This window comes from Thunnus maccoyii, chromosome 16, assembly GCF_910596095.1.
Source record: "Thunnus maccoyii chromosome 16, fThuMac1.1, whole genome shotgun sequence".
NCBI lineage: Eukaryota > Metazoa > Chordata > Actinopteri > Scombriformes > Scombridae > Thunnus > Thunnus maccoyii.
In genome coordinates this window covers 14,454,194-14,577,541 of record NC_056548.1, presented here as the reverse complement: position 1 = coordinate 14,577,541, position 123,348 = coordinate 14,454,194, and the positions used below count along the sequence as shown (strand labels likewise).

At 38.9% G+C, this 123,348-nt stretch overlaps 8 protein-coding genes, 2 long non-coding RNA genes, 7 other non-coding genes and 1 pseudogene across 21 annotated transcripts; 14 read left to right on the top strand and 4 right to left on the bottom strand.

Moving 5' to 3' along the window:
- Window positions 1-13,183: 13,183 nt before the first annotated feature.
- Window positions 13,184-20,803, bottom strand: mtfr1l (mitochondrial fission regulator 1-like). Of its 2 annotated transcripts, none has more exons than XM_042387862.1 (8): window positions 20,465-20,803; window positions 18,813-18,972; window positions 18,586-18,693; window positions 18,379-18,488; window positions 17,645-17,856; window positions 16,695-17,076; window positions 15,592-15,753; window positions 13,184-15,352 (listed from the first exon to the last, which is right to left on the bottom strand). In XM_042387862.1, the coding sequence occupies exons 2-7, from the start codon at window positions 18,825-18,827 to the stop codon at window positions 15,636-15,638; spliced, it is 945 nt and encodes a 314-aa protein (XP_042243796.1). In that variant the 5' UTR covers window positions 18,828-18,972; window positions 20,465-20,803; the 3' UTR covers window positions 13,184-15,352; window positions 15,592-15,635. The 2 variants fall into 2 exon arrangements, with proteins under 2 accessions (XP_042243796.1, XP_042243795.1); XM_042387861.1 differs by having other exon boundaries at window positions 20,499-20,803.
- Window positions 20,804-22,497: 1,694 nt separating this feature from the next.
- si:ch211-15d5.11 (nuclear receptor coactivator 7) lies at window positions 22,498-35,320 on the top strand. Of its 3 annotated transcripts, none has more exons than XM_042387856.1 (16): window positions 22,498-22,652; window positions 23,344-23,564; window positions 26,152-26,348; window positions 26,607-26,686; window positions 27,952-28,098; window positions 28,585-28,752; window positions 30,311-30,442; window positions 30,540-30,724; window positions 30,820-31,178; window positions 31,280-31,436; window positions 32,069-32,261; window positions 32,442-32,558; window positions 34,231-34,383; window positions 34,478-34,573; window positions 34,873-34,946; window positions 35,069-35,320. In XM_042387856.1, exons 2-16 carry the CDS (start codon window positions 23,464-23,466, stop codon window positions 35,202-35,204), a joined length of 2,295 nt encoding a protein of 764 aa, XP_042243790.1. In that variant the 5' UTR covers window positions 22,498-22,652; window positions 23,344-23,463; the 3' UTR covers window positions 35,205-35,320. The 3 variants fall into 3 exon arrangements, with proteins under 3 accessions (XP_042243790.1, XP_042243792.1, XP_042243791.1); XM_042387858.1 differs by having other exon boundaries at window positions 22,499-22,652; window positions 28,588-28,752; XM_042387857.1 differs by lacking the exon at window positions 22,498-22,652 and adding an exon at window positions 22,709-22,795.
- LOC121880574 lies at window positions 30,654-32,161 on the bottom strand. The gene is made up of 3 exons (XR_006091603.1): window positions 31,997-32,161; window positions 31,283-31,348; window positions 30,654-30,739 (listed from the first exon to the last, which is right to left on the bottom strand). It is a non-coding gene; the product is annotated as an uncharacterized LOC121880574 (long non-coding RNA).
- Window positions 35,321-36,387: 1,067 nt separating the features above from the next.
- Window positions 36,388-43,476, bottom strand: selenon (selenoprotein N). The gene is made up of 12 exons (XM_042387860.1): window positions 42,290-43,476; window positions 41,309-41,426; window positions 41,066-41,196; window positions 40,670-40,882; window positions 40,467-40,591; window positions 39,643-39,780; window positions 39,472-39,553; window positions 38,664-38,852; window positions 38,470-38,575; window positions 38,192-38,304; window positions 38,000-38,101; window positions 36,388-37,838 (listed from the first exon to the last, which is right to left on the bottom strand). The coding sequence occupies exons 1-12, from the start codon at window positions 42,452-42,454 to the stop codon at window positions 37,671-37,673; spliced, it is 1,650 nt and encodes a 549-aa protein (XP_042243794.1). The 5' UTR covers window positions 42,455-43,476; the 3' UTR covers window positions 36,388-37,670.
- Window positions 43,477-44,818: 1,342 nt separating this feature from the next.
- Window positions 44,819-46,688, bottom strand: znf593 (zinc finger protein 593). Of its 2 annotated transcripts, XM_042388494.1 has the most exons (4): window positions 46,581-46,688; window positions 46,054-46,269; window positions 45,366-45,428; window positions 44,819-45,221 (listed from the first exon to the last, which is right to left on the bottom strand). In XM_042388494.1, the coding sequence occupies exons 2-4, from the start codon at window positions 46,251-46,253 to the stop codon at window positions 45,095-45,097; spliced, it is 390 nt and encodes a 129-aa protein (XP_042244428.1). In that variant the 5' UTR covers window positions 46,254-46,269; window positions 46,581-46,688; the 3' UTR covers window positions 44,819-45,094. The 2 variants fall into 2 exon arrangements, with proteins under 2 accessions (XP_042244428.1, XP_042244427.1); XM_042388493.1 differs by lacking the exon at window positions 46,581-46,688 and having other exon boundaries at window positions 46,054-46,571.
- A 4,250-nt stretch (window positions 46,689-50,938) lies between these two features.
- rlf (RLF zinc finger) lies at window positions 50,939-67,642 on the top strand. Its single transcript, XM_042387842.1, has 8 exons — window positions 50,939-51,369; window positions 53,786-53,940; window positions 56,254-56,335; window positions 57,353-57,488; window positions 57,602-57,804; window positions 61,257-61,393; window positions 61,600-61,741; window positions 62,355-67,642. The coding sequence occupies exons 1-8, from the start codon at window positions 51,190-51,192 to the stop codon at window positions 67,128-67,130; spliced, it is 5,811 nt and encodes a 1,936-aa protein (XP_042243776.1). The 5' UTR covers window positions 50,939-51,189; the 3' UTR covers window positions 67,131-67,642.
- Window positions 67,643-69,385: 1,743 nt separating this feature from the next.
- zmpste24 (zinc metallopeptidase, STE24 homolog) lies at window positions 69,386-75,055 on the top strand. Its single transcript, XM_042387843.1, has 9 exons — window positions 69,386-69,827; window positions 71,012-71,158; window positions 71,440-71,643; window positions 71,730-71,882; window positions 71,998-72,139; window positions 72,270-72,445; window positions 73,089-73,193; window positions 73,355-73,498; window positions 73,621-75,055. Exons 1-9 carry the CDS (start codon window positions 69,720-69,722, stop codon window positions 73,843-73,845), a joined length of 1,404 nt encoding a protein of 467 aa, XP_042243777.1. The 5' UTR covers window positions 69,386-69,719; the 3' UTR covers window positions 73,846-75,055.
- Window positions 75,056-76,045: 990 nt separating this feature from the next.
- atp5if1b (ATP synthase inhibitory factor subunit 1b) lies at window positions 76,046-77,379 on the top strand. Its single transcript, XM_042388604.1, has 3 exons — window positions 76,046-76,173; window positions 76,835-76,947; window positions 77,060-77,379. The coding sequence occupies exons 1-3, from the start codon at window positions 76,105-76,107 to the stop codon at window positions 77,199-77,201; spliced, it is 324 nt and encodes a 107-aa protein (XP_042244538.1). The 5' UTR covers window positions 76,046-76,104; the 3' UTR covers window positions 77,202-77,379.
- A 1,592-nt stretch (window positions 77,380-78,971) lies between these two features.
- Window positions 78,972-83,016, top strand: rpl13a (ribosomal protein L13a). Its single transcript, XM_042388890.1, has 7 exons — window positions 78,972-79,076; window positions 80,341-80,413; window positions 80,680-80,745; window positions 81,186-81,287; window positions 81,953-82,038; window positions 82,256-82,315; window positions 82,759-83,016. Exons 1-7 carry the CDS (start codon window positions 78,987-78,989, stop codon window positions 82,966-82,968), a joined length of 687 nt encoding a protein of 228 aa, XP_042244824.1. The 5' UTR covers window positions 78,972-78,986; the 3' UTR covers window positions 82,969-83,016.
- LOC121881622 lies at window positions 79,695-79,770 on the top strand. The gene has a single exon (XR_006091847.1). It is a non-coding gene; the product is annotated as a small nucleolar RNA SNORD50 (small nucleolar RNA).
- On the top strand, window positions 80,531-80,612 carry LOC121881619. Its single transcript, XR_006091844.1, has one exon. It is a non-coding gene; the product is annotated as a small nucleolar RNA Z195/SNORD33/SNORD32 family (small nucleolar RNA).
- LOC121881620 lies at window positions 81,009-81,089 on the top strand. The gene has a single exon (XR_006091845.1). It is a non-coding gene; the product is annotated as a small nucleolar RNA Z195/SNORD33/SNORD32 family (small nucleolar RNA).
- Window positions 81,773-81,849, top strand: LOC121881625. Its single transcript, XR_006091850.1, has one exon. It is a non-coding gene; the product is annotated as a small nucleolar RNA SNORD50 (small nucleolar RNA).
- On the top strand, window positions 82,453-82,529 carry LOC121881623. Its single transcript, XR_006091848.1, has one exon. It is a non-coding gene; the product is annotated as a small nucleolar RNA SNORD50 (small nucleolar RNA).
- A 4,259-nt stretch (window positions 83,017-87,275) lies between the features above and the next one.
- On the top strand, window positions 87,276-88,705 carry LOC121880990 (annotated as a pseudogene).
- On the top strand, window positions 87,522-87,598 carry LOC121881626. The gene has a single exon (XR_006091851.1). It is a non-coding gene; the product is annotated as a small nucleolar RNA SNORD50 (small nucleolar RNA).
- Window positions 88,116-88,193, top strand: LOC121881627. Its single transcript, XR_006091852.1, has one exon. It is a non-coding gene; the product is annotated as a small nucleolar RNA SNORD50 (small nucleolar RNA).
- An 18,310-nt stretch (window positions 88,706-107,015) lies between the features above and the next one.
- LOC121881405 lies at window positions 107,016-114,072 on the top strand. Its single transcript, XR_006091779.1, has 3 exons — window positions 107,016-107,207; window positions 111,462-111,511; window positions 113,743-114,072. It is a non-coding gene; the product is annotated as an uncharacterized LOC121881405 (long non-coding RNA).
- Window positions 114,073-123,348: the final 9,276 nt, after the last annotated feature.

Genomic DNA, 123,348 nt, shown 5'->3' with positions numbered 1-123,348 from the left:
GCTCTACATACATGAATATCTTTGCATGATTTACTGTTCAAAAAGTCCTTATTTATTTTATACTGGCCCTTTATGTAGCCCCTCAGTTCAGCCTCTGTCTGAAACAGGCTGTTTTAGCTTCTGTCTCTTTAAGGCCCCCCTCGGGAGGAGCCCATTCTGTTCTGATTGGTATCATAAACAAACAATAGTAGGATTTCACTTCTTTTTCTTGTTCTTTACTTAAAATGGAAACTCCCCAAATACATCCTCACATGTTCAAGCCCGAATGCAATCCAAAATATGCAAGTGGACAACATGAACAACCCATGGAACAGCTTTAGCAACAAAGGCTACCAACAGACAGCTGTTTGTGGGCATGTCCGAACAATCTGATGTCATCACGAAGAGGAAGTAGAGGTGACATTGCAAACAAAGCATTCAGCGTAGGCTCAAGCCCTGGTTGAGTTTGACTTTCAGGGAGCATGTTTACATATGTTCACCTCATGTTTTGTAACTTTGACCATGTTTAACACAGACATCCGACATCATAACAATATAAAATAACAGAAAATCACAAAAAGCATGATATGTCCCCTTTAAAGTCATCATAAAGAATCATGTCAACACATCAACCTCCTTGACAACTGCGCAAACTCCATCCACTGATGAAGACTTTGTGATAAGGTTGAAAGCTCCTATCTGGTGAAATGTTATTCCAACAAGTTTTATAGATTCTGTCCTCTATAGTAATTTAACTAATTTATCACAGCCTACTTTTTGCATTTTCACAGCACAGTCACAGTGTTGGTGAGATGAAACTTCAACTCATTTGAGAACAAAGATGAGTCGAGGTTGTACACTTTTACACAACAAACCACCACCTCCGGAGCGCACACGACCATCCCCCAAATTAGTCAGCAAGCAAGACAACCAGACCATGAGTCAGTGTTGCATTGGTGCATGTACTGTCCATGTGGCATGCGTGTGTGTGTGTGTGTGTGATTACTGTGAATCATGTGAGCTCAAAAAGCCGAACGCATGACCAGTTGTGCCAGGAAGCAAGAGGAGAGAGCCAAGTGTGAAAGAGGGAAAGGAGAGACAGAGAAAGAACATTATAATTTCCTTTCTCAGCTGCTGGACCTTTGCAGTGGAAGGAGGGCGTGAAAAGATGAGAGAGGAAGACAGAGCGATGGAGGAGGATAGAACAGAGGACTGGAGCGATAGGGGTTAATTATTCCAAATGAAAGGTTTCATCAAGGCAACATCAGGAGCCAAGTTGGGTAATTTCATGGCTCATAGTCACTGATTCTTTTTTTAGGGATTTCTCTCCTTCTTTCTTACATTATCATTCCTGTTTTTAAACAAAAAACAAAGGCTTCTTGTCTTTAAAAAATGTGTTACATGACTATTAAAGCAACCCGCGTGACTCTTTCTGTTTACCTGCCACCAGATGAGACAGCCAGTAAAAAAGACATTAAATTGTTTAGCAGATTCTATCAGAAAGCACATTCCACCCATGCAGATATTTCCGTCTGGTGGCTTGTGGTCAGACTTTCCCGAAACAGTTATCTGTTTTGTTTTTACAACCTGCTTTAGTCATTTTTTACTCATTCCTTTAAAAACCTGTTCACCACCTCAGAGAACATGATGATTCAACACAAAAAAACCTGCAGATCAGGTTAAAAGTCACATGATACTTCGAATCTTCAGGTTGATTTCTACAGCAGAGATGTCACACCAATTGGACTTTAATATGACTGGATTTCTTCAGATTCTTCATCTGAAGCTTATATTTGTTTTCATACTTACGCAGAAGCTGAAGCTGATGATCAGCAATGTCAAAATGTACATAATAGAGGGAGTACGAAGCCTGTTTCCTACAGTAAACCATTACTTTATCAGGATCATACAGTACTTGAATTTACATGTGTGTGGCAGACTTGTTGATGGAGGTGTGTATTTTGGGACGTGTGTGTGTGTGTGTGCGTGTATGTGTGAATAATGCTCTGTTGTAACTGTGTTTCACTAACTGTCTGCAGGTTGCTACTACAGAGGTTGTTGCACTGTTTGAGTACCTCACTGCATATTTAATGATTTCACACATAAATGTGTTGTACTGGTTTAAAAAAAAAATACACGCCATTGTAACTAATTTCTGCCTTTGGAAGATTAAAAAGATCTCCAGATGTCTAAACTGTTAATTGCTGATTAAACTTAATGAGCCTGTGGAGATTCAGCATACTCCATCTAACATCTAAACAAGACTAACTAAGTGAAATCTAACTCTTTATTCCAAAGTTAAGCTAATATTATTCGTACACAGTATGGAGAGAGCTAAAACAAGGATTTTAGAAATACATGAGTAAGTCGTGTGTTTAAGTAATGTGTTTAATTAAATATATGGTATCTGTGACCATTTTCTTTCAACCACACCAGAAAATTAGTGTTAATATTGTTATATAATATCAAATTCATATCATTCAATATCAATATGACATACTGGAACCAATTACAGAAATACAGAAATTTCAGAAGAGAAATTGATAAAAGTCACTAATTATTATTCTGGTAAATATTTCAACACCAAACCAAACACAATTGAAAGTTACACTACTGACAGGTTGCAAAAGGCTCTACATCTCCAAAAACATTGAGAACATAACATTACTGTCCTAAATGGTAAATACAGCCCTGACAGTGAAGCTCTTATATTCCTGCAATTACACAAGAATTTAGAAAAAAAACATTGTAATTGGTGATAGTGAGTGATCTTTTGTGAATTTTGTGATCGGTATTTTCAAAATTCAAGCCAAATTCTATATAATTTTATGAGGCTGAATTCAGATTATTGTTAATTTCTGCATGCTGAACTGCCTGTAAGCAGATCACATGGCTTAAAAAAGGTTACTTTTGCTTGTTATCACTACACATTTTGATGGACACATCAATAACATTTCTGCTCATCTTGAACACCAGGGGGTTATGAAATCCCCCCTAAAACTTTGTCACACTTGCATGTGCAAAACTCTACATTTTGCCTCTCTGGTGGGTTCTCAGCTCCTCTGGGAGACTCAACATATCAGCTATTCTAGGAGTGTAGTTTCCTGCTCACGCACATAGTGCGTGCATCACTTTCTGGTGCCAAGAGAAGACGATCGGCGTTGAATTCTGTCATCACTCTTATCACATTTGGGGCAGAAAAGGGCTGACAGAGCTAACGTATGGTTGTAGTTATCGTAAATAATTATCCATCTATTTTTTATCATTACTACTCTCCTCTAGATTTATTACAACTGTGACATTTTAAAAACACTGGAAAATTGATGGGAAGGTGACTTTGTTCTGGATAAAATTATTATTATCATTGTTTCACCAGTCTCCACCATGAGTGCTTTCTAATTTAACACTGCAGCGGTTCTATAATTTATACGGATCATAAGGCTTTGCAAAGCTTTTCTGTCGAGAACTGTAGATGGAACAATTTCAGTGCAAACTGCAAATATGGGAAGCATAATGATCAGTAAATAAAAATTTGACAGGCATTCACTGCAAATGAATGGAGGCATATAGAGTATCAGATGATATTAAATGGTTCAAAAGGCCCTTAAACGCCTGTCATCTAAAAGTGTACACCATCAATTTATTCTGTGGTCAGAGCTCAAAGCAAAACTGAGAATGTTAGCAATTATCAGTGACCCAGCCTGACATTATACAACACGCACACACATACACACGTATGTCCCAGCATGTGTTACAGTAATGCGCAAATGGATTCCCTAAGAACCCAGGCTAATTAGGCTATCTTATTATGAGCCATCCTAGGAGTAATCTCTGCAGGGCACATGAGAAAGTAATGAGAGATAGAGGTATATTTATGAGTGTGTGTCTGTGTGTGTGAGAAAGAGATTTCACTTTGGAGAAATGTAACTTTCTAATTAATAAATGTATAATGATGTTTATATAACTGACAATGACAAATGATGGTTTTTGAGTATTTAACAACAACACATGGTTGAATTCCAGCTAGGGACCTTTGTTGCATGTATTCTCTTTCTCTCTCCTCATATTTCCTGTCCTCATCTAAACTATCAGCTCTCAAATAAAGTCTAGCTGTTTTTGAAACCTGCATTAATTGATTTTTTGCAGCAGGAACAACACAACACTGACATGTCACCTTTTAAGATGATATGTTGAACTTGCTAGCGAACAGTTCCTTCTTTGCACATCCAGCAGTTACGGAGCAACATTATCATATATTTGGAGTCATGTGTCGTTCCACCTTATGAATGTAAGCCTAATATTCCCTCTGCATTAGCTCTGGTTTTGGTCTATCAACTCCTGAGGGAAATATCTGACTCTTTAGCTGCTAAATTCTCTGCTGTGTTCATCAGCTAGTTGCTAACTGTGTTTGTTTGGTGCTGAGCAGGTAGTGTACAGTGGGTTTTTAGAGCTGTTTCTCTGAAAACAGCTGCCTGCTGTGTCCGAAAATGATGCTATGAAGGTGCTCAAAACAGTAAAGTTAAACAGCTAAACAAGGGGCTGAAACTCACTGTAAAGCTCACTAAAGCCAAGAGGAGCTGCAGCTGGGTGATAATTCTTTGGAGGTTCATCACATGCAACACTTCTCACAGTACAAATTGTCATTTGATACATTTTTATTACAGAAAAATATCAATTATAGCTGCTTTAAAGTCAATTTACTCTTTTTCCAATCAAAATGACAGCACATTCTTTATAGTGGATCAACAACGGCACTTTTAAAGGAAAGGTTTGAAATTTTGGGAAACATGCTTATTCACTTTCTTGACAATAATTAGATGAGAAGACTGAAACAACTTTCATGTTTGTATGATAACTATGAAGCTACAGCCAGCTAGCAATTAGCTTAGCTTAGCAAAAAGACTGGAAGTAGGGGGAAACAGCTAGCCTGGCTCAGTCCAAAGTTTAAAAATCTGCCTACAAACACCTCTTAAACTCACAAATTAACACATTTGTTTATTCCAAAAAACATACATTTCTGAAAATATTCCTGCACACATATATGTTTTTGTGAACATGGCCGTTTAATATTAACTGAAAGTTTCTGAAACACCAACTTTGCATCAGTCTCTCATTCCTGATTCATCAGTCTTCAGCAATTTCAGAATTTCATACTTTAAAGGTGTAAAACTCAGCTTTTTTATATACGTTGAACACTGTCAGTTTCCTTCTCTGGGCACTGTACTGGTGAGTATGCTGCTATTCAGACTGAAGCATCATTCTCTCATCACTGTATTTGATACAGTGACGTACTGCTGATCCCCTGTGACCATGTAACTGGTCTCCAGCTGGTCATTTCTGAATCTCGATGTGTGCCAGTTGGGCCTAATGAGACAGCGGAGGCTAAAAACAGCACAGAACAGCAGCTGATCCTCTGCCACACTGAGAGCATCGCATCTCAACATCATGATCAGTTTATTGTTGGTTTTGGTCTTTTCATGGGATTTAAAAGATATAATAGTGAGTCTCAGAGATAATGTCTGTCCAGAATTTACCTACTGTTGATGAACAAATAAAGTGTGAATATTACAGTACAGGAGTCAAATGTTATTGATACCCTCAAAGACATCTTCTGGCTTCATGGCAGTTGCAGAGAAGAACATTTCAATCACTATACATGAAGAATAATGGACCAGTAGTCATCCTCTGACTAAAATGTGATAACTGGCTGAACACACTTCATCAAACATGCACTTCATGTGGAATCACCAGCCTTTTATTCACACAGTTGGCCCGAAGTGAGATGTTTTATTTATACCATGGGTCAGTTCAGCCAAGTAATCTGATTTATTAAAGACGGTTTCCAACCGTGCTGCTAATCCTCAGAAAACATGGCTAGCTGGGCTTCATTGGTTGCCATGCCAATTTTTGTGGTAACAAGGGAGCTAGTTCTCTTTAAAATGAAATGTGCAAATAACGACAGCATACACCATATTATTTCACTGCATTCTGGTAGTCTGCCTTTAATTACATGTTTGTTTTAATTTTGCACCAATTGATTCATCTCTGGTTGTAGCCATGCAAGCATCACATTTAGATTTACTCATGAAGTTAGAGATGCTGAGGATTGATGTACATGATGGGAAACTACAAATATGAATTATGCCAAATTTTAACATGGTTTATTTGAGTTTAGACATTGAAGATGAGATTACCAATTGTGGTAATTTGATTAACTACAAATTTGTTATATTCACTTATAAGCACACTAAAAACTGAATAATGAAGTCCTTAAGGTGGCCTCTGAATTGTTTATATCATCTTGAGTTTTGTAGAGTGGCCTTATGTCAAACAATGGTTTTAATACCCTTAAATTTTGGTTGATATTTGGATTATATGATGCATAAATTTTCAATTTTAAACAAATTTTGTGTCATTTTTTCCCTGGCGCCCCTTAGTAGGCCCCCTAAACCGGTTGAATTGGAATATATGGATGTTTGACTAAACTGTAGGTAGAGAGCTTATCAGCTTAAAAATCATCAGCCATGTTGTTGTACAACAGAAATAAAAACAATTTTAGACACAGGCTCCTGTAAACTTATTCACTTTCAAACTATCCCTGAAAAGAAAATAGCTCAAATGTAATCAGATATTTCTGTTTTGACCAAAATCTGTCCCCTTTTATGCATTGTGTCTTATCATGTAATTCAACCATTATGGACTCACATGTAGTATACTCATTCATGTACAGTACTTTGAAAGCATGTTGGCTTGTGTGATTATATTTTTTCTACAGAAACTGAATCATTTATGAATGGCTGCCACATAGGCCATGATACTCGGAGACCATCTGGGACTTACAAACTGACTCTTATTAATGTATTATCAAAAATGTGACTCTGAGCTGAGGGAAACAGAAAATGAGAGAGAAAGAGAAGAGAAATTACAATCTTTTCTTTCTATCTATCTTCTTGATTGAATTTCTTAAAACACTCCTAACCTGGAATTGTTTTTGTTTTTCTTGGAACCTTAAAGACCTCATTTTGAGCTGACCATCAGGAAAAAAGTTGACCCTTTCCCTAATAAGCTTTCGAGACATTTTGCTACATAGCTGATGAATACCAGTTGTCAGACATGCAGAGCTAGCAGGCTAAAACAAGGCCATGATGATGACTTGCTCCAATTAACGGTGCAAAATGATGGATATGAACCAACCACAGATATCTGGGTGCTGTGCTGTCCTATTACAGATCCCATCAGCCTCATCTGTGATCCGTCCTCATCACACCACTTCTTTTTCTGTCTGTCCTTTTTTCCAAACCACTTATTCTATCCTACTTGCACATTTTGGAGGCCACAGATGTGTTTTAATGTTTTAAATTTTGGGAAATATGCTCATTTGCTTTCTTGTCAGGAGTTAGGTGAGAAGATGAATACCACGCCCACATTTTTCGGTAAATATATGGTTACAGACAACAGCCAGTTAGTTTAGCATAGCATAAAGACTGGAAACAGGGGGAAACAAGTCACTGTACCCGGCCAAGAAATAGTCACACACACAACAACTCCTAAAATCCAAACTTGTCTTTTTTTCACTTTTTTGAACATGTTTTTACACATTTTTGTACAGATTAAACAAATGAGATGAAACCTGTGAACTCTAGAGGTGCTGCTAAGTGGATTTTTTTATTTTGGACAGACCTAGGTTAGCTGTTTCCAGTCTTTGTGCTAAGCTAACTGGTTGCTGGCTGTAGTTTCATATACTTACACGAGAGTAATATCTTCTCACCTCAGCAAGAAAGCGATAAGCGTATTTACCAAAATGTCAAACTACTTTTAGGCACAACTTTAGCAAAGAGGAATTAAGGAAAATAAGGAGTGCGGGGTGTTGCCTTTCATGCTCTGGAAACACGCCCCGCCACCTTGGACCAAGGAGAACACTAGCTTACTGGGAACACCAAGCGGTGCACACTTGGGTTACTTTAACTAAATTGTGCTAACATGGCAGGTATCGTAATCAAGTAACATTAACCTGCCACAATTGCCACAATAGTCCGACTCAATGCGAGTCCAGGAGCCGGGGAGAGCAGCAGGTGAGCCAACTGTCAATCACAGCTGTCAATCAACGCCCACACAGCAGACACCAAAGCTACTATACATCATAAATATTTCTAGAGAGAAGTTGACATATCTATCGGTCGTCACTGGCATTGCACTTTACTTCCGCGTTGGCTTCAGCCTGAAGTCATGGTAGTTGCCACTTGGAATTTAGCACGAAATCAATGGGATAATAAGCAAGATTCAGTTATTAATTTAATGTCTGATAGATTTTTGGTAGATTTACATTTTAATCCTCTTAACAGGGAGAATGTTGAGCTTAAACATATTTTCAAAAAAGCAGCAACAGGTTCACCTTAGTGTTACAGTGAGAGACACAGAGCATCACTGCACTTGAGTGCTATCAACAGTTCCACTTACGGACGCAATTTACTTTGCATCACAAAGCAATCATTTTTAGAGGGCAAACCCACTAATAAGGCAAAAACACTAGAAGGGTCCAAAAATAGAAACAACTGTGTGAATTCAATGGAGCCGCAGCCGCTCTCATGGAGCTGTTCCTGTTGTGAATCATAAGTGTTAGTTTTGTGTCTTGATGACGTGTGTGGATGTGTGGGTGACATAGGGGACGGTGGGCGGGTGGGCGCAGTAGATGCAACGCTTGTGTTCCCCCAGACCTTTGTCATCCACTCAGTGTCGGCTTCATTCAGCTGGTTGTTGCTACGATACAACAAGGGAGATGACACTTGCACTAAACATGGAGACAAACACACAAAAGCTGTTATGTTTTTTTTTACACATTCTGGGAAATCGTTTCTATTTCAGGCACAATTTAAAGATCTTACCCACATCCAGTTGGTGTAGAGTCAAACCAGGATCGGTTCACTCTGCACATGCAAAGTGCCATGGTTAACATATGTTATCACATATTTCTTACCTGTGCTGTGTTTCTCATAATGGCTTTGTCTGTCAAATAAAAATGTAACAATGAGACAGTAGGTGATTATGTTCCCACTGTGCTCTCGGGTTGTCTCTTCTCATCTCATCTGTGGATAATGAGGAGGACAGAGTTTGGGAGCTGTTTTGATCATCATGACACTCAGTGCACTCTGCTCTGGTATTTCCTCTGGTATTTCCAAACTGGAAGGCCAGTTGGTCTAAAAAACTGCGTGACTAGGTACAGCTTCACTTTTGTTAAACAGTGTCAGCACTTACCTCTTTTGAATGCAAATGCAGCATTTTGAGATGTGAACCATGAACAACATTTTTGTCACACGCAGAAAGGTGCAAATGTACCAATAAATAATATCAACTGTGAGATATTTTTTTGTAACACCTGCTCTATGAGAGTGATAGCTGCTGGAGTGATCTATCTTTCCTTGGTTTTGCCTCAGCTCAGCTGTAGCTCAGAATTACCCTCCCTGCTGTGGCAGTGCTTGACACATTTGTCAGAGAGATTAATCAAAACCAAAAGCCCTAACAAAGTTTCTATCCAAAAGTGAAACTTCATCCACTTTTACAGCATAAGACAATCTGCACTCTGTGAAGGGAAACCAAAAGCAATTCCTTTGATCATATTGTTCATGTGGGAAAAGTCAAAAGTAACAAATGAGCTTGAAAGTTGACAGCTTCTGGGCAGCATGAGAAAACATCTAGGACGTTGGAGAGGTGTTTCTGTTTCCAATGAAGAGCTTCCAGCAACATAACCAGACAGTGATAAAAAGCTTTGAGGCTCAGGGAGATGCCAATGCTGACCAGACAGTATGACAGATGCTCTACCTGTTAGCATGTTTGCTGCTCCACTGCCACTTATCACAGAGGGGGAACCTGGCTGGAGTTACTGCCCTGTGTAGAGGGGTTGGATATGGGCAAACTACAGAGGCACTGCGGAAGAGACACATCACCAGGAAGGAAAAAGTTGTTGTTTTGCAAGTCACAAGGAATTCTCAAATACTGGTGAGTCAAGTCTCAAGTCAACACCAACATGACCAAAATATTGTCCAAATCCTAAACTTTGTGTTTCAACACAATCACTATATGCCTTTCATCAAATTTAATGCCATTTAAATCTTTTAAAGATAGTGACAATTTGTATAGTAACTCTTTCTAGCTCTATGAGCTGCATAGCTCTGTGGATGGCTATGTATCAACTAAGCTGAACAGATTGCCATGAAATATTGGTACCACTTTCTGATAAGGCACCCTTCATAGAGGGTTTATAAGCTGTAATTATTGGCTTCATTAATGGTTAATAAATCTAATAATAAATTAGCTGTATATAAATGGATTTTGGTCCAGATCACCCTGCAGTCCTCTGCAGCCTGTTTCTAGGAGGCAGGTGGTCAAGCAGTCCAATGAAGGGGTCTCCTTAATGAATTAAATAGCTAACTGAAAAGACGAACAAGTTTCGTGCTGAGGAAGGATTTCCCACAGCCTGGAAACCCAAAAGTTGTTCTTATTAATGGTTCATAAGTGATCTACAAAGCATAAATAAATGATTATTAACCATTAATAAAGTCATGATTGCAGTTTGTAAACCCTTTACAAAAGGTGCCTTATCGGAAGGTGGTACAGATATTCATGGTCCCCAGAGGACGAATCCTACTGACTTTGGTGACTGTGAGGTTGCCACTTTGTGAAATATTTCGATAACTATTGTGTCAGATTTCCATTCAATTTTGTTCATAAGCTCATGTCCCCCTCAGGATAAATTGTAATAACTTTGGCGAGCCCCGAACATCATTAAGGTTTAATTTGTCCAATATTTTGGTTTATGACCGAATGCGAAACTAATGAAATTCTTAGCTTCAAACTGTACTCTGTGTTTAGTGCTAATTATCATAACCAGAGCTGTTTTAAGTATTTTTTTCCATTGTTACTCTTAACAACTAAGATGGCTAACATGGTGGTAACATTACACTTCCTAACATCAGTAATTTTTGCATTGTCATTGTGAGCATGTTAGCATGCTAACGTTAGCATTATGCCTAAATGCAGCCTAACAGAGCTGCTAACATGTAGACAGTTAAACATAGAAACAGACAGAAATTAGAATTTCTCATTTCTAATACAATTTACAGACATTATTTTTTAAAATCTGCTTTCAACTAAGCTTTGTGACATTTAAGCACAATGATCTTCCGGTGAACATGCCAAGTATTATTCCTTCATTTGGAATTTCTAAGCCAAATTTTTTGCATGTTTTTGTCAGTTTTTTGTAGATTGCAGCAGACTTTTTACATCTGAGTGTGATCATTTGAGGCATTTGTTATGTCTTCTCCTCTGCCCTGCCTTGGCTGCTGTCAGATTGATATCAGATTGTCAGGAAAATGAAGAGGAGATTTTGCAGCACACTTTTAAAAACATTATTTTTTAATGTTTGGTCTTAGAGAGGATATCAATCATTCCAAGTGAAGACCCAAGTCATGGAAGTCAAAATCAGGCTGATCTGTCAAGTCATGACTTTAGTTGAGTCCAAGTCCAGTGACTAAAGCCCACACCTCACATCACACAGCTGAATCATTTTATTTCATTTTACTCTACTTTCACAGAACAAAAATACAGCAGTGAGGCCTCCCAGCAGCTCCAGGGAACCTTAAGAAACTGTTCATTCAAACATCTATTTGAAAATCTTTTACACAAGTCTCGTAATGACGAAAATGTGTCAATGTCACTTTGAACTAAAGGTCTATATTTATAGGTTTAAAAGAGCCTAATTTTGACACTGAGTCCTATTAATTGAGCTCTCCACAGACATCTCCCTGTATCTAAAATAGGTAGGATGTCCATCGTGGAGGTGAATCTGGGACAAAGTAGGCCAAGGACTCTCACAGAAAATAGACTGTGACTCACTGAGGGGCCGAATCGTCCTGGGAAAGAACAGGAAATGGGAAAGAATGTGGGTTAACAATAATCCTTGAAATTACAGGCAGAGGAGTGCAGCCCGCCCCCCTGTGTGATCAAGCGAAGAGGTATCACATATTATGTCTGTCTGTTGATATTCCAGATGCATAAACTAGCAACATCTGGCCTATATGAGGGCCAGACTTAAAAAGTTAAATACTGAATGTCTGTTTTAAATCTAACACAAAAGTAAGCCTTTAACACCCCATCCCACATTCTTCATAACTCCTAAAAATGCAAACACCTCACTTACTTTAATTTCAGAGAGTTTTGGAGGGGAAATAACAGTCACCAAACTAAAACTAACGCAGTCTAATACAGCAGCCCTGCAGTAAATCTCACCTTCTTGGGTGTGATAATGTTTAGTTTTAACAGGTTTGGATTCAACTTTATGGTCATTCTGGAGGCTGTAATTTGTGGTGCAGCTGGATTTCATTGGTATACTCAGAGATGTTTCTAATATTTAGTCTATTCTCATTAACATAAATGGGATAGACCAACTTTCAGAAACACTGTGTTAAAGCCCTGTAATGGTGAAATATTTGTGAATAATAGGTATTCTGTATTATTCATCTCAAGGATAATGAGTCCTGTAGTTTAATTGTAGAATGCTTCATAATGGCCAATAAAGACCACAGTCAGCTCCTGTTTCTGATTGGTTGAAATGTAGAGCAAGTTGTCTGTGCTTGTTTGTGTAATTTAGATGAAGATGGAGCCTGGAGAGCACACTACTGCTTGTTGTGTCTCGCATGTTTAATGCGTTTTGTTGCCATGTTTCATATTTTCCTTTTTTTCAAAGATGAAGATTTTTAGTAAATGGTTCAAACAAAGAGCATATTACAGAGTTTTATTGAAGCACGTGTCAACTGATGCTTATACTTTATGGCTTAAATGTATGTTTTCAAGAATTAGACAGAGCCACACTAACACGCTGCTCAGTGTATCTCAATCACAACTCATTAACACCACAAAACCTATAAAGTGACCATAAATACCAAAGTGAATGAACTCTAAAATAGTTTCAAGGAAAACTGATTATTATAGCCATCATAAAAGGTAGGATTCATTGCAGGGCTGTTTTATTACACAGCATTGGTTTTAGTTAGGTGTAACTAATAAAAGTGCAAGGTGCATGCTACTTCATAACGCAGAAATAAACAGATAAAACAACTCATTAGTTTTGTTTGCCTGCACTGCCCCCTTGTGGTGATATTTGGCACTGCATGCTGTTTTCAATGCAAATTGTATGACACCAAAGACAAGGTTTCAAAACACCAGCCCATCTTTATTTACAAGTCCTTACATGACACAAACTAAACATACAGGCAAGTAGGTCCATCTGCAGATGCACAGTACTACACGACAGCCTACTACATGACACACCCACTTCACAGAGCAGCCGTCCTGTGTTGGTGAGGTTTAGGCATGAGGATTGAGGGGGTTAGGGTAAGAATATCAGGGGGGAGTTGTGTAGTGAAGTGTCTCATGTAGTCTGCAAGACTGCAGATAGACCCCTCTCCACACAGATGGTGTGCATGGTGGTGGGCTCAACCCCACATGGAGATTTAAGGGTGAGAAACGTTCAAACTAGACAAGAGTAAAAAAAATCAAAACAAAGATAAGAAATTCTCTGTGGAAAATCCTCATCAGCTAAATTTTACACTATTATCAGGACTAGTGATGTAGTTGGTATTGTATGCTGTGTAAGGTTTGATATCTTTAGTACAGACATACAATGAATATATTTAACCGTGCGTATAGTATTTTTCTCAGCTGCTTATACTTGAGAGTTCTGTTTACATGAGGAAATTAATTATTGAGAAAATGACCAAAGACTTGTTGAGGGCAAATCCTAGCACGACAAAACATCAACTCCACCGCATACAGGGACACATAGATGGGCACATTCTTGTTCAATCCAAACACAACTTAATAGTAACTTTTCACACCGTAAAACTACACTAAAGGATTCCCTGTCGACATTACAGATGAAAAACAGAGTGGGAGTGACATGAGTGGACGTGAAAGACCTTTTTTTTTGTGAGGGGTTGTTTGAACAAACATTCAGCAATACCACACATAACTGGTTCTTAACATAGTCATCAATTGTATGTTCGTGCTAAAAAAATGTTAAATTGAGAATAGAGGGCACATTCAGGAAAAAAAAAACAAGAGGGCAGGCAACGAGGGGTGGGTCAATTAAAACAAACCCGTGGCACTTGGAACTAATAAGGGAATAAAATCAGCCATTTGAGCAGGCAATAGATCTGTGGTAAGGCGTCAACAAGAATATTCATCATCATGACTCACACAAGCATTTTACCCAGAAAACTCTGCATACAGCATCACGTAAAAGCACTCTTACACATAGCTCAGTCGTCTTTGCCTTAACTAAAAATCAGCAATCTATCAGTCTTCAAAAGCTGCTCATGCTACTTGACCTCCACAAGCTTGTATCTGTTGTTGCCTTAACTAGAAAAACAAAAAAATTTGGGTGCAGATTTCACTCACACACTTCAGAAAGTATTCTCACTTTGTCAAAAAAGTATTTCCAGAGATTTATACACCACACACTTCAGTCTTTAAACTATATCATCATCATGTCCATGCTCCTTTTAGACATCTTTTACACTTTGTTTCAAAAATCTGCATCCTGTAATTCAGTGACTGTCAATCTGTATGTTAATAACAAACAAGAGGACAGCTATAACATCAGCTTTGACAGGTAAGGTGGAGCAAGCAACATACATGATGCTTTGCATGTTTGCAAACTCAGTACTGTAATGCAAATCTTAATAGTTATTTTTCCCCATACACACACTGTGATAAGTTACAGTACTCTCTCTGCATGTACACTAGATCATTTTTCAGTTGTACATAATATATTTTCAAGTATGTTAGAGAACTTTATCCAACTGAAAAAACCAACAAAAAATGTTTACTTGCATCTCTTCTGGAAAATTTAAAAAAAAAAAGACTCAGGTGGGATTATTTTCATAGCAGGATGAATAAAATGCTCCTTAATTTAAGTCCAAAACTTTGTTATGATGGTTTAGATGTCAGCCCCTCCGGCGCCGTGCTATAACACAATGAATAATGTATCTTTAATCATAGCACCCCAGGCACAGATCAAACTCCTGGACAGCAGTGGGACCAGTCTCTTGAGTCATTAATCAAAATAAATTTAAACACAAATGCCTTTTTCAAAGAGAAACAGACTGAATGCAATATGCGATGCAGTGCTGAAACTGATTATTGTTATAAAGAGCTGGCTGTCCCCCCCCCTCATGCTGCACCAGCACTGTGAAGTTCGCTTTTAGTTTTGGATGTCTGGGACAAAGTGTTTTTTTATTCTAACTCTGGCAGACAGCTATTGCCTTGGGTCTGAGGAGCAAGGTTGTGGTCCATGGGTACATATTCCACAGGCAAAGGCCTAAAAATAATGAGGGAGAGAAAAAAAAATAAACAACTAAGAACTCACAAGTAAGCTGAAACATTTTATCACAGAATACATTACCAATGAAAACATGCTTACATTTTTTTAACTCCCCTACTTTAGAGACATTCTCGTTATACAAAAAAAAACTTAAAGCGTTAAAAAATGTAAACGCATGAACTGGCTGAATAAAGGTTACACTACTTAAAATAATTCTACCAGCCATCCTGACTTACATGGAGCAGCAGGATCGGGTATTGATGATAAACACATGATCGGGCTACTTCCGTTTCACAGCAGCAGTATCTTCTTCCTTCAAGACAAACTTTTTCCTCAGAGCTTCTGAAATTAGAGTGGCGGAGTCTTCCTCTCTCAAGGACATACAGCCTCTGTTGTACCTGCAATAACAAATACATAAATACAACCTTTCTCTACATGGCGTAGGGATTATTCAATGTGGTCCTAACACTATTTTAAATACATATAAGAATCCAATCATATAACAGAGGGACTGAAATGCCATGTTGATTTCTTACACAAATGTCCCTGCAGAAGCACATAATGAGAAAGACTTTTAAAGTGATCCTAATGTAACTTTTTCTAAACAGCAGCAACTTTGGTCACAAGTAGCAATTACAAAATAATGGAAAATACTCAAATATAGTGTAACAATAGCACAAGTAGAGAAGAGTCATAAAGACAGCGAATTAACACAATGTTGATACATAGTGTGTGTGTGTTTTTTGTTTTTTTTGCTTTGTACTGTTTACTGTTGTATGTTTTGATTGTGGGGGACTACGGATGCAAATTAGCTTCGAGCTAACTCCGGTGCGATGCATCTTTAATGTTTAAAACTGCACACTGTCCCAACCAATAAATCAAATCAAATCAATAGCAATATCTATCTAAATTTGTGAACATTAGCCACCATAAGCTATTGGTCATACCAGATCAAATAAGGCTGTAGCAGCAAAATCTCTCAGTGTATTTAATTAATTAAGGAGGAGAAATATTGATTGTGGTTTCAACTTTTCCTTTGTAAAAGAATGAATGTGCTACTTGTGTGCCAGATGGTTTGTTACACAGAACCATCTGAAAGGTCGTCCTTGGAAACTGTTTGGAAAAGAGCAGGCACTTTCAAAAAAATACCTGGCAGGTTATTGGATGAACCATCTGTCTATTACTGTCTATCACCGTCTTAACTTGTGAGGCAGCTGGATTGGTGGTTCTGACAAAAGTGCATAACTTCAAGCCTGACAAGATGGATTCTCGCGTGATCGTGTTATGTCATGATCTCACAAATCCAGCTGCCTTGCAAGGTAAGCTTTTTTGTATGTACCTGTCTTTGCTCATCTTCATGCGGTTCATGTCCTTCAGGATGTCCATAACGTCAGCAAAGCTGGTGGACTTTGATAGCGACACCGTATCCTCCTCTGCCTCCCGGAAGTCCATGCTGGGCCTGTCCAGGTCAAAGGTCGCCGACGCCGTCATCGACACAGGCGGAAGAGGGTCGGGGACCAGCTCTGACACCACAGAGACTACGTCCTTCTCATCTTCCTCTTCCTCCTCCTCCTCCTCTTCCTCCTCTGTGACATCACTGATGACAAAGGAGGCAGCAGCCGAGGCGGCTGGCTGGTAAGGCGCCGCCTCGAAAGGCGCCATGGAAAAGCTCATGCTCGTGTCATCGGGGGAGAGCAGATCAGGAGTCAGGGGGTTGGAGCCTGAAATGAAACGAGCAGAGAAGTGAGTGAGTCTCTAATTATTATTTAGTAAAGTTTGAGTGGGACAGTGAGACAAACCGGGCAGCTTAACATATCAAAAGAGAACAGAGTGCAAATGCCATTTCTATTTTTATCTTATTGTGAATTCAAAGCATGACTGTGGGCAGGCTACTGCCATGCTTCCTTAAAATGAATGGGAATAAAGTACATGTGAATATGTGGCACTTTCTCACGACATCCTGGTTGAAATGTTTAACAACTGAGGCCAACTCACCACTGCACAGCACAGATTATCTTAAGTCACTGACCTACAAACTGACGCCACGACATTTTAGTACCAAAGAGCTTTAGGAGAATCAGGGCATCTGACTTGGCAACAAAAGAATCAGTCACACGAAGAAAGTCACTTTGTGGTGAAACACACTCAATGCTTGGAGCAATCCTACATTTGAGCTGCTCAAAGCAGCTGAGTTAATCAGTATAAATAAGAACAGTGCAGCACTATCCTCCCCATTTCAAAAGATCTCCAGATGACGCATGTACATTGATTCTTGCTTGGGTTACCTACCAGAATCATTTGCCACGATCTTTGCAATCTGTGCGCGGAGTCTGCTCAGCTCATCCTGCAGGGCAGTGGTGCGGTTCAGCGCCGTCACCCCAGGCTTCCTTAGCCCCTCCACCCTTTTACCCTCACGGCGGAAGTTGGGCACAGACGAGTTCCTGTGGAGCACCAAGAGAGGCGTAGGCCGCCACTCGTGTTTCAGAGGCCGAGTGTCACTCCTGCAAATAGAAGAGGTGATGATCAGTGTCATCAAACAGCAGCTTTTATCTTTTAAATCTTGATGGGGTGGAGTCCAGCTTTTGGCCTATGCTGCATGCCATTATATGGCTCTTTTTCCTTCTACCCAACGCCAAGAAAAAGTCCAAGTACTATTATCTATATTTAGTAGAAAAATATTTTAGGAACAGTTCAGTATAATGCAATCCAGTACAGTAGCACTACAATAAATCCTATCTTTGTGAAGTTTATAGTGTCTAACTTTCACTGCAAACTAAAGCTACAAAAATCCCTATAGCCTCTCTGAGCCAGTATCAACAAAAGCAGAACTTAACAAAACCAGGATTTATTGCAGGACTGTTGCTGTTGGATTCTTTTAAGTATGCAAATGTTTACCTAATGGGTTGGAAACTGAGTCTGGTATAATGCACTTAGAGAGTAGTGACTTGGCACTATTCCATAACTTAAGTGTCTGTCTCTTTAGTGTCTGGCTCCATTACTCCACTAAATGACTGAATACTTACCGCACTCTCGCATATGTCTCTTCTTCATCTGCAACAATCCAGGCTATGTCTGCCAAGGTAGGAACCATTGGGCCATCCGTACGACGAAGAGAGGACAAGCCTGGCAGTTCCTAATGCATAAGGACACAAGTTAATGTTGTAAACGCAAATATTAAGGAAATGTAGATAAAAAGGTAACATGCAGGACCTATGGGATATGATATGTACCTGGAAACATGCCCTTTGTGGAGCTTTGAGTGGAAGAGTAGAACCTATTCTTCTCACAACGCTACGGGTGGATCCATGAGGCTTGTTCTGCCAGATAGGAATAACATCCTGCAAAACATATTTTAAAAATACACCGATAGTCTCTGCACAAAATATAATACATCCATCCCAGTGCTTGGTGCACACTTTCTACACAATGTGGGAGAATGGATAGACGGCAAACTTACTGTTTCTGTTTCCATTGTGATGGGTCAGTCTCATCCGCTGGAAAGTCGCACACCAATGCCTGGTGCTAGCAGTGGCTGAAGACAGAGCAGTTCAGTGAACAGATGCCACGTTAGTCTGACTGCAAACTCTTGGATATAAATTAGTGATTAATTAGAGCATCTGTTGAGAGAAACAAACAGAGGGAGAACTTACACACATCATCATTTCATCCATTAACTTAAAACAAAGCTGTTAAGAAATGATTAGTTGGGTAACACGCGAGTGACTACAAACCTAATTTTGATATCTGGTCAACAAGTTAAGTTAGTTGTTGTTAAAGGATAGGTTCACAGTGTTTCAAGTCCATCTTAAAACAAGAGTCAAGTGCCCATATGAACCCTGAAAGGGGTCTTCCTTGCTGTAATTATTCCTCTTGTTCATACTGGCTATTAAAAGATCCCCTTCAAAGGGTCGAAATCCACAGTGTGTCCACACAGTTATTTTGTGCAAAAATGCATTTAAACGTTTATCTGAAGCTTATGAGGCTTCAGCAGTCTGAGTTAGTCATATAAAGAGGATATCTGCCACATTTACAGTCTTTTTAGCATCAAAGTCCCTCTTTGTGTTTCCTCAGACAGTGTTTCCCTGTTGAGCTGCAGTGAAAGTATATTAACAAAAAGAGGGTCTTTGGCCCTAAAAAGACTAACAAAAAGACTAAAGATATCTACCTGATTTGATTCATTTGCACAACTGAAGAATCAAATTAGCTTCAGATAAACTCTAAAAGACATTTTAGCACAGAAGGAGGCTTGTGGATTTTGTCCCCCATCACTTACATTCTAAGTGCATTATGAAGGGATCTTCTGATAGTCAGTATGAATAGGAGGAATGATTAAGGCAAGAAAAACCTCTTTCAGTATTCATCTAGGAACCTGACTGTTGTTTTAAGGCAGACTTGAAAAAGTATCACTTGGGATACTGCTTCTAAAGATTTTAATATTATCTGTTTTTTCGATATTTTGTGGAATTAAAAATATGACGTTACTGATCTGAGTAACATTAGAGCTCTGGGAACTGCTAGCAGCTTGCAGTAGCCTATAATATTATCTATATTTAATTAGGTAACTGTGCAATCAAGATCTTCTTTCCAAGAGAGACTTGAGAACGGCAGAAAAAAAATACACAACAAAACATAGCTAGTTACACACTCCAACACATAGAAAAGCATCAGAAACAAACACAGAGATGCCTATAAAAAATAAAGGTCTAGACTTAACGAGCTAAAAGATCGAACGTAACATTAATTAATACATTGATCGAGTTAATTAGATCATGTTCATGTTGATAAACTGTGACATGATCAACATATCAAAGAGCACCGATAGGTTTAAAAACGCTCAATGCGAGCTACGTCTCAAATTTTAACATGCTAGCTGGGTTAATTACGTTACCGATAAGCTTTTTAAAAGAACCGTCACCGTCGTTGAAACAAAATGATGACCGTTAGAAAGATAGTTTTAGTACACCGATCACGGCTATTTAATTAGCCGGTAGCTAAAGGTATTACAACACAAACAGACAGTTAGCTTTAGCAGCACAAGCAACGGCCCCCTGGTTGACCCCCAACTGTACACTAGACCACCATTTCTAAATGTGTCTCGCTTATACTCACAAAGTGCATTGAACGCTTCATTAGTGCAACTTACGGCAGACTGAGGCTGTATCTTGGAAACATAAATCATTAAAATCGTTAGGGGAAGCTTCTTCTCCTCTTCGTCTTTCAGACTTGAGTTGTTGTCGTTCATGAGGCTAGGAAACCTGTGTTTCCTTTCCTGTGATCTGATTGGCTGGTTGTGACTAGCCTGTAACCCTAGATTTTCGAAAACTCTCGCGAGATTTGTAATGAAGTAGTAGTTTTAACCTACATCACGTTTCAAGTGGTCATTTTAACCCAAACCATGATATTTCCCTAACCCTAACCAAGTGGTTTTTGTGCCTAAAACCTGACACAGCTAGACAAGAATATTTGGAAGCGGCTCGCGAGAATTTTGTAAATCTCGGGTTACTATCTAGACACGATCTGATTGGCTGGAGTCTTTTTTTTTTTTTTTTTACATCTTTATTTATAAGTCAGACAGGACAGGAAATTGACAAACACACTTCACATAGTCAAATTATAATTATAAGGGACAATATAACAAGATAGATCACATAACTAATGATAGAAATAAATAAATACATAGATAAATCAAATGTGCTTGTTTATATGTGTGTTTGTTTAGGTGTTGAGCCAGTTTTTTGTGCATTTCTATTATGGAGATTGTTATGAGATGCATAAAATTTATTCATATCAACTGAAAAAATAAATTAAGCACATCGTTTTGGTTGGATTCGCATGCCTTTATCAGAACCTGTATAAGAGCGCCCCCAAGAGGTGGAGATTATCATTGCTGAATACAAGATGATCAGTGACACACAGCTTCTGAGAGGTGAGCTGTCACGATTTACTGCGGATAATATCTACCCTAAATTTACAATATTTTTGGAAAAGTTCCTGAATTTCACAGGAATTCTCGCTTACAGCTTGTATTATTTGTTATTGTGGCCATATTTTATAATCAAAAATGAAAATTTACATGCAAGAAGCCAAACTCTTCTGACTTGACAAATAAAATAATACATTTCTACCTATAGTTTAATGTATCAACAAACAAAAGCTGTTTAAACTTATAAAACCTGTAGGCTTTACAAGGTTTTCTTCTATTGTATTCCCCCTGGCATGTTTATGTCCAGCTCTGTTAAATTGCTGGCTTTTTGCTGTGTAATTGTTACATCTGCATCTACAAAGATTCTTGAAAAATGAATTCAAAAGGTAAAGACATGATAAAGAAACTAATAAATATTAATTACAGCTTGTTTAGAAATACAGGAGAAGCTACACTACATTTAAAAAAATCTGTTTTTGATGTATCTGATTTTTTTTTTGTTTCTCATTATGACCTTTAAATTAAAAAATATAATTCTTTGATCCCTCAGCACCAAATATAAGATTCTGAACATAACTCTGTTTGTATTGGCAAGGCCTAAATTCCTCATCTTCTTTGGAGTTTTAACCATGAAGGACTTTTTTTCTTTTTTAAATTGCCAAAAGATTCATTAACAAACATTAGAGAAAAGAAAAAACTGTAAACATCTGACAGAAATAACATTAGGGCCACAATTAATGATTAATTTCATTATTGATTCATCTGCCAATTATTTCCTTGATTAATCGGTTGGTCTATAGAATGTCAGAAAATAGTGAAGATGGCCACTAAAATTATCCAGAGTCAAAGGTGATGTCTTCACGTCCAGTATTGTATGATAAACAGTCCAAAAAACAAATATATTTAGTTTACTGATGTTTGACTAAGAAAAGCATTAAATCATCACATTTGAGAAGCTGAACACAGCAATGGGGCATTTTTGCTTAAAAAACGACTAAGGCGATTAATCGATTATTAAAATAGTTGCCGATTATATTTTTCTCTCGACTGACCAAAGGATAATACATCATTAATAGTAAAAATAAATAAATACCTTATCTTAAAATACAAGGGAAAATGAGTCCAGAGGATGAGAAAATACTTTGAAAACACAAGATGAATCACTCCCTTCTACTTCCGCCTTCGCTTCGTGTCGGCCGGCCGGGGAGGAACTATCTTGACGGATACCTCTGATTTAGCGCGGTTGCTCTCTAAGCAGTGGGCGGCGCTTGACTATTGAACTTGTTTCTGTTGTCTGCAGTGATATCATAACACTGCAATATGAAGACGTGCTCATATGACCGCCACCCATCTCCATCCCTGGGCAAGTGACAGGTCAGTAAAGATACTGCTCAGTCTACCTGTCGCTCACATCAATTCGTCATCTCTAGTTGATCTGCTGATGTAATAGTTTTCCGGCCATTGCAGCTATCTCGATCATCCTGTAATGTCGTCAAAAATGCTTTACTTCCTCCATGGTGATGACTGCACGCACAGCACTTAGAGGAAGCAAATTGTTATAATTTTTTTTTTAAAAAACCATATAACTTGAGTAATTTCGGAGCTCTAGAATGATGCAGCACATAGCTGGGCTAAACCTGCTGTCCATGTTATTGAAGAGATGACACACATATCTCCACCCAAAGGGATGCGAGCCGGATGAGTTGCAGAAATTAGGCTTTTACAGGAAGCCAGATGCATTCCTATGCTATGATATGAGAATAAGTTATGTCTGTATACAGTTGTGCACTGCTAAGAGCCAGGAAATGAGGAGTCTGATCTAGTTTAGAGGTTCAGCAAGACACGGACACGTTGATTGCAAGCACACTCATTATATGGATTGATTGACAGCTTAATTGAATTGGAAACCTGGCTCCATTACTCTACTAAATGTCTAGCTCACTTCCTTATGGAGTCATTTGTCTGCATGTGTCTTTTACACTACCATTTGTTTTTTCCACCCTATGCTTGGATGTATGTAAATTCAGCCAACATTTTATGACTTAGTTACTGTGTTGTGGTGCAGGTGCTGTAACTGTTGCAAAAGGTAGGCATGGGGACTAAAAGGAAGAGGAAGGATGTCAGCTGAGCTTCATCATCCCTCTCTGACTTCCATCGCTGCCAGTGTCAGACTAAGAAAGACAGAATGGCTCAGTCTGTGAGGAGGACGGAGACTCTAGGAGCCATGGACCACAAGCCCCAGAGGGACAAGACCAGGACCAGCTACTTTGGCAATGTTAAGACCAGGTCAGGCTCATGAATATGTGGATTACTCGAAAAAAAACAAAGGAGAAAAAACTCCACTCAGGCATGTGACAAATTTGGCTGGCATTTTCATCTCAGGTTTAAGTTTGCCACAATTCAAGTCTTTCATTATTCTCGTTTAAAGTCACGAGAAAGCGACGTGGTTTCAGATTGGCACAAAGAATGCCAGACTACAATACAAATACGAATGTTTTTTAGCACAGAAATCCACCTTTTTTTCACCCGCTGTCATTGAAGGACTTCACGCTCTGTCACAGAGCATCATGTGGGTGAGAGCTGCAACGTCTTGCCAGGAACTCACTTCCCTAGCCATCGCTCAGACAGATCCCACTCCCCTATAAATAACTCCACTCTGACTCTGAACACTGCTCAATACTGTTATTCACACCTCTAATACTCTAAACAATGAATCCCTGTTTTTAAAGGGAAAATCCAACCCAGAATTTGTGTTATTAATTTGTATATTTAAACCTGTTTTTCCTCAAACTGAGCAGCAGAAATTCTGGAGATCATGTCATCGAGAGAAAAATCTAATAGCTGCTTTATAGATGGTGAATAAAGCAATACATCCTATGATACTATCACCATGTGATTCCAGTAAAACACATTTTATTGAAATAAGAGGACATTTCATGATTCACAATGGTCAATAAAACTTATTTGCAGGGAATATCTCTAAGAAAATTCTTCGATTCACTGAATATGGCTACAAAATGTTAATTAACTTGTAATGAAGTTCATTTATTTAGCACCTTTCTAGATCAAACTGCCTCATAATAACAAGGACGTGCATATATACAGAATGTAAAAGTGATAAATAAAATAGAGAGCAATAAATAAAACTAAGCAAAGGCAATTTTAAACAGGCAGTACGCCCTGATCAGAGGACCTTATGGACTTACTGAGGATATAAGGCTGCAGGAGATCTGTAATATGAGCTCTAAAAGTAATCATATGGATCATGAATTGGATTTTGAATCAATAGTGTAAAAAGATCAAGATCAGAGTTACATGAGACCTTTCTGATGATCCGTCAAAGAGCTTCTGGATTACTTATAAACAGTCCGAGGATGTTTTGGTGAGAAAAAAAAAAAAAAAAAAAGCTGAAGAGGGAAATACAAAAGAGTAGAGGGGATGAAATAAAAGCATGAATCATCATTTCCATCTCAGCTTGACATGCAGCGGGTCTAAGTTTAGCAGTGTTCCTCAGATGGAACAACAAGAACGAATCAAATGCCTCACATGCTCGTCATGAGATAATGCCTGGTCTAAAGTGACACCCAACTTTCTGAGTGTGGATTTAACAGATGAGGAGAAGGGAACAAGGCTTTCCCCCACACCTCTGTTTTAATCAGCTTTAAGCTGCAAAAAATTATCAGACATTCATTCATGTCATTTAGGCAGTCATGTAAAATAAATATGTCATTATGAAGGTAAAAAGAGATGTATAATTGAATATCTTTAATAAATATCAAAGTATATCAGAGCAGTAGGTCTTGATTTGGTGATTTCCTGCTTAGAGAGGCATTTGTTTGTGTTTGTAGACAGTTTGATTTTACTACCCAAAATTATTATAATAACACAATGTGAATTAATGCTCAAATGATTAGTCCATTGGCAGAAAATGTATCAGCAATTATTCCTCCTTCCCTCCACTTCCAGTTTCTCAGGTGTGCAGATGTGTTGCTTTTCTGATTTACGGCACCGTAAATCTATTATCTTTGTGTATTGAACATTTGGTCGGACAAAACAAACAATCTGAATATATCACTTTTATAGACTATTTGATCAATCAATGAAAAAATAGACTAGACTAAAACAGACTTATTGATGATGTAAATAAATGTTAGTTACAGCCTTAATGTAAATAATGTTTTAAAGTGATTTTTTTTACCTTTCCGCACTGTTGGGACCGTGCATGTTAGCTTTCAGTGTGTCGTTTAGAGCAAAGTCAGACTGTGAGTGTGTGTTAACACTCAAAAAACATATTTACCATTGTTTTATTACCTTGATACTTAATAACATCTCCTAATTTTATGAGAATTGCTGATAAACATGAACATGTTTTAGAAGTCCGCTACAGAAAATGTCATGTTAGTTGTAATCTGAGGTCCAGCTGTAAAATGAGGTTAAATACACTGAATTTTCATTAGCTTTAGTATATCTGTGATTGGTTTAAGTCTATTTCTTTTTCTCTTATTGGAGTTTTATAACAATTTGTTACTAAGAGAGGTTTGACCTCTCCAGGGTCTGACTGACCTTAAACATAAGTGAATTAATTTTTGGCAAATAGAATGAATATATTGTTCATCCATATCCCTTAGAACGTATGAAACATGAAAAACATAAAATATGTCCGTATTTGGTGTAGTGATGGGTCTTTATGCTCATTTCTGTATTTTCTCACCTTCATTAAATGTGCAAATCCAGTTTGTGCCAAAGGAAAGGGGTTCCCACATCAATTATTAATTAATGTTAGTATTTTACATATACAGTAGTGGGGTCTACGGGAAATAAAGTCAGCTAAACACACAGGTTAATGAAGTTCTTTTCCTGCTTCTTCTTTCAGGTTGGGCTCCAAACTGCCTGCTGGTGTCTCTCAGCCCTCTCAGTTCACCAAGCGGTCGTGGGAAACTGAGCCTCAGGCCCGAGTGATGCAGGAGCCTACGCCCAGCAACCAGCGTCAGCACCAACCCACTGCGGGCCGTCCCCTCAACCACATCCCCCACATCAGAAACCCCAAACTGCGGCAGTACTACCTGCACGGTACGCTGGCTTTATTTGATATCAGCAGGCAGAGCGCCAACTGTTTGCACCAAGCAGAGAGAGCGGCAGCTGGAATTTACATTTTACAATATGTGTTTGCAATTTCAGGTCTTTGCATGAAGTCATTTTCATACCTGGCAGTCATATAATAGTAGCTTTTACTTTTTCATTTCATAGGAGCTGCACTGCTTCCTCATACTTCTGCTGTGCTCAGGATGTTTTGTCATGACCGAAATTGATTTTTTTTCCTCCTCACAGGAACTTCATGGGATTTAAACAACACCGCAGTGAAACAAGAGCAACTGAGTGGACCGTCAGATGACAACACACGCAGCAGGGTCAGTCACATGTTTTTTGTCTTTCTTTGACTTTATAGTATACTTCAGATATGGGAACAGGTGAGGGCAAAAAAAAAAGTTGGGAAGTGACAGATTTATTCCTGTTATGTAATCTCTTTAATAATGTGAGCGTTGTGCAATTGGTAATTGGTTTCACAATTTATGGTCTTGAAAGAGTTTGATAAGGAGTGTTCAAGGTTCAGAGATGAGTTGTATCTGAGTGTCGGAGCTCTCGCAGCCGTTTTTCCGACACAATGGGAAGACTGAGTGTGTTTCAGAGCCTCTACAACAAATACAGCCGGAGGAATGTATATTCAGACTTTTATTCTAAGGTATTTATCAGTTGTGTTTTTAATTTTGCTGTAGAGTTGTTAAATAGGAGTTAGAAAATTGTCTCTGTATGATCATGCATCTGACAAGGGTGTTCTAGACTGATGTTTGACCTATGCATGGAAATTTACCATATTATCTTTCATCACTTTTCTTTTTTCTTTTAGAAAAAAAAAGATTTTAACCATTTTAGTAACATATATTTCACATTTTGATGCTTTTTAAGGTAGACCAAATATTAAAAAACACCTCTCAGACTCTATGTTGATATACTGTAAAAATAGGTATGAATATTTTTAGCTGCATATCCTCTTATTGTTTTTCTCTTGAGCCGCTATCGTTTCTGGTGTCAGGAGTACATTTCTTACTAAAAAAGATAAGCAGCACATATACAAACACAAACACACACACACACACTGTTTTTTTCCTACGCAAGCACACACACAATCCAAAGACACATTCCACTCACTCACGCCCACACAAACGCACACAGTTTTCCTGTGGTCGCGTAATCTGCTAGGCGGCAGTAATCTAATTTAGGTCAATGGATCCATCTGTCAGTGAATGACAGTTGTGGAACTGATGCTTGCCTACGCAGTTTCAGCTTAAACTGGATGATCTTACTTGCAAACAATTGTATGTTTCATTCACTGATTATTTTGACCTGACAACCTGATTTTGAGTGGAAGCACGTCATGAGTGCTCCACAAGCAGGGGCTGTGGGGATAATTAAAATGTTTAGAGTCCCTCAGGTGCAGGACAAGTTGCTGTTGAACTGCACTGGACACAAAACATTAACATTTCATTCATATTAAAAACCAGAGACACTGCTTTATATAATCCTTTATATGGCGCAGAAAAAAATAATAACTTCTCGAGAGCTGGTGTGTGAACTTTAAACTTGATTTTCTTATGTTTGTGTTTTTTGCTCGAAGGGTCTCCCTGGTGACACCGTGTTCAGCGTCTCATCTCAGTTCAACAGCGGTGCTACACCTTTAGCAGAAGAGGGGAAAGTGGGTCACCGTCCCTCCCATTCCTCCTCAGAACTGTCCTCCTCATCTGCTACCCTCATCCCCAGAGAGGTGAGAGTCAACTGTAACCACATGAGAGTGATGTCTCCCTGACACGTAACACACACATCACGCATGTATACTAGCCAATTAAAAAAAGAGGACGTGACACTGTTGTTGACTGGATTTGAAATGCAAAACAAGAGCCTTCTCCCGTCTGCCTTATAACCTCAGCTGCTCAGCAGGAAGTGTGCTGCTTCACGCTCAACCTACTTAAGCAGTCACCCCAAAACTTAGCTTGATGAGAAAACTCAGACTGATGATATATAAAATATTCTATTAGTCATTTTGATGTCATAAATTGGTTTATTGTAGCTCTCGAACTGCTTTCAAACCCACATCCAACACCCTCCTGTGTCATGTGAAGTAGAGCTAAGATATGACTACAAACAAAGACCAGTGGAGAAATGCAGGCCAGTAGAAAGAGGAAGTAGTCACTCCTTGGCTTGTATCTATTTCAATGTCAGATCTATTCTTATCATGGCTTCCATTTTGAAGCAGCTGGTCGCCCTGAAGGGAAAAAAGACTCGAACCACTCCGGGATCGACTCAACCAGAACTGGACTCTGATCCTAAACCTGAAGAGGAGACTGATCCGGACTCTTCCGATACGCTCCCTGCTCAACCTCAGTCCCCCTCCCCAGAGGCAGAATATGACAAACTGCTGGTAAGCAGAACAACGTAACTTTCTTTATGTTCTGAGATTGAAAAAATGTGTTTATGTTCATGTCAAGTTATGTTTTAAAGAAAGAAGCATTTCTGTGTTTTCAGTTACATAAGACCTTTTAATGTCAAACAGGTCAAAGTATAACTTCAAAACAGCCATTTTAAAACATCATGCAACAGAAATTTGAGCACAATCTTTAGTGTGTGGAAGGAAATAAACAGAAACTGCCAAAGTTTAATGGTACAAGTTTTTATTTTGATGTTTGGCGCTTCAGTTAAGCACAAGTAATCCCTACTTAAAGTGAAAGTAAATGAGTATCAGTAGTAACAGCTTGATGACTCAGGGGGTGATAAAGGTGGCGCAGGCGATTCTTTTTCAATAAGTTGATTTAGTAAATGAAAAGGAGGGAATGAAAGGCAAAGAAACAGAGATATAGTATCTTTGTAATTGAACAGATTTGATCACAAACTGGCTGACTCTTTTTCCCAGTAATTAAACAGTATGAGCTGTGGTGAGGAGAAATGAGCCATGGAGGTTTTTATAATGGATCAAATGAACAGAACATGTTGCCGTGGAAACAAGCAACTAAACACAATACAGCAATAAAAACATCACAGTACTGAGTACAGAATGAATTTAGGAAGACTGGAGAAAAATACAACACAGAAATCTCATAGAAAAAACACTTTGCTCAGGACTAAAAAATCTAAACATAGGTAACACTTAACTTGGTAACAGTCCCCTTATTTAGCATTTAGAAGCAGGATATAAACATTTATTTATAAGCATAATGTAATTGTAAGCAGATTTTTTTTTCATTTGTATGTGTTTATAAATATACACTAATATACAGTACTCATTCACAATTATAACTTCTCCAATGAAGACACATTTTATATTATTACAACTGTGTTTTACTATACTGTCATTCATGATCTGTTTATACACCAGCCTCCAGTTATGGGTGCCCACAGGAGCAGTTTTAGTTTTTGACAAATACATTAATAAACACATAAATCTGCTTACAACCACATTATAATGTGTTATAACCCATTTATTAAGTGTTTATATACTGTTTATAAATGATTAATAGGTGGACTTAAAGTAAAGGGAAGCACTACATTCAAAGAAATATACTGAGTTTGAAGAAACTTTTCTGCACATGTGTATGGACCTGAGAAGCAAATTCTGTACTAACAAAAATCACTCAACATTTGGTAAAATTTGATATCTTTAATTTTTTTGTGCTGCAGTTGGATTACTAGATTCATTTCTATAATGCAATATCATATAGGACTGAAACTAACTAATAGTAAAAAAAAATATCCATTACAATTTCCAAAAGCCCAAGTTGACTCTTTGAAATGGCCCGTTTTGTTCATCCATCCAAAACCCAAATATATTCAGTTTACTATTATAGACACCAGAGAATTTCCTGAATTTTCCTTTAAAAAAATGATGTAAATAATATATTCATTTTCTGTCGATTGACTAATTGATCAATGAACTAATACTTTGCACTGTTTTTGTTAACGCTGACACAACGTGTTGTTAACAGGATGTGGAGGCGGTACCGATGCCTGATGGACAGCTCTGCTTGTTGGCTCTCCCACCTGAGTGCTGTCAGGGGGAGGGGCCAGAGGCCATGCCGTACCTCAAGTTGTTCTGCCGCTACATCACTGATCGCAAGGTGAGTGTGAAGAATGTTTACATCTGATATCAGTTTTCTGCATCAGTAGACATTTGTAGGCTAACATCAACATTTCCTCTCTGTCTCTCTCCATCAGGGTGTAGTTTCAGGTATCCTGCTGGTGACATCCAATAAAATCTTCTTTGATCCATGTAAGACACATCCTCTTGTGAAGGAACACGGCTGCGAGGAGTATCTCCTGTCTTGCTCCGTTGACAATCTGGCATCTGTCTCCTTCTTCTCCGACATCTCACATGTTCACTTCAACTCCTCCCAGCAGAGGTCAGCAGAGATTCACTGTTCCAAAACACACATACAGAGACACAGAGATTACATGAAAAGTCAGTACAAGCTTTTTTGTTCTTCACCTTTTTCAGGAGAAAAGGAAAGAAAATTTTCCAGAAGTTGAAAACTGCCAAAAGCCGAGGAGGTGGCTTCCCAGACCACAAGGGGGAGTCGGTCCCGGCTCTGGTGTCTGCAGCTCCATCAGATCTGTCCAGTCTGGCTCTGAGCCTGACCAAGGAGGTTTCTGAGAATGAGGAGGCAGAGAGCAGGGACATGACGGAGGCAGAGCGGGAGCTTGACAGCAGCCCGCTGGAGGTGTTGTCAGAGGCGTCTGTAGGAGCTCTGGGAGTGGCCTTCTGCTGTGGAGGTCAAGAGGCGGCGAGTAACGTAAAGACGGAGCTGCTGCACACTGATGAAGCAGAGAAGTCTTCTGTGAAAAGTCAGACTGCAGGTACGAATGTGAATAATGTTTAATGTGATCTTCTCATCATTTCAACGCATGTGTTTTTGAATTTACAATAAGCGGATTCATGTCCTCTCTTTATTTTCCAGTACCTCGGAGGTCATCATCAGGTAGTGCCGGGAGTCTGATGTTTGTGCGGCTGCGGGTTCAGTCGTCTGCTGGAAAGAAAAAGAGTGGAGGACTTCACCTGGGGATAGCCAAAACGTTACACAGAAGGGATGCCTGGCTTGCCCTTTCACAAGAGAGGTACACAAACTAATGGCAGAGATTTCCAGTGAATTAGTGTCGCACAACAGTAAAGTGGAGAAACTCACAAGAGAGAGATTAGAAAAATCAAAGCAGCAGAGGCTGAGATATTCTGACTTTTAGTCACTTGGATGGGTCAAACTCCAAAATCACCAGATCCTTCATTTCCCATAATGCAACTCAACACCCAGTAGAAGCACCCGCCCATATTTATATATGTGTATATATATACAAATAAGTTTGTTTATCAGATTACATATGGTCACTATAAAACAGCCAACATGACATCCAAACTCTAGTCATTTCAATATTACACCTCAACAACCAGTCTGTATTCAATTCAGTGATACTCTCAAAATTGGTGACTACTTTTTCTTTAAAAGAAAACATTCTTAAAGAAAGCTGCTTTATCAGGGTTAAAAAGGTTCAAGAAACTCAAATAGAATATAAAACTTCTAATAAAAATAAAAGGGGACTTACTGATTTGAGAACATATTGTATACAGTAAAATTTGCTTTGAAAAGCAGCTCAGTCTGTTCCTGCAGTATCTTGTTTCTCACCATGTTGACGCAGCTGTTGGGGTTATTGTCATCTCAACCGTTCTGAACAACTGCGTTCGTTTCCCCCTGTAGCTCTGACGAGCTGCATGCCTACCTTACACACTGTCGACCAGACCTGTGTATACTAGAGGGAGCGGAGGAGGAGGGAGAGGCAGACCGTGACGAAGAGGAGTTTGTACTAATTGAGGATAAAGATGAGGAGGAGGAGGAGGAAGAGGAGGATGAATTGTTACAGAGGCACCGCAGCTCAGGGGACGACTGGGAGGTGAGTGGGTTCATTTGAGTCTTGTGGGAAAGAAGCAAACTAGCAAACAAGGAATATTGAAGAAAAACAGCAACAGGTGTGTTTGTTTGTGAACACAGTTGCCTTATGGTAAGAGTCACTAAAGACTGAACATGTTTGATTCCTGATGAAGACAATGTATTTGTTTTTGTTTTTATGCAGATGGTGTTGATGGAGGAGAGCGGGGACAAGCCCACCCTGGTCATAGACAGGGACCCTGAAGGACTCAATAATATTGTGGAGAACAGCCACATATTGGAACCCTCACATGTCAGAGAGGTGAGTGACACACAGACAGTATGAAGCACATCATCATACACAAAAACATCCACATATTATAAAAACACACTTTTACTGACATATACTCAGGTAGACATGGATTCAGAGTTGACAAACACTCGTGCAAAGACCTCTCCTAAAAACAAGACAATATAAACAGAATTACATTAAATAAGAATAATGAAGGAATGACTTGTACAAAATAAAGAAGAAAAGAAGAAAAAAATATGAATATAAAATATATATGACAAATATTTTCATTCCAGTTGTTGAACAATCAAATCATCAATGTTTAAGATGTTTAAAAGTAAACAAAGATGATGAGTGATGGACAATATGCAAGTTTGAATTCCACAAACAAGCACCTCTGTATCTAAAGCAGTGGTACTCAAACTTTTTCATGTCAAGGACCCCTAAACTGACACAAATTAGACCATGGACCCCCAGGGACCCCCATCTGATAAGATACTTAACTGCTTTTTAGATGTTTTATTACAGAAAGTGTATGAAAATAGTCACATATTCCGTCATTGTGTTAGTTATGGACGGAATTATAGTGAAAATAAATTATTCCCTTTTTGCTGGGGACCCCACGGCACACCCTGTTTTAGTGGACAAGTGACATATTAAACAACCAAAAGTGATATTCATGCAGTTTAGAGTTACAGAGAAATATGTAATTATTTAGTTCTTTTTGATTTAGTTTAGTTATTGACATATTGTTTTGTGATTTAAGGTATTTTGTGTCATTTTATCATTTCTAGTATGATAATAATGGCTTAACTAAATCCTCACACTTGCTTTAACATTTGGGGCATTTCTAGAAAAAAATCTGTGACCATGTTGGTTCATTAAGGTTATTTTTGACACTGTTTTGTCATAGATTGAGAGTGAAGCCTGCAACTGTTTTTTTTTTAATTAATTAATTAATTAATTTTTGACAGTTCTGTCAAAACTGTAGGTAGGTCAAATTTTAACAGTTGTACATCTCACTTTTACATCGGCTGTTTTCTCTTTTTTTTCTTCTTTTGTGAACATACAATCAGACAAAGATGGACAAGCAACTGCAACTGTTTTATTAACAGAATATCAATCATGTTTCAATCAGATATGTCGACCATTTTAAGGTCCCCCCCCCCACAGTGATTTTGTTTTTCCTTGTCAGAACTGAAGGTCTATGGAATGAAGGAGTTTTATGCTGGACAGATTGACAAGACAAGGAAAATTTGTGATGGAGATTGTGATTTTTGGCCATAGCCTCTACTATAAATAAAATGGACTTAACTATATTCCATATTACCTCTTATACTTTTCACTGTAAAGGTGTCTTATATAAGCAAACCGATTTTCTCAGTTCATCAACAGTTCAGCGTGGCTTTTAGTAGGTATAAATATTTATCAGCTGATCTGCACACAAGAACCAGTTTGTGCGCTGGAGTCTGTTTTGAATTTAGCTTCGTCATCGCTAGACCAGGTTTGAAATACAGAAGAGCTGTTGCCACTGGCTCTAGAGCCAGAGAAGAAGAGTAGTCTGACCGCTGTGTGGATCAATATGATGTCCTGAGAGCATTAAAATACCCTTCACCACTTAGCATTTGACTCTGTTTCCTTTTATACCCCTTCCTTCCTCCTTCACTTTAATTGTCTTTTCTCATCTTTTATCTTTTCCCAGCTTTGTAAGGAGCTGCCCCCCAGGACAGTCGGCCATACCTGGCAGCTGGCTTACAGCACATCTCGTCATGGTGCCAGCCTCAAGTCCCTCTACCGAAAACTCAGTGCCACAGACTCCCCTGTGCTTATCGTCATCAAGGATGCACTTGATGAGGTAAAATCACACTGTGCTGTATGTCTCATTTCTGTAAGAGGTGTTATAATGTCTTTTTGAATTGTCTTGGTTTATTGTGACTTTTCTTCATCAGATATTTGGGGCGTTCCTCTCACACCCACTGAGGCCCAGCGAGACGTTCTATGGCACAGGAGAAACATTTCTCTTTATGCTGCATCCTCGCTTCAAGGTAAAGCAGATAACAACCATCCCCCCAGAGTGCTTTATCTGTCTATATGGTTCAGGCAATGAGTAAAATATCTGCAAAATGCTGCATTTTCTATGAGGTCAAAATTCAATAAAGTCATAAATAAATTCCATGAATTGCACAAATTTAATCACTCAAGGATGCAAAAGTTGCATGTGATCCCTGTTAAAACAGATATTTTGACCTTTACTGAAGAAAATCCTGAAGTGATGGCACTAAAAATGAAGTTTCTGATTGTGAATTTGAGATTTAAAACACTGTTGTGCCATCTCTCTCTGCAGAGCTTCAGGTGGACTGGAGAGAATTCCTTTTTCATTAAAGGAGACTTGGACTCATTTGCCATTGGTGGCGGCAGGTAACGTTTTCCTCTCCACTTCTTCTCGCATACAATTTATACTTGTATGTTATGTAAAAAAATGTTTCAGTCAAACCAAGTTGAGGAAAATAGGCTGTTTTTCTTTCTTTCTTTCCCCCCAGTGGTCACTTTGGTCTGTGGCTGGATGAGAATTTGTATCTGGGCCGCAGCAGCCCCTGCTACACTTTCAATAACTGCTGCCTCTCGGAAACTGATGACTTCCGAGTCATGGAGCTGGAGGTGTGGACATTCAGCTGAGGAGACTGGAAGACCTCCAAGTTTCTCCTTGACTCACCTTGTCGCTGCTGATCAGCTTTGTCAAGACAGCATTTATCCCTAAGCAAAATACATGCGGCTTAAATGTCAAAAATCAACCACAAACTGTTGGATTTATCCATGTGATTAAGTGCTGTGGATTCTAATGAACTGAAATGAACCGCACTAAGCTGATCTTGGACTGCTTGCAGTCCCAGTGTGGGTTCTAATGTTGGACTGTTTCACGGTTGACTCATTTCTGTGGGTTTGGCGACTAAACTGCTAAACTTGAGTCGAGCTGAACTGTTAACAAACTGGATTCTTTGAATCCTCGTGTTTGGATGGAATGGGTTACAAGTCTCAGAGACTTTGCACTTTGCTCTTTAATGTGAATCAACAATAGTGACGCTGCGATATCTCATCATTTATCATGTGAACATGATGGTACACATCTTCATAAGTAATGCATGTCCCCGCTGTCATAGAACTGTGTTCAGTTAATGCTGGAAGTTTGTAGAGAAACGCACGTCATTCTTCTTATGAATAGATCTCTCTATTGAAGAACAAACTGTGCCTGCACTGCAAATATGAGACTCCCTCTTCTCACACTCTGTTCATTTTTAAAGGTTTTCATCAGTGAGTGTCATAGACGGCATAAATTAATACTAAAATGAATCATATAAGAACACTTGGGACTCCACTTTGGCAAAAGCTTCTCACTTGAAGTACATCTGTACGATCTTAGAGCGTCATCACTATTCAGACGTCTTTTCATTTGAAATGCTGACTCATACATCACTGTGGTTTCTGATCATGAAAGGAAAAGCTCAAGAATTAACTTTGAATTAATGCAATTTTGTCATTCAAATGTATCTGTAATGTGCTCTGACAAGCCTCTGATAAACCAGTATACTATGTTGTACAGTACTGTAGATTAGTTAATAAAAATCAGCACAATGTGAACATGTAAACGCTGAAAATGTTTGTATAGAGTATTACGCTGTACGGTGTGTTGCAAAAAAAAAAAGAAGCACAATTCAATTTGTAAAAAAAAAACTGTTTTATTTCACCTTGTGAAAAAAAATGGCACCGGTATGTTACAGAATAACAGGGTTTTCCCCTCAAAGGATCCAAGCAGACAGATATTTCACAGGGACAAGACCTTGTAAGTCTGACTTCATATTAATTCTCATTTATCAAACTGCACAGCTACTAATTCAAATGAGTTTTCTTGATTTCTGGGTTTTTCTGTTTCACACTAAAAACAGAGACTAGGACCTGAAGGGGAAATCGTTTCTTTCTTTACATTTGGAAAAGATGAAAACTGACTTAATGTGTAGTAAAAAGAGGAATAATAGCTAACAGTAGGTCCAGATTGTCATCTTTTTTCTTAAATAGCTCTTCCTGTCTGGGTAAAGACATGAAACTTGAGCCTCAGGCAGAATAACAACAGTACATGGTATCGTGTGCCTTTCCGTTCAAGAAGCTAACAATTTTGCAAAGATTATGACCATTTGGTTCCACTGAGTTACATAAATACGAACCAAGTGGCAGGCAACTTGTTGGATTTATTGGCGACAACTGCTCTAGGACTACAAGCCAGCTACTGTATATATAACGAAAACAATGTTCTTTGGTGTGGTCACATCATCCACCAAAACAGAAAATCTGCTAAACATTTTAAACATTTGGTTTCAAACTGAAAATACAACAAGTTCATCATTTTATGTACCACAGTCCAGTTTAGTTTTTCCTGCTGCTTTTGTCCCCCAGAGACAGAGAAAGGGTGTTCCCTCCAGCAGCCTCAGCTATAAACATCAGGCGATGCCCAGCTCAGAGAGAGCTTTCAGGCAAAACCTTCACAAACTGCTGAAATACAACTGGAGGCAACATCTGCTCCAGCCTTGTCTCTGGGTGAAAAAAAACTCAAAAAGCAGGGAGAGAAACACTTCTACTATTCAGTCTTTAAATATTGCACATGCAAAACCATGATACAAAAGAAGAAATATTAAATGTTTCAGTGTGTTATGATGCAGTAGGAAAGGTATGGGCTTTAATCAGCAGCTACAAGCAGAGAAAGCAGATCTAAATGGGTTTAAATATTTCTAACTGCTCAGTGTGCAAGGCCTTTTGTATTTCATTAAAATATACTACATTTACAGGTTTGAGAAGCAATATTTCCCTGTAGGTCATTAATATGTGCTGTTAGTCACAATACAAATACGGGTATATTTCAAATCAAAGTATAAAACTTCATTTCTGACCACGCCCAAATAAATAGTAAGAAAAGAGGAGAGAAGGCAAGAAAGATTTGTCAGCTGCCAACACAGATGAGAAAGCTTCTCTCTAATTGTTGGAGGGTTTTCATTATCTTGGTTCATTACCCAGAGGAATGATGATCATTTCCTCCACTTAGATTTAGTCTCCAAGGCTCTGTCACTCACACACACACACACACATACACACACTTTACTGTGCCAGGTACTGCTTGGCTTTTTCCAACCCCTCTTTCAGGAAACTGATATAAGTGGAAGTGGAGGGGTCCTCAAATCCCCCAGAGAAGCTGAAAGTTGCTCCTTCTTCCTCTGGTTTCATGGCCGTCTGGTCCAGGAAGAAGTTTGCATTGATGTGATGGACCTAAAGATACATAGAAGAGATAAAAGAAACAAAGTGGGGAACAATTTTAAGCTTTTAATAGATTTAAAACTTGAATTTCTTGATTTGATACTGGTATCAACATGAGTTCCTTCCACGTGATTTGTTGAAGTTGTAGGATAATAAAAGAGCAAGCTATTTACAATAGTTCCATTAGGCAGTGCAACCATCATCTCCACAGGGAAGTTGTACTTCTCCAGATGCAAGCGGGCCTTTTGACTCAACGCAGGGTTCTGCTCGTCAGCCTGGTTAAGTGAGGAAACTGTGTGTCAGTTACAGCAGAATGACAACAAACCATTTATTCAGTCAGCTGTTGTATGGTCATGGCCGCTCACCTGCATGTCTTCCAGTTCTTTGACCAGAGACCAGCTGCTGATGAAGCTCTGGTTGAGCAGGGCCAGGACGGGCGAACTTTCCAGGACTGTCTCCCGGAGAGTTCGCCCCGAACCTGCGGAGGTGTGCAGAGGAGACAGAGATGCAGAAATTTAAGTGTAATAAATACACCAGAGTTTCTAATTCAGAAAGGTTTATTTCAAGGACTAAATGGTTTTAAATAGACATGTCAGTAGCAGTGTATAACACTGTGAAATCAGCTACATGTTAATGACTTCACCTCAGCAGGACTGGTCGTCTAATGCTCCCCAAAGCAGAATGGAATGCACCAATTTTTTATCCGCTTCAGCTCGCTCAAAGGCCTCAGAAAAGGGCAGGTAGGACACCTGTGAAGAAGCACAACGTGAAAACATTGAAACAATCACCGCTTCATGTCCAATTCAGGGGAAACAATGATGACAAGGGTGTTTTTACCTTCTTGAACGGGTAGAGGGTGACCTCCAGACGGCGAGTGGCCTCTTCCTGACTGATCTCTGAGGTCCAGTGGATGTCCTCAAAGACAAACTGGATTGGCTCAGCGCTGCCGGTTCGACTGTCGATGATGTTGCCTTTCTCGTCAGTGATGATGGAGGGAGTGGACGGGCCCGTGGACTGCAGCTCTAACTGGGAACACAGGAACAACTTTTTAAATACAAGACAATAAAGAAAGCATCACATACTATTTGCTTTTACTTTCATATTATTATCTTTAACTTGTTTCTGCAACGTAGTAACTGGTCACGTTTTAACCATTTTAGGCAAATATATTTTAATATGTAAAGGACCAACTGAGGTAAAAACAGGGGATTAGCAAGAGTTTAATATAGTTTGATGACAACATGGAAATGAAAAAATAAACATCTTTTTTTCAAAAATTTACCCACATTTTTAAAATTCCCACTTCAAAGGGAAAATTACCTAAACTTGATGTTACTTCACATGCTTATTGACTAAATCAGGTCAAGTTGGGGCCATGCAACAATAAGAACAGTAACAGTAAAAAAACAAAAATCCTAAAACAACAAAACCAATTGGATGTAAATTTGACTGAATTAGTTTAATGTTGCTTTGAAAAATTATCACAAGGACAATCATGTGGTTATGAGATCAGAGTTTTCACTGTGTGGAACACAAGATGGAATACTAAATGTTATAATAAATAATAAATAAATAAAATGACATTTATAGTCACTATCCTTTCCCTTCTACCAAGTAAAATATAAATGCATCACTGCAGCTGCACCTGTGGCAGGTATCCGATGTCCACCTCCATGTTGCTGCTCTCGCTAGCTCCGTACAGCCACTCCATGTCCACATTTAGAGACCTGGGACACAGCAGATCATGTCACACTGGAACTACAGTACTGAGAGGGGACTGTGTGAACGCATGTGACAGTGTGTTCAGGGGCTTTACCTGTCATTGGGGACATAGAGGTGGAAGTGACGGACATGAGAAGCATCTTTAGAGAGAACTATGTTGCCGGTCATTTGCCCTGGTGTGAACCAGAAGGGAAAGTCTGGAACATCGTTGAGCTGGAACTCTGCATGAATCCTGCGGAAGTGAACAGAAAAAGCACTTTAGGTCAATTTTATTGTGTTTTAAATGCTACATATAAAAGTTGTGTTGAGTTTAAAAGCATGTAACAGGAAAGCGGTGAAGCCATTTAAAGGACTGTACGAATGGTTTTGTGTTTTAGGCAATTAATTACAAATTGTGTAGACTTGACATCACTGCTGAGCAATTTCCAAAGCAAACCATAAGTTGTGATTTGATTCTCAACCTTCCTGACAGTCGTCTCCTTATTCTAGTAAAGTAAACCAAACTCCTGTGAAGTGAAACTTGCTTGCATTAGATATTCCATTTTTTGTTCAAGTTACATTATTATTACAAGGAAATACAGTTGTGAGTGAGGATTGTTGTTAAAACTCTTAAAGGAATCTGTGAGAAGATGTGTTGTAAGTAAATTTCTATATAACCAAAGAATAATTTTCAAAACAGGTACTGCTTGCAAATGCATTACAATGCAAAAATGATGTACTTTTGACCCCCTTAAAAATCTAAATACTCCCTTAGGGTAATTTAGACTCTACATGCTGATTTTAAAATGAAACCAATGGCTGCCTGCCAGGAAGGACATTAATCTAAAAGTTCAGGGTATGTTCTGGACATTAGTCAGCACTATTGCAAAGTATACAGAATCTGAAAATGCACTGCTATAGTCTCATACGTCATCTCACCTGAAAACGATGTCATAATAAAAGTCATTGCTGGCACGAATGCAGGCGACTGCGCCCTGAGGTGCAAAACGTGATTTGATGAAGGGCCGGGGGTGAAACATACTCAGCAAAGAGTGGATGAGAACCTGCAGCAGGACAAGAACAGTCATTAATGCAGTCACAGCCTAATTACGGACTAAAAAGTGATGAATTTTTAAAAATACCTCTTTGCCCTTTGGTGCGGGAGGGTGATAACGATTATTGGGCAGGTACCCGGTGAAGATGTTGAGCTCGCTGGGAATCACCCACCATGTGTCTCCCACTTCCACCTTGTTCTTTGGGGGCAAGAAGACCCTGAACTGGCTGGCAGAGAAGGAAGAGGAAGGCACTGCCGGGCTCTTCCATGAGCGCAGGCCAGCCAGAGAGCTGTGAGAAACCTGCAAGAAAACAAGAGCTGGAATGAACATACGATCAGTGTCACCAACTCACACACACTTCTTCAAAAGTCAAGGGATTTCCTCTGTAAAAAAAATGTATGGTACAATGTAATCAATTACACCTTTTGAATGAAATGCAATAATAATTTACTTAAATACACTCATCTCTAGGTGTTGTCTTACCCCAAGGAAGCCATCCTTGCTTTTTGTCATGGAGTCAAGCAGCAGGGGCTGCATTTTGGCCTCCAAGGTCAAAGTTTCTCCATTAGGGTCATGGATCACTTCCTCTTCAAAATCTGCGGGGGGTGTAATCCCTGTGAGGAAGCCGTAGACAGATGTACACAGTCAGTGTAGAAGGTAATGAATAAACGGCAGAGACAGCAGGGAAAAAATGCACATACAGGAAGAGAATGATGTGTGATGTACCTGTGAGTTTCTCTGCAATAGGTTTAAACTCCTCCGGACTTAGATAGAGGTCATGGTTGGTGTCTAAGGAGGAGAAGAGAAAGAGTCCCTCGGCACCCAGAGTTTGAACACTCTCTTCCTAATGGAGAAACGTGTATTATTGTCATTTCACATACTTCAGTGATTTTCAATGTCATGTGCCGCATCAAATCAAAACGGGGACACTGAGACGTCTTACGACACACCAGGATGTGGTAGATGACAAAAACACTGTTGTATATGCACAATACTTTGACCTTAAGACATAAAATATGTTTTAATGTATTAACATAACCAGTATTGTGTCCCTGGTGTCTGGTCATTCATTCGACCTCAGCAGCAGCTCCGTCTGGATAAAGATCAGCCCAGAGGCGACAGATTCCGAGCATGTGTTTCAGTCAGACCCTTTATGAGACAGATGCGTGCCTAGCAGCTCTTGTACAATGGAGGGAAAAGGGGGCAGGGAGATACAAAAAAAAACTTGGAGACCCTCTGAAGCCAAACAACAGTGGATTTTAACAAGAGGTTGAGTTTTACCAGCTGGGACAAAGACCCACCCCCACCTAATAAAACACCAAGGGGTGGAAAAACTGCAGATGTGGTGTTTTAGGGCGACTGCTGTTTGACAAATATTTACTGTAAGCGCACCTTTCAGAGAGATTAGTGATCAAATATGATATCACAGTAATACTGTACGTAAGGTCACGATGTGCTAAAAGATCACTGCAAACTCTTTACAATCACAACTAGAGATCGTTACTTAATTAGTGCTTTATTTGCATTTGACAAGCATCTTAAATAATACACACACCGTAAACTGAGTATAATTATATTAGACAATTAGACAAGTTACAATTAAACGAAATGTAATTTCTTTAGACATTGTCAAATTAAAAACAGCCCAAGCTGATTTCTCCTAAATGATGAGACGTGTGTCAGTGTTATTACAAATATTGAACTCACATGACGTTTGAGGAGCTGGGCATCTTGGTAATACTTGATCCCAAACGCGAGAAGAGGGACAGCAGTGACCATGAGCAGCGTCCACATCCCTCTGGAGATCCAGGATCCAGAGCCCGGGGTCTGGTGTCCATCCTCGGGGGTTGTTTTATCCACGTCCGCGGCCATCCTCGACCTCCACCACGGCTATTTACACGAAGACATGACCGTCGGATAGCGTCCAAAAACGGCTACCAGCAGTATTCCTGCGGTGTAAACTTCCTTCTTAAAGTGTCAAGAATCCACCGACACTTCTGTTATCCTGTACACCGGGGATCGCGCCTCTTTTCCGGCCGTTGACGCTCGCTGGCAGCAGCTGGATCGTATTTAAACGGTGGCTAGCTAGCAGCACAGATTTCTTATTTCCCACATCTAATGTACAACCATATGGATGCGGTTAAGATGCGTCAAGCGACCGGGTAAAAGACAGGACGAAACCGGATATGCGGAGTTTGTGGACTCAAAATTAAAGCGCTGCTGTTCGTCTAGTAACATTTCAGGGAAAATGCCGGTACGGCTGTGTTATGAATGCATTGCAAGGACAATCACATAAAGGCTTACGTCCGTCTGACGAAAGACGCTTTCACGCAGAGCGGGCGAACCAATCACAAGACTTTGCTGATGACGTATTTGAATCCGCGACTTGTTAACGGTTGCCTTGTTGCTTGTTGTCGGTGCTTTTGCGCAAGATTTGATAACTAACAAGCAATACAAGTTCTTTTGTTTGCAAACAAGCTCCTTTTAAAAATACATTACAAGAACATCGGCAGTGGACAAAAACTGCTCCTCGCCCGCCATGTTCCTGAAAATAATAAGACGTCTTCTGCGGCGTACAACGTGCATCTTCTGTTTAGTTTTATGGCGGTTGGCATCTATAATTGTTGCATGACTGCCATTTGATGGACGGTCCCTTGCCCCATTTATACCAGCATTGCCACGGCATGTGTGAAATGGCACAAGACGGAAATGTTCCTGAATGTAGCTGCAAGTGTGAATAGTGAAAAGGAAAGGAAAGGAAAGGTTATCCCAGTGATTTACTGGGAAATATGTGTGAAAGAGGCTTTTTATGTGATTTGGCCAAATAACGTTCCCAACAACATTAAGGGAAATACCAAAATATTTTTACATTTACCTCTTTATCAGCAGAGAGTTGCCCCTTGAAAGATTAAGTCATCATTTGGTGATGTACTTACTGCCCTAAAAAACAAAAACATTTTTTCGGATCCAAAAAAAAAAAAAGTTTAAAATCAATATTTCGCTCTGGGGCAAACAGCAGGTATCTGTGGTATCAAGATAAAACCCAATAATGGATGGCAGACAAAAAAAAAACTGAATGACTGAGTGACTGAATGAATACTGAGGTCACAAATGTGCCTAAACCTATCTACAAAGCCATTTTACCATTAAGTGCTTTATTTAGAAATTGAAGACCGGAAGTTCTCTTGTACATTTTTTCTAACTTGGCAGACAGTTGGCGCTGGCACCGCTGTTACAGTTAAAGGGGCAGGGTTGTCATTTTAACCCAGGAATGTCTGCTTACAAGCTTCAATTTGCCTGCCAAAGGGGTGTATTATTACATTTTTTGCAACTTCAACTCTACTCTCTAAGTGCAGTGAAGACTTTGTAACTGCTGGACTGCTCTTTAGGATTTTATATCCTTAATATTAGATTAGATTAAACTTTATTGTCATTGCACAGAGTACAGATACTGCAATAACGAAATGCAGTGGTGAGGCCATGTAATAAACTTATGGTTAGACTACTTAAAATCACAAAAATCTGACAATAATATTATCCGTTCTATTGTTTATTTTTCATTGAATAGTTCACTTGAGAGACAAGTAAAAAAAAGGGCAAAAACGAAAAAACCGGGGACTGATGTGCAATAAAAGTCCCCAGTTAGATTCAGACTGACAATGTTGCAGGTATGTTTTACGTGAGAGAAATCTTTGTATCAACATCTCCATGAATTTGGTTATGAGCAACAATGAGTCATGTACCCAAGCCTCAAACTAAACTTTTCCTTGTGCTTTGTGACTCCTTAAAATGAATCCAGGTCTAAGTGTGACCACTCAGGTTATGACCTTAGTGTGCGTAGGAGTTTTATGCAGTTCATCCAAACAGTGGATTTTTCTTTCTCAGATTTTTTCCATTTTACATTTTTAAGAGGCCCAAAATGGTAACGCTTTTTCCAGACGACTGAAATACCATCTACATCCAACAATTTCCCCACTTCAAAAGTAAAAAACTAAATCGTAAATGAGTCGCTCTTTATCATCAGGCTGGGTAAAAGTATTCAGTATTTCACAAGAACAAAAAAAAAAACAAACAAAAAAAAAAACAACAAAAATTGGAGAAGAGTTAGAAATAAAATACTTACTTTATTCTACTTTTTACTTTATTGTCTCGGGAACTCTTGCTGGGTCCCAACCTCAGAATGGGAAACCCAGATTTAACCATACTGTCGCCTGGTATGAATACAATCTGACTGAATCCACTCTTTTATATAGTTTATTAGCATTCCACACAGCTGCGCAAACACTCAATATTTACATAGGTACATGTTGCGTTACATTACCCAGTATAAGGTAAAGCTTTCCTGAATCTGGTGATAACAGATTATATAACAGGTGGTTGCAAAAACAAATGTTATGTGTCACAAATAAAACATTTAACCATGCATTTGTGGCAGCAAGAGATAACAGAAGCATTATAGATGTTTATTAATGCTTCTGCAAATTCAGTCCAAAAGGTGAAAGTGGGCAGTTCTCAGTCCATGTCCTCTTCAACAGACTGTGTCTTCACTTCAACTTTTTTAGGAGGGATGTAGGAGCCCATACCTGCTGCTCTCTCTGCCTCTGCCTGGGTGTAGGGCTCTTCTCTCAGCTGTTTCAAGCTGGATGGAGAAAGACAGGTAAGCTCTCAAACTCACACAGACAGAATTTGAGCAAGAAGAAATGGGAGCGATGAGTTGTTTTTTTTTAAGTCAAAACATACAAATGCAGATAGAGTGACATAGTTTGAGACGCTGGTGCCTTACCGTTTTTTGTGCACTTTAGTCTTGAAGTGCTCTTTTAAGGATTTCATATCCACAAAATACCTCCTGCAAGACATGAAGAGCCACTGTGTCAAGAAGCTATACAGTAAATGAATAAATTCACCAACAACATAGGGAGACTTTCCAAAACTATACACGAGCAGTCAATTCAAGTCGTCTAGATTTTCTAATGCTGCTCTCTAGGGCTGCAGCTGACACTTATTTTCATCATCGATTAATCTGTCGATCATTTTCTTGATTAATCAGTTGTCTGGTCTATAAAATGGTGAAAAATGTCGATCATCATTTCCCAAATTCTCAAATGTCTAGTTTTGTCCACAACCCAAAAGTTATTCAGTTTACTTGTCATAGAGGACTAAAGAAACCAGAAAATATTCACATTTGAGAAGCTGGAATAAGAGAATTTGGAAATTTTCCTCTCAAAAACATGATTCAAAACAATTAACCGATTATCAAAATAGTTGGCAACTAACTGATTAATTGACTAATCACTGCAGCTCTACTACTTTCAAATGCCACCACTTTTAAGTGGCAAGTCAATTTGTTGTTGCCGCTTTCACAGATAACACTTAATGCAATGGTTTTATACGCATGGAAAGCCTGAATTGAGTCACTTGAGTCTATTCATCTTGTCCATGAGCTCCATCGGGACAAACAGTGATGTACTTACGCGCAGTGTAAGCAGTAGTGTTGTGCACATCCTGTGACATCGTAGTCCACCTCCTGATGCAGCAGTTTGGCTGCTGTTTCAGGCTTCATGTCTGAGTGGATCTGGTCCAGGTCTTTAGTCCTGCGCTTTGTCTTCCATGTCTTCGCTATGTTCTTCTTCTTGTCGCTCTTGTGGTTTCCTGTTTGTTTGGACTTTCCCATGATGGAGCCGGCTGGACTGCGAGGATCAACACAAATACACGTGTGGTAAAGTTGTCTGAAGGTAAATATCAGAAGTAAACTGGGTTCTGCTTTTTCTTGATGGTCGGAACTGACGATAAGCAGCGATAAATAACTTTCTACTTGAGTGTTTAGCAAGTGAAGAACAGACTCCAGATGTCAGCTTGACTTTTAGGCTGTTTTGTGCCACCAGCTCTGATCTAACGGGCTAAACAAAATGATGATGATGAACCAAATGTCTAAGCTCAATAACTTAAGCAGCAGATTTGCTTTTAAAACCCTTCGTTTCTCCGGTTTAGATTTGCTTACCTTTCACACGTGTGGCCGACAGGGACGAATCTATTTCCGGGTCAAGAAAATAAAACAAATGTACTTGCTCACCTGTAGAGGGCACCAAACACTACTATACGGGGCAAAAAAAGACTACAACATGCATGTTATAATCATTATAGCGTTTGATAATTATCATTAATGCTAAAAATGAAATCAAAACATACAAAAAGTAACATTTTAATTCATTAAACGCTCACTCAGACGTAATAAATAAAAAAAAAGGTGCTTAACATGTTTTCAGAGAGTGTTTGTTTGAACATGTGGACTGAATTAAGTTTGCTTTGTTGTTTTAATTAGTTGTATTTAGTTACATTTACTTATTTTTTATTGTGCAAAATTCAATTACAAACCTTTATGGCACATTTCACATTATTTATACAAGTTTTCCTTCATGTTGAACAGTACTCGAGAACAGTGGTGGAACAGATATAGATCTAGTTCATTTGTCCTCAAGGAGGAAATTCTTTACCACAGTAGGTGCATACAAACACAAACAAGTAAGGATTACAGGGACACTTAATCACAGGGATCACACAACAGAGACAAAGACATGGGCAGACACTCTGCACACCAAAGACTGGACTTCTTGTAATTTAAGAGGAGGTTACTTATTTAAAGTATGGCAGGAGAAACAAAGCACTTGCTAAAACAGGCCTTTCTGCACAACTGTATGTAACCTTACATAATGTAACTAAGTACATTTACTCAAGTTTTAAGGTACAGTACTTGTATTTTACTTGAGTATTTCCATTTGATGCTACTTTATACGCTCTCTCCACCACATTTCAAAGGGAAATATTGTACTTTTTACTCCACTACATTTATTTTACAGTTTTAGTTACTATCGAGATTAAAATAACAAAATAAAATAATGATCATCTTATAAATTTACTCTGTATAGTTTAAGGTTAAACCAGTGGTTGCTAAACGCTTTGGCTTTTGGCCCCTTACAGGAAATGACAGTGTAGTTATGTCTGCTTGTCATGCTTCAGATGTCCCAGTTGTTAGCAGTTCCACCAGAGACATTTCCCCTCTAAATTTCCCCTCACATAGTTTCAAATGAAGTAGCTGTTTCGGGCCCAAAGAGGTTAAACTTTCCAATATTTCACAAAAACTCAAAGATTAAAGAAAAGTTGAAAAAAAAAATAATCCAAATTTATGCAGAACTATGTTTTTTTTTCTTTCCTAAACAATCTATCATCTCATGACCCCTCAGATTTATTTTGTGATCCTTCAAACTCAGTTCAAACTAGCTCCAACTCAAAACAATAAAATGCTGTTAATGCATTGACTGTTAAATGTATTTAATATGCAGCCCAATTTTACTTTTACTTTAGTACTTTAAGTATATTTAATTGGTAATACTTTCACTTAAGTAGGACTTTAAATGCTGCTAAAGACAAAAAAGACAATTAAGTTTCCTTTCTGCAAATTCATTTTTAGGTGGCATAATCAGGTGATCAAGTACATGACATGTTACCTTCCATACTCTGCATAATTTCCCAATTTCAATGTCACCTCCATCGATGTGTTTTGGTCAGAAATAATAAGAAAATGAAAACCATAACAGAAGTGTATTTATGGTTGTCTTTTTTATAAGCTGTATATATGTACACATGATGAGACATTTAATTGATGTTCAAACTAGAGCTGCAGTGATTAGTCAATAAATTGATTAATTGCCAACTATTACATGAATTGCCAGCTATTTTTATAATTGATCAGTCGTTCTGAGTCATTTTTTAACAAGAAAATGACCAAATCCTCTAATTCCAGTTTCTTAAATGTGAATATTTTCAGGTTTCTTTAGTCTTCTATGACAGTAATCCGAGTATCTTTGGGTCATGGAGTGTTGGTTGGGACAAAATAAGATATTTGAGGACATCACCTTGAGCTTTGGGAAACAGTGATCAACATTTTTCACCATTTTCTTACATTTTAAAGACCAGTCAACTAATTAATTAATCGAGAAAATAATCGACAGATTCATTGATAATGAAAGTAATCATTAGTTGCAGCCCTAGTTCACACTAATTTATGGGCCAAGGCTTGCATTAAATTCAAAATACAGTTTATCAACATAACAGCAAGTAACACCAATAACAATAAACTATCAAAATAATACTGGCAAATTTAGGCATTAGGCGCCACTGTGTTAAGAAGCCATGCAGTAATGATAAGCCCCAGTAGTGTGATTTCCCCAACAACATAGGGATATATACATATGTATAAAATATACTGTAGATTTTCTAATACTACTTTCAAATGCCACTGTTATTGGAAAGACATATCAGAATCATCTTTACGGGCCAAGTATGTTTATGCATACAAGGAATTTGACTCCGGTTTAGAGGCTCTCAATGTACTTACACACAACAATCTTCCGAAAGATACACAAGAAATGTGGATATACAGGTGAAACCATTTCTGTGAAATGTAAACAGGATACAGAAGTGCAAAGGTGTGAAGAGTGCACAGATTGCTGACATAAATATTGGACGGTTGACAAGTGACAAGTTACTTTATATACATATAATGGGTGGTTATGTACATATACCGAATGTTCAAATATACAGGAACGAATGAAATGTATCGCACGATTTGTATTTTAAACTAAAATAATATGTATAATATTTTCAAACATGTTTGTTGCACCTTTCACACATAAGGCTTGGTGCTAGAGCTGCAACAGTCAGTCAATTAATGATTCAAGTGCCCCCATAAATGTTCAATGGGGTTGACGTCAGGCGACTGTGGAGGAAAGTGTATGACAGTCAGGACTTCTTGGTCTTCTTTGGTCTTTAAGTAGTTCTTGCAAAACTTTGAGTTGTGTTTGAGGTCATTATCCTGCTGCAGTATCCCTCTCCACAAAAATGCAATCCAGAGGGTACAGCATGTCTCTGAAGAATGGAGTGGTACTTCTCCTTGGTCAGGGTGTCGTCACTTTGGTGCAGGTTTCCAACTCCAGAGTAAGCAAAACACCCCTAGACTTGAATATGCCCACTACCATGTTTCACTGTCAGTTTGATACACTGCAGTATCAATCTCTTTCCTGTTCATCTCCTGGCATACACCCTTCTGTTACTGCCATCAATCTCAAGCTTGGATTCATCAGTAAATAGACTTTTTTGCCATCATCCAGTGTGAAATGCTGGTATTTCTTTGCGCACCCCAAGCATTTGGCCTTATTTCCTCTCCTGAGAAATGGTTTAGAAACTGCTACTCGTCCTCTGAGACCACTACAACACAGCCTCCTTTTGACAGTACTTTTGTTGATTGGAGTCTTGCATTCTTTATTTAGCAAAATCTGTATCTGTGATGAAGTTGCTTTTCTATCTATCAGGAAACTAAGCTTGATATATTTATCTTCTGATGGTGCGGTTACTTTTGGTCTGCCTGATCGTGCTTTGGTTACAACTGATCCAGATTCTGCAAAGTGTTTTAAAGTTCCATGCACTGCCCCCTTAGAAACCTTTAGTTTAGCCATGATTTTACATTAAGAAAGCCTGTCTTTCCTCAGAATAACAATTTGACTTCTGACACTTTCACTTAGTACTGATACCATGTTTCCCACTATGACAATGCTACTTAGTTAGCAATGATCTACTGTAAACTTGAAGCACAGCCATAGTTATAACAGGTGAACACTGCCTGCAAGTTGAGTTAATTGAACAAGCCTCTAGTGAGTAGATCATATCCACCTGGGTGTCATCTGAACACATGCTTTAATGGAAGGGACACAACTCAAGGAAATCTGACCTTCTGTACAAAGCAGTTTAGTTTGTCAATGCCACAAATTTGCATAAATTTGATTACTAACCAAGAAATAGTGTAGAATCTTAAATATTTCTTATTCATTTCACATGTCATTACTTCATGTGTTTTTAAATGTTTCTGAATCCCCAGACTTTCTGATTATTGCCAGGTTTAGGTGAAAGATTTTCAATGTGGTCTCAGACTTTTAGACCCCACTGTATATAAGAAATATAGATTTTCTAATGCTACTAACAAATGCCACTGTATTGGCAAGACATATTCTGCAACATTTTTGTTGCACCTTTCACACATAAGACTATTCAATCAATTAATCAATTAGTTGCCAACTATAAAATTAAATGAATCTACAACTATTTTGATAATCTAATAAACGTTTTGAGTCATTTTTGAGAAAAGGAAGTCCAACCTCTCTGATTCCAGCTTCTCAAACGGTCGGGAAAAAACAAGACATTTTAGGTCGCATCTTGGGCTTTGGGAAACAGTGATCGACATTTTTCACCATTTTCTGGACCAAACAATTTATCACTTAATCGAGAAAATAATCGTTACTTGCCGCCCTAGTTCACACTAACTTACGGGCCAAGGCTTTAAATAAAGAAAAAAAAGGGTTTGTTAACATAACAGCTAGTCACACCAACAACAACAACCTAGCAACATAATACCGACAAACGTTGACATCACATCTATAAGTTGCCCTCTCTGTTTTCGAGTTATTCAGGTGAAGTTCCTCTGACATGTTTAAGTATTCCGACAGCACTTGAAGGCGGCGTCAGACTGCACTGCATACGCGCCGTGGCGGAGAGCGAAGATGGCGGAGAGTAATGTCGAACCAGAGCACGAATGGAGCGACCGGGCCCTGGACACGGTCGAGGACACCCTGGTTGCAATGGAAACCCTGCTGGCCACATTAAGAGCCTTCGAGGACGTCCTCAGGCAACAAGAAATATCCATAGCATCCTCCACGGAGTACTGCGACAACTTCTGTCAGGTAATGTGTACATGCAACATCGAAGCTACCGTTAGCCTCCACTGTTAGCTCACCCAGGATTGTTTTTCTCGCAGCCTGCAAGCTAATCTGCGACGGTTGCTGGCCCGCTAGCTTCCCACCTACCTGGACAAGTTTAGGGTGGGTGGATATGCCACAGTGTGTATTTTTACTCACATTCACGTCCACGTATAATTTTTACGTGAAAACACCTTTTTTCGCAGCCGTTGCAGTAATGACAACTTGTGTTTATACATTGGCAGCTGGGTGATATTTTTTGCTGCTTCAAGTTGTTACAGAAAGATCGTCGTTAGCTTCGTCTTATTTTGAGACATGCATGCAAATCAGGAAATTTTTGTAAGGTTTTTGCATAGCCATGATACTGCCACAGTTTGTAAATCATGCAGAACATAATGCAAGTGTATGGGGCGGGGCGGTGTGTTGATACACATTTTCTTGCTATTTTGGGAGGGGGGGTGGGTGGGTGTAGTGACAGTGAAAAGCCTTTCTGGTCATTTTCAGACGTTGCACATATCTTGTATTGGTCAAATGCATTCTTTAGCTTTGCTCGCAGTCTCATCAAGCACTTTTGTTGTTTTTATGGTCCCCCTATCATTTAATTTGGGAGTAAGAAACAATGTAAACAAACGTATAGTGCTTGCATCGGGGGGACAGAAGGAGATATTACCGTGGTGTCCACTTTCCAGAGTGCCTGGTTTTAAAAAAGAAAACCCACAGATCAGATATCACTTTCATTTTCATTTTTGCCGCTTGAGTCAATCACAGAGGAGCTTCTAGTAAAACTTGGTTACCAGCCAAAGTTGGATCACAGAAGAGTAATTCAGAAGTCAGCTCACTCTGATATAGGGCTGCAACTTAGGATCATTTTATTGATCTGACAGTTATTTCCTCGATTAATCGATTCGTTGTTTGGCCTATAAAATGTCTGAAAACTGTCGATCACTGTGTCCAAAAGGCCCAAGATGCAAACTGAAATGTCTTGTTTTGTCCTGATCAACAGTCGCAGAGATGATATACACAACATAAAGATATTCAGTTAACTATTACAGAAGACAGAGGAAACCAGAAAATACTCATAATTAAGAAGCTGTAACCAGTGAATGTCAGCATTTTTTCTAAAAAAAAGAATAAAGACTCAAAATGAATAATTGATCATGAAAATAGTTAGCAATTAATTTTCTATCGACTAATCACATGATCATGATACTGTATCTTGATGGTGGCAGCTTTTAAAGGTTACATTCACTTTTTAAAAAAAGACTCAGTTTTAAAAACGGTATGTTCTTCTTCCTCTTCCTTCCAAAGTTATCATCATACATTTTTAAATGAAATGAGGGCTGTGGCTTTTGTTTGTTCCATCTTTTACATTGGAGTCACGCTCAGAAGGGATCTCTTTACAGTAAGTATAGAGAGGAGGGATGATTACAGCGGCTAATAACTTTTTCATTGTGTATATGAGCATGTAACTACTGATTCAGGGCTGACTTGGAAAAAAAATGGGTAAACTTCATATTTTTTGGGGTTGATATTAAACAAAAATTTGTTTTGGTGTTGACTTTCTGTTTCAGTCTGAAGTAATCCAGATGTAATTAGTACACTGATATGGGTCTCCAGGGTTGAGACCTTATTCTTAGCTCCCTTTTGAGAGAGTACCGTATATTTAGACTGAGGGGAATTAATTTAGCGCCGCTGTAGACACTGGCACCAACCAGAAAAGTTCCTGCTGTCTGGTAAATGAGACTCTTGGGATGTTGATAGTGCTATGATGAATTAATGTGACTAATAGCCAGCTAGATATAGGTGACATATTTTTGACAAACTGATGTTGACTCCTGTATGTCTGAGGATAGACAGTTGAAAGTTAAGACAATATTTACTGTAAACGGCAATGTGCTTTCTTTAAAAGTCAAGGAAATTAGATACAGAATAGTCTTATTTTCAGTTTGTTTTTTATTTTATGAGAATAATCTAATGTCATGTTTTGAGGGATCTCATTCATTACAGGAATATATTTGAAAAGCACCCTTTTACTAGTCAGATACTAAAAATAGAGGTGTTAAAAGGCGTTATCATCAAAATATGTCATAGTATATTTGTCCCTCAAGTCTTTTTTTTTGTTTTTGTAGTGCATCTTTGCTCCCTATTGAAGGTACAGAGTGACATATGCTGTACAATTAAGTCCCCGCAGGCCCAATCAGGAACTCTTCACAACAGATGAGAGTGTCAGCTGGGATCAATCAAGTATAGACTAGTATCTCCCCCAGGTTGAAAGCCCCCGATCATCCAAACAAATCTCATTTCATCTCTCTCATCTGATCTCAAAGTATTTTAAGTCTGTTTCTATAACTGCTTTTTCTTTTTGTTTGTTTTTGTGGTGTGTGTGTGTGTGTGTGTACAGGCGCTGATGCACTATGCTGGGAGCAGGAACTCCATGGATCATGGTCTGCCTCTTCTGGAGGTCTACTGCCTGTCCATAAACTGCTTTGCTGCGGCCCGATCCCACCTCACAGCAGAGTCTGACAGAGTTGCCCTTGTTTTGAAAAGACTAGCTTTGTGAGTACTAACAAATATTCCAATAAAAAATATGTAGTTTGTATATTCTCTCTGAGTCATTCTCACCACCTCTACACACAAGTGCAAGCGTCTGTCACAGAAAAAAAAAAACAAAGTAATGAGACCTTGTCTGTGGTCCATGCATATGTTTGAGTTTGCAATTAAGTGAGTATGTCTTGAATTGACTCCTTGCAGTTTGTGTTGTGGAGCTCTTTTTTGAGATGCTACATAGATTTGAGATGAAAAGCTCATCTGCTTTTGTTATTTATTAAGTTCTTAATTGTCTGGAAATATAGGCTTACAATTTCTGTTTTGCATAATATGGTCTACAAGGCTTAATAGGCATTTAATTGGGACAGAAGTCATTTCATATGTGTTGTAGAGCAAATTTACAGTTTGACATTTCTTCCCTTCAGACATCACCTTGCATCCTTCCTATTCATGACTGGGGAAAGGCACAAATAGGGTTGTCATTTGTCTTTTCCTCTGATTTTAAAAATCTCCAAAACTATCCACCAAATTGGGTTTCTGAATAAATTTGAGGATTAAGGATTAAGCCATGCAGTTTCCTAATTATGCTTCATTTTTTATCTGTATTGTTTATCTGTATCTGTCTAGTTGTTTGATCACAAGATTTAAGAGGTTGGACAGACAGCAAGTAACATCATCCTTTAAACCCTTTCCACAATCTGCTGATTGCTTCGACAAGAATCAGGTTGTGTTCAGTTGCTGTAAGGCTTGAACTCAAAATACTAAAGTAAAATAAAAAACTAGATTTAAGATATTGCCTTTCACATTACGAATAGTGTCTAATAGTCATCATCTCTGATTTTTAAAGAGTTTTTGTTGGCCACAGATTTTGGTTAAAAATGTTTAAAAAGTAGAGTAGAGTGGAGCCCACGTGACGGGCGACATCACCTGAAATCAGTATCACAATTCATTGTTGGCACAAGTTGCTTATGTTTCCTTTCAAAGCCATAACATTAATGTTTTTCAAACATTATTTACATTAGACTTCAATGTGTTCTGCATCATGTTGACTAAAGCCAAAATTGTCCAGATGACCTAATCAGTTCTTCCTCCTCTGTTGGCCCCAGCTGCGATTTCTCCATCATTTGGGTTGTCAGACCAGGCACTCATAGTTAATTACATCTTAAAACTGCTAGGTGGAACAACGCCAACTCTACTAACTGAATGAACCCACACAAAAGACACAAGCACACGCTGACTGACAGTGATTGGTTGTTACTTTGAGTTAGATCTGATTCTTGTCGTACTTTCAAGTGCATTAACAGAGTAGACCATAAATGACAGCCTGTCTGAAGGAATTTACAGAACAGACTTAAATTAAGTCGGTTAGAGATTCATTGTGTCCGTTTTGTTTCTGTTAATTGCTAGTCTTAGCCCACACACACGACAGCTCCAATCACACACTGTCCATCAGCAAAGTTTTGAGCTAATCTAACGTGGGGGACGGAGGTTGTTTCAGTGTTTCACACAATCAGAAATTCTTACAAGAATGATCTTTGTTGTGGTATCGCCTATCTCAAAACTGTTCATTCTTTTTTCAAACAAGCCTTTTTGAACTTGGATGTATGAAGATTTAAGGATGATGTCGTGGTAAAATCCTTTCAGTGGGCCAGTGAATCTTCAGGTGTCCCACAACAACTCAGAGAAATACACTGAAACTGGCAGAGTTCAATGAAATAAGATTTACTGTGTATCAAGTGCAATACAAGTAAACTGAGGCTTGGTCCTTTGAGCAAAAACCTGAATGTAAGACCAAAAACACCATCTGATATATTGAGTTCAGCTGCACCTACTGTGGAACGTATCTTACCTGATTTTCTAGGGTTCCTCCTCATTTTACAAAATCCTGGAATTTCCCACCATTATTTCCAAGATTTTCTTATAAGCTCCTCCCCAATGTCACTTCCAGTAAAGCTTCTCCCTAAATGACATCATTAGTGAGGTCAAAAGGTATAATAGTGTTAAAACTTCCCTAAAAATAAAATAGAGGGCCTGTGGCCTTTAATAATCAAATGTTATGAGCATTAAACTTCCCATGAGTCTTAAATGATTAACTATCCTGTATATTGTCCCTGTGATGACACTGTCTTGTCTATTTACACAAGAAAATAATTCCTCCACTCTTGACTCTTCTGAAACATTAATGCAGAGCCACAATAAGTTTAGTATAGCACAAACCCTAATGTCATACATTGGATTTTAGGTAACATAACAGTCCTGAGTTATCATAATTGATGAATTTCAGCGTTCTCTTGTTTTTTTTGTTTTTTTTCTCTCTTGCAGGAGCTGTTTTGAACTGTTGCTGTCAGTACCTGAAAATGAAATCCCATATGAAGCCTGGCTTCAATTCCACCACTCTGTTCAGGTAGAGGACCATGTTTCAAAACACTGTTTACTGATGGGTTGTATGACAACCATGGCTGTGTCATGGTTGAATGACAGAGAAAATAAGGTGTTGATGAATTAAGGCAACAAAAAAAAAATCCCCAAAAAAGACACTGAATGAATTATTTGTTTTTCGGGCTGTTTTCAAAAGCCTATTGATAGACGCCTGAGAAACTATGTACCTAGCTGGTTTAGATTGCACCGTTGTCTTTCTTTTTGCACCTTGCTGAGTCTAAAGCATGGTATCATTTAGTACACAGAACGAACACTGTGCTAAAATTCTTGTTGCCAGATTACTATCGCCAGAATTTATCATCTGCTGTCAATTGTGTACCTTGAAATGATACAAATATATGAATTAATATTAAAATATAATATAATAATAATAATAGTATGACTGTACAGTTAAGACTTGAACCACATTTTCACTGAAGGGTTAATGGTAGACTCTGAAATGTCTGTCCAAACATGCCCAAACTGAGAAAAAAGTGAGATAAGAGTCATGGGAACTTATTTCCACAGTGCAGTTGCTGTGTAACTTTATATTGGTTAAGAAAAAAAAAGTTCAATCATTCCTTTGCTGTCAGTTGGGCCCAGCTGTGTCACTGTGACATGTAAAGCACAATGTGTTCATATTCACCTGGATTTTCACTAGAATTTAATTGTTTGATGTTGTTCAAGCATGAAACTGTTATAATTTTTATCAGCAGGAGTTGGCAGCAAAAGAAAAGTCATTTTAAAATGGGCACCTTGAGCACAACTATCATCATGTTTCAATTACAGACATGAACAGTGATGTTCAAAAGACATGCTTTGTGTTGAGAAAATATATTGTTAAATGTGGCCCACAAATTAAAGTCATTTAAATAGTAATATTAAGTACTTTTCATTAATGCTTTAATTAAGCTTAAGTTATTTGGTTGTTTGTTGTAAATGTTTTTAAGAAAGTGCTGACCGGTGTTTTGAATTTAGATATTTTTTTGTGTGTTCATTGCAGATTGCCCATGATACCCTGCTACAGTATGGGAGCACAGACCTCCAAGCTTTACTCCAGATCACAGGAGAAGGGGGAGCATGGAGCAACCCAGTCCTCACCTCTCTCCTCACCGGCCAGCCCACCAACAAAGAAGAAGGTTGGAACCTAGCTACAGTAGCTGATATAAGCTGTTCAACTTGAATGTTTGCTGTCACATTGGCTGTGTCATGGTTGTTTGCTAATGAGATTGTGTTTGAATCCTGTCTATAGTTGATGCATACATCAGCTTGGAGGGCGAGGGCTTCATGGAGATGCGAGTGAAGCACCTGGAGAAGATGGGCGAATTGGCCAAAGCAGTGGTGTTGGCCAAAGCTTGCACTGAATGCAGTTTCGTCTCCAACCAAGCTACCTTTCGTCAAGTGTATGTCACCCTGCTTTGTCACCTGCTGCCCAATGAAGAAGCCATCATGGAGGTATTATAACACTTTGTGTTTGTGAATAAGGGTGGGAATACTTTCAGTAGATCTTTAGTTGTCGACACGATCCCCTTTCAGTACATTCAAACTGGGATGAAATGTTACATAACATCATCTCACAGGTAGTTGGCCTGATTTCCGTGGCACTGTTTAGGACTTGTTGTTAACAACTGTGAAGGAGAGCATAGAAGTGCAGACTTCCTGAACTAATTTGCAGGATTTTCTAAAAGAAAAATTCAAAGTGTTAAATTTTGTTTTCACTGAAATAATTGTGATGTTCAAGGACTTTACTACAGAAAAAGGATGACTACTGTCTTTATACACTTTAAAACACCCTGTTGCTATAGTAGGAGACAGATGGTACTGACAGGATGTAGTGAGGGGTGACGGTAGGCTGTAATCTCCCTGAGCCATCAGTCTGAAGGGGCCAGTATACTCTGTCAGGAGTTTTTGTCAGGTGATTGAATAGCTTCAGAAACATCCTACCCTCACACCTTTCTGACACCGAATTAGAGGGGCTTTGAAGGGCGATTTCTGTAACACTCTGAAACCGACAATTTAACATTCACACCCTCTTTGCATCATGGTTTGTCAGTTGTGTGGACTTGAGAAAGGAGCCAGAATTTCAACTTCTCTCTCTAGGTCTCTCTTTTTTTTTCTTTTTATTCTTGACACAAATATTTCTGTGACTTTTTATGTGAGCAATCAGGAGCAAATCTATGAAGAAGATATACGCTGTTATCCCCACATTTAAACAACATCGCACCTCCCACCTCTCTGTGACAGTCCGCTTTTCACTTTGCCTTTTAGTATGGCCTTTCAAAACAGCAATAGACACTTTTAATATCTGACAACACAGCGTACAAACCAGTTCTGATTGACAAAAACTGACCCTTAGTCCAGATAAAACCAGCTCCATTCTCAGCATACTGACTTGAACACAATCAGCGATTCTCTCTGTCCAGGCAATATATAATTGAAATTAATGATGATTAAAAATGGGGTTACATTAGCACGTCAATCCTTTTTACAATGAATATAACAAAGGTGCCTATTTATAAATGTTTTTCTGCACCTTCTCCAAAAATAGAACCCCAAATTCACTTGCAGATTGAGCTTACTGGCATTCAGTTTGAAGACTCAGAAAACCTTCAACTTATGCAAAATAGAGAATTTTTGTATTTTTCTGGCCTATTTTTAATATTGTGTGGGTGGATATATATATATATATATATATATATATATATATATATATATATATATATATATATATATATATATATATATATATATATATATATATATATATATATATATATATATATATATATATATATATATATATATATATAAGCTGTCTTTACTCAGCAGTTTGGATTTGCACCATGTCACATGGACACACATGATGCAGTTATGGTGTCTGTAATGTCCTTTCACAGCTGGCTTTTTTGAGCATAAAGACAGTGATTTTGTTTTTTCTTTTTAAACCACTGCTACTTGTGTAGCTAATTGTTTGGTCCTGCCTATGTAGTAGTGCTGCCTGTCTCCATTCCCCCACCTTCTCTTGTTAGGTTGTCCAGTTTTAAATGATCATGCTTTCAGAGCTGAATCACTGCTGTGGGTTAAGAACCTACCCTCTCAGGGTCATAAAACCCTCCAACATAAATTGTTATTCAGCTAAAATAAGGCTGTTTTCTTAGTTCTTCATAAGTTTACATCATAGAAAAGCAAAACAAAGGCATAACATGCATCTATGTTGAGCATAAAGGGGAAGCATATTCATTCACATCAGTTTACATGCATTTGTTGCACTGATGGTCTTGATGTAATGTAACGATTAAAATACACTCTGTATCTTGGTTGCTCTCCTCTTGCCTTGCTCACACATCTCATCTTTCTTTTGTTACGGCTTTGGGCTGAAAAAGGCAAAATTGAAGAGGTCAAAGTGATGAATTCAGGATAAAGGGGTTTGAGGTCTGCTGGTTCAAATTAAACATTTATAGCCTGTATGTGCAAGTAATACGCTTGTAAATACTTCATGTGATATATAACAAACCAATATATTTGGGTATAAAGAGTTAAATATTATATCTTGTATTTTAAATTTGTGTATTGATTTTAATACTTGTTTACAACATTTGTATTAATTTGCTGAGTCCGGCTAGTAGAACAAACTAATCTCAAAATCTCCTAAACTTCCCAAGCCCCATCTGAAATACTTGTACTGTGTTTTGGGACTCATTAGCATGTACCAAGGTACAACAGCTTGACTCTTAATATGAAGAATCCGGAGTAATGTTGACAAATACTTGAGCTATTGTCATCTGTACTGTATTTTGCCACATTATCCTGGCATTGGCGTCTATTCAAAAATTCTGGAGATACAAAATTTTCCTTTTTGATTTGTGTCATATAGTTACACATTATATTCGAGATATTTTGGTGCTTTGGTTTTTAATTATTTTGCTGCTGATGTTGGCTTTCATTAAAGAGTTAACAGTAGAGTGTGACATGTGGTGTCAGTAATCGGTAATCAAACTGGTGACATCATGAGCCCTACGACGACCAAATGTTCCAGGAACTTTTGAACCAGAGGAACTAATCTGAGGACTAAACTTGGAACTAAAAGTCCCTGTTGTGCAATCCTTTTTGCTTTTCCACCGCATTTGAGGAACCAGGTAGATCATGCGTTAGACCCATGACAAATTGAAAAATGACAGCAGCGCTTGAGATGCCGTATTCATGCATGAGGAAAAAACACAGATTTGTCCTGTTATTTGTATTTACTGTTGCAGTTGGATGTAATGAATGAATGAACGAAAAGGAGAAAGGCAGAGGAGGAAAATTAAATTGAAACTAAGAGCATCTGCCTCCACAGTAAATCATCAGCTGAGTGTTTGATGGTTATTTATTTGTGCTTTGGAATGTAACCCATGAAACAATCAGAAAATAACGTTTCATTTCTCTCATTCACTCTTGAGATTGCTTCACCACTGCTGCTCTCTCTCTTTTGCTAACTCAAAATTATTTTAATCTTAAAAAACAGAGAAATGTTCTCCCCTTGTCCTAAATCAATACTGGAGCACTTCCTTGTTTTATGAATGAATCTGTACACAAGTTAAAGCAGCTGCAGTGTCTGTGTTTGACAATCTGTAACAGTCATCCCTGCAAACCCCGCCCCCAAAGTTCCTGTACATTTAGAAAGTACAACACCCCCAAGCAGGGACTTTTTGGCGGTAAAACAATCTCCCTGAAACTTCATTTAGACCCTGTTTCCCCTGGTGGAAACAGGTAGAGGAACTGAGTTCCTCAAAAGGTTCTTAGTCCTTGAGTAAAGTTCCTGCAGTTGAAACGTGGCTATGGTTATATGATATTTGCTGAGAAATGCTGGCTCACACTCTGTGCCATAAAATCCTAAGCAGTCAACGTTGTATTTACTTCCTGAATAGATATCCAGACTTGATTGTAAGGATGTGCTGGAGATCACATGTAACCTGGAGACAGAAGGGGAGGAGAATACAGGCTTCATCTTGTGCACAACGTTCCTGACACAGCAGCTTCAGCAGCAGAGCCTTTACTGCTCCTGGTGAGTCGTTCCTGTTGGATGCACTGCATATATGACTGCAGTCAAATGTAAATTTTAACGATCTTTTGAAAATCAGACTAGACTTCTAGACTGCAAATCTTAGATCAGATAAGTTGTTTGTGGTCATTCAATCAAATATGTGTTTGTGGTTTTCAGAAAGAGAAAATCACTTAATTTTCTTGTCTTTTTTTTTTTTTAACCCAAAGGGAGCTGACTCTCCTGTGGAGTAAGCTTCAGAGGAGGATCGGCCCCTCGTTGATGTCTCTTCTTGAACGATGCCTTCAGTTGGGTGCCATTGCCAAAACGGTCCACCATTTGCTTTACCTGGTCCGTGTTATTCAGACAGAGGTAAGCCTGAACAGCCATACTGTCCATTTTTGTAGGTAAATTGGAATTGGTTCATTGGTTATATAATGAAACTCTTCAGCCAAATAGTTATCGGTACTAAGGAGCCACAGGAACTAAACTTGGGAGCTAAGCAGGAACTTTAAAGGATATGTACACATTTTTTCCAAGTCTATAAAACTATGTTTACATGCCCATATGTACATTGAAAGAGTTTTTGTTGGCTGTAATTGTTCTTACTGGCCACAAAGAGATTCTCGTTAAAAGTAATTTCAATGTAAGAGATGACAGACAAAATCCACAGTCCTTGTTCTGTGTAGTTGTTTCATAAGAGAACTGATGTTACCCCCTTTCATGTCTCACAAAACTTTTTTAATTATTTTGACATAATTGAAAGCTCATTTAATTTGAAGTTTAACACAAAGTGTGAACACAATTAATTGTCACAGGCCATTTTCTGGTCAATTTAAACATTATTGCCATAGTGATCTATTGTGTTCAGATTTAAAGGAGCAAATTTGCTACTCTGCTACTCATTTTCCATTGGAATTACAATGACATTTACCTACTGTTTGGGGCAGTGCTTACTGGTAATAATGTATTTCTATCTTTTCAGGCACAGGAACTGGGGATAGCTGCGTCAGTAGAACTTTGCGTCAAAGCCCTCCAACTTCCAAAGCAGGATGACTCAGAAACAAGGATCTCTGTCTGTAAGACAGTGTCCTGCCTTCTTCCAGATGACCTTGAAGTTTTGCGTGCCTGCCTACTCACAGAATTCCTGCTTGGCCCCAGCCAGGAGAGCTTTAGCTGCCTTGAGGAGCTGTACTTGCGCCCAGACCAGAAGTATGATCAGGAAAATGAAGTTATTCCCAACTCACTACGCTGCGAGTTGCTACTGGCACTGAAATCATATTGGCCTTTTGACCCAGAATTCTGGGACTGGAAAACTCTCAAGTATCACTGCATCTCCCTTCTAGGGTTAACGCCAGAGTCAGAAGGGGAAGAAGAAGAGGTGGTAGTCAAACAAGAGAGAGATAAAGAACATGAGTCACAGGAAAACGCAGTGAAAGTAGAATCTGAGCACCAGCAGAGTTTAAACGGTAGTCTTGATGGTGATGAACAGCAGGATGAGAAGAAGCCCTCTAACTCAACAGAAGTTCAAGAAGAATCAGATACAAAGAAACACAAGTTCTGCTGTTTGATTTGTAAGAAGTCAGTCACTGACACCCAAATCGTTCACCACTCCAAAAGACATGCAGAGGACAACAGCAACCCCTGCCCTGTTTGCTTGGAGAAGTTCAAGAGCCGGAAGGAACTCGTTCCTCACATGAAACAACACATTTTGAGTGAAACACAACTTAACAAAAATAACATAAAGAACGAAGATATGCAGAAACAGATGGATGAGGATGATGACATTGAACCAGGTGAAATCACCATTGACCCCTCCTTAATGCTGTATTACAAATCCACACATGATCCAGATGTGCTGCACCACATTGTGCAGCAAGCTAAAACTGTCAAAGAGAAGCAAGTGGAGGATGACGAGCATGTAACATTCGATTACATCGAGCAACACTTCAAACTGCAGAACAGAGATGAGTATCCCTGTCCAGGAACTGGATGTACCAGGACTTTTAAACATTCCAAGTACTTATACGTTCACTTAAAGTCAGAGCATAAAGGTGATGAGAATGTGAAACATTTTCATCAGATGAGAGACAAGCGAGAGAAGTGTGTCTTTTGTAGACGCCATTTTGTCTCAGCTTACCATCACCGCAAACATAGAAGAGTTCACTATGGTGATCACCCATACACATGTGTGGTCATCGGTTGTGGCGCCAAATTTAGATCTTCCAATGAACTTGTTACGCACAAACAGACCCATGGCTATCAGCTCAACTACCAGTGTGAGCTTACAGGCTGTTACGTCACGTACTCCGACTTGGGACAAATCTATCACCATGAGGCACAGCATTTCAGAGATGCAGCTTTTACTTGCTCTAGTCCTGAATGTACAAAATACTATTTATCCAAAAAGGAATTTTTAGAGCATTTATCCACACATAATATTACCTTCTCTGAAGACGACTTTGAGGCTCAGAGGAAGGCAAAGCGGAAATTTCTTAAGACTGTTTCTGAAGCACGCCTTAATAAGTCAAGTGATTCAGAAGAGATTGTAAATGGTGATGTCCTAAACTCTTCCTCAGTAAGTTGTGCCTCCTCTTTGCAAGCATCTGACAACAAGGAGCCCAAAGGAACAATGACCTTGGTGGCCGTGTGTTTCGATGGGAGTAAGTTCACCTGTGGTTTTGAGAAGTGTGGCATGACTTTCTCCAGAGCCAGAGACGTCCAAAGACATCTGAAATGTGCCCATCCAGAACACCTTAAACTGGAGAACAAAGAACACAAACATGATAAGGAGCGAGGCTCAAAGTCCAAAGGCATAAAGACTGAAATGGAGCCGGAGCCAGAGCCTGAGCAAAAGGGAAAAAATGAACCCTCGACTCCATTTCAACCTGTAGAGACTGGGAAAGAAAGAAAAACAGCCACTCATCCCAAAAACAATGAAGCAAACTCTTCAAGCCTTGCAAAAAATGACACTCTGAAAGAAATTCTTATTGGTCTCAGTAAACTGGACCTCAATTCCTCATCCCCTCACAGTGTGCCAAATGACCCCCCTCAGTCAGAATCAAATGCAGCACAAATGTCCCTTCATCAGACAATCACAGCAAAACCACCTGTTGTATCGCTTCCAAAAAGATCTCCTCCACCCGAGGAAAAGACGCCGGTAAAACCTGAGCAAGCATCTGCAACTGATGAAAAAGAAGGCGGTGTTGAATCATTAGCCACTGCTAAGCCGTACACCTGTGAGGTGAAAGGTTGTGGCTTCAGGACTGCACAGAGTTATAGCTTACTGCGCCACTATAACACCAAACATGGCCGTACGGTCGAACAGGCCAAAAGGTTGACCTCTTTGAAAAACACATCTTTTAAGCCCTATGTGTGCCAGCTTTGTTCCAAGAGTCACAGAGAAAAACATGTGTTGAAGGCCCACTATATCCAGGTACATAACCTGAGTGAGACTTTGGTGAACAAAATAAGCTATGCATCTGTGCGGTATGAGGGAAGCAAAGCCACTAACCCTGCAAAGCATACATCTCAGCACTTGACAAACCATGCTCTAAAAGTGAGGAAGATGGACATCCCACGGTTGCATCGCCAACAGGAGAAAAAAAAAGTAACCACGATAAGTGAAACTGGACAAAACTTTGACAATCAGTCTCCATCTGAAGAGGAAGGAGAGGACGAAGCAGAGAGTAGAGAGGAAGACAGTAGAGAGGAAGACAGTAGAGAGGAAGACAATGAGCAGAAGGGAGAAAGTGAGGTTGGGACCACACAACAGGTCAGAACTACAAGACGTTTGGTGGCCAAAAGCAATCTCTGCTATATTTTGGATAAATTTAGTAAACCCTTTCATTGTGTAGCAAAAAACTGTGATGCAGCTTTTTCCACCCAGGGAGGCCTTGTGCGCCACCTGCAGTTAATACACCATTACAATCGCTCTCAGCTTTTGTTGGAAAAAGATTTTGATGTGCATCACAGTCCAGAAGTGAAGAAAGAGCCTGCCAAGAAAAGGCCTCTCTCAAACTCAGATGAACCTCAACCCCAATACAAATGTCACTTTGCCAACTGTGTCTCCTCCTACCACCTTAAAAGCAGCCTGGTACGTCACACCCGTGACTGTCACTCTCAACCACCACCTCAATACAAATGTCACTTTGCCAACTGTGGTGCCTCCTACCACCTTAAAAGCAGCCTGGTACGTCACACTCGTGACTATCACTCCCAGCCACCAGAGCTAATAAGGTGCAAGTATGAGGGCTGTACAAGAGTGTTCAGCCATGATGATGCACTTAAAAAACATACACTTTATAGTCACTGTGAGTACTATGACTCACTGGTGGTACGTCTGCAGAGCACTCACAAAAAGTCGATTACTGGATGCCAAAAGAAGCTTATAGTCACTCCACAGAGTCCTCAAAAAGAAGAACCTGGTTCACCCAACACACAGGCTGTAATATCGAGTCCCAAGCCTGAAGTGACTGCCCAGTCAGAGGAAGTGGGTGAGCAGGTTGGTGAGGAGGAGAAGAAGGTACCAAGAGTCAAAAAGGAGAAAAGAAATTCTTTCAACCGTTATGTCTTCAGATCTCATGAAGAAGCTTTACAAATGTGCCAAGACCGTTGTCTGCGTGTAGCCTACCCATGCATGGTTCAGAACTGTGACTCTGTTGTCACATACATACGGAGCTTGCACCGTCACTACCTGAAGGTTCACCGTATGCGTCGAGACGATATCGTGAAGAATGAAGATAAGCTTGTTTTGAATGCCGAGCAGCTGGAGGAACTGATTCAGAGGACGTCAGCCAGGCCAACTGTTACAGGAGTGAGTAGCCCTAATGGGGTTCGCAAAATGGAGTATCAGGCAGAACCAGAAAACAAAGGGGGGCAGCCTGCACCCATGAGCCTGCACTCCATCAAGGCAGACACACAAGATGAGGATCATCATGATCCACTGGGATTCCCTGAGGAGGAGGAGGAGGAGAAGGAACCGCCTCCTGTTGAGAGAAATGGTGTCCTTGTTGGTGCAGATGATGTGCTGTACGGTGAACCAAGCACCGGTGGGCACACCGAAGACTCAGCTGCAACAACACAGAACAGTCACAAACAGGAGGAGAAGTTCAGCTTGGATAAAATCAAACCTCTCCTTCGTACTGTCACTGTTGACCTCTCACCACCATGCTCACTGCGCTTTACTCCTGAGGAGGGCTTCCAAGACGCATCAAGCAACAAAGATGGTAAAATGTTGAACAAGTCCGCTCTGTTGCCCACTCCTCCTGTTCGGCAGCCGCTAAAACGGAAAAATGAACTGTCTGAACAGCCGTCAAACTTGAAAGACACTCAGTCTTGTAGCCCTTCTCCACGCCCTTTTGACATCGGCACATATAAGCCCATGGGCTTTGAATCCTCATTCCTGAAATTCATCCAAGAGACCACACCTAAAGACAAAAACGCATTGTCAGTGAAACGACGAGACTCATTCAGACGCAGTTGTTCAGTCAAGGAGAACAACCAGCTGGGAATCTCTCACACCCGCAGCAGACGCACTCATTCCCCACTGCTGAAGCCCCATGCTATGACTAGGGACTTCACATCAGTCCAAAACTTGAAGTCCATCCTGGACAAAGCCCTGGCTGGGTGTGGGGACCTGGCCATTAAGCAGCTTCAGTACCTCAGACCTGTAGTGGTCCTGGGGAGACCTGTGTGCACCACCCTGCCTGACCTCTTCCCATCAGACACCAACAGCAGCAAACTGCTTCTTGGAAGTTAAGTTTAACAGAGTACCTTTTTTAACATGGCTATGGCTAATTAATTTCTATTTTCACAAACTGTGTACCAGTATTTTCTTTCACTCAAAATGATAGTATTATGTTTTTGTTTGTTTTTTAAGTTGCCAAACTGAAGACTTCTAGAAATTAGCATTAAGATAAAAACAAGCTTAAACAGTGCACATCAGATCCATGATGACTGTTTTTAGACATGTTACGAAAACATTCAGATAACACCTATTATGTTAACTCATGATCACAAGTGTATATACTGTAGTTCTCTGAGATATATGTACAGATTTTCAGATTGTTAGAAGTGGTCAGTAGCGTATTGCCAGTCCTTTTCACTTGTGTGAAAATGTGACTGAAAAACATTTCCTTAAGGAATATGTGTGGATATTTTTCACCTCAGTTTATATTACATCAGTGTTGGGATGCAGTGGACAGAGGTTGGCAGACATGTATGTAACACTTTCTAATAAAATAAATGTGGAAATGAATGTAAAGCTCTTTACTTCCTGAATTGTGTAATTGACTTCTTTTCTCACCAAGTTTGGTAAAGTCACAAGTAAATGGCATCTTTGGAGCAGTTTGCTGCAGCAAGTTGGGTGTATTTCCTCTAGAAACAGGATATTGATTGGTTGATTGGTCCAAAGGCCCATTATTCCGGGCTTTTGTTTTCAGGATAACAGGCTGTCGGACTAATGGGCTTTTGGTCCAAAGGGAAGTTTTTTGAAATATTGGGGTTTTGGAATAATGGTCCTTTGGACCAATGGCATGGCACCAAATGTAATGCTGGGAAGACTCTATTAAAAGAGGAAAGGGAGAGGTGACCACATACTGAAACTTGCAAGCCCCTCAATTTTTATTAATGCAATGAGTGTGACCTTGCAGGTCAAAACATTACATTAATAAAAACTCAGGAGTTTGCAAATTTCTCTGCACAGACATCCTCTCATTTTCCTTTGTTTCTGTTTTGTAATGCACTTGTATCCAACTAGGGCAGTATGTGCACACTATCTAGCTTTTTTTTTGCTTTTTCAATTATAAGTGTAATACCTATGCTTTTTGATGAGAGGAACAGAGGGGCAGCTTATATATTATGGTGTCTTTAATATATAATACCACTCACAGGAATATGTTATTCACGCTCTCAGGTACACAACAATGAGGTACCGTTATCGAAAACTGGTTAAGTATTAAAAAAAATCATTTCTGTCCTTATGACTTTAAAAACACCTTTCAAGTGATGATCATTGATTTATTTGGTTTGTATTCCTGGAGTGTACAAATTACTCGGAAAGTCATATGCTGTGTGTTATCCAAAAAAAATGTTTTGCACTCTACATGTTAACTCTTAAGTCAAGGCTAGCCTGCCCCAAGCAGTATATACTATTTAAACATGGTATCAACTATTTGAAGAGGACCACTGTGTCAATATATAGTTTTGAAACAATATTTCATCTAATTTTGTGCTTATATGGCATATTCTTAAACAAATGTGTTGTTCATTAGGTAAACACCATGTAGAAATACTGAACAGAGCACAGAAAGTGCGAGGAACAGGTGTTATTAGGGTGTTTATTGTGGCTGCGACACCTTTTTTTTTCCTTCTCATGAGAAAAACGCTAAGCCACAGACATAGATAAGAAACGTGTGAACTTAAGGTCACCCTACAGATGTTTGACAGGTATGCCATATGGTACAATTTCTCCACAAAAGTGGGTGTCTTAGCGCCCCTTACAGGTCTTAAATTTCGTTGGAAAAATATATTTTGCTATATTATTGTTTGTGGTTATGAAGAGCTTTCACTGCCTCCCAAAACTGAATCATCTTTCCAAGGATGATGAGGAGACTTTTCCACCTACTACCTTCTCTACTTCTGCATCTGTTCTCACCAAAACACCAACCATATGTCAACTTGGTGGCTCATTCATTGAGGAACATTGTACGACCGTCACCAATACGTGCATTGCGAGTAAATATCAGTGTCGACGCTGCTCTTGTTGAATTTATTTGACCTGATTTTATAAGTCGAACACTTAGAGTTGAATCAATTCTTCTCACGTTTGTTTCAATAAAACAAAAGTCAAAGTCAGCAATGTTATATGTAACTGAAGTTTACAGAAAATATATCTGTGAGGGCATTTGCTCGTAAAAGTTCGTATTAAAGCAAGTTAATGTATTTGTTTTAAACGACGTCAATGAGATCCTCACAATTAAAATACCTGAGACGCGGAACCATTGTTACAGTGGTTGTTTCAGTGGGGGCAGAATTAGTCGCCACACTTTACCGACAGGCTCGCTCACATGAATGGAAAGATATTAGCTGTAGAAGCCTTGACTTAGGAATGGAAACTGGATGTAAAGATTTCCGAGTTCGCATTTTTAGTCGGTACCTGTTGATTTAACGCCGGGAGAGTTCCTCCCTTAATTCAACTTTAACGTGTCTGTTTGTTTTTGTGTGTGTGTAGAGCGGAGGCTAAGTTAGTTAGCTCGCTGCTAGCCCAAAATCTACCAGTCAGGCTAGTTAACGTTAACATTTCCGATACTGTCGAGCTAGTCAAATCTGCTCCAAAAACACAGCAGAGATGATTGAGACTATATTTGAGCTCCCGGTGGAAAAGCAGATATTTTATGCTGTGCTGGGATTTTCGTGGACAGTATATTTATGGGAGGCATACCTTGCTTACAGACAGGTAAGTTAACCATTATTAGCGAGCATCAAACTCAAAATGTATACTTTTTAAATGTGTTATATTCGAGGAAAATACGAAAACGAATCCGTGTAAGAAGCTAAAGATAGGCTACCTAAAACGTGTGATTTTTGTGCAATTTATAGGTTTTTGCAAGACATGACATGTAGCGTATTTGTTTTCTATACATGTGGAATGAAAGTATTTATATAACAGTTGACTGTATGACCTTGAAAATATTTAATATTGTTATAAATGTGTATTGAGTTTTTTGAGGAATAGCCTATGTTTGGTTAATTTTCACATCAGTTTATATTAAATCAGAGTTAGAAGTTGGCAGACATGTATGTTAAATTATAAATAGTAGAAACAAATATACAGATTTGTACTTTCTGCACTGTACAAATGGCTTCTTTGTATTTAAGTTGGGTGCATTTCCTCTAGAAACAGGAATTGAGGCACCACAGAATGCAGAATAGTCAAAAATCAGTATCAAAATCTAATTTATTGGTCGAGTATGTTGACACATCGGAGGAATCTAATTCTCAGTAGCTTTTGGTGTATTTAGGCACAGAGCCATCACATTCACTGGAGGGTACAAAATACAGATCAATTAAACAAATATGAGCAAATTTAGATGTACAAGTATAAATGGGCAAGACAACAAACTATCCGTAATCAAGTCAAGTTTGTTGCTATTGTACGTACAGTGTTGTGGTATAAGTAGTGCAAATAATGCTGGAATAAATGTGGTATAAATAATGAGTGAAAAGTTTAAATGAGTGTGATATAAATGTAGTGGTGGGACAAACAGAAAAGATGTTTCAGTAAAGAGAAAGAAAGAAAGTCACAGGAAATGTTTTGGAGCATTTGGTTAAATTAAGTACATTTCCAAAGTTGCTTTTTTATCAGTTAAAAGCCCGAAAAAAAATTAAGATATTGAAAGGAAGTTAAGTAACAACATACATGTGATTTTATGTGATGGTCAGATCTTGCAAAGTTAGAATTAAGAGCTAAATCCTGAAAAGGATAGACATAGATCTAGATTTGTGAGGTAGTTTCTTGATTTTATTTGACTAATATCTGATAGTGTTTGAATCAAGTGAATAATCTCTTATATGTCTATTATTATCTGTGATAAATGAATTGAGATTTAACATTTGTGCTGATCTCTTTCCGCTCTGCAGCGTAGGATATACAGATCGATAACAAATGTGCCACAAGAGCTGGGGAAGATCATGGATTCTGAAACATTTGAGAAGTCACGTCTTTATCAGCTGGATAAAAGCAACTTCAGCTTTTGGTCTGGACTCTATTCTGAAAGTGAAGGAACGGTAAGACACTCACTAGACTGACACATAGAAAACTTTCTCCTTACACCCCTTTTACCATCAGTCTAGTTATTGAGGGTGTAATGATGTACGTGGGTTGTCCAATTAGAGGATCAAGGCTGAACTTGTCTTACATTGTGTTTAATGGATATAGAATAGGACGGACCTCGTTTTCTTGTGTAAAAGGGGTATTGTTAATGTTGCTAAGTGTCAGTGTCATTCTTGTTTTTATGCTACATATTTTAAATGTTAAATCTGAAAACCTTTTCTTTTACACCTCGTAGCTGATCCTGCTCCTTGGTGGAATTCCATTTCTGTGGGGCGTCGCCGGCTCTTTGACAGCTCGCTTTGGATTCGGGCCAGAGTACGAGATCACACAATCCCTCGTGTTTCTCACGCTTGCCACCCTGTTCAGTGCCTTTACTGGACTTCCCTGGAGTTTGTACAACACGTTTGTCATTGAGGAGAAGCATGGCTTTAATCAGCAGGTACACCGGCTGACCGGCGCTCACTCTGTGCTTTCTCAATTCTGTTTGTCTTCTTTCTTTATATTCATGTCTGGTCTTCCTCTTAGACGTTGGGGTTCTTCCTCAAAGATGCTGTAAAGAAATTTGCTGTGACCCAGTGTATCCTGTTGCCTGTGACCTCACTGCTCTTGTACATCATCAAGATCGGTGGAGACTACTTCTTCATCTATGCCTGGCTCTTTACCCTTGCTGTTTCTCTAGTGAGTGCTGCATTCACCTTGCCAGCTTTAATGGATCTGTTGGTCGCTCAATAATCATGCTGTGGTTAGTTGTTTGGTACTTCCAGTCGCTCATGATGCATCTCCCTCTTCTCAGGTACTTGTGACCATCTACGCCGATTACATTGCTCCCCTGTTTGACAAATTCACTCCTTTACCAGAAGGGGAACTCAAGACAGATATTGAGGCAATGGCCAGAAGTATAAGTTTCCCCCTCACTAAAGTTTATGTAGTTGAAGGTAAAGTAATAATCATAAATCAAGTCTACTCTTTCCTTGAGCTACATGCCTTTTTCATTGTTGTTTCATGTTTCTGTTTTAGGTGTCATTATTATTACTATTTTTAAAAAAAAGTTTTCCGTGTTTCCAGGTTCCAAGCGTTCATCGCACAGCAACGCGTACTTCTATGGGTTCTTCAAGAACAAACGCATTGTGCTGTTCGACACACTGCTGGAAGACTATTCCCCTCTCAATAAGGCTGGAGAGCCACAGCCTGAGCAGCCAGAGAGTGACGAGACGCCCAGTGAACCAAAAGCCAAGCCCAAGGTCACAAAACCACAAAATTTATTCAAACTTTAATCAGAAAAGTTCTCATCGTACTGATATACTGTAAACCAGGGTTCCCCACTGACATTGAACAGGTTTCAAAGTTTGTGGCCATAAGAAACAAACACTGTAAGTTTTACGAATTAAAGGTTTTCCTTGATTCTACTACACCCAAATGCATTTGGTGTTGGCCTCTGTAACATCTAATTTTGTTGACCATACTTTCCCCCAAATTTTGCACATTTTTTCTTCTTGAATTCAACCTGAAATAATGCCTTGAAAGTGATTTTATAAGTTAAAAGTCCTAGAATTTAAAGTCATTTAATGTGTCAGAATCTGGAATTGCAATAGTATTAAATGCATATATATATATATATATATATATATATATATATATATATATATATATATATATATATATATATATATAAATATATATAAATAAATAAATAAACTGTTTATCTTGAGGATCACTAGAACAACTGGCCAGAGAGTTTGGAGGATACTTTTGGTCACCAATCAATTTTTCTGTCAAAACCACCTTGTAGTGATTGTAGGGATCCCTATGACTCTATTATATGATTGGTTTTGTGTTGTCTTACTGCGTAATCCAACAGTGTTGTTCTCTTCAATACTTTCATAGAACAAGAAACAAGGATGCAACAACCCAGAGATCCTTGCAGTCTTGGGTCATGAGCTGGGCCACTGGAAGCTTGGCCATACTGTCAAGAATATTGTCATCAGTCAGGTGATGAATTCAATCCATTGAGAATTATTTTCCTGACAGTCTAACTGACTTTTCCTTTAAAACAAAGCAACAAGTTGGCCTGATTACAACTGATCACATGCAGACATTGAGATGTTTTGCTCACATGCAAATAACATCCGCTGACTCTGTTCTCTCTGCAGATGAATTCCTTTTTGTGCTTCTCCCTGTTTGCTGTTCTGATTGGACGCAAGGAGCTGTTTGTAGCTTTTGGCTTCAATGACAGCCAACCTACATTAATAGGCTTGATGATTATCTTCCAGTTCATCTTTTCCCCTTACAATGAGGTGACTATGGGATTCCATTAGCATTGTATCAGTGTTTTTGAGGTTTTACTATTTCCCTCATTTCACTCCATCATAATTTACAGAATAAATGTAGACTTTTATGTTTTATTTTGTCTTTGCAGCTCCTGTCCTTCTGTCTGACAGTCCTGAGTCGCAGGTTTGAGTTCCAGGCAGATGCCTTTGCACGCGGCATGGGCAAAGCCTCAGAGCTCTACTCTGCTCTCATCAAGCTCAATAAGGACAACCTGGGCTTCCCAGTGGCTGACTGGTTGTTCTCCATGTGGCACTATTCACACCCTCCCCTCCTGGAGCGCCTCAGAGCACTGGGCAGCATCAAGCAGGACTGACGGGGCTGGAAGGGGGAGCGACGACCACTGCCTCCTCCAAAGGGCCTCCGCAGACCGCTCTTGGACCTGTGATGCACCCCGGTCTTTTTCTACCCATCTGCCCCCCCCCCCCCCCCCCCCCCACATCTTGTTTTATCTTCTTTTAGTAATTTCTTTACATGCCATACTTTCTGTTTTGTTCCCTTTGAAACTTTGTTTTACACAAAACCAAAACATATCAGCACAAGGCAGCCTAAAAAAATCTTTCCTGAATTAAATTTTCTGCTGTTTCTTTAAGTAGAGACACCTAATTATGCATTTGCTGAGAGCAATCCATCTGGGCAATGTGTGTTTAACAAAAGCTATTGTCAGCGCACAGGTCACATTTTGCAGATTGGCCTGATAGTTTAGTTTTTGAAATTATTTAATTTCTGCACAATTTAAGTGTAACTTTGTTCTTCTGTGTGATTCTTAAAAGGAAAATTGCAAAGAAAACATCCAACTACTAAGAGCATAAGAGTATTTTTTTTAAAGAACAGCTTATGAACTACTTTAAAATTTTTGGTTGTAAATGTCAAAAAAGAGGAAGAAGTTGGGCGGATCACCCTTATTCATGACAATGCTTTCTGCAGGCACACAGGCCAGAATATGGTATGTTCCTCAAGTGCAACCGTTGCTTATTTAGCAATATGTCCAGACAAGGTCAAGAGTGTACAGCAAAGAGGAACTATGTAGATGCTTTATCACAGTGACAAAATGTGAGTGCCTCAAATTATCTTTGTCTTTATTCTGAACATTGACACCATTATGAAGAGAGCAGTGCAGAAATTTTCATTTGAAATTAGGTTAGACTTGTGATTTTCATTTTTTACACGCACTGGGGGGCATCTTGTTTTACTACTTCTAATGCACTTGCTTGCTGAGAAGGGTCCAACCGTACCTGTACATATGTAACTTTGACGAGTAGAGTAATGGCGTATGAAGTGAATTGTGAAAAATGTTGAATGTGGTTTGAAATTTTAAGTTGATATGGTGTTTATCTTAGTTTCTTCTCTTGATTTTGGGCTGGAATGAGCCCAGAGTTTCCTGGCAAGCAAAGTATATATATATAGGGGACTTGGAGGGAGGGGGTCTGTGGGGTTCCTTTCACCACATAAGCCAGTGTTTGGTTTGTTCAAAGAGGGGAGCATATACTTTCTTTGCAGCGTTGAATAAAATCCTTCAAAGCATTCCTCATATTGTGGTGTTTTTAATTTTTTAAATATACTTATTAAATAAGTTGGATTTCTAAGCATGATAAAGTTTCATGCTTTATTTAGATCTTAATGTGATGACTTTCAGTGAAACATTATGATGAGTTTTAGGTTAATGCCAGCAGTAATGCAATAAAAGGTATTGCATTTATTCATTATTATTATTAATGGATGACACATACTATGTATGGATGCATTTGTTCTCCTCGTTGCAAAAGACTTTACAGCCATAGAAATATGGTTTACATCTATGGACTGAACATGCAAATTCATAATCCTCATAATGCTTTATAATATGTGGATTCAATTGTAACATATATATATATAAGATTTTAAAAAATCTTATTTGTTGCCTTTTAGGATGTTTCTTCACACGACTTTATATTATTTAGTTGATGGCCCTAAAACAAAACTTGAAAAAAAATTATAAGAATAAAATTTAAACAGCCTGGTCCATAAAAATTATTTGAACAGTCATGTAGACAAAAAGAGGAAGCAGGAAGTTATTGATTCAGACAAATCAATGCAATGCAATGAGAGACAAATATTCAAACAAGTTAAAAATAAGTACAGACATTATAAAAGGGCAAATAATTTGACCTCAGGGGATTTCATTAAATATATTTCGGTAATTACAATGTTGGTGTTTATAAATCAAAATCTGAACGTCTGATGTCAACGTGAGGTAACCATGGCAGCAACAGCACGTAGACAACGTGCGGTATCATCACGCTGTCCAGTTTGAGAGCATACCATTACGGGAAAGGTGAAATTGTGTTTTTGACTTACAGTCTATTTAATTACATGTTAGACATATAACATCGTATTTAGCAACATGATGCAATAACGTATCATTACATGTACTGAGATTTAATCACGTTCCTCATTAGACCAAAATGATGCTGGTGTAGTCCATGAATGATGTAGTCACCCCCGTCAGGCTCGTAATGGCGCCGTCCTGTGGCATATTTTCGAGGACAAGGGCAAGTCTCTCTGTCAGTGCTGTTTGTGTATATGGGTACCAAACATGGCGAGATTTTTGAGGCCTAACATCAGGAGTTTTGTCACCTCACAGCTGAGAATGTCGTCTGATCAGGTAAAAATCCGTCCTGTGGGCCCATGTACCGGTCTAAACGCCGCTTATTCTAACCGCCATGCTGTTTTTGTGTGAATAATTTCAGAGTAAATTGCCCAATTATTTTGGGTAACTGAAAGCCTGTATAACAGAGAGGTAAACAAGTGTTACTGGCGTGATTATAGGTCGGAGAAATGTTGTAATGATGCATTTTTAGGGCGAGCGGATTTACAACAATGTCCAGAATAAATTAGCAGAGGTGATAATTTCAACAGTCACCTGTCAAACCACTTAACTCAGAAAATATTTCAGCTGTATGAATTGGTTTGCCCTCCGAGGTTTGTTGTGGTCGCTTTGTTGTTACACAATCAGTTTCTAGTTTGTTCCAAATACCTCTATTACAACCTGGCAAACAAAGAAGCCCCTCCTTTGTGTAATAAACACAATCTTAACCTTCAGAGTAGGTTGGTTTTCTCTTCCATCATCTACATTTTGCAGCCTTAATATCACATGACCAAGTCTTGATAACAGAAGAGAGAAATTACCTTTTGAATTTGTAACTTTAAGCAAATGTCTCTTGAAGAAAAGCCTTAAGAGTGAAGCCCTAACAAGGTGCTTATTTGTGGCTGAATGTATATACTAGACATTTTACCTTTTGGACTTTCCCCCCGCCCCATCTTAGTTGGGTGAGCTGGGTAAAGGCGCAGGAAAAGGTGGTGGAGGTGGAGGGTCCATCCGAGAGGCAGGTGGATCCATGGGGAAAAAGCAGGCTGCTGAGGAGGAAATGTACTTCAAGTATGTATAACTTTATTTTACAGCAACTAATTGTGGATTCAAAGTATCAGTTCTATTTATAATTTTCCTCTACCTTGTCTCCATCACCCCTATCTATCCATCTGCATGTAAGACGTAAGGAGCAGGAGCAGCTGGCTGCGTTGAAGCAACACCACCAGGAGGAAATTGACCACCACAAGAAGGAGATTGAACGCCTGCAGCGTGAGATCGATCGCCACAAGGGGAAGATCAGGAAGCTGAAGCATGACGACTGAGTGAAACCTTCCCAAAAAAAAAAAAAAAAAAAAAGAGTTCCAGTTTTCTCACCGTCACAGCCAAACACATTAGTAATCAGTCAGATTGCTGCATGCACTGTGTCACCAGGCCAGTCATGGGTGTGTGGATGATTGTTCTGTAAAAGCTTGAAAGTAATTAAACTGTTCATAAAGTGATTGTTGTTTTCATGGCATACTGTTACATAAGTTGTACTTTTTCATTCAACTGTTTGTGTACAGTTACAGTACAGTGTGCTTTAAATTGCAGGCAAAAGGCAAATGTGGAAAAAAAAAACTTATCTTTAATGCTTCATATGGCAAAATCAACACATCTTCTGATGATTAAATAAAGGTTATGTGGTAGCTTTATCTGTAGGTTCTGGGACAATACTCGACTGACAGAAAATTTATCTCCAACAATTTGATAATTGATTAATTATCCAAGTCACTTATCAATGAAAAATATCAAACATCTCAGTTCCAAATATGAGGATTTACAGCTGTTCTGTTTTTTGTTTGTTTGTTTGTTTGTTTTGTTTTGTTTCATTTACCTGTGCCAAATTAATATCTTTGGGTTTTGAACTGTTGGTGCAATTTGAAGACATCACCTCTTGGACTCTTGGAACTTCTGATGGACATTTTTCACTTTTTTTCCGACATTTCATAAACAAAACAATTGATAAATTTTGAAAATAATTGAGAGATTAATCGATAAAGCAAATACTTCTTAGTGGCAGGCAGCTCTACATTTTTTTTATATGAAAAGGTGAAAATATGATCTGAGAGGGAACTTGGCTGTCCAAACAACACAACTGATTGCTAAAAATAAATCGCGTTCACAAGTTCACCCATAAACATAAATAAAGGTCACATGCAGTAGACTTCCATGCAAAATTACAACTCAAATGTGCAGTATCAGCTTAAAGACATGAACCCATATAAAGAATGGCATTTTATGAAGGTATGTTAACCATAATATACACTCACTGAGCACCTTATTAAGAACACCTATGCAACCTATGCAGTCCAATACAACAGCTCTGTCATAAATTCTACTTTTACAGAGTTTATATGTTTTTGGTTTTTGTTGACATTGACAGAAAGGTGATACTTCTAGTAACCCCCCCTCCCCCCTCCCCACCCATTTTGTTTGAATGTAAGAATGTAAGCACAATGAATTAGAGAAAGGTACTTGCCAAAGTGTTATTTAATTTAAACTGCCCATCAATGTTTAAATTAATTTTATAATTACAATAAGATAAGCCAAATATTATTTGTAAATTAGATGCCTTTTTGAAGAATGTCCTTCCTTTGTTTAAGTAGCCTTTGTTGTACTTGAGCCATTATTTTATCATTGTATATTGTTTGTGCTCCATATGTGATCATTGTCTTGAGTCAAAATAAATGAAATGAAAACTGTCTTATAAGCAGCTAACGTTATATGGCAGAATGGTGCATTCAGTAGAAAATATGTAATAATTATATTGATATTAACTCAATATTGGTAAGGAAAACAGTGCTTTAACAGAAAGCTCCAAGTTTAAATCTCACAACAGAGTGCATAATGATCTGCTGAAGAGCGGGACACGGATCCATGAACTTATGGACTGCTTGTAGAGGACGCTGGTTTGACGTCGTTGTAAACGAGAAGAAAATCTCCCTAAAATTATTTACTTGTTGGAAAATGTATTAGAAATGTAAGAGCAATCACATTTAATTCCCTTCTCCCACTGGTGGCGATGGAGCATTTTTGAACATTTAATATCCAGCGAGAAAGAGACATTAATGTCGTCATTTCCGCCTGCCCCTGCCTTTTACCACGGGCAGCCCCGTGTGTCTTTCTTTTCGCACATCATGGCGGACCGGTTCAATAAGGTGTGTAGCTGCTGCGGAGTCATTATGTGTTTTTGATGCGTTTTGGTGGACTAAAAATCAGTGTTTTGTCGTTAACCTGCTGTGGGTTACTAAAAGGTTACTTCGTATAGTCGTTGTTTTGCTTTGTCTTAGCGTTTGGACTCATTTTTAATGCTTTTTAGATACAGCTAGCCGTAGCTCAGTGGACATGCCTTCATCATGGCAGCTTCTCTAATAAGGCAGCGGCGTTAGCGAGCTAGCTAGCTAACTTGCATTTGATTCTCGATCATGGGTACATTATGTATATGAAACAAACCTACGATAATTTGTTGGATGCGTATACATTTACTACATATCTTTAAGACAGACGTGTCATACTTCAATGGCCACGCAGCGTTTTATATGTAGTCGTAAACTCAGTTAACGTGTCCGCATGCTTTGACGTTGATAGCTAACGCTATAACAAAACCGGTAAGTTGCCATGTGCTTGTTACCATGAGCCTCTACTTTAATTTTTAGTGTCAGTGGCAGACTCGATGAAGTTTCATGGTCACACTTGAATTGTAATGTTTATATTGTAAAGTTTGCAAGCATGAACTCAAATCAGAGTGCTTCAGTATAGCTGCAACAGTTCTTGCTCAGCAGTGATGAGCACTTTATCCCGAAGCTGATCATCTATTGATGAGACAACCTTTACGGATCTGACTACTGAGTTGAGCCAAGAACGTGTTGCTCAAGCTGAAGCTTAAGACAAAGATTCTTATATTGTAAAATCTCATTCTCTGTTGGACATGCCTCCATTTTGGGAGCTTCTGGCGCAAGATAGCACAAAGTCGAGGCCCGGTCATGTGTACATTTTGGGTAACAGACAAACCTACGATAATTTAAGATGATTATATATTAAAAACCGTGTCTCTTATACACCTCTATTGCGCATATATGGCCACCCACCTTTTTATATGTAACTTAGTTGTAAATAAAGTTAACGTGTAAGCATGCATTGACATCATAATTTAAGAGGTTCATAGAGGCAGCTTTGCATTTCTCAAAGTTTTCAGTAAGCCTTTTTCAGTAACAGTGAAAGCTTGAAATATATAACTGTTAGCCCATGCAATTTCACCTTAAGACTTGACATAGCCACATCAAAAGGTGCCAGGTACTGACCAAAATTTGAAGCACCAGTCTTAAGTTTATCAACATTACTGTTCCTCTCAGGAAAGCCGACATTAGCCTGATTTCTGGTCAAATATATTAACAATATTCCTTTCTCTTCTTAATCCTGCAGGTTCTGCTGCTTGATGGCAGGGGCCATCTTCTTGGCCGGCTCGCTGCCATCGTGGCCAAACAAGTTTTGCTGGGTATGTATTAAATTAAGGAATGGTTTGTGTAAATGTGAATGTGCTGAGGCCATGCCAACACTGTCTATAGATACCAAACAGCACATTTTAGAGTGTGAAGCTGCAGTATTGCTTCAAACTGTCCATGATGATTAATTATCTGCCTTGATTGAGTTTAACGACCATGAGAAAACTCACATGCACTACCATCTGAGACGGGATACTGACTATTGCTAATATAACTTTTTTTGTTTCTATTGCTAAATTGCTGTTTTTTTTGTTTTAAGGACACAAAGTGGTGGTGGTGAGATGTGAAGGCATCAACATTTCCGGCAACTTCTACCGCAACAAGCGTGAGTAGAATCTGTCCATCTTAAAGCCCCTGCACCCCATTAGTTCATTCACACAGGTGTTTTCACTTATTTTGCACCTATTTGGGTAAGAGAAATTATACGTTCATAGTTATTGGTTCACAACGTTTGACATGTAACTCCAGCATAGTTCTGCCTGACTTGTATCTGAGCAGAGGTCTAATTAGCCAAGATAAGTGAAAACACCTGTGTGGGTGGGTATGAGGATCTTGAATTTATTTCCATGTTCCTTTTGTGATGTGCCTGTTGTCAGTGATGCTTCAACCCTAGTATTCGAGTTTAAATGACCATGAGAATACCTTACATGCACTACCATCTGAGACATCAGCATTACATACTAAAATCTTTTTGCCAATACCTGCGTTTTTAAGTATTTGCAACTTCACTTAAAATGGTTTCTGTATCATGTGCCCCTTCTACAGTGAAGTACCTGGCTTTCCTGCGCAAGAGGATGAACACCAACCCCTCTCGTGGACCGTACCATTTCAGAGCTCCCAGCAGGATCTTCTGGAGGACGGTCAGAGGTGAGAATTTAGCACAATTCTACACATGCACAAAACAAGATGTCCTTACACCGAGGATGCCGCAAGGTTATCCCCTGAGCTCAAATGAACAATGCATTACTTTACAGTGAATTCAGTTGATGTAGAGCCTCAGCGTAGTTGAGAAGTTGACTGTCACTTATGTAGTCTAGATTGTTCTAGAGTATAATTTGCTGAGCTCGGTTCAACTCTTCATAAGTGTAAGCTGCATGTAAAGCATTGATCTGATTGACCTCAACTGAGGCGTACAATACTTGTGTTAAGTGTTTACATAAATGTTGCTGAGGTGCTCTGTTCTAGTAGTGGTTCTCAAACTGAATAATAAGACCTAAACAAAGTTCAAAATGTGTAAATGGTTAATGTGCATGATTCCTCTGTTGTATTGAAAAAGTTAACATCTTGTAAAGTGGGATGTTTATATTCCTGTTGCCTTTTTTCATTTGACCCAGCACAAGTTGTTCCTTGCTTGACAGTGATGAGCTCTTTTATCCCGAAGCTGATCATCCATTGATGAGACAAACTTTACGGATCTGACTACTGAGTTGAGTCAAGGATGTATGCTTGTGCTTGGTCAAATGAACATTTGATACAGCTGATGGTGGTTATTTGAATATATATCGAACTTACAAGAATCCTCATCTAACCAGGAATGCTGCCCCACAAAACCAAGAGAGGCCAGGCTGCTCTGGAGAGGCTGAAGGTGTTCGACGGTATCCCCCCACCCTACGACAAGGTGACTGACGTTTAGCAACCAGGGCCGTATTATATCCATATTCTGTATGGCCTCTACATTAGGCTTTAACTGCTGTCGATGATGAGCATTTTCCAATCCTTACCTACCTTGTTTGAATATTGACGCTGAAAAGAAATACTACCTGAGACATGCGGTCCTGCCATGATTTGGACCTGCTGTTTTCTTTGGAATCTAATTGGTTTCTTTTGTTCTACAGAGGAAGCGCATGGTCGTCCCAGCTGCTCTTAAGATTGTGCGTCTGAAGCCCACTCGCAAGGTGAGCCTCCTAATATATTTAGTGCTAATGGCTAGATGAGGTTTTAATGTCACGTCTACTGACTTGAATTGTAATGTTTATTAAACTCAAATGAACTCAAATCAGAATGCTTCAATTTACCTGCAACAGTTCTTATTCAGCAGTGATGAGCTCTTTTATCCCGAAGCTGATCATCTATTGATGAGACAACCTTTACGGATCTGACTACTGAGTTGAGTCAGGGACATGTTGTGCCTCAAATTGAAGCTTAAAACAAAGATTCTTAAATTATATATTTTATAAAATCACATCCAAGGTGGTTTTAGACCTAAATTACTACATTTTGAGAGATCTGATACAGTACATTCAAATTTTGCTTCATTATAAAGACCTTTTGAACACCATTCAGTCTTACATTTGCTTGTACTTGATTGTTAAACATTCTGATTTTGTTTCCCCTTCAGTTCGCTCTCCTTGGGCGTCTGGCACACGAGGTCGGCTGGAAGTACCAGGCTATCACAGCCACCCTTGAGGAGAAGAGAAAAGAAAAGGCTAAGCTCCGCTACTCCAAGAAAAAGACAGTGACCAAGCTGACCAAGCAGGCAGAGAAGAACGTCGAGAGCAAGATTGCAAAATACACAGACGTTCTCAAACAATATGGAGTCCTTGTCTGAGCTGGTGTCCTCTGGCCAATAAAGAAACATAAATGTTTATAGAAAGTGTATTGACTTACTTTCTTTGTTACTGGGAAATTGCACTTTGGTTAAAATAAAGTGAGCTATTGACTTAGAAATGCATGCCAGTAGTTACATTGACAATATGAATATCCTGTAAATCAGATCTTGCAGTGTGGGGTTACGTAGACAGTACACTTGCAGCAGCTGTGATGTGCACTCCAGGGTGCTGTTTGCAAAATATGGACTGCAAACAATTGACTTCACAAACCACCATCATAGGCTACTTGGGGACTCTCATAAGCCTAGCTTATTACTTCAAATCAAATTTAACCATGCAATTGCTGAGTACGTATGACTGACCACATTGATGTTTTCTTGAGTTAAGGTGCACTAATGTATACAATTACATTTGAGACCTAGGAGCACTTTGGTCACACAGCTTTTCCTTCTGTAACTTGTGTGTGTGTGGGGAAAAATGCGACATGCTATTTCTACTGCAGAAGGACAAATGTGAATTTGCATAAACTGCTGAATAGAATCTCCTTAATTTGCCTGGATCACAGAAATAACAGGTTTATATAAGCTAGAGACATTTCTGTAACTTTACAGAAGGAGAAAATGAGGAACAAAGGACATAATTTAGTCATGCATGAAGGGATTTAATATTTCTTCTTTAAAATTAAATGAATATCAACAGTATTACAAATTCTAAAGCCTCTAAGCTCCTGTAATATATGGAAATAGTCATTCCAAGCCTCAAGACCAAACATTTTGGAAATGTGACACTTGCTCAGGTGAATAATTGAAGTTTGATATCACACATGGACTAACAAATATGTTATGCAGTATATAGAGGATTTAAAAGAATGAAGAAGGAACCAAGGGCACTATTAACTACAGCTTTAAAACCATTTTACACATTTATGTTCTTTCATCTTTTTTCTCTTCATATTTGCCATCTGCGCCTTTCAGTGTTCCATTTGTCACCATCTGCCACAGCAATAGTGAAAGACGAGAATAGATTGGATTTATCATTTGACCACTATAGTAAATACAAAGATGCTGCAGTATTTTATTCAACATCTTTATTTTACAGATCAAAAATGACTAGACAGTTGATAAGATTATCACTGCACCACTGTAGTATTCACTAATATCAACTTAACACAACTTAATTTAATTATTTGTTGAACTCATTAATTAATCAAAACGAGGTGCAGTGTTGAACTTCAAATGTGAGTTTTTCCCCTACTGCAGTTCAACCTTCATACCAGCAGAGAGCAGTGTCATACTTCATGTGGGATCATTTGTAGAAATTCTCTACAAAATAATCATTAAAACGACATTTAGGTCTCATTATTAAAGGTATCAATTAAGAATAAAATTAACTGTTGATAAGCAAACCAGTGTTCTGTACCAAAAAAGGGAAAAATAGCTTTCAAATTAATTGAATGTCTCAGTTTGATCACCAGAGTCGAGATAAAAAAGGCTATCACGGGTATAAAAGAACAATCTCTTCCTTTCTTCCTGTCTTACAGTTGTCTGTACTGTACTTAAGTGTGTACTTTTAAAATACTTACCATTAAATATGGCACAACATTGCAAGAACTTGCAGAAATGTTTCAGAATAAATGTCTGGACAGTCCAACAGTATTAATGTCAGTCTTTGAATATTCAGATTGAATTTGATGGAAAATTAGTTGAATAATGACATATAAAACGCTGCTGAAATGGACTTCCTAAGCTTCTCACCAAAGTGTTTAGGCAGTAATCATACTGTTCAGGACTTTGTTATTGGACTTTTTGAGGTAGAATATATCCCGGGCAGCTCGAAATAATCACAGCAACTTCACTGCACCTTTGTATTGAAGCGACCGACTCTCCTGGGAAGGACTGGGCTGCCTTCAGTGCCCTTTTGTTGAGTTTTCTGTACTTAAGATAGGACAGGCTGTGAGGTTATTACCAACCAAGTCAATCCCTCTTTTCAACAGTGGTCAGATTTAATTTATTTTTTAAACCTTGTTCTCATTTCATTAATCATAAGTGATCCAGTGTAGAAAAAAATCTGACTTTTACTTTAAATGGATTTAAAGGAGCTGGTGAGAGATGAGAGTTGACAAGGTAAAATGCATTGTCCCCAGTGGCAGCATACAATAAAACATATGTTTAAATGTAAGCACTGAATTGACTGCGTAGGAGATAAACATGAATTGTGTAGGGCAGTGGTTCCCAACCAAGTGGGTAGCTCCCAGTCTGAAAAGTGAAGCCAATGTGGAACTGTCTTAAACCTGCATTCTTTCTAATAGCCATCAGGGGGCAACTCCACTGTTTCCAAAAAGAAGTCCGTTTGTATAGAAGTCTATGGGAAAATGACCCTACTTCTCACTTGATTAATTACCTCAATTATCACTTTTCTAATGGGTTTATGGTCTCGATCACTAGTTTCAAGTCTTCAATACAGCATTCATTTTGTAAATCATGGCTCCATTTAGACTAAAATAGACAATAAAGTGGGTATGATTTGTGGGATCCCGTTTTGAAGCCTGGAGTTTAGCATTTTGACCGTCGCCATCTTGTTTTGTGATGAGGAGTGACCATATTTGGAAGAGAGCGCGGAGCTGGGGAGGAGCTCCCCAGGGTTCAACTGCAGCACCTCACGCAACACCATGGTAGCAAAGGAAAAGGAAAGTGTTTACTAAGGTAATAAATCAAGTGAGATGTAGGACTTCTATACAGACGGACTTCTTGTTGGAGCCAGTGGCGTCGCCCCCTGCTGGCCATTAAAAAGAATGCAGGTGTAAGGCACTTCCGCATTGGCTTCACTTTTCAGACCCAGAGCTTGCCGCTTGAGTTTGAACCCGGGGAGCTCCTCCGCAGTGCCACACTCTCGTCCAAATATGGTCACTTCTCATAACCTCTGGCTCCAAAAAACCGAGATAGCGACGGTCGAAATGCGAAACTCAAGGCTTCAAAACAAGAATCCACAAGCCAATGAGTGATTTCACAGTGGCTATTTTTATGCAGTCTATGCTCCCAACCTTTCTGGCCTGTGATCTCAGAGTGATTTTTCTTTCTCTTTTCTCTAATCTAGACCTAAAAAGGAAAAAGAATCCAATATTTCACAAGAAAATCAGAAAATACAAGAAAAGGTAATCAATTTGGTGGAAGAGAAATGTGTTTTCAGTGCTTTTTATCCTTTTAATCATCCTGTGACCTCAACAGACTGACTACGCTTACATGCACACTAATATTCCACTATTATTCTGAATATGACAATATTCCGAATTTGATACAGGTCATGTAAACAGCATATTTTGTTTGGATATTCTGAATTAGGTCTTATTCCGAAAGTAGCATTGTCCGATTAAGACGTGGGATATACCTTTATTATTCTGGTTTTAGGAGCATTCTTTTGACATGTATACAGCACATTCGGAATCTGCATCTCATTTGAGGTTATTTTACCGCACTTTGCAACACACTGCCCTTTTGCCTGTTTACCCCTGCACAGGCAAAATGACATATACTGGAGCAGGAAGGCAGACAGAGGAGAGGAATGAGAAGAGAGTGGAGAGTGGAGAGCTGTTCAGGGTGGGCTGGAAAAACAGAGCACACCTTCTCCATGACGGTGATGGAGGGGATTGGTCATTATCCTGACATGCAGCCATGGACTGATGGTGACAACTTGGTGTGATACACTAAAAACACTCAGCAGTGTAGAAAACATCATGGGACAACCTAGGTACTGGATGTGCCTGTAACTATAAATTTATAATATCAGTCATATCAATACCACTTATAAATATCAGGAGCTCAACCATGTTTTTCACCTCACTGGTTTATGTCACCGCCTGCAGAGATCTTCTGATTCCTGTTCCCACTGGAGCAGAGGAAAACCCTGAAAACCCTCTGCATGTAATCGGGAATATTAGTGGAATGTTCATTTTCATTAGCCATGTAAACAGCTTAGAAGGAATATTGTCTTTTTTGGAATAAGGACAAAAACTAGAATATTTTGTGCATGTATATGTAGTGAGATCTTTCTGAATATGCACTGATCAGCCACAAAATTAAAACCACTGACAGGTGAAGTGAATAACATTGATTATCTGGTTACAGTGGCACCTGTCAAGGGGTGGGATATATTAGGCAGCAAGTTAACAGTCGGTTCTTGAAGTTGATCTGTTGGAAGCTGGAAAAATGGGCAAGCATAAGGATCTGAGCAACTTTGACAAGGGCCACATTGTGATGGCTAGACGACTGGGTCAGGTCTTGTTTGGTGTTCCCAGTATGCAGTGGTCAGTACCTACAAAAAGTGGTCCAAGGAAGGAGAACTGGTTTAAATAACCATGAGAAGGAAGACCTTACATGCACTACCATCTGAGACATCAGCATTAAATACTAAAATCTTTTTGCCAATACCTGCATTTTAAATATTTGATAAATGGATTCTGTATCACGTGCCCCTCTACAGTGTAATACCTGGCTGTCCTGCACAAGAGGATGAACTTTGCCTTTTTCATTTGACCCAGCACAAGTTGTTCCTTGCTTGACAATGATGACCTCTTTTATCCCGAAGCTGATCATCCATTGATGAGACAAACTTTATGGATCTGACTACTGAGTTGAGTCAAAGATGTATGCTTGTGCTTGGTCAAATGAACATTTGATACAGCTGATGGTGGTTATTTGAATATATATTGTACTTACAAGAATCCTCATCTAACCAGGAATGCTGCCCAACAAAACCAAGAGAGGCCAGGCTGCTCTGGAGAGGCTGAAGGTGTTCGTCCCCCCACGCCACGACAAGGTGACTGACGTTTAGCAACCAGGGGTCATATTATATCCATATTCTGTATGGCCTCTACATGTGGCTTTAACTCTGCTGTCTATGATGACGATCTTCCAATCATTTTCATTTTTCTACAAAGGAAATGCATGGTTGTCCCAGCTGCTCTTAAGATTGTGCATCTGAAGGCCACTCACAAGGTGAACATCCTAATATATTTAGTGCTAATGGCTAGATGAGGTTTTAATGTCACACGTCTACTGACTTGAATTGTAATGTTGACATTGCAGTGAAGTTTGCAAACTCAAATGAACTCAAATCAGAATGCTTCAATTTACCTGCAACAGTTCTTATTCAGCAGTGATGAGCTCTTTTATCCCGAAGCTGATCATCTATTGATGGAACAACCTTTTACAGATCTGACTACTGAGTTGAGTCAGGGACATGTTATGCCTTAAGTTGAAGCTTAAAACAAAGATTCTTAAATTATATATTTTATGAAATCACATCCAAGGTGGTTTTAGACCTAAATTACTATCTTTTGAGAGCTCTGACAAGGTACATTGGAAGTTTTCTTCGTTATAAAGACCTTTTGAACACCGTTCAGTCTTACATTTGCTTGCACTTGATTGATAAACATTCTGACTTTGATTTTGTTTTCCCTTCAGTTCGCTCTCCTTGGGTGTCTGGCACACGAGGTCGGCTGGAAGTACCAGGCTATCACAGCCACCCTTGAGGAGAAGAGAAAAGAGAAGGCTAAGCTTCACTACTCCAAGAAAAAGACGGTGACCAAGCAGGCGGAAAAGCACATTGAGAACAAGATTACAAAATACAGATGTTCTCAAACAATATGGAGTCCTCATCTGAGTTGGTATCCTTTGGCCAGTAAAGATACATAAAGGTTTATAGAAAGTGTATTGACTTTTTTTTTTTTTTTTTTTTTTTACAATCAATTACAATTTTTGTGACCTCAGTGGGGTTTTGTTTGTTTGTTTGTTTGTTTGTTTTTTCTTTCTTTCCGTCTTTCTCACATTGTTTTATTTGAACGATTTTCTAGACCTGAAGAGGGAAAAGAATCTAGTATTTCACAAGAAATAAGCAGGAAAATTGGTTGAAAAGTCAAAATATAAGAGGGCAATCAATTTTTTTTCAGGTTTTTTTTTCTTAGCCTTTTAATCATCTCGTGATCACCTCAGGCTGATCTTAACTTACTGTACAACAGTAAGTGCTTTACTGTCTGTGCTCCAATGTTAAAGAAAATATAACTTAGAACTTAATCTGTTTTTTATTGTGTAAACCCTTGTTGAGATCACTTTGCAGTTTATCCGCATATCTGCTGACTCATATAAACCCTTCTCACAGGATCTTGTGCAAATTAGCTTTGACTTCTTTTTAAGTTGATCTGTATTCTGAGGTCGCCTCCTCATTCCCTTCTTGCCTTCTTTCTAATCTTATTTCAGCGTTATAGACCATGTGTGGGGAAGATTTTTTTTATAATTTACCAGAGCATGACAGCTTCAGACCCACAATGTACCTGCTGTTTGTTGGATTCTGATACTGAGACAAATGCTGGAGATGTCCTTTAACAACCTCTTCATGTACCCGCCTCAACACTTCCTCCAAGCACCTTGTGATGTGTTACAGTGATTAGTCGCACGCGTATGGGCATTGTATTTGTTGTATGGAATTTCTAATCTCATTTCAGCATTAAGGACCATGTGTGGGGAAGATTTTTTTTTTATATAATTTACACAAGCATGACAGCTTCAGACCCACCATGTAGCTGCTGTTTGTTAGATTCTGATACTGAGACGAATGCTGAAGATGTCTTTTAACAACAACCTCTTCATGCACCTGCCTTAGCACCTCCTCCAAGCATCTTGTGATGTGTTAAAGTGATTAGTTGTGTGTGTATGGGATTTGGTTATCTTCTTGATTAAAGCATATGGTGTATGTAGGATTTCTTGTATTACCAAAAGCTGGCAAGACATCCTATACTTTCTATGTTTGTCTCTGTCTCATAGATGTACTATAAACACACATGCTGTCCCTAAAAGTGGGCCCACTGAGGATCAGGCGGGGGGCTAATCTGCTGCCTCTCTACCTGTATTAAGGAAGGATGTTGTGTCTCCAGCAAACAGATGGGGAAATCACTTTAACTGCTTCAAAAATGAGATTTTTGGATGATGCTGCCTGCAGAAGATCGCTCTCTAATCACACCATCTGAGACAGATTGAAAAGACCATGATTGTCTGAAACTGCTCCTGCAGGCCTGGCTTATTATGGGCTTCAACAATTATAGACATCCTCCTCCTCTTATTCCTCTGTGTGGCTGTTGTTTGGTGTTCAGTAGCAGGAAGGGGGTGCTCATCTGTGTGGGAGATATAACGTGGTCTTTTGTAAATGGATGAGATTTAAAGTCGTGCTGACATTTGAATTCATGCGTTTTTTTCAGGAAACATAAACTATGATACTGCAGTTATTGTGCACGATTCTCCATTTTTCAAAAGAAGATAAAATAGTTTTTTATCATATTAGGATAAACTGTTTAAAAGCGTATATAATACATTGCACCAATGAAATGATCGGTACCGACATAGTCAGCGGGAACCAAATGTTCACACCCCTATAAAACAGTACTGTAAGAGGCTTTTTGACTGCAAAACAAATAAAGTTTAGATTTCTTTTTTTTTTTTTTTGGATATTACAGCTTTATCAAATAATAAACACCATGAATTACGTATATACTAATTTTGAAAATAAATGCTCATTTTCATTCCACATTAAAGCAGCTATAAATGTTATTTTTTATAATGATGTATCAACTGACACTGTAATGTCAGAGGTGTTGCTCGTAGTGATGAACCTACAGAGAATTATCACCTGACTCTGCTCCTTCCCTCAGCTTTACAGAGCTTTATATAGACTTTCAGCTCATTGTTTAGCTGTCCACCACAACTTTACTGTTTTGGTTCACTCTCACCGCTCTAAAAATCTCTAAAAACCCACTGTACACTACCTGCTCAGCATCAAACAGCTAACGGACACAGTAAGCAACTAACTGGTGAACACAGTGGAGCATTTAGTGGCTAAATAGCCAGATGTTTCCCTCAGATGTTGATAGACACCAAAAAAAGAGCTAAAAGAGAGTGAATATTGGACTTATATTCATCGGATGGACAGAAAAACAACTCCAAATGAATGATATTGTCTGTAACTGGTGGATGTGCAAAGAAGCAGTTCAAGTTCAACATATCAGCTTAAAAGGTTATGTGTCAATGTCATGGATCAATGTCAATGTTGTGTTGACAATTTGTTTCTGCTGCCCCCAAGTGGCCAAAAATCAGTTAATGTGGGTTTAAAGCCTCACTTCTATTATTATGTAACCACACTAAACTTTATTTTGGCTAGTTTTGTTGGCGTGACACACCTGAAAGATTATACTACAGTCATCTGATGTAGCTGATGTTTCATCACAGTGTGCATTCAAGATGCACAGTGTGTGAGTAATGAGAACGATAAAAGGCTTTCCTACATGCCAGAATGAGTTGATTAGATTTCTTAAGCTGTTATTTGATGTTTCGGTAATGTCTCATTTCTACTGAGTCTGTTTCAAGCTTATGCTGTTGAGTCATCATTGTACCAAAGATAGCTTTAAAATCAGATTAAAGCACAGGGGCACTTCAGGGTGCACAGTTTGTATAACATAGGCTATCTAATTAATTCCTGATGAAAACTTTCTATATTTTTTGGTTTGTGAGTCTAAACAGAACAGACAAGCTAACTCTTTCTTTGAACAGTTAGTATAAAGTTTTTTTTCCAGCCTCTGCCCATGTCACCCTTGAATGGGGACAAATTTATTCTAAATCTCAAAGGCTGGCTTGGAGAAAGAAAAAGATAAAGAGCTAGAGAAAGAGACAGAGCTAGAGTTTGGTCAAACGTATAATACCGCTGGGAAAAATCTAAAAAACAGACCTGACTGAGAAGCAAAGTGCTGGCATCCATAAATTATTATTATTTGTCCACAGACCGACCGGCCACTACACTCAAGTGATTTGTTTTCATTCTTCTCCTCAGAATTGTGCTCTGAAAATCTATACAATTTATCCATGCTATTGATGTACATTGAATGCCCTGCTCTGCTTTCCTACACAGAAAGAGACAGGATTGTTCTCATAGGCCACTGAGGTAGAACCTTTTCTCATTTTCTCATCTTTAGCCTTACATGACGATGATGAAGCGACAAACAGACAGAAGAAAAGACATGCAGAGTCTTATATTTCCTTTGTTGTGATGTTCACAGACTTAACCTCCTCACAAATCAGAGAAATAACCACCCCCTATAAGCCACAAATATAGGCATACATCTTGCTTATCGCTACAATATACACACATTTTTCAATCCACACACAAAGCTGTTGATGGCAGGTCATAAGTACCTTTCAGGAAACCTGATGTATGCACTGGGTGTGCAGCACCATGATGTATTTTCATAACCAAGAGATGGAGTAGGGCAGGTCCGTGCCTTGTTTACATTCAGTGACCGCCGAGTGTAATTGAAATGATTTAGAATGACAGCACCACAACTCGATTCATTCAGTCATGCTGAAGTTGTTATTTCCATTTACAGAGTAGAGCAGCTGTAAAATTCAGACAAGAGAGGCTGAGCGTCTGTGAGAGACTGCTATCGGGCGGGCAGAGTCACAAATTGGATTCAGAAATTGGGATCCGGAAAGAGCGAGCAACTAATCAAAGAAACCTTAATCGACTTCATTATAATGAAGCACCTCTGATGCAAATGCACAATAAACACGTTCACATAAGCTCATAACTCAACGTCAAGAAAGACTTTGTGAGAGGTTGCGTTATTATCCACTGTGACGGCTGACGTGCATGCTCACCAAAGTGTCCTTGAGCAAGATAAACCCTTAAGTAGACTGAGTACTTCCTTACTCTTGTAAAACAGACATGCATAATGGGAAAACAAATCCCTAATTACACAGTTTGTCTAAGACAATGCAATAAACATAATCTGTTTCTCTTTTTTATAACACATCAAATCTAAAATAGATTACTGAATGACAATCAATCAATACCAGTTACAGGTATATGCATCAACTAATCAATTTGCTGCATGTTAGTGAACTAAGCTTTCCATGAAGCAATGAGTGTTTGCAGTAATGATTAGATGTACTCGTGTCTGCAGGCTGATGTTGTTGCGACTGTGTGACCTTTGCTTGCAATGTGCTTAAAATATTCAAACATGGATTTAGTGAATGCTGCCATGTCTCATGTAAAGAGTGCACATATCAATATGGATGTGGTAATGGACCTAATATGATCTCTGGGGGCAAACTGGGCGATGTCTCTGGTGATCACTTTGCTAAAGGTGGTTGCAACTTAGTACCTGGTCTGGAGCTTTTGATCGAATTGCATTATGATAACATGAAGTTTACCCAGCTATCATGGAATTGTGGATGTTTAACCTCTTACCAGGCACCCCCATTTTTGTGAAAAAGCCCCAAAATAATGTACCCACAATAAAAAGGTTACTGTTCTTCAACCCTTTTGATCACAGTCATAACCCTGGTCTCATTTGAAAGGTAACTCTTTAAATTTTATAACCAAAAAGTCAGAATGAGTATAGGTGATCCTGAAAATAGCATCACCAAGGCTAAAGTGGGACAGTGTCATTTAACAAGTTAAATTTCCATTTTTCTGACCACTTTTATCCTCTGATAGGTCAGTTATTGTGCTGTAAACTTGTGCTGTGCAGTCACACGTTGATGAAACCTTCAGAACTGAATTTTAAATTCTTGTTGAGATCCCAAGTTTCCAAAGATACTGATGATGTCAAGCTGAATTTTAGGGAAATGTGTATCAAATGATGCACAAAACATGGATTCTTGTGTTGGAATATTTCACCATATGGCTTCAAGCATGAGCTGCAACAACAAGCTGCTAAACCAAGGAGCTAATCGTTGATTTCAGGAAAAAGGAGGTAAAGACACTCATCCCTGTCTACATCAGTGGAGCTGAGGTGGAGCGGGTGAGCAATTTCAGATTCCTGGGAATCAGCATCCCAGAGGACCTGTCATGGACATCACATATATCCACCCTGGTAAAGAAGGCTCAGCAATGGCTGTACTTCTTAAGGAGACCAAAGAAGACAAAATTCCCAAGTCCTGCCAAGTTCTTGTCAACTTTTACAGAGGACTGGCATGGGATGTGCACAGCCCAGGACTGGAAGGCTCTGCAGCAGGTGATTAACACCGCCCAGAACATCATTGGTACCCATTTGCCGAGCATCAGGGGGATGAGATGGGTATATGCAGAGACCAGGGCACCTCTTCTATATATTGCACCACATCTGTGTAATGTACATTGAAATATTCAGTTATTTTTGGTCTTCTTATGCACATTATTACCTTTACACGCCCACTACTACCTTAATTTCTTTTGGACTACAACTGGTATATTACATTTATTTTGCATATATCTGTGGGTATATAAACTGTATATATATATTTACTATTTATATGTATATATGTAACTGTGATCAGACTGACTGACTCCTGTGAGATTGCTTCCTCCACCAGCTTGAGGGCATATTTTGGCTTTCTTTGGATGCAAACCCATCATAGTTGTGAAAAAACTGGAAATGTAATGTATTACTCTATATTACATTTGCTCCATTGTTCTGGTCTGCAGGTTTTATGCTGTTTACCATTTAATGGGACTGTCTCTTCCACCAATAAAAAACAGCTTTATGAAGTTTGCAATGAAAGATCTTTTGTTGAGCTATCGATCAAATTCACTGGTCATTTCTGAAGTCTTTAGTTTGTGCTGTTTATCTACTAGTATCAACTTGCACCCAGTATTCTTCTTCACCCTTAAATATTATCATTTTAAAGGCAGTTTTTCTGCTTTTTGAGTATTGCATCTGCATAAAGGACATTTATTAAACTGCCTCATATTGTAAAGTCATAATGTTGACTGTCATTCCTATTTGTTTCTGCTACCCAATATTGAAATCCATGTGATACTCGTGTAGCTGCCTTGTTCGTTGTAGCTTTTGTGCATGCAATGCATTTTTTCTTGAGATGACTGCCACCGTCACTGTTAAGTAAAAAAATTGTATTTTTCAAATGTAAGCTATCTGACAATGAAAATTTTATTTTCAACTTAAGAACCTCACATTTCAGAAAGAAAATGCCCATGAAACATGTCCTACAAAGCTACAAATCATCAGGAGTAGAGCAGCAATATGCAAAGAGATTTTTACTTTTTCTTGATATTTTAACCTCAGATTTGACCTTTGAGGTACATGATTAATAATGCACACATAATCTTCTTGAATAGATCAATTGCTTGACCTTACATTCAATAGTGGTTTTACTCTCGGAAAGATTATAGATCGCAAGGAGCCACAAGGGCAGCTTTAACCATCTCTGCATAAATGTGTGAGGAAAAAAAGACGTGTTTAGAGGGGAAAGCACAAAAATGTCTGTTTAAGGTCACTTTGTAGAGACCCAAAGCTTCTTCCAACACCGGATCATATCAAATCACTATTGCTGTACAAAAAGGTCGACCTCGTTGTCACTCCCACACACTCTCAGTGAGGCAGTTCCAATTCTGGGTTGTTAAAAAGAGGCGAGACAAGGCAAGTCACAAAAATTAATGAGAGGAGAAGAAATGAAAATACAAGGAATTCTTTTGTCAGTTCGACAATATCATTACTAGCTAAAAAGGAGAAAGAGGCCTGAGTTTCTGCATTCTTCCCTCATCTTTGGCATCATTGATTTTTTTCACGCTTACAAGTTGCTCTGCAGCTTCATTGATTATGCAACCTGACTTTGCACAAGAGGATAAAGAGCAGTAACAGTGAAGGATTATCAAAGTTGACAGACAGAAGCTATTTTCAGTATTAGTCTCTAAAAGAACAATAAACAATTGCTGTGTATTGATTCTCGGTTGCGCATTCACAGCGTACTGTATATAATAGAAAACACAGGGACATTATGCATGATATTACATCTAAAAGATCTGACATTTTCAATAGGTTTCCTACAAATAATATCCTGGTATATGCTGTAAAACAGTGAGGTTGATCTTCAAATCAGAAGGCATTTACCCCAGAGCCATGTGAAACAAATGCATTTCATGTAGAGTTAATGCTTTTGCCAGAGGCATCTGGAAGGCTTTTATGCTGCCTTTTCAGTCTCTATCAGCAATGGGCCTTTAAAACTGGCATTTGAACGAATACTTAGGTGTGCGTCTTTCCTACTGCACAGCAGACCTCTCAGCAGCACAGCATGGGTGCCATTACGGCTTCAGATGCAACCATCCACCTCTGAGGACACACGCATACACATACACACACCACCCCAACTGATCGAGCTCATCTAGAGCAATTCCATCTCTAATGAATCAAATTTGAACTCTGCTCTGCAATCTGTAGAATTATAAATTGTTATTTAATTGTTTATTTATATTGTTATAAACTGTTTTGGAGAAGTTTTGCTTGTGTGAAATTACCTGTAATGAGACAGTTATTGAGTACAGCCTGCAGAATGAGGCTGATGTCAGAGCCACATTTCAAACAAATATGTCCTTACTCACTGAAAAACAACCACTGTTTAAATAACTTTCACACAGACAAGTCAAAGAAAGTCAGAGAGTACAATTCCTGCACAGTGGTGGAGCCAGGCAATTTTCAATGGGATGAGCAGGATCGGACCAGTGGTCATTTTGGAGTGGCACAGAAATCACTATCATATGCATCTGACTAGAAAATAACCCCTTATTTTCTTTAGGGACCTACAACACATAACTCTACATCATTTGTAAGTCAGGCAGTGATTGAATAGATCAAATAATATTCAGTGTATCCAATATTTTTTCTTATTCCTGAAGATAAGGTAACAAAGAAGCTTATATTATAGGTACAAAGTACAAGAGTCCCAAGCTACAGAGTATTACTAATGTTCTGAGAGCAGATGTTCAGTTCAGCTTATGATGCTCAGCAGCACTATGAACTCATTCTCCATTACTGTATCACCAGGGATACAGAGACACAGACAGATACAGAGTTTTTTTTTTTGTTTTTTTTTTTTAAAATCAAAGTCTGATTACATAAGATGTAACCAATAAATATAATCAACATATATGTACATAAAATCAAGAATTCTTGGTTCAGAATAAATGTCACATCTCAAAAAGCTGCAGAAACATTTGAAAGTAAATCACAATAGCCCTTAAAAGACTGACAATAGAAACCTCTGTGTGTACATACTGAATTCAAATTTTGAATCATCTTTTCCATTGACGTAAGCACAAGTGGGTCTAAACTTTTATTGAGGTCTGTTTGAAAAACCCTCTGACCTGCACTCTGAGTTAGCACTGAAAAAGTAAACTTCACTTATTATTCATTGTGAGAACACAAATTATGTAACTGCAAAAACTCTATAAAGCCAACATTATACTTATTACAAGGTAAATAATGTATTTTCTTTTGGATCCCCCTTTCTCAAACTGATGCTCAAAGGCAATAATATACCCTTTTGAATCCCCCTGTCTGCAACATATACGGTACATATGACATGATTGTGTCACACATTCAGCTTACAACAGCTGTATTCTGCGATTATTGTGGTTTGTAGCAAAGCGATTCACAAAATCATCTAAGTCCAGGGACTTTGCATGTCTAGACTCCACACTGAGCAACCCAGATTATTCAGTCTATCATCATCCATCGTAGATCCCAAGTAGGTCTTACCCAGCCTGTGTGTGGAAAAGCTGCATTCACAGGCAGCAGTACTCACAGGTATGGCAATGGCAATTTTGTGTATTCTGAAGAGCTCATGGAATACTTCTATAAATGGTTCAATGATCGTGGTGAGATGTACTATGCTAGAGGGTTTTTGTATGCCAGATTTCACTTTCCACCCTTGGATTCTTTTCATTTGGTGTACCTCATGTCTGAGGTCTTATGTTGTATTCATAAGAGGAGGCAAATGAAAATAGAGCCTCCTCTTGGCAAAATGTAGCACTTCCAGGATTTAAGGCTTGGATAGCCATCATTATTTCACAAATTGGTTTTGAGAATCATCTATTTGGCTCACTCAGCATGTTATCAAGGACAGGGTAGAATATTCTGGCACAAAAAGTGTCCTTGGTGTGCTCAGAACACTCAGCTAATGGGGACATTACACTATGTCCATCTAGCCTTCTGCTCTGTTTTGTCTTTCTTTTTGGAGCATGTTCTGTCTGAACATTGCATCGTTCAACAGTATTCATTTTAACAGTATGCTGTATTTGTAGGAATCTGGCATGTACAACATTTTCAGGTAATGTATATTTTCCTTGTATAAACATTCTTGAGAGATTTGTGGGATAAACAACAAGCACAAATATGCACCCATCTCCTCCTACTCCCCAACTACTTAACATACATGCGCACACCTGGGAATAAAATGCTATGAGCGAGATGTGGAATTGCTCAAAAGGAATCTTTCAAGGAAAGAATCCCCCTGAGTGCGCTGGTTACCCACCGCTGAGAGAGCATGCTGGAGTGTACAAAAATCCCCCACTCACTCTTCACCGAGATCATGATAAGCCACAGAAAATGCTTAAATATAATGGTCTTCTTCATAACTTCCACCCATCTGTTCCCTTCTCGGCTATGTAAAGCGGCGCAAATCTGTGTCGACTGGTTGGCTGGGGGCTTCAGATATTTCAGTGTTGACTTCAATCTATACCGTCCGTATGAAAACTCTGGACCTGAAAGTTCAATCCCTAAAAAGCTCAACACCATTTGAAGCATGCAATTTGCATAACATCCCAAGTGTGTTATGGATCCTGGCAGCAGATCGTTGCTAAATTATTTGCAACACTGTGTGCAGGTGTTGAAAATACTGTATGCAGCTCACATATATTCTAATAGCTTATACTGGGGCCAGGAGGCTGTACAAGTATAACAGGAAGACTGATTGCCAAGGTAATCTAACTATTTAAGGTATCGCAGGCTGTGAATGCATCTGTATTCAAAACTTGTATGGGGCTTTAATTAGATTAGATGCTGAGGCACCAGAGGAGAAGAGGCACATTTCATTTTCAAACCAAATAAAGCAGCAAGAGCTTTTGCAGGGCTTTTGCAGTTTAATGAGAGGAGTTTAACTGACTTCAAGCCGCAGACAAACTTAGTTTTATTTCTGTTCACTGGATAAAGCTTGTCAGAGACATAGAGAGATGATTGCATACAGAAACCCACACAGTGATGAACATTTCAAATGACGCTTTCAAGCAGGTGTGTCTAAGAACAGCCGTGTATCCTGATCACCCACTGCAAGCAGGAGAAAATATTTTGAAAGTACACTTTCCAGCATATTTTTCCTCATTTTTAACAAGTAGGACCATGATATCCATAAGAACCGATAAGAAAGAGCGGAGGAGCAGAGGCACACCCAGAATCGTAAATTGATCATGATAAGCTGTAATGAAACTCACTCAGTTGTACATTGAGTATTGATTTTCTCTCCTGTAACACGGTGTACAGTCATATTTAAGCTTCTCCTTGACAGTCATTGATGGCTGTGCGACTGAATAAGAAGTGTCTCTATCACCAGTGTGTACTGCAGTGTAGTCACAGGGGACTCTCTGCTTTTTCCATGTTCTTGTTGCCTCCATTAATCAATTCTCCAATAAGCACATGGCTTGTGTCACAGCAGCCCTGAAGATCTACTACATTTCCCTTCAGTTCAGTTCTCTTTGTACTTTTTCTTCATCCTATTCAGTTTTTTTTCTTATTGTTTCCCTTTTCTTTTACTCACTTTTACTTCTATGTGATGACTTAACTTTGAGAAAAGGCCTACAGCAATGTACTATTTGCCACTGAGGTGTTATTTCTGTGTTACAGCTTCATAAAGCAATTGACAGAGCCTATATAAGATGACTTCTCTTTTCATCATGTACTATTAAAGCAAAGGACAGCGTGGGCTTTTACGTTGACCTTAGGAAGATCCAGTAGGGGCTGAAATGTTGTTTGTGTCTTCAGAGTGCTGGTGGGTTAAAATTTGAACAGAAACAGAAAGAGCACTGCAGGCCGTCCTTTAATGAACAATTCTCTGACTCAGTGCTAGTGTACATGACTGCTACTGTAAAACAACAAGTGCCTGAAAATACAAATTGAATAAGATGATTTATAACATAGCAAGTCAATTTGGTACCACTTTCAGATAAGGCACACTTTATAATATTATATATTATAAGGATAATAGGTTAATACTAATAATTTTAATAATGGTTAATAAATCATTTACTAGTGATTTAGAGATCAGGACAGGGCTACACAGTTACACTGATCGTAAATCCATTACTAAGTATGTGTGTGAGGTCCTTCCTAAGTTCTTACTAACTACTGGCTAGTTTCAAACTAGTGATTTACTAAATCCGATTGCACCAATAAAACTTACGAAACATCTCAGCTTGTTAACACTTTCGTAATGTGTAAATCAGTTGCTATGAAACGTCTGAGTCCTCCTTATGAAGAAACAAAAGTTGTTCTTACTAATCTATAAAGCATTAGTGAATGATTTAATTACCATTAATAAAGCTTTTTTTTTTTTTACAAACCTTTTGACAAAGTATGCCTCAGTAGTAAGTAAGTACATTTAATACCTAGAAATGCATTGTAGTGTGCATCAGCTGGTTTTGACAGAACTTCATCCTTTTGCTCTCTACTACATACAGTATCCTGCTCTGCATTAGCCTTGATGGAGCCAGTAGTGTTTTTTTTGTCAAAGTTTTCGGTTTTTAATGATCATTTTATTTGACAGAGCATTGCAAAAGTACTAAAAACTCTTGAATCCCATCACCAACAGCAAGGTCTACTCTGTGGGTGGTTACATCAACAGTAAACACCATCACAGCTGAAACACTCTGAAGCAAGACACTGAACCCTGAACAGCCTAAGGGATGCTGCACAGCAGGCCATCCTGAACTCTCTAAACCAATATGCACTGTATATGTAGCGGGCAGTGAGTGCTGCTAATAGGGATTTTGTGGAAGAAAAATTGTTTTAAAACTTAAACTTCATAAGGTTATGTTTAGACTCTGTCAGCTGTAATATTATGTCATGATAAGATACTGCTTTGACCACCCATGAGCTCTGACGGGTATGTATACTGAAAAGTGAATTGTTTCATATAAAAACAAAAAAGCAAACAAACGTAATACGTTATTTCTCTCTCTTTGTGCCCACTTTGCTTTTCCCCTTCATCTTTTGATGGGGCTGTCTAAATTGTTCTTGGGTAACTTCATACCTCATTAAAACCCAGTATTCTATATTTATAGAGCAGTACTGTTGTCAGAAATCAGAAATATTGTCCTTTTTCTTGTCACAAGGAGAGTCATACAGAAAGATAGTGTATGAGAGAGGGAAGCAAAGACAAAGACACATTTGAAGTGTTAATTCTGAAGTAACTGGGACTACTGTGATTGAGGAAAAGTGAGTGAATTATTGAGGAAGCCAATTACCTCACCACATCAAACTGTCTAATAGTTTGTTTCCACGTTTACCATCAAGAGACAATGTTCAGTGGATTTTGTGAGAGTAAAGATGTTCTCTGGTCCTCACTGTGCTTGTCCAAATTTCTCAGACTGTACACTTTGGTCCAGACTGATATATTTCAGTAACTACTTGATGTATTGCCAGGAAACTTGGTACAGGCACTGTTCCCATAGCATTTATCCTAATGACTTTGGTGATCCCCTGACTTTAACTCTTGTGCCACCATGAGGTTGACATTTGTGGGTTTGGGTGAAATGTCTCAAGAACTTTTGGATGGATCACCATGAAATTTGGTACAGACATGTACAGTCATGTTCCCCTCAGGATGATTTGTAACAACTCTGGAGATCAATTCCTCTACATCAAGAAGTCAAAACTTAAATTTGTCCAATACTTTTGTTCATGACCAAATACCTGCAAAACAATTCCCATCAACCTCAGCTGTACTTTGTGTTTAATGCTAATTCGCAAATGTTAGCATGCTAACATGCTAAACTAAGATGGTAAACATGGTAAACATCATTTCTGCTTATCTTCACGGTTTGTGAGCATGTTATGCTGACATCAGTATTTAGTCCACAGCACTGCTCTGCATAAGTACAGCCTCACAGAGCTGCTAGCATGGCTGTAAGCAGGCGTTCAGACCAAAAACAGTCCTGCATTAAAACAACACAAGAGGCTGGGAGTGTGTTGCTTCACGGTTTATAATATGGTAAGGCAGAATTTTACAACTCTTGAAAGTTATTACTGTGTGAATCATTTTATCTTTCATCGCTATGATTGCGAGGTAAATTGCAATACAATAATTACAGCATTCACAAAGTAATCTACCAGGAATATGCCTGCACATACAGTATTTGATTGGCAACCGCAGTGTCGGATGTTGTTGCTTTGTGGCCCGTCAAAAGTTGAATTGGGGCTAAAGTAGGTCTGCATTAGTCTTGTTTACAGTTGTTTTGTGTCATATATTGTGTTCAATTGACATATAATTTTTAGTCTGCTGTGATCTATCTGAGCATATGGGCAACTGGGAAGCAAGTGAAGTTCAAAGATTAAAAATGACCACATCAACTTCATGAGATTCATTTGTCACTGTACAAATACTAAGAACACAAAAGTCTCTTCCTCAGGGAAGCCAGAGGTTCTTGATGTCAATAACCTCCTTTTGACTCGGTTTTATTTAGCTCCTGTTCACTTGAAGGGGCAGTTTTTTTAATGTTGAAATTAAAAGTTGCAAATTAAGCTGTTTTCATTATTGCCATGACCTCAAATAACCCCTTTTACTGTGAGTGGTGAGAGCACATTGTTTTCCATGTTCGTGTTTGCCAAAAATTGTTTGCCCAGTGGGTCAATAAAGAATTCAATTTAATTTGAACTGAGCTGAGGTCAGTGAAGTGACGTTCAGTTCAACCTCACAAAAGAAAGAGTGAATCTATAATGGTTTGATTTAAAAAGTCTACCCACTGGTGCTATTTACTGACCATATTTTTGCTCCATTATAAAATACAATTCAAATGGAAACAGTCATTTGTTTGTGTGGTTTGACCCTCTTTGGATCTTGTAAAGTGTGAGTGTTTACTCCTGTTCCATTATCACCATGCTAAACTTTGACCATTTGTATTTTCACAAACTGAACCTTTTAGTGAACAAGTCAATGCTGTTAGTTTTCACAACCTAAAATGCATCCTCATCTTCACATTTCCTGGATAGCTTTTAAAGGTGTGATAATATTAGTCATTTTGAACAGCAATTCAAGAAATGGAGTAACTTAGTATAACAAAGAAATAAATTATATATATATTTAATTATATATTAATTAAATTATATATCTCCTACCCAAAGAAAGACAAAGACTAGTTATTCTCAGAATCTTAATCTCTCTTCTCAATTGAGATTAGAAGATTCTAGGAAAAAGGCCTTTGCTTAATATCTAGAAAAAGTGTTTCCACCCATTGTATCCTCTGATCAAATTGGATTTATTCAAGGAAAGCACTCTTTCTTCAACACTTGTAACCTTTTTAACGTAATTTGCATTGACCTTCAACACGGTACACCCACAATTGTAGATCTTAGATGCAGAAAAAGCATTTGACTGGCCCAAATTTAATTTCTTGGGCTCCTTTTGCATGTATTCACACAAATAATGTTCAATCCGGCCATTTCCCTCTTCAGAGAGAGACAAGACAGGGCTGCCCCTGTAACAGAGCTGTTGATATAAAGGCATAACTCGAAGTGATTCATTGTACAAAGTGGCATTATATGACCCTCTCTTGTTTATTAGTAATCTTATATCTTCAGTTCCTTCCATTTTGGCTAAACTAGATCAGTTTGGGAAATAGTCTGCCTGTCAACACAGCTGCCCCAAAGAAACCATCATCAGTATTTCCTTTCAGGTAAGTGAGTTCTAACCTTAGATATCTTGGCATAGTAGTCCCTTGCTCCTTTGACTTCCACATTCAATTCAATATGACCACTCCGAGAGATTAATGTTGGACAGATTCAGATCAACGGCACACCCTACCTCTTTCTACAGCAGGCCTTGTCATCATTACAGAAATCAAAATGAAACAGTAATGTCCAGTGCACAATATACTTTTCATGGCAGATATACTGTAAAAATACAAGCGGAGTTATCTCTCTGAGAAGCTCTGAGAATAAAACATGCACAAACCATGAACAGTCACAACCTCCTTCTTCCCTCCACAGGGACAAGAAGAAACAATGCTTACCTAACTCTGAATTTATTCATGATGTTCACTGGAAATGCCTGGGAATAAATCACTTCTTCCCAGAAACCTTTCTCCTCTGGCCCCTGTCCTCCTTCATTTCTCTGGAGTTTTCCCTCAGAGCAGGGGGAGCTGGCAGAGAAAGAGAGCGAGGAGGAGATATAAAGGGCAGGAAAGAGAAAAAGAAAGAACTTATTTCCCTCGGAGGTGGAATTAGCCATCAGACTAAAAGTACAGTATGTTTAAAGGTGGACGCCTGGCAACTTCTCTTTGAGCCATGGACACATATGAACCTAGATGTTGTACATCCTGTTAAGAGAACAAGAACAAAGACGGAGCTGTTTTATTTTAACTGCCACATGAAACAGGACAACAGTCTCTCCTGATCAGGGTGTCCCACTGCTGTTAAATCCTTCTCATTAGGGTATGTAAAGCCAGAGGGAACTTGTGGGCCTTTTAAAGCTTAATGTCACAGTAAACCTTCAAGTGACTCCATCTGGGATGTTCAAGGTTCAAAGTGGTCGACTAGGGCTAAGCCCCCTCTCCTCGACTCATTGGTGTCCTATGGTATATACCTCCAGTAGCCAATTAGGAGGAATCTGAAATGCATCATTAAGTCTGTGAAAAACCATCTGTGTGACCGCCTCATTGGTCCTTGCCCACATTGGATCCAATTACCACAAGGGGACTGTGAGTTTGGCAGTTATTTAAACATAGATTGTGGGTGACAGACAGACAGAAATGAAGAGGCAGTGCGTTTTTTTTAAGAGGTTGATAGCTGCAAATAATCCGATTTGTGTCAATGTGTGACTTGTTACCTGTCAGATACTTAAAATTCCCTGTGTCTTTTCCATTTCCTCTCACAGCTTACAGCCGCTCTCTGCTCTGTACTTAGTCCCTTTTAAATGTCAGTCACTGTGTGAGGAGAACCTGAGGAGAATCTGTGAGAGCACAATGACTTGAAATGTCTTGGGAGTCTTTATAATCTGGGGAAACCCACTGAAAAGTGAAAGCCCAGGTGAGAAAAAGATATATAGGCAGAGGATGTGCTTACATCTGTGAATATAAGGTAGGAGTACACATTTGTATGCTGATATCGTTCAATGTCTTTCTCACAAACATACAGACAAACGCAGCAGGATATTTATGCACAGAAATGTACAATTAAGTTTCATTTTTTCCAAGTCTCACGATTCAAATATACATGCTTTGTCCATCCCTCTTTTCTCATGTATTATGTCATTATAACAGTGCTGCCAGTCTAGTCTATATGGATCTCCTCAGAGACTCCAATACTGTACTCTAACAAGCACAAAACAGGAACAGTATGCCTGCCTGAAGCTCCCTGTAGGCCAATGACGCCTGAGGTCAGAAACAAAGAAAACATCACGGTTTGTGCAGCGTTGAAAAGTACGACCTACAGTGCCAGCTGAGCACAACACAAACACATCAGCAGGCTGAGTCATTGAATAATATATCTGAGATCATGCAGACAAACAAACTTCAACAGGCTTGTCAGGGTTTTCTCCTACACCTAAATCAGGTGCAACTGAGTGCGCTACACCCCTCCTCAAAACAGGCAGATCGTCACCTTCAACCTTTGGATTTCTCCACATATTGAAGTTGGGTCAATGGGTCTCTACAGAATGATACTCAGGATTTAGAGAGTTTGGAGCATGGTGCCTTTTTTATCGCCTCTCTAAAACCAAAAGCACAGTAGCAAAAGTGTAAGGAATGGATTGAAGCGTTTGTTGCTCTAACATGAGCTGCAAATATTAGCATGTCTGGCATTCTAATTCATATTGTGTATACTGTATCTTTGTCTGTCCTGCACTGTGCAGATGTATATAGATTTTAATTTTTTACTTGTTATATATATATATATATATATATATATATATATATATATATATATATATATATATATATATATATATATATATATATATATATATATATATATCCTGTTAATACACACACATAGTTTATTTACACTCAGATTTATATTTCTATCTACACTGGTATTCATATTTCTATTTATATTCTGCTTTTATTGCACACACATGTAGTTTTTAGCATGTCAATATGCATGCACATAGCCTTTATACTTCTATTTGTATTCTGCATTTTTGCACACACAGTTTTTTTATCATGTCTTTATGCATGCACATAGAAATATACTTCTATTTATATTCTGCTTTTTTGCACACACAGTTTTTTATCATGTCAATATGCATGCACATAGCCTTTATACTTCTATTTATATTCTGCTTTTTTGCACACACGTAGTTTTTATCATGTCAGTATGCATGCACATAGTGCACCCCCACTTCACAGAAATGTAAATTACTGTCCCTTTCTTACACTGTTATGTTTGTGTTTATGTTCATTGTTTAATGTTCATGTTTCTTGCTTTTTCTGTTGAATTCTGGACTGCACTGAATTCCTTGTACTTGCGACTTAGAGAATAAATCTGATTCTGATTCTAACTAGCTATACCTACATCACTAACATAGTGTCAATTCTAAGGCCAAGGAGGCCATCATTAAGAAAATATTACATTATTTTGAGGGGTTACAAATTACATCAGAAAAAGCCCTGTTCAGGACTGGAGCCGCCACTGTGTGGGAGATGGCTACAGAGTTTGAAGGATAGCATTAGCGGCTCTGTCCTGCTCTTTATTTTTGCTTCTGAAGCATTCATTGCTCTGCAAGGTGTAAAATGCTGACCAGCACTACACACTCCCAGAGTTCAGTGATATAAGTTACACAACTCAACTTGAATAAACTTTCCACGAATAACCAGCAGCAGAAGCAGCCTTCGCATGAGTGAATCTCCCCCTGAAAATCCTCTCTGTCAGTTGGAGAATTTTTGGCGGCATGACATCGAATAACCTCCTTTGCCTGAAACTGTAACTTCAAACTGAACTTCAGGTCGTAGCCTTTCTTGCTTCATCCACAGGAACTACTGATGTTTATCTTTCCTTTTTCTTCAGTTGTGTGTCAAAGGCCCCCGAAGACATCGAATGCTCAGGTGAAAGAAGAAGAAGTGGGAGATAAATCTGAGGTGATATTGTGTGTGGAAGAGGGAGGTAAAGACAGAAAGAAGGTTGCTGTGGGCATCAGAGGAAACTTTAATCATCAGCTGCAAGGTGAGGAATGCACGGCGGGCCTTGAATAGACCTATTGTTCCTCTCTGGTGGGTTTGGGCATAAACAAACAAGAAGAAGACAGCAGGTGCAGATAATCACACTGTCTTTTATGGTTTTATTTCACCCTCTTGTCTCTCTCTCTCCCTATATCTGCCCCCATACATGCACAAGAGCACTGATGAGTGACAGCTTCAAACCAGACACACTGCACACAAGTGAACCATTATTTTCTGCAGAAAATATTACATAACTTGTTTGTTCCTACACAGTGCTTAAAAGTTCAACTTACAATTGTCTTATTAAAGAAAATGAATGTAATAAACCCAGTTTGGCTTTGTTACTTGACAGTATTTGGAGGAGACAAGCTCCATTTAAAGCTGTAATCCATTGTAAATTTAAAGAGGAAAGATCCCTCATGGTGAGAAAAATAACAAGGGTCTTTTTCAACCAGAAAATTGTAGTTAGGGAAGAGGAGGAGAAAAGTGATTTTGTGTTTCCATGTTTGGCTTTTTTGAATGATGGTTTTTGCCTCTGGACTGGAGAGACATTGTAGATGATAGAAGTGAATGTTGGTTAGTTCATACAGCGTCACCTCATTCATTTTAGGATATTGCTGAAAATCCATTGATGTTTGTTTCAAAGTTTTGACTTTAGTGTGGCTGGAAAGCTATAGTATAGAGTTAAAGAGTTTTTTTAGTCTAGCGAATAGATTATTACTGAGTGTGTTTACGCTGGGGGGATGTGTCTTTACAAGCCTTCATGTATTAAAGCTACTGAAGTTAGGAAAAAAATGGACAGTAACAGTAAAGCATTCATTTGTGTAGCTGTTTATGAGGCCCAGAAACTCATATATGGGTACTACTTTACCTGTAAAGAATAATGTAGAATACAGCCTTAAGTTTAAATGTGGTTACAGCTTTTCAGAACAGAAGATCATTTTAAAGGACCAGTTCATCTAAATTAAAAGAAGATAAAACCTGAACAAATAAAACCAAAGCTTCTTGCCTAACCAGAAGAGTAAGAGGGAATTGGGGGTAAACTGAACCCTCAACCTTTAAGTGCAGTATCCAACTATAATTACAGTATTGGTTTGTGGATTTAAGGGAGTTTGAGAGAAATCTTTGGTTTTCAAAGGCATTAAAGGGAGAAAAAATTGACTTTGGCAGACAAAGAGTATGAAGCTGGAAATTGAAGGTGTGAGTGATGAATGTTGTTACCGCAAAGATGGGTGTGAAATGGAGGAGAAAGAAGAACTCTGGAGTGAGTTGGATGAAGTGGTGGAGAGTATACTCAAGGAGGAGAGAGTGGTGATTGAAGCAGACTTCAATGGGCATCTTGGTGAAGGGAACAGAGGAGATGAGGAGGTGATGGGCAGGTATGGTGTCAAGGAGAGGAATGTGGAGGAAGAGTGGAGGATGGTGAACACAAATGAACTGTGTCTTACGCAGGAGTGCAATCTGAAAGAGATTGGAGACTGCAAGGTGGTGGCAGGGGAGAACGTAGCTAGGCAGCATTGGATGGTGGTCTGTAGGATGACCTTGGAGCTCAAGAAGAGGAATAGAGTGATGGCTGGGTAACTACTGCAGAAGTGGTGGGGGGACAGCTAGGAAGGTACTGGGTTTGTAACAGAGGAAGGGAGATGAGGAGACTTGCTGGTGGAAGTACAGGAAAGTATATGGAGGAAGAGGGTGGAGAAGAAAAAGAGAGATAGCCAAAGAGATGAAGAAAGTAGACAGGAGTAAGGAAAAGCAGGAGAAAAGAGAGGTGGTGATTGCTGAGGAAAAGGTGTATGATGAATTGTATGAGAGGATGGACACTAAGGAAGGAGAAAAGGACTTGTACCAATTAGCTAGACAGAGGGACTGAGCTGGGAAGGATGTACTGGAGGTTAAGATAATGAAGGATAGAGATGGAAATGTGCTGACTAGCGAGGAAAGCATGTTGAGAAGGTGGAAGGAGTACTTTGAGGGGCTGATGAATGAAGAAAATGAGATAGAGAAGGTTGAATGGTGTGATGATAGTGAACCAGGAAGTGTGGTGGATTAGCAGCAAGGAGGAAGTGAGGGCTGCTATGAAGAGGATGAAGAGTAGAAAGGCAGTTGGTCCAGAAGACATACCTGTGGAGACATGAAGATGTTTAGGAGAGATGGCAGTGGAGTTCTGAGGAGTGGAGAAGTGTACTGGTACTGATTTTCAAGAATAAGGGTGATGTGCAGAGCTGTAGTAACTACAGAGGTATAAAGTTGATCAGTCGCAGCATGAGAGGATGAGAAATGAGTAGTGGAAGCTAGGTTAAGAGGAGAGGTGATGATAAGTGAGCAGCAGTATGGTTCCATGCCAGGAAAGAGCACTACAGATGCGATGTTTGCTTTGAGAATGTTGATGGAGAAGTGTAGAGATGGTCAGAAGGAGTTGCATTGTGTCTTTGTGGATCTAGAGAAAGAATATGACAGGGTGCCGAGAGAGGAGGTGTGGTATTGTATGGGGAAGTAGGGAGTGGCAGGGAAGTATGTAAGAGTGTGTAGGATATGTATGGGGCTAGAGTCACAGCTGTGTGCAGTTGGAGTGATGGAGGGGTTCAAGGTTGAGGTGGGATTACATCAAGGATCGGCTTGGAGCCCTTTCTTGTTTGCAATGGTGACGGACAGGTTGACGGACGAGATCAGGCAGGAGTCTTCGAGGATTATGATGTTTATGGATGACATTGAGATCGCTAGTGAGAGTAGGGAGCAGGTTGAGGAGAGCCTGGAGAGGTGGAGGTATGCCCTGGAGGGAAGAGGAATGAAAGTTATTAGGAGCAAGACGGAATACATGTGCTTGAATGGGAGGGAGGACAGTGGAATGGTGAGGATACAAAGAGTAGAGGTGGTGAAGGTGGATGTGTTTAAATACTTGGGGTCAACTGGTCAAAGTAACGGAGAGTGTGGAAGAGAGGAGAAGAAGAGAGTACAGGCAGGGTGGAGAAGAGTGTCAAGAGTGATCTGCAACAGAAGGGTACCAACAAGAGCAATAGGGAAGGTTTACAAGAGGGTAATGAGACCAGCTGTGTTGTATGGTTTGGAGGAGGTGGCATTGATGAAAACACAGGAGGCGGAGCTGGAAGTAGCAGAATGCTGAGATTTTCATTGGGAGTGACAAGGAAGGACAGGATTAGGAATGAGTATATTAGAGGGACAGCTCAGGTTGGGTGGTTTGGAGACAAGCGAGAGAGGCAACACTGAGATGTTTTTTTTTGTGCGGAGGAGAGATGCTGATTATATTGGGAGAAGGATGCTGAAGATGGAGCTGTCAGGCAAGAGGAAAAGAGGAAGGCCAAATAGGAAATTCATGGATAGGGTGAGAGAAGCCATGCAGGTGTTGGCATGACAGAGGAAGATGCAGAGGACAGGAAGAGATGGAAACGGATGATTTGCTGTGGTGACCCCTAACAGGAGCAGCTGAAAGAAGAAGAAGATTTCTGAGTGGACTGGTTGGGTGGACCAACTAATGCGTTGTGGTGCTCTTGTGGTGAAATGTTTTTATGAAACTATTTGAGCTGTAGACAAGATGAGAGAGGCATTAAGAGAGAGGCACAATGAGGTGAAAGAAACAAAGAAACAAATTTAGATCATTAATCGTGACATCTGTGGTCTGTAATGCGAACATCTCAAATTGCTTTCCTGTCTCTGACATTCTCATTACCACCACTCTCGCTTGTCTGTGTGCCCGTCTTTCTCTCTCTGTCTCTCACTGTCTTCCTCATTCCTTCTTGCTTCTGTATGTGATTTGTTTTGAAAAGCAGCAGTGACAGTGAGCTAGATTATCTGTTTCTTTCGGTAGAGAAACGACTCGCCCCAAAATACAATAAATCACTGTCAATAACACACTCGCTTGGCAGGATGTTGGATGTCATCTACATCGGCTTAAATGATAGAGATGCGGGTGCTGAAACTACAGCTGGTGTTAACAAGAAAAAAAGCTTTGATAGTTTTGAACCACAAACAGCATACCCGGAAGCAAGACAAGCCTGGGCATGAGATTAAACAGCAGTTTACAAGAAAGGGAAAAATCAAGGCTTTGAGTGCATGTAAAGAAAACTACTATAAATGTGTGAATTGAATCACTTTCATACAAACAAAGGCAACAAAATCTCATCATTTTTTGTAAAAGTACACTTTGAATATTGATTTATTGAAAGTGGGTGCATCTCTAGCACAGACTTTGAGTGGGTACATGGGGATGTATCCAACAATTTATTTATTTATTTTTTTGCAGGTTTGGGGTCCAGAGGCACAAGTACAATCCTGCAAAAGAGGCTGTTGTAGGTGAATACATTTTTAGTAAAGGAATACAGTTTCTACAAGCAATCACAACAGCTCCTCTCGTCATCACCTCTTATCCCTTAACATAAAATTCTCCCCTTTTGTTTCCCCTTAAGAAACTGTACGCCAAGATCATCACACTTTTATATTGATAACAGATTTAAAGTCCAACTGAAACCTTTTTTGGTCTACAACAACATTCATATCTGCTCTGTAATTCACTTGTCCTGTGTTCTCCTTTAAGAAAGTTCTGTGTTTCCCCTGTGTGCTCATGTACTCCTCAACACCTGCTCTACATTTGGACTCATTACCCCTGCCCTGCTCTGTTTTCCCCACACCTGCCCTGTGTTAGCCTCATTAGCCCTGCCCTGCCCTGCTCCCACAAAAACACAAAGAGACCAAAAAACACACAAAGTCCAGGCAGGGTGTGACGGCAGCATGATGCACTATCAATTAATTCGATAAATTAACAAGTAGCCATGGTGGGAAAGAGCAGTAATATAATAATAATAACAATGCCCTAAAAACTTATGTAAAGTCATAGAAACTAAAATAATTTGTTTATATGCTTCAAAGACAATATATAAATAATTAAATAATTATATATATAATTGAAAGTCCACCTCCTGTACCAACAATAAAACGCTCCATAGCCAACTGGGTGATGGATAGACAAAAGACAATGTTCCAATCTATTTAATTTCTGTGAATCAAAATCCAAAAATCTTGGTTTCTCAGAACTGAGTGGACCCATGAAGACCTCTACTGTATACTATGAAGAGGATAGCAGCTAACTGATAAAGAAAGAAGAGCATTTAGCAGCTAAAGAAACACATATTTCACTCAAGAGTTGGTGGACTTCCAAAACAGCTAAAAGGGTTTTGGTCTTCCGTATCTGCTGTAAATACACAACAGTTTGCTTGATACATCTGACTCTGTGACTTAATTATGGGATAATATGTCATTGTTATGTTTACAGCTCGTTATGCTGCTCCCAAGAGGCCAAAAAAATCTATACATGTAGCAATAATCATATCTAATAACGTTTACAAGCACACACTAATGGCAGTACTTTAAATACAGTAAGAAAAGCAATAGTCTGGGCATGTAAGCAGAAGACTGAGAATCCTTGTGTTTATCACATAGACTTGACATGAAAATATTATTTAAAAAAAAAAAAAGAATTGCTAAACTGAGATGTCCCTGAAACACATGAGCTGTGACCTTACCATCATTTATTTTCACAGATTACTTTATACCCGGGTCTGCCAAATGATATACAGAGCGGCTTGCACTGTATATTAGAGACACATGGACACCCATCGTGAATCACTTTACAGTTACATTCTACCTCCTGCGTAGCAGCTTGTCTTACAAGAACACATCTGCAGGAAATGTGTTCTCATATCCTATCTGACAACTCAAATGATGGTTGAAAACAATACCGAGAAAAAAAAAAAAATACAGCTTTCTGTATCAATGCTGCCAGAGGAAAAAGTCACCAAGAGGTTGAATTTTACCCACATTTATACATCCCATCCCTATACATACCCTCTCTTCTTGAAATGTAACAGTAAATCCAATAAAATAAAGTAAAAAAAGATAAATATGTGGTAATAGGAAAAGTAAAACAAAGTAAATAAAAGTTTTTCCTGCTGCTGTAATTGTAATACACACAAAAAAGTAAAAAAATGGGCAGAAATAATGTCTCACTATCTATCAGGTACATTAGTTAGCATTGCAACCAGTTGCGACTTATAGAGAAAGAAAAAGTATGAGCTTGATGGGAATTTTCAAAAATGACTGCCTCTCCATCCAATTAGCTTGCTTGGCTGAAAGTCTTCCTCTTTGCAAAGCTCCTGGCTGCCTGCAGGCTCATGACATATCATGAAATGAGCATGTCTTAAAAATGCAAATCATGTTCCCAGCATATGAAAGGATGGTGTTTCTGCACCATGAAAGAGGAGACACAACGGGAAGCAACAGGCAGCAGACTGCCGTTGAAATATTGCAGGAGCTTGAGATTAAAGATATGTTTTTCGCCAGTTTTTTCCAGCTTTCCATTGTCAGTGCAAGACTTAATTTCCAGTGCAGACATTTTCTAAGCAGCATGTACGGAGAATGAGTGAATGGAGGCTTTAATGATACCTGGTTACACGTGTATCATGTGTGACAGGCTCAATCAACAAGATATCAGTCATTCAGATTGTCTGAGCTTTGTCTGTTTTTTTCAGCTGCTGTTTTCAAGGTCAAGACTGAATATTTGAAACTCAGCTTCTAAGCGAAAACACGGATGAGAAGTCCCTTAAGTACTTAGAAAAATGGACATTTGAACATCTACAATTCCATGACACGAGGCAAACTTTATATGCTGATGAAGATCATGTGATATAATCAAAAGCTCCAGACCAGCTGCAAAATGGGATTTTTAAGGTGAGAAGATTTGAGCTATAGGGCTCCTATTTTGGAGCTGCTCTCTATATCATTACTGACTTTGCAGAACCATGACATTTTCATTGCATTTATATGAACATAGTCATTTTGTATTCCAGTGCCGTAAATGGCTCTGAACCAGTTAAGGTCACTGGGTTGTAAGTGATGTCTGCTGAGTTTTAAGCCAGGTAACTGAACTGTACTTGACTGCTATAATTACACAGAAAATGTTTAACTCTGTGATATTCCAAATAGTTTGTTAATTGAATGACCACTTAATGAACAGTACATTTAAATAGTATTAAATATTATACTGTGTGTTGCCTTGATTAAAACTGTAAGTGTTGAATATTTTCATTATTTTCACTTCTACAAGTCAAAAGAATTAAAAAATGAGAAGTTTTAATGAACACAATCATGATCTTAATGAACACACTCAGCAGATGGCCATTTTGCACTTTTGCTTTTGAGAAAGGGGGAATAGAAAATTGAATTTGAGTTAAATATATAATATGCTTTCTGTCTGTACATGTATTAGCCTACTCAGTGAAACTGTGATTCAAAATTGTTAATTAACTCTTTTCATCCTATAATATATCTGAATATGTGTTAAAATGAGAGGCTTATGATACATCAGATCCAGTGTGTTCAGACACAAATGAGCTTTGAGTTATTCTAGAGACTGAAAGTTTGATGAAACTAAGGTTAATGTGGCCTTGAAGCACTAAACTATGGCTGTGTTCAGGCAGACATTTACCCTGCATGAAAAATTCATTCGAGGCCAGTCTGGTGTCACAGCTGACTACACAGAGGGCTCCAGGAAACAAAACGCAGCAAAAAAAAAAGTTGAACCATGCTCAACTTTTGCTGAAGTCATCTGGCAAGCCGCAGTGGTGGCCAATGAAATACAAGCAAAAAACATATTCCTGGTTGATTACGTGACAAAAGATAAAATAGTTGCTGCCGTGATAACAACTCACAGTTGGACAATCCTGTCTATCTACTTGAGAGTTTGTACCACAGCTCTTCCGTAGTCACTGTCCTCTAACGCTTGATTGTCTTGCTTCGCTTGTAAGTTGCTTTGGATGAAAGCTGCCAAATGACAAAATGTAAATGCAAAATATATTATAAGCTAATGTGAAGTGTTTTAGCATCCGATAAGCCTTCAAATTCATGGATCTGTAACTCAAACTGGACATCCTGGATTGTGTTTCATGTCTCACCAGTTCAAGTCACCAATAACACAGACCCTGCATTGTTTTAATGCAGGGCTGCTTTGATCTAAATACCAACTTAAAGGGCACATATCAGGCTTTTTGTGATTTTCTGTTATGTTTATACAGTTATGATGTCAGATGTATATGTTAAATATAGTCAAAAGTCCAAAACTTGAAGTCAAGGTATGTAAAAGAGTGAGCTCGTTGGTAGGGGGGTCTTAAAGAGACAGGAGCTAAAGCAGCCTGTTTCAGACAGAGGCTTAACTGAGGGGCTGCATAAATGGCCAGCATAAGATAAGTAAGGGGTTTTTCTGAACTGTAAATCATGTAAAAATATTCCAGTAGAGCCCCAGACTATAAATATAGACTTGGTAATGTGCATAATATGTCCCCTTTAAGCTGCATTTTCTGCATAAACATTTTACACACTGTCATCTCTATTACTGAGCAGTTCATTAGCATTTAAAACCACTAAGTGTAAAATAAAAAGTGTGATTAAAAAGTTTGGAAGAAAATTAGTCAATCCTGGTGAGAAAAAAATGGTGCAGTCTGTGTGCTGCTTTCATCCTCTTTATCTTAGCGTCCTGGGGATGGATGAATGGTGGGGTTGGCGGAGATGGGGGTGTAGGGGTATGGGTGTGCATCGATGCCTGCCACAGTGCCTTTTTTGACACCACCACTGGGGGACACCAAAGTCTCAAATTGTACACAGTTTAAAGTTGCGGTTATTTGCTCTTTGTTATTCTGTATGCCTCCCAAAGCATCCGGACCCCCTGAACAAAACTTTCTACGAAGGTACCTGAGTGGATAAAAAAAACACTTGAGAATGTTTAGCCAAGCTTTCCAACACCCATAGGACATTTTCCAGTGACTGCGTGTACAAGCAATAAGAGAGCAAATCCCAGCTCACGGAGCCTCCAGCAATTTATCCAGCAGTGTTCTTATTATGTTTATTTAAACCCATTTTGAACCATTTTTGGAGCCTTGTTTTTGTTGGATCACTGTAGTAATTACAGCAGCAGATTCATCAATTTGCCACAGTGTATTTTCTTTTTTTTTGGTTTGTAATTCCCATTTTTGTCTTGGTGAGACAAATCAATCTATGATGTTCCTCTTTTTTATGTGAGCAAACACAACCTTTTACAGACTTCGCTTTGACACAAAAAGCCTTTATCTTTTTTTGAGTGTAAAATAAATTTGGAGTAGCATCCGTGAACCACAGGCGTCTATAGCTGTGTTGCTGTTTATGTGACCTATATCACCATATGTAAAAACACCAGATATATATGGTTTTATTTACATTTTTACTTTTGTTCTTGGTCCCTTGTTTCTTGTGTCAGTCATGGTTCATCAGCTGTTACAGGTGAGGGATGATGTTGTTATTTTAAATAATGGTTTCCTTAAAAACTGGAACTTCACACACAAGTGAGCACACGCATGAGCGCGCACGGCACACACACAGACACACACACAGCAGACTCTCTGCAAACAAACCAAGAGCTGTAAACATGAACTCACATGCACTGAGAGATACAGTAACTCATTAATTGGTGAGTTTTGTGACCTAAACAAACCCACAGAGGATAATCAAAACAAAGTCTTACTGACAACAACTTATAATGTACTTATCTGTGCTGGAAGGATTTATTTATCTTTCTCTCTGACCAGGAAAGAGCTAAAGGAGAAATATCATTAGTCTACTATGACTGCAAGTGGACAGCACTCGTTATAAATAACAAAGAGAGAGCAAGAAACAGGCGGTGATGAGAAGAAAAGTTCAGTCAATTTTAGCTCATTTTTAAAAAAAGACTTTTGCTTTGAGCCCATTTATGATTGGGACAAATACAAAATGCATAATTTGTTTGGCACCTGACCAGTAACATCCAATCACATTCATGCAAGTGTATTATCAATTGTCACTTCTCACTATTGCTAACTATTATTATTAAGTTGTGTCTTGTAAGTCCTTTTGTTGTATGACAAAATGAAATGAATAAATTGAACAAATGCTTGCTGTAACAACTCGCTCCAACACCCAAACCTTCTCCTTGAGTGAATGGAGCTTGGGTATTGTCGTCGCGTTAAGCTCCAGTGTTCATGTTCATTTACAGCTCTCTCTGATTCTGTTATCATCATGTGTTAGAGGGGATTACTTCTCCCAGCGGAATCCTTGTTGATGCTGCTGGGATTTTAGTTTCCTCAGAGTGCAAGAGCCTTTTCCACCAAATCTGTAGAACCAATTGTAGTAAATAGTTTATTCTTCAGTGTCTCTGACTGAATTATGGTAGTTTAAACATCCTTAAGCACGGAGAACAGGAAATCCTGCAAAAAAAGTAAAGAAAGAAACAAAAACATAGACACAAAAACCAAACAAATGACACCATAACAATAATATACAAAAAAATACTCGTACAGCACAATTGGTACAAAAGCAGGTTTATAAAATGTCTCCTGACTTGAACCTGCGCTAAAAGCATCCTTTAGTTTTCATGATGAGAAGATGAATCAGAGATGTTCAACAAACACCACCAAATGTTGCTTGGAAATGAACCTGTTCAAACAAACATGAAATTCGTCAAATGACGACAAAAAAGAGGCTATGTCTTGATTCATTTCTTTCTCTTCCCTTTCTGTTCTTCCTCAAGAGGTCATGTGTCAAAATCCCTCCTGATCTTCAATGACAAAGACAGGAAAGCGCCATTTCTCGGTTTGATCATATTAAGGTGAATTTAATGAAGAATCTGCAAAGGGAGCTGAGCAGGGTGTTTCACAGATTGCGTCAGTCTCACGTTGGCCTTCAAAGTGTCAGGGTCCGGCTCCAAAATGCTCATCACTGTCACGGGGGATCTGACTGAGATAAGGCTGATCTTTTTATTTCTCTAAATGCCTCTGAAGTTTATTGTTTGATAAAAGAGACAAAGCTTTCATCTGACAGCAGCGTGGGTGTGACAGCGTGCCAAGTCGCCACACAAGCGCTGACGCTTTGAGTCATCGCGATGGCCGAATAATCAGGTGGATGAGAAGTGTGGGAAGTAGAAGCAGCCTACGTTCACCTTCGTGATGACCATAACCACCTGTTACATAATCGTCTTCTTCACCCACTGAAATGTCTTGGGGTTTCAAAGACTAGCGAGTAATTGGCAGCACTTTGATAACACTGTGCAGCAGGTTACCAGTGACCAGGTGGTGAAAGTGGGCAGTTTTATCTTGTTTTATGTTGATTAAAGTTTGAAACAATCATGCAGGAAATGCACTTAAATATGTTGCTGCACCAATATACTTCCAGGCATTTACTTACACAGAGGATATTTCTTTGACTTGTTTATTAATTAGTTAAGAAACTGGTGACTGAGGTTATCATTGTTTTTCTTGTGCTGGGTTGTACATCCTGACACAACAAAATAAATAATACGCTGTAAAGAATTGTCTGCAGTGAAAGGCCAAAGAAAAGTGATGAAAGTGAAAGACTAAAATATTTCTAATCATCTTTTTTTTTTGCAGGAGAACATTTCAGGGAACTCATGAGAGTTATTTTTGTATCACAGGTGAGTTTGAGCATTTAAAATTCTGTCTCTTCCGTGTGCTCTCTTTCCACAGTGCACAAGGTTAACTACACTGAATGTTATCCAGTTATCAAAAGGCACACCATCAAAGGTTCAAGGCAGGGGCGGCTTTGAGGTTTGGGAAAGGTGAAAGAAGAGAAGTGCAGAAATGCAACATAAATGTTCCATCTCTATAATCTCTGTGTATTCAAGTCTTTTAGAAGCATTCCTCATGTCTTTTTCCTTAGTTAAAAATATATACCTTTTATTTAACTCAGACATACTACTTGTCTCTGGATGTCTCAAAGTTCACTTTTTAATCTTTAGGTTTATGCTTTATTTAAATATAAAGTTGATAATAATGAGACCACTGGAATAAGACCATCTTTCTTTGCTAATAAACATGCTAACTCAAAGCAGTCCCAACGTCCCCGTGCTCCAGCTCCCCCTGATGAGATTCTGAGGTGTTCCCAGGCAAGCAGAGGTATGTAATCCCTCTAGTGTGGTCTGAGTCTGCCTCAGGGTCCCATACGTCCCAGTTGGATGTTCCCTGAATACCTCAACAGGGAGGCATCAGGTGCCCGAACCAGCTCAAACTGGCTTCCTTCAGCGCGAAGGAGAAGTTCCTTCCAGATGTCTGCAGCAAGAATGAGTCAAGACACCATGAGGAGGAAACTTGTGACTATAGGTGAGGGTCATAGTCAGTCTTATCCTCACTCTTGAGATGCTTTTTTCCTCCTAGAAGCTTTTAGCCCTGGCAACACAGCTCCCACATAATCACGCCTCTGCTATTAAGGTGACGATTCTCAGAGAGGTCACTTTCAGAATGTTTTATTGAGATCAGATAAAGATATTCATATCAACAGAAGAAAGGATCAATAAATGCAGGGTTTAATTGAGCCCTGTGGGATCTCAAAGAATAAATTCCAAGACAGAGTCAAATTTTGAGAAACATGTTGAAACCACACAAATAACTTTTATTGTGCTTACTGTAAATCATTTTTCTCTTGTTTATTTTTTAACTGGTGAGGACTTTATTAAGACAAATTGAGACTTTGATGGTCATTGTGCCTCACAGAAGTTGAACCTCCTGTCATCATCATAGAAGGTGCAAATGAGCCAAGTATATTCAAATTCAGGTTTGTTTGTATAGCACAATATGATTGTAAAATAACTTAAAGTGCTTTTCAGAGTGAAGGAACAATAAGATATAAGTTAAAACATAAATAGAAACAGACAGTATGCATACATGAACACCCGTACACACACATACACACACACACACACACACACACACACACACACACACACACACACACAAAACTAATGTGTAGCTAAATTAAATAAATATCTTCAGCTTAAAAAAAGATAGTGTTGGTGCAAACTTCAATTTAGCTGGTAGGATGTTCCAAGCTTTAGGTGCATGAACACTGCTGAAAGCTTTGTTGGCAGTTTTATATATATATATATATATATATATATATGTATATATGTATGTATGTATGTATGTGTGTATGTGTATATATATATATATATATATATATATATATATATATATATATATATATATATATATATTTTTTTTATTGGATTGGATGAAATTAAATGTCAGTTGTGAGACCTGAGAAATCTTCCTGGGAGATACACTGGGAGCATATCTGATATGTAGCCTTGAGCCAGACCCTTCAGTGCTTTGTAGACCAGGAGCAAAGCCTTAAAATCAATCCTGTAATGAACAGCCAGTAGCCAGTGGAATTGTTTGAGAACTAGGGTGATATACAGTATTTGTATTTCTGTATGTGACAGATGAAAAAGGTGATGTAAGGTGGGCGGTCAATGAAGGCCAGAGAGAGGTGTTGGCTGATGGCATCTGGTAGAGCCGAGAGCATGATGGCAATTTCATAAACATGTAGATAAGTGTACGAAAAATCAACTCTCTGAAAAAGAAGATAAAGTGTTTAAGTCAAGTAAGAGAGATAATGTAGATTTGGCAGAGCTACAGGTGTTGCAAAACTGCTTTCATTGACCATAAAAAGTAGTAGAGGTTGCATATCCTCCTGCTGTATAAAGTAGTTTTCAGAGAATTTTGCTCATTTTGCTGCTATGAGAAAAAAAACACGAGTATAAACAAATTCAGGAGCTGCTGTGAGTCTAATGTTTCAGCTTAATACCAGCTACAATGTTTTTCCATATGACAGATGCAGATGCAGATGCTAACTGTCCTTTTTGACAGAGAAAAGCTGTGTGTTGAGGCTGCAGAGTCTCCCTGGATAGGTGACATCATCCCTGCTAAATGAACTGCGGGTGGGTAATCAGATCATTGTTTGATGCACACACAACAAGAGGAGAAAAATGAGTCCCTTACTTCAATGTTTAAGCCAAAAAGTGTTGATGGCAAAGACATAAACTGTGTTGTCAGTTCATTTCAGTCCAACATGTTTCTGACTCCACCACCTGCAGCATCTGACACATTTTTAATAAGACAGCCATCTTTTTTCTTTCCTGGATGTCCACTGATCCGCAGTCAGTTAATTTCCTGTTGGGTAAACAGAGCACACAGTAATGCACCCACACACACATTTACACACACACAGACACACATATACGGGAACATAAACACATTCACTAACTGAGACCACACCGAGAACATTAGATTTCAATAGTTTAATTGAGATAATGAAAAAGAGCTGATATGTTGATGGATGGGTTGGAGAACCTGATGAAGGATTAGGGATGGAGGGATGAAGTGATGGGGAGAGGAAAGGGGTGAGGTGTGAGAGTTGAGGAACATAGAATGGAGGGTTAAGGGACGATGATGGATGTATGGTATGTCGACTGGACGACGACTGCCGACAGTAGGGAGGTAGGAGGGAACAGGGGGGAGAGGTTGAGACTCTGAGTGGGGGAACTGTCTCTCCGGTCCATCGCCTGGATAGAGCCCCCTGTTCCTGTGTTAAAACAGAGGAGAAAGGATGGTTGATGAAAAGAGGGGTTAGGGTGCAACTGAGACGAGGGGAGAAGAACGGATGGGGTGTGCCTAAATACTTTGTAGTGCGGAAGTGGGATGTGTACTCGGCGTGGTCTCTGTTCCCGAACCTTGTTTATAAATCCATAAACTTCATTACTGGAAATGAGTCCTTGCAAAAGGCATCAGAGACAAAATCAAAACACTGTGATTAAAGTAGAGATGATTTTAGGAAAGTCATGTAATTTTGAAGTGCAGCATTGAATTATGTTGTGTATCTACTAAAAAGCCTGAAGATGGTCGACAAAAGGCATAGCATCATGCTGTCTATTTACCTATTTAGATTCATGGATTATTGAGGATGCCTGCTTATACAATATGCCTGCATCAATTTTTTACTTCTTGTTTCCAGACAGGCTCACATTCAGCCTGCAGGTTTGCACAGCTGACTTCACTTACAGCTCCAGAAATGCACTTCAGCACAAGGTCCTTTCAGTTCAATCAAGCAAATCTTTTCACCCTACTGTATTTTAGCAACTGTACGAAGTCAAGATTCATCTGCTGCTTTTTTACTGACCCAAATCTGCCCAGGCTATGTGCAGAAACAAGAGTCATAATGCACTAATGTTTTAATGAATATTAGCATGTGCAGTTGGCAAAATAAGGTGTCCAAGTGCAAGTGTATAGTTGATCTTATTATATCCAGCCACACTTATTGTTTGGAAATAACTGAGGAGAAAGATAAAGCAAGAGACTGCAAACTAAACTCTTTTTTTCAATTTAACCTTGCAGCTCATAAATATTTAGGCATCTAGCTGGAGCTCTCATCCATAATGACAATGAGTGAGCGAACAGGGCCTCAGTGTTTGGCTCATCAGGAAACATGACTGTTAGTGGGCGTCTGAGCCAGTGGCATCAACACAGTGATAAAGTCCAAATAAAGAAGCAAAAAGCTGGCTTCACAACTGATCAGAAATACCAAAATAAATATAATAAAGCTTCTTTATCAAACTGGATGCACTAAAACCAACTGCAATTAGGTATATTATGACATACTATGTAAAGCATACTTGTTGTCATTAAGTTCTTTACAAAAAAGTTGGGGAATGCAGTTCCAGTACACAGTTATTTACATATTTCAATTATAATTATAATTATGTCTGTATATAGACACTATATAGTCTGTCGGTGTACATGGAAAGATTGTGGAGTGTCACCATAGCTACTACAATTCATCCTGTGTGGGACATGAATTCCACCAAAACGTATGAATGTACCAGATTTTCATTTACCTCAAAATCACAAATGTCAACCTCACGATGGTGGTATAGGTAAAGTCAGGGGATCACCAAAGTCGGTAGCGTTCATTCACTGGGCAGCAGGAATATCTGTACTAAATTTCATGGCAATCCACCCATAGTTGTTGAGATATTTCAGTGTGGACCAAAGTGGTGGACTGACTGACAGACTAACACTGCCACCCAAAAATTATGATTTGGTTAGAATAATAATAGTATATATATATCTTCATAACTGTGTTTAGGAGGAAAATAAACACATAGATAGGATTTCAAATGTGTCATTTGTAACATCTTAACACTACATGCTGAGATTGAGAGTGGGTGAAAACTAGTTAGCAAGCAGAGTAGTGGAAATAGAAAACTAAAGTACTGGACAAATATG

Bases quoted from the DNA above. Each gene is read 5' to 3' on its own strand.
- mtfr1l (XM_042387862.1), bottom strand. The intron at 17,857-18,378 runs GTAAGTATTCAG...TTCTATTTGCAG, and splicing joins GAGACATATGCGAGAGTGCG to GAGTGACACTCGGCCTCTGA. The intron at 15,754-16,694 runs GTACATACAAAA...TTGTTATTGCAG, and splicing joins ATGAAGATGAGCAAAGACAG to GTACAACAGAGGCTGTATGT.
- si:ch211-15d5.11 (XM_042387856.1), top strand. From the start codon at position 23,464: ATGGCTCAGTCTGTGAGGAGGACGGAGACTCTAGGAGCCATGGACCAC. The intron at 23,565-26,151 runs GTCAGGCTCATG...TTCTTCTTTCAG, and splicing joins TTTGGCAATGTTAAGACCAG to GTTGGGCTCCAAACTGCCTG. The intron at 34,947-35,068 runs GTAACGTTTTCC...CTTTCCCCCCAG, and splicing joins TTTGCCATTGGTGGCGGCAG to TGGTCACTTTGGTCTGTGGC.
- znf593 (XM_042388494.1), bottom strand. From the start codon at position 46,253: ATGGGAAAGTCCAAACAAACAGGAAACCACAAGAGCGACAAGAAGAAG. The intron at 45,429-46,053 runs GTAAGTACATCA...CATGTCTTGCAG, and splicing joins CACTACTGCTTACACTGCGC to GAGGTATTTTGTGGATATGA. The intron at 45,222-45,365 runs GTAAGGCACCAG...TTCTCCATCCAG, and splicing joins ACTAAAGTGCACAAAAAACG to CTTGAAACAGCTGAGAGAAG.
- rlf (XM_042387842.1), top strand. From the start codon at position 51,190: ATGGCGGAGAGTAATGTCGAACCAGAGCACGAATGGAGCGACCGGGCC. The intron at 51,370-53,785 runs GTAATGTGTACA...GTGTGTGTACAG, and splicing joins ACTGCGACAACTTCTGTCAG to GCGCTGATGCACTATGCTGG. The intron at 53,941-56,253 runs GTGAGTACTAAC...TCTCTCTTGCAG, and splicing joins GTTTTGAAAAGACTAGCTTT to GAGCTGTTTTGAACTGTTGC.
- zmpste24 (XM_042387843.1), top strand. From the start codon at position 69,720: ATGATTGAGACTATATTTGAGCTCCCGGTGGAAAAGCAGATATTTTAT. The intron at 71,644-71,729 runs GTACACCGGCTG...TCTTCCTCTTAG, and splicing joins AGCATGGCTTTAATCAGCAG to ACGTTGGGGTTCTTCCTCAA. The intron at 72,446-73,088 runs GTCACAAAACCA...ATACTTTCATAG, and splicing joins AACCAAAAGCCAAGCCCAAG to AACAAGAAACAAGGATGCAA.
- atp5if1b (XM_042388604.1), top strand. From the start codon at position 76,105: ATGGCGAGATTTTTGAGGCCTAACATCAGGAGTTTTGTCACCTCACAG. The intron at 76,174-76,834 runs GTAAAAATCCGT...GCCCCATCTTAG, and splicing joins TGAGAATGTCGTCTGATCAG to TTGGGTGAGCTGGGTAAAGG. The intron at 76,948-77,059 runs GTATGTATAACT...TCTGCATGTAAG, and splicing joins GAGGAGGAAATGTACTTCAA to ACGTAAGGAGCAGGAGCAGC.
- rpl13a (XM_042388890.1), top strand. From the start codon at position 78,987: ATGTCGTCATTTCCGCCTGCCCCTGCCTTTTACCACGGGCAGCCCCGT. The intron at 80,414-80,679 runs GTATGTATTAAA...TTTTGTTTTAAG, and splicing joins GGCCAAACAAGTTTTGCTGG to GACACAAAGTGGTGGTGGTG. The intron at 82,039-82,255 runs GTGACTGACGTT...TTTGTTCTACAG, and splicing joins TCCCCCCACCCTACGACAAG to AGGAAGCGCATGGTCGTCCC.